This window comes from Antennarius striatus, chromosome 14, assembly GCF_040054535.1.
Source record: "Antennarius striatus isolate MH-2024 chromosome 14, ASM4005453v1, whole genome shotgun sequence".
NCBI lineage: Eukaryota > Metazoa > Chordata > Actinopteri > Lophiiformes > Antennariidae > Antennarius > Antennarius striatus.
The window spans coordinates 11,363,033-11,502,600 of NC_090789.1; the positions used below are offsets into that span (position 1 = coordinate 11,363,033).

Below are 139,568 nucleotides of genomic sequence, written 5' to 3' on the forward strand. Positions count from 1 at the left end.
AGGCCAAGTGCATTTCTCAAAAATGCAATACGAATACAGTTAAATAAAATGAATAAAATTCAGAAATAAAATAAGGCTGAGTCTCACATAGGCACAAAATGAACACTATAACATGTCTCTAAATAAGACAACATAAATAGCAAGATGCCAACAGGCTTTTCCTTTAAAAGGGTAAGCTAACGTTCAACTCTGTGTCCTTGACATGTTTTGCATTTAAATGATACGTTAGGCTGGAGCTGCTTCGGTGACATAAACATTCTCTTTTACAAAAGGTACAAATCCCTGTGTTTTTGTTGATAGTCCTGTCTTTGTTCATTTTATTAATAAAATTTCTGCCCAAAGGTCCGAGTGTGCTTGCCTTGTGCTCCTGTGTCACATCCATCTCTGTTGTCAGTCACCCTGCTTTTGACTCGTGGCACAGGTACAAAGTGATGTACCACTGCAGCCTACGGGTCCCTCAATGGCACATATTTAAAATGCTTGTGCACTGACTTGACACTCACAATTAATTGCCTAAATTTTTATAGTGTGTTAATTTGCTGTGTAATTTAATCTAATTAACGCGTTAAACTGACAGCCCTATTTAATACTAGTTTTTTTTACATTGCTCCACGAAACCACATCCCAGTAGCCTCCCTAGATGTGTTTGAGCGTATAGAAACTGATCTTTTTCATGCCTTTGGGTGAGTAATAGTGTACATGAAACTAGTCTTATGAAGGCTGCAGCCATTGAAGGTAGAATTTAGTGTTGAATTTGTTTGATTCACACTGCTGATACATTGTAGCTATTAAAGCTAATATAAAATAAAGGTTGAATAATTTTCTTCCACTTACACAAGTTTTGATGAAGATAGCTGACATGAGATGAGATGAGCGTTCATGCTATGAGAGCATCATGGGAGTAACGGTGGCGGTGGGTTCAGCACCGCGGACAGCTCCGGCGTGTTGCTCCGCCCCTTCTCCCGCCCCTTCTTAGGCGCTGGGACCAATCACTGCCTCTGCCTCGGTTGAGCTCTGGATACAGCGGAGCCAGCTTTAAAACGCCTGTCCGACCAGAGAGGAGAGGTTACCTCACGTCGGCTGTGATGCTTAGAGCGGCTCTTGTGGTTCAGCAAACACCTGGATGGGATAAAACCTCCCGCTCACATTTAAGTGTTTGTCTTGTGTTCCGCGCGGTCTGAGTAATGCTCTTGTAGCGAGAGCGCAACTGATATTACAGCGTTACAAAAATATTTGGAACTAACCTGGAGCAAGTTTTTTTTTTTTTTTCTTTCTTAGCGTAAAATACATTTGAGTCGTTCACCTGGAGAAATGGAGAGCGAAAAGTACTTGCCGGAGCTTATGGCAGAGAAGGACACGCTGGACCCGTCTTTTCAGCACTCCCTCAGGCTACTGGATCAAGGTAAGTGTCCGCGGTTAAATGTGGAGCAAACAGCGGTGTGAAAACAGCTTGATTGTCCGCCACGGTGCTCAGTGCTGGGGTTCGATGCTGTCGCTGCAGCCTCATGACTCTCCCACCCGCCTACTTCAAGTTCTAAATAAGATATTTGTGGATCTACTTACAATTCCAAACAAAAATAGCACTTTACATTGGGTTTGTTTAGCAGCTAAGGCTTCATAACCATTTTCTGTATTCAGTAAATCACGGTGACTTGTGCCTTGAGTCACATCAACTTTTCATTTGACCTGGACAGACATTAACTCCTGCATGGTGGAATCTTTGCATCTCCACAAGAGATGTATTCTCCATCTTTAACAAACGTTAATTAATCATGCAGATTTCAAACTTAATATTTATTCCAAAATTGTATACATTTTAAGTTACAGGAACAGCCACTATTTTATGAATTGGGAGGAATTTGTGGAAAACCAATAGACATCCCACTTTGCAGGCTGCAGTCTTCTCATCCCGTGCAGACATATGTCTGCTGTGGTGCACGAAGTAGAGTAATCACACTCTTATTTAAATGTACATGTGTTTCTTCCTTTAAAGATGTCGACGTGAAATTCATTTTTAAAAGGAATGGAGCAGCTACAGCAGCAGCACCCTCAGACACTTAAATTAATCCTTTGCACACCCCCCCCCCCCCCCTCCTGCTCTAAACACTTCTTCAGCCCCATGGAGCTCCTCATGTGGGAAGTGTTGTAGCATCCAAGTGCATCCTTCAAGTACCACTCACGGGCTTTGTCAAGAGTCTAGCAGAGTGTTGTTGGTGTTAAATGTAATAGACAGAGCAGTACGCTGCTGCAATCTAGTTCTGTTGGAATTCCTGGATGCATCTCCTGAACGCTTGTTGTTTTATTCTCACAGCAACGTCATCTCTTTTTCCTACTTTCTAAACTTTGTATCCTTTTACAACTCAGACGAGACCCCTTATTAAGGATGCATTGTTTAATTTAATTTATTAATTTAATTTATTTTATTTTCTATAGTGACAAAAAGAATGTATTTTTCTGTGTCACCCTCTAAACCATCTAAATATGTATACAGGCTTCGACATGTTAATTATACACTGTGATATCTGCTCAGAAAATGATGAGCCTTAAAACTCTATCAACTTTGATCAATTGACAATTGATCACATTTACTGAATAATTTAATCTCCAGTTTACTTTGTCACATTGGTGTAGTCATATTTCTGTTTAATGGGATTTATTTGTGTCATATCTGTATATTCTGTAGTTTTACATTTTTATATATTTTGTTTGTTCTTCTTTGCTTGCTATCGTTGTCCTCAGATGGGTGATGGTAAAATAATAAAGTCTGATTTAAGAAATGCAGTGCACTGTGCTCCACAGAAAGGAATGCAATTTTTTTCCAGTTTTAAATTTTGTACATACTATTTTTAACAGAGAGATGTTTTAAATGAAATCCACTTACATCAAGGATTGACTGTTCCACTATTTTTCTCTGGGCTGGTATGGATGTGGATCACTGATTATCAAGGAAAAATCTTTTCTTAATGAAAAAGTTTAAAATAAGAGTAACTAAGTACAAATTCAAAGTATTATTATTATTATTATTATTATTATTATTATTATTATTATTATTATTATTATTATTATTATTATTTTATTATCTCTACTATTACTTTTCCACTCAAGTACCCTTTACAGGGACATATCCTGCACCATATTTATTTAATAACTTTAGTTTACAGTTACAGGGTGCATTTTCATTATCAATACATTTAAGTACATAATATACTGTATATCACTAGATTATGCATATGTCACTGCTGTAAACATAAACACTGGCCAGCTAAATGGTCTGTCCCTAATCTCCATGTAAATTCACTATCCTCTATTCATTGAGTGCATGTTGGGGTAATGGATATAATGGTGTGTCAGTGTCGATACAGATTTGAGTCCTGTTTGACGGCACATTTACTTCTGTTTTCATGGAGCAGATTCATGTACAATACAGTAAATTCATTCCTGACTGTGCAGCAGATAAGGCTTTGTTTTACTCAGCACCTTTTGTTATCAGCTACTGCTGTTATTCAGATCTGGGCTAGTCTTTTTCCTTCTAAGAACACATATCCTCCTCACCAAGATAGGAGCTCTAAATACTTAATGCCAGAAAGAAGCTTTCCAACCACTTCCTTGACTCACTCTCTTAGACTCCTACATCCTGTACTGACACTGTCTGCTGTAGAAAAAGACATGATAAATATTGGCCATTTCCCAAGATCAAATGAAAATAATGGAATTCTCAGAACTGGAGACAGCACAAGACAAAATAGAATTATAGTGTCAATGTTCCCCGGGGAATTTCAAGCATCCAAGTAGTTTATATAGTTCTTGATGTTTCAATCAGGCCAGCCTGTGATGTGCCTGGTGGGGGCAAAGATTGCAATTGGACACCATTTTAAGTACCAGAGTTAATCTGTGACATTTTATGAAGCAAGCACAACTCTGCGGTGCACAAAATTTGGCCGAAAACAGTTTTCTACAACTCCAGAACTGTAAATACTGTTATCTCTCTCTTACACAGCAGATGGAACACGGTGCAGCTTAATAGAGCACTTCTTCTGCCATCTTGCTGATGAGTTCTAGACATGATTATGCAATTGGCATGGGAGGCAGAGAACAGAGCCGGAGTAACTAGAGTTACTGCATGCAAGGCTCGAATATGAGATTACTCCTGGTCTGGAGAGACTTCCATTCAGGAGAAATTAGCGGAGCATTGTGTTGGAAACTCGGGGACAGGGCAGTCTGCTTTGATAAGTTTTGGCCTTTGCAGAACTCTATTCCCAAAAGACCATGTCTCAGCCGCTGTGACAAGCTTCTCACAGCAAGCAGCAGACACTTGGAGCTGGAAAAATATCTTATGCCAAAATAAGAGAGAAGCAGGACCAGCGACTTACATGGAAAGAAAAATCCTCAGCAGCATACTAATGACAAGCTTGTACAGTAGGTACCTAGACATATTGAATGGGATGAGGTTCAGTGTAAATCAGTGCTACCTTGCAGTAGATGAACATAAAAATGCGTAAAGCAACACTGGAATGTAAAAGTGCACTAAGGACCCTGGAAACAGGAGATTGACGCAAAACAAATTATAATTTACGGAGGAAATTCAGTTATTTGAACTTCTTACCAACATTCTAACAAAGGAAATCATCTGAACGCTCTGACTCATCCTCTGCCCTGATGTCCTCAGCAAATAACATTGTTGTTATATTAATGAAAAATAGAGAGAATTAGCAAATTAACTAATGCTCAGAAAAGCATTTTTGATCAGCAATATAATTGGCTTCGTCTGCCCATTAGTAGAGTGAGTCTAATCACATTTTACTAATACAAATACCCATCACAAAGAAGAGTCATTTCTTGAAATTGCCACACTTCTTCTGAAAACTCTCTAAGAGACAAATTGTGATATGTCTGCACATTTCAGTGATTTTTGTATAGTAGAGAATCTGCAAAAGTTCTTTTTTTCTTTCAAAGAAATAGTATTACTTTTGACCAATATCCAAATTTACAAAATCACCAAGTCTCAATTTTCAAGTTATTCCCTGCAGCAGATACCTTCTGTTTGGTCAGTGTGAAGAAACAGAGCAATGAACAGCCCACTATGAATATTTCACCACCTTTGCCCGTTTTTGGGACATAAACTCCTTAGTGAGTTCCTTTTAAACAATATGCCTTACCAGGATCCCAGCACAGTGTTTGCATTAAATTAGGATCTTCAGAGTGCTTACAAGCAACTATTTTTTGCAAAAACACACATTTTTTTAACAACCATAACAACTTACATTATCTGAGAAGTTGTAGGAAAGTATCAACGTCATATGACGGTCTGTTGCTGTGTCACGTATTTATATCTCATCTCAAACAGAGGGTATATTTAGTTGTGCTTGAGTTTTGCCCTAAGTTATAATGCCCAGAAGTGAGCTAAACTAAACTTTGGCAGAGGTTCAAAGGCAGAGATATTGTTTTGTTGAGCAAACTGCTTGATAGCGATAATAATCTGTGTTTGGTGGCTGGCCGACACGCTGATACACACAGTGAGGTGGAGGCTCAGACGTAGTGTTGGGCCTGCCTGAGGCTGAGAGCTGACTGGTGATTTGACCCATGGATATACGTAGTGAACTTGCAAGTGAACTGTAAGAGGGCAAACAGGGGAGCTCCAGCAACCTGCTTTGCATTCAGATGTGTAGTGGCAACCTGCTTTCAGAGTTCAATGTCTGCTTTGGTACAGATTTCACTGGCACCACTGTAGGCCTGGGCTGACAATGACAGACTCCAGCTATTAGACCTAATGGCACCTCGTTTACATGATGCAATGAGTCACATGGTTGCATTGATTTTATTGCTAATGTAGGATGTATGTTCTGATTACAGACCCTGCATTAAGCCAGTAACGCTGTGAATCAGGTTGTTGTTCCCAGCTCAGATACATCACTTGAGGACTGTAATACCTTGAAATGTCAAATGTAGCATTGATGCGTTATCCATATTCTTCTGCATGTAATCTTATTGTGTAGTTCTCTTTCAGAAGTTGTCAAATGCGGAAAACACGTGAAGTCAAATGTATGTGATCATCAATGTCTGAGTTCTGCTCCAGTGAGAACTGGAGATTAGTTGACTGCCTATATTCATGTGTTTGTCTGCAACATATCTCAAAAAGTTATGAATGGATTTTGATGCATTTTTGTGTATGGTAGTGTAGAGGGACTGCCTTGCCACTATCTTCAACATTGTGAGATGTGACTTTTATAAAGATTTTGCCAATTTGCCAATGCTGATCAAGGCGGCATGGTTAACTGGCCGTTCCAAATTGGCTGTAGGAGAGAGTGTGACACGTGTTACTGTGCCTCTGTGTGGCGCTGCGGTGCACTTGCATCAAGCCCGGAGTTTCTACCGCTTCATGCCCCAAGACAGCGTGGATAGGCTCCAACTACCCGCGACCTGCGCATGCGGATGAAGGGGTTAGAGAAAATGAAAGAATGAATGCATGAATGCATGAATGAATGAATGAATGAATGAATGAATGAATGAATGAATGAATGAATATGCCGATCAGAATACACCTTCACTTTTCACAGTAGGTTCCAAATCTGGATCACAATTTAGTTAATGGAGATTTAGATTAGTATTTGGACTTTTATTAATTGCATTTAATCATCTCCAGGTACTGGTTCAGTGGTTTTTCCTTGCCGCTCTGTAGCTACTCCATAATATTCTATTCAATACCACCACCATATTGCAAAAGATACAGCCTGCACCTGGCACAAACTCGCCTTGGGCTCAGCTTGTTGATTTAATGCTTGGACTGTCAAATTTCCATGTTCAACATGCTGTTCTGGTTTAAATGCTGCAGTCATATTTCAGATACCACAAAGACCTCCTCCTCCTTCACCTACATGCATACATCGCTGAGGGCTTGCCTTGAGATGTCTGCTAGGAAGTCTGTCCAAGAGGAGATTCTCAATTAAGGCGGCCAGCCAAGGCAGTTTAAATAATGCAAACTGCACTTGTTTAGGAGAGAGTATGCTGAAAGCTGATATTCTGCCTCTCAAGTGTATGCTGCTAGATCATCAGTTCAATTTTAAAATCTTAACAACTTTAAAAGTGCAATTAAAAACTGTTTTTTTTGCAGTGTTACTTTACAAACAGAAAAAAAAAATTCTTTTGAAATCCGAAGTTTTTGACTCAAAACTTTATGGATTAAAATTTGAATGGGTGCAAATTTCTCTCTTCTGATTATGGATGCTCAGGAGACCTTTGCTTCAGTCTTTATTTTCAATGTGACCAGGCAGTTCAAGGCTTTACCAGCAGAAAAGATATTCAGAGAAGCCCTTGCCATCTTCTCTGCATCAATTACAGAACCATCAATAACCATTTCATTGGACGATAATGCACTCTGCAGTCCTGCCCAAGACAGGATGCAGACATACCAGGATTACACTGGATTAGTTTGAAAAGCAGAAGATGTCCTCAGACTGTATCAATCTGTTTACTGTGCCTGAGGCTGAGAGACAATGGGAGATGGGGATGGAAAAGAAGGGAGTGTGTTGGCACGGCTGTAGCAAAAGCAAGAGTCTTTCTCCCCAGGGAAAGGTTATTTGTAGGGGGATTGTACCAAAGTCAGTTACAAAAGGGAAAATGCAATATGGAGGGAGGGAGGTAGGGAAGGAGGGGGACAAAATGGAGGAGTGAGATGGAATGAGAGTTGAAATTGAAGAGAAAAAGCAGTTCTTGGAGTGCTGTCATGTGTTGGTTATAAATAAGGAAAGATGCTTTTTAAAAGAAAATATAGAAACCCCCAGGCTACTGGTAACATCTGGGTTTATATCATGTACCTCAGTCTCCTCTTCTATGAATGCACACTTTCCGAGTGTGTGTACTGTACTTAAAGGTGAAAAACTGGAAGGAGTGGTAGGTCTTACCCGTGACTAAATCCTTGGTGTTGATGCTGGGATGAAAGACAACTGTGATTTCCCACATCCTCAAAGGATAGGAGTTGTTTGAATTCATTGCTTATTCAATTTTGACACTATGGAAGCTTTCCAAACACACTGCTCTCTGTATATGTGCACAAATATCCTTTTATGATGAAAGTGTTTTATATTGGTGTCAGATTCAGCTACAATTGAAAGGTACTTTCAACACAACTCCTTATTTCCTGCACTAAACTCTATTATTAGAGTTAATATTTGACATTGGAGTTTTTTATTCTTCATTTTGAAAGCCTCCCTTTTACCCTAGCCTTGATCTCCCTGTGACAGCTCTTGCTTCCTTTTCCTCTTTTTTATGTCATTTTGTGTGGCTGGCACCTCAATAGAGTGGATTGCACTGGATTAGCTTCTCCGCCTTCCCAGCTGATCCGATCCATTTTGTGTAATCCAACTCAATTTAATTATGTTTATCGTTCCACCTCGCTGGTGCAGAGGAGCAGCAGCACACCTCCACCAAGATAAGCCAGGGGACCTTGTGCCTTTTTGCTGGCAGTGTCTGCCTCAGCTTGTTGCTTTATAAACAGATGGTGTAAGTCACCTACACTCTCAGTAAATACTGTGTTATGTACGATATTATGATTCACATCTCCCCTTAAACATCACCATGACATGGAGAAAATTGCCAAGGGTGACGAACATTATCTTTTATTTAAGGACAAATAGAAATGTATATAATTTAGCTGGCTCTCTCTCCTGCCCCCTTGGATGTAAAGAGCATTAATATGCCCACAATGTACATAGTTTTCTATAATACATCTCTGAGTGTAATCTTTGGCATTTTCAGCGTTTCAGGAGCTCACAATAAGTATGAAGGATGTTTTTCCAAGCAATCAGTGGGCACAGATCAAGGGCTCATGGCCATGTGCAAAATCTTTTCTCCCTTTCAGAATATAGCATTTGTGCAGCAGAAAGCATTATATTTTGTTGCGGGTTAAATGTATTCATGCTATTGCGGACTGAAATCAAAATTTCTGTATGGGCGAGACATGCCTCCAATCCAGTCTCACACATTTGAAAATTTGGTGTTGTTAACCGCAGTGTGCATCAGATGTTACAGCACAGCAGCTATGAAGATAGAAGAAAACACCTTTCTGTTTTCTGTCCTGAATCTTCCTCTGTCATCTGCACTGCCTTTGTAAAAACACAGTTTCAGAACCCTGAGATTAATCTATAGTCTACGACTTTTTCTATTGTTAGGAACAAGTTTTCTGTTGCACATTTTAATAATTTTTATTCAGTGTTTTAATCAGGGATATATCTAATTGCTTTCTTTTCCTATATTATAAATACTATACTTTATGTTGAGCCTGCACACTTAATGCTGGTCTCATTAGAAAAGACTATGTTTCTATTACTATAACACTTATTAGTCTTTCATTTTTGATATTGTAAACATGGTGAGGTACAGGACAGGGCATGTCTTTAATGTTAAGGAGTTAGATGTGACTTTGGCAGGAAACCTAATGGGTTCTTAGGTTGTATGATGTGTTGTCAGCCCATCTGCTCTGCCTGAAAGAGGACTGATGTCACTGCTTTATAAAAGTGATTAGTTGTGCCAATATCAAAGGTGACATATACTTTGTAATTTTTTCAGAGACTACCGGACATTAGACATATTGAGCAGATATCCATGATTTTCCAAAAGAATATTTGCAGTTGATCAAATGCTCTGACAAAGAGCTGCAGGCTTTTGTATTCAGTGTACATGAAGGTGATGTGTGCTTTCTGAGTTTTTGGAGCAAGAAAATGTTTTCTTGAATGGAGACAATAAAGAGATAATTGCTCATTCACCTCCTGCCATTACACTTTTCCCTTTTTAAATTTTAAATTCTTTATAATTTTATTGACTGTACTAATCCCCGATGGGAAAGTAGGAGTCCACTCTACCCACAGGTTAGTAGTTGCATGCATCTATAACACACACATGCACGCACGCACGCACGCACACACAAACCCACACACACACACACACACACACACACACACACACACACACACACACACACACACACACACACACACACACACACACACACTCTGTCGCTGAGACACTGCTGCTCCCTATTGGGATGCTTTGCTCTGTGCGCCGTTGCTGTTTCAAGTGTCTGATATCAATGCCTATTTGTGTTACAACTCCCTTTGTTTCAACTGCTCGTCATTTGTGTCAGGACATTCTAAGAAATAGAATTAAGAACAAAAAAACGGAACGTGAGTCCTGGAATTTTTGTGTGTGTCACTGCTACTTTTGTACAGTGAAGGATTGCATAGCCTAATTCTGATTAAAAAGAGGGTAAAGTTAATTTTAAGTGACATATATGTTATGTATTCTTATGAAAAATAGAAGACAAAATACATTTTATATGTGTATCATCATCTCTTTCGTCAGAAAAGCTTAAAATCTGCGCCGCAGCAGCTTCCACATTCAGTGGCCACATGGGCGTCATACGTCACTGGTGCGTCATACGTCACTGGCGCCCAACATAGCTTGGCAGCCATAAGAAACAATGCAATCCACGACGCGATTAACTCCAAAAATATCATGGTTACCTGCACGGTGAACAGTTGTGTCAACAGAACATCAACAAAAACACAAAGACAAGGACCTATCATTTCTTAGAATATTAATTCAACACAGTCCAACAGTAAAGAATGGCGGCTAGCTCAATGCTAACATAATATGGAAAATCCGATTGACGGGCTAGTACATTAGCATCGGTAGCTCGATTAACTTTTCCATACACACAGTAAACCATCTCGCGACTCATCCCAGGTGTCTTCGTCTGAATCACATTCTGACAGAGATATCTAACTAGTTATTTATGTCCCGTTTTGGTTTACTGTCACTGTTTACCACTGAATGTGGAAGCTGCTGCTGCGCAGATTTTAAGCTTTATGACCAAAGGGCTGATGCTACCCATATAGCATTTATTTTTTCTTGTATTTTTCATAATGATGAACAACATATATATCACTTAAAATTAACATTACCGTCCCTTTAATAAAGCAGTGTCCGCATGAACCATGTTCTGTACATTGGTATTTATCAGCCTGTTAATGTGTCACTATTGTTTAAATTGGCCATAAAACATTAATTATACAGTAGTCTTATAGATGGAGCATAAACAAGGGGTCAAACAAGGATAGGTGACCCCCATAACGAGCACATAAAATCATACTGTTTGCTGGTGTCTGACAATCCAGCTGATAGCTCATATGTGCTCCTTCGCTGTACCATTTGGCAGCACTTCTTGTTAAAGTTTGACCTAGGATTGGCCAATAAGAGGCTTGTTAAATTTTGACCTGGAAGTGTCTGTCTGCTTGTTAAACCTTTGCCTCTCTCTGAGGCCATCATTAGTCTACAGAAAGTGTCTGGAGATTGTAGAGGGTCTATTTTTTGTATGCTTGACAAAGCAGAGGGCCGATGGTTCTCACAAAAGCAACAGATTGGAGTTTACGGTAAATTATAAAAGACTTTTGTTTTAATATGGTACAGATGCTCTGCAAACACAAATTGTGTGAGCTGAGAGAGCTTTATTCTTATTTGTATACTGTCAAATCAAGGAAAGAAATATTGCAATAGAAAATCAGTAATCCCTCACGCATTCGCACATCAACACACGCGACCTCACCTCATTGCAGATTTTTAGTAGGTAGTCACGTGATACTGTACACGCTTTCTATTGGCTGACGGCATCCGGAAGTGCGCTCCGTTCCGTAAGTCTCGGAACGCATCGCACTTTCGTGAGACATGTAAGTTCTTTGAACAGTTGATAAGAGTGTGGGAAAAGGTAATACAGATAGAAGGTAGTTCAATACCAGTATGGGAATGGTTCATAATGTTTAAATTACCGTAAATAGTAAACTAAATAGTTTAATTCGTTATTCGCGTGTGGTTCCTAGAACGCATTAACAAGTACACACTTTGTTCTTTCTTGAAAATAGACATTCAACAATATATCTCTGGAAATTATTAAGTGGAACTTAATATGAAAAAAATTTGACTCTTGGTGACATTTGTTAATTTAACATTTACAACAAATGCTCATGAATGTTAATCAACTTTGTGTCAAACAGAACCACTAGATCAACTTATTTTAAGCCTCTTTGTCAGAGAGGCTGAAACCATTGAAGATTAAAAAAACACTTCATTACAACTATTACCCTACTGATAATACTTAAGTTACTCTCAGTGAATCCTATTTAAAGAACATAAACAATATTGTTGTCTTTCCCTCAATAAATTCTGACTCCCCTACCTTGTCAGTACCACTCAGCTGCAGCTCCCTTTGTTTCCAATTGAAAGCACACATATATAAAATCAAGAAACCAAAATGGGCCACATCACCAGACTATGGAGCCTTTTCTTTCCTCAGGCTTGAAGGGCTCTAAATTCAGCCTCCAAACACCTTCGCAAAAACTAATTTCAGTTGTCAGAAGTGGATTATTTATTGATCCATTCATTTAATTCTGTTTTTATGAGGGGCATAAAATCATGATAGTTTCTTCTGTAAGCTAGGCTCAGTAGTTTCCTGAAGATGCTGCTCATTGAGGATTTTAGAAAAAATAATGAAAAGAGCAAAATTTTTGGGGACTGTATTGTAATAAATATTATGTTCTAACACAGCGTGGAAGTGAGAATGCGTGAGACTGATTTCAAATTACATATAGTGTGTGTATGCTCATGGTAATATAAAAATATTTCACAAAGATGTGGTTTACTGGTGTCTTTCAAATAGGATTCTAAAAACGATATGTCTCTACTAGCAGGAACCCGTGGAAATTCCACAATAAAACAATAATGTCAGACTTCATACCAAACATAGGAAAAGAATAAGTACCTACATTGTTCTATGGAGCTAACGCTATGCTGCTAATGTGGAGAGCTCCAGCTAAACAATTGCCAACTGACGCTAGCCGAACTTTTGCTGCAATACAACGTGAGACACGGTGATATCATGTATGCTAGCACATATTCCTTCTAGATTACTTTACTTCCTGAACAGTGATTTTGACATTATATTACAACTATAAAAGTAGACGTTTTTGATGATGTAACTTTCCAGAGATGGAAACATCCTGTTGCGAGCGTTGGACATCAGGAACCAAAACCAGCGGGACATCCATTACGGTGCCGACACCACCCTAACCTCCGTTGAGTCTGTAATCTGGTGGAGAGACTTTTCAAAATCATTAGTACATAATGGTATCACAGTTGGGATTCAGCTCGTCTTCATCGGAGAAGCATTAATAAACTCAGCAGAGTCTGCAGCAGAAACACAACTGGACAATCTGATGACATTTCCTTGTTTTGGCCATAGATTGGTTGTTGATTGCGTACATGAGCAATGCTGAAAGGAATTTTAATAGGCGGGCAAAGCGAAGCTTTGATTTCATCCTTTTTGGTTGAGTTTTGCCCATCTTCTTGATGAAGGTACAACAGCATTTAAAAAAGTTTTCACCCCTTGTCGTTCACGGACGGACGTCACAAATGTAAATTTCCCTTTTGGGCAAAGCAGTCATTGTGTAAATGGCCATACTTTTTGTACACTCCATATTCATTGGCTCTGACTAAGTAGTGCTTCTCTTTTTGAGACACAATCCTTTCCTGTCTTTCAGTCGGAGTTTCACTCGGAATATGTTGCCGTTTTCTGTCTCATTCCTGCTGTTTGGACTCTCTGCTCAAAAACATGAAAAATATTGGAACAGTTATTACACTGTAAAATTCTGTGCAATGGGACGTCCATGTATAGTTATTTCTTCTCCTAACATAGCAGATGCCTTACGCCATGGTATTCACATGATTCCCTCTGGCAGCAGCGCCGTGATTGGTTGAGAGTCGTGATTGGTTTGGCGCTTGGTTGAGTGGGTAGAGTTGGTAACAGCGTGACAAGCGTTAGACTTTCAAGTGAGCTTATTCAAGTATATAGGTGGGGAGATGGCAGGGAAGACCTTTTAATAGACCATAATTGATTATGAGTTCAAGGATAGTTTTGGTTTATTCATGGGGTTTGTTTGTGAAACAAAGGACAGTACCAGTCTTTTCCTGTAAGTATCTTCAATAGTATCTTCACATTTTCAAGACTAATTGGCAAAACATGTTGTTTTCTTTACATTATCCAGCATCCCCTTCACAGAGATATTTATTGAACTGACAAAAAGACTGCAGCTATCTATTAAATAGCTCATTCATTAGTGATGGGATGACAAGTATCACTGCTCAATTCATCTATGTCATGTGCAATACAACTCCGCAAAGGATGATTGTAATTATAGTGAGCCTGCAGTCTACAGTCAACACGTCCTGAGCTGGTGCATCGATGGGAGGCTGCAAGAGGTGAATGGATAAAAATCAAGTTTATAGATCTGTGGTTCGCACGCACCCAACCCTCCACTGGAGGGCCGAGGTTTTAATTGCCGTCTGACTAGCGTTGGTCCTCTGTGAAGATGTGCCACACTGATATGAGAAGGAGGAGAAGGAGGGGGAAGGAAGGTTTTTTTCTTTCTGTGGTTGTTGTATTGACAGCTTCTCATCCTGGTGGAGCTGATAAGAACACAGGATTGAGTGGGGGAGGGGGGTACAGAGAAGTGGATTACATTTCAGAACAGGAATCTTTAGCTATATTTTGGGGGTCTGAAGGACCCATGGTCACATCCAGCATCCGCCTTTATGACACGTTGGAAAATATCAGAACAGGTGGCATTCTTGAGTAACAGGCCTATAAGCAGGACTATGTGCCAGAAATGTAACAGCTGCATGTGAGAGGAGCATCATTTTCAAAATCAATGAGGGAAAGTGCATTGATTTATAAAAGAAAACACAAACACAGGGGACCTTGCTGTTCGCTTTGTGTTAGGTCACTTTTTCAGCATTGCATTATTTAATGGAGCCGCTGCCCAGACACATACAGATGGAAACAAGGAAAGGAAACATACACCCCTTCTAGTTTATTTGTTTACTATTTGTATTGATGCACTTCATTAAACAATTATTAGCCTAACACTTTTTAAATCATAAGTGCTGAAAAGGATTATAATTAAGAATTTTTAGATAAACAAAAGCTATTGAAGGCTGATACCAAGTTTTGCATTATTTCTTCTGAAGTTTGGAATATTTTAGGATTGTTTTATTTTTTTAGTGCATTTGTTTCGATTTTAAAATTTTACTATGGTTATGACTAAAATAGAACACATATTGAATTATTAGTTGTATTCAGTTTGGCATGGACTAGATAGACCCTGAAGTCAAAACAGCAGAAACAATGTTTATAAAAACATCTGATTCATCTCTCATCTGGTTAGGGAGGACCTTCTGTGTTTGATGGTAGGATCATTTCATAGATCAATATGTGATGTGGAACAAAAGCCACATATTGGGGTACAGTATTACATGCATCTAACTCTTTTGTACTGTAACATCACTGCAAACACTTGACTTGTTGCTCCCTTTACTGTTTTACACATACTTTTAAGGTAACAGTGCAGGAAGACAGATTGCACTATACAGTATGTGCCATAGATTTCGCTGTCAGAACTACATTACCCCCACTGAGCTCTTCAGGTTGCCCAGTGAGAGATAATTTTGACCCCTGCTGAGAGGGAAGAGCCCAGCTTACAGGAACCACCTTCTGTTCATCATTGTACTCAGTTAAAGTCAGTTCCTTCATAGTTAGACAGGGATTTCTGTGGTTGTGACATTTTCGTAGAATTTTCTCCATCTTTGTAGAGAAGAATTCAGCTAGCAGCCATGGAAGATTTCCACTTAGGTTTTCCCATTGGGTTTGAAATTCACATTATGCAGAAATTGAGGTATATGATTCACAGAGGAATCTAAATCTTTTATGTCTTCTTCTGTACCATATGGTTCTTTGAATTATATCCCAGCTGTCGACTACATTGTCAGCAACTGCTTTATTTGTAGTGAACTGAAGTTCTTCCATCAGATAAAAGGTTGTTTTTTGAGCACAGCCTGTTTGAATGTACCCATATCAGAATTCTTCATATGGAAAAACGCATATTTGCTTTATTTCTTAATAATGCAGTGACAATAACATTCTTTATAATTACAATGTTTTTGAGACAAGTGTCTCAATCAATTGTGATGTACTATTAGAATGTCTATGGACCACATCCACTAAACTAAATTTGATTTTCATTGCTTAAACCTTCTCCATAGATGATGATGTCAGTTCCTATTTTTTCTTCTCTAAGGTTTCTTCTGACAACAGAACAAACACTCATCACACTGTATACATAGCTGCTAGAGGTTACTCTCCTTGGAGCACAAAATGATGTTACGTTGTATTTTTATTTTTTTTAAATTTCTAATACTGGATTGATCCCTGGAGGGAAATTATTTGCATGTGATTCACATGTATGTATATATATATATATATATGTGTGTGTGTGTGTGTGTGTGTGTGTGTGTGTGTTGTGTGTGTGTGTGTGTGTGTGTGTGTGTGTGTGTGTGTGTGTGTGTGTGTGTGTGTGTGTGTGTGTGTGTGTGTGTGTGTGTGTGTGTGTGTGTGTGTGTAGGCCCTGAACACACAAACACACACAAAGGTGTGTGCCACTCTACCTCCCCCTGTACGCATGCAGGGGGAGGTAGAGTGGCGGGCAGCTCCTGCTTGGTGCGCCCTAATGAGCAGCTTATAAGGGGGATGGCGCCTTGCTCCGGAGGTGAGCTGACACCTCCCACTGTCAGCTCTGGGTGTTTTTTGGGCTGGAGCAGGAATCGAACCGCCCATGTTAGAACATAGGACGACCTGCTCTACCGCCCACTCTACTGCTGAGCCACTGTCGCCCCATGTATAACTCATAGTGAAATTTATTAGCTTGGTACAGAGTTCATTATGTTTAACATTTTCCTAGTTTACACAACTGAATTTATACACATTAAATTATTGCTTGTTAAATAAAGTCATTTACATGTGCATGCAAAAAAAGAGGTCTTTTCTCCTTAGCTGTGATGACTTTCCACCCTAACTACCTCCTCATTTTTCCACTCTACCTACAGTTCTTTCAACACAAATAAACCCCCTGGCAATCGGTAGTGCCTGCCTCATTATCATATTTATTTAAAGTATCATATGACCCATTTCATTCGAACATTGGTTCCCCTCGTCATGATTGAGTAGTTCCATATTTAAGGCTAGTCTCCAGAGATGCTGCTGTGCATATTGGGAGCATTACTTTTAAGCATAGTCACACGCATGTCCTTGTCATTGAAATGAAAAGAGAAATATTTCTGAAGATGCTAACTAAGCTTTGTTTTAGATTACAATAACAGCATTATTACAAATACATTGAAAAACTGTAGACTATAAAAAATGAGACCTGGATCTTTTTATGGATGGAATGTTGGAAATCCAACTCATTCGATCAATGATCTGTCATGTAAGCAATATGAGATGAAATACAGAATATGTTGGCCGCCGGCAAGTGATATAGTATAAAGAGTCGTGATGGTGAAAGGAAAGGGCTGCGGTGACGCCCTTTGTAATGTGACCACTCTAATGGACCACATCTGATGAATGGTCATGATGGCTCCAATAATAAAAGAAGAAATCTGTACGATTGCTAGGTTTACACAACGGTGAAAGCTTGAATGGTTGAATCTGTCACTAAACGACTTGAGCGTGGTCACAATGGCCTCTGTCCTGTGACTCGTAAAGGAAGATTAATAGCAGGCTCCCAGGCCATCTCCGATTGGAGTTATTGAATGGTTTCCCTTGGATACTTTACTCAGGACTTGGTCACGTCTAGGCTTTATTGATCTGCTGCTTGCAAATTTATGGTTATGTTTCTACAATTGTCACAAAGGCAAAAACAATGCTATTTTGGCTGCATCAGTTATTGACTTGATGTGGCTGCGGCAGTAGTTCTCGGCTTTGTCACCCCTGTCCCAATGGGTCGAACCCTCTCCATTTGTGTTAGTGTGAATGTCATTGCTGTTACTTTATCCATGCAATTGACTGTGACCTTCACAGTGCTTTAATTTTAGGAAGGTTTACTGATAACGGCACTCTGGTGTTTTAAATATATGCAGGTCACTTGAGTATGTTGAAGATTATACCAATTTCAGCTACATCATTTACAGACTGCAATGCTTAGGTTGAGTTTGGAGGCTGACTTGGAGTTTTACAGAATTTTGGATACCATGCAATGTTTTCTTTTGAAGACATTGCCAAACCTGCTGGGCCTGACACCCTAAAACTTCAGTGTTAAATTGATTTAACCTCGACTTCAGATTTAGGTCTCTTAACCTGACAAACCATACTTCAAATTTTGTCCCCACGCTTACTCGATTAGCTTCAATGCACATGGTTTCATTACCTCTGCCTTGGTCATATGACTGGGAGCTCTGGACTGACATTTCAACTGAGATATAATTAATGAGATGTGCATATCTCATTCTCTCTCCTGTTAACGTCTTCAGAGACCTTGTATGGAAGCTAAGAGCAGCAGGCAAACGGACAGTTAAGGCTAAAACTAGAGAGGTGCAGCAAGGTTAGAACCATGACAAGACATTTCATGTTTGCTCTTCATTTAAGAGGGCAAAAAACAACCTGGCTGCGTAAGCTGCTCACTTAACACGTTACATATTGGTTATTTGTTTAAGTTAGATTTCCAGATACTATATGATATGGAATCATAGAGTATGTGCTTAAACACATGCTTTTAGAAGCTACAGTAAATACACACAGCATGTATGCTGACCTGTAACAGAATTCAAGCAGCAAAACATTCTGTAGGCAGTCTTGAGCAGACTGAGAAAAAATATACAGAAAGAAGTCTTTACTGAGTGAGGTATATGGTTCAAGTACTGTCCTGTATGTCAACATCTTTAGGATGGAAAAAGATAAAAAAGCCTATATTTTATGTAAACTCTAACGAAATTGATTATCATGATACAGGCATCGCGCCTGGTGTTTCATGGGGTGGTGACATGGTTCACAGTTGAAATCGTTATACCCGACTCCAAGTTGAGTTTTTAGTCCATGTTTTAATTATTAAATTTTTTTGTATGCAGTTTCATTTTCAAATTCTGTATATGAAAATCAATCAGCCCTTCTATATATTTTTTAGAGGTTAGCTTTGCTCACTACTCTTTATGGTAAGCTTTGGAGGCAGAGGTCTAAATGTGCTAAAGTTGAATTCCATCTAAGCAGCTCTCAGATATTCTGAGCAGAGGTGGAAGAGATGAGACTACATTTTGTTCCTTAATCTGAAACCTGCTGCTGTGCTAAAATATGGAGAGCACCAAATGTCAAACATATGGTTTAGAATTTTTTTGATTCATTTTAGACCATCTAATGTTGTAGCACATTATTATGCAAGTTAAACATGCTTTAGATAACAGACATTCTGGAAAGGGGTCTGGAAAATACAATAACAGAAGCATTTTTTATAGCAATTTGCAAAAAGCCTTGTGGTAATGCTTAAAAAATTATACACACAATATGTTATATTTTTGAATAACAAGGTGTAAACATAGCTTGGCGCTACACAACAGCACAGTTGTATCCAGAAACATGCTTCTGGCACTTGTCCCACACTGTTTTGACTTTCACCACTTAACAAGTTTGTGATTCCAGTGGAGAGGTTCAAGAATAACTCCATTACAGACTGCTTCCTTTTAAGGGTTAGATGATATAATAAATATAATGGGATTATTTTTGTCTTTTAGAATCAATTCTGCATTTTTAAACCTTTCTGTGCCACATTTAAATTTAAATTACTGCAGTATAAAATTTAAATGTACAAGGTATTCTCTACCAGCAGCAGCACAGTTAACAATACAATGTGTTCATGACCTTTGGTTGGAGATTTTATTTCGATTATCACCTGTCTACAGTTGTTTGTTCTTCAGTAGTGTTTTGCGACCAGTAATTCACAGTGATTGTATACTTCAGTTATTTAATAAACACACTTTCTGTCATCGGTCATTGTCACAGCATAACACAAATCATGTGTGCAGACTCAAATAAATCATTAACCCTATAAGATGCTATTTAAATGTGTCCCGCTCAAGTCCCAACTGGATGAATCTAAAAACAGGGATGGGCAACTCCCTCCCATATTCCGGCTGCCTTGCTAAGGATTTGAAGTGGGTGGTAATATGCTGAGGCATTACACATGGTGTGACAGATTCCATGTTTCAGACACAGCTTCAATGAGTTTACTGTCAAGTGTATGTTAAGGGTATCCATGCCCTTCAGAGTTTAAAAATACTTCACATCATGGCTTTACATATGTCTCAGATCAAGTGTGACAAAGATTACTGCCAGGCAATAATTTGACCTAAACAACCATGTCTTACCCAACAGTTAAGACTATCAAAGACTGATTAATATTCCCTGTTTTCAGCTTTTTCTCACCTTGAATCCTACTGGTGCTGTTTTTCCATGCTCATTTTGCTAGCGTGATGTATCATGTCAGTGACTGAAACATACTGCAAAATATCAGTAACATGTTTCACATGACACTTCAATTTCCTCTCTGTCAATCAGTGCAACTGCGCTATCTTTCTTATTTTTTATGCTTCTGCTCGGCTGACATCCGTGACAGATATAGCTTTCAGTTACTGGCAAAAATATATGATTACACAAAAGGGTGTGCAAATGCATGTATGACTGTATAACTTTATTCACCTGTCTGCACGTTGTGTAGACTAACACAGCATTTTCTGTTATATTGTAATTATAGAAAAAGAACATACAAGAATTGTTATATTTGATTATAGGAACAAAGCATACAATGAAAAGATACACTGAGAATATGCACACACTAAAAATATATAAATGAATATCAAATGAATCATTAATAGCAAATTGTAGAAGTTACGCCTTTGGTACCGAGTCTGCTTTATCCAGAAAACAGAAACACAGTCTTATCTTTACTGTCATGTTGTCACCACAGCAGTTCTTGCTCATTGTCATGTTTTTCATTAATTGGTAATTGGTATTCACATGCTACTTGATTCATATACAGGCTTACTACAAAGCCCATGTACCATTTAAGCATTGTAAATTACATGTTGGTTTCGGATTCCAGACATAATTAGTGGTTGACTGTATTTAGCGGCCAACATGTTCAACTAGAACAAGGTAACTGATTAATAGCATGATGACTGAACTCACAAAATGCTGATGTTAGAAAAAAATATCGATACCAACATGGTAAACAACAAACTCACTCTGATTTTCTTTTTCTGTACTCAGTTATTCACATCTCAGACATGTTTGACAGATTTATTTCATGTAAGTCACGTCTAACTTATTTGTTACCCTGAAAAGTACAAAGAACGAGTCATGACAAGTACAGCACAACAATGGATGCTTGCAGATGAGTGATTCACTCTTTCAGGCATTTAAAAAGTTGGGTCAGCAAACTATAACATTGTAGGATCTCAAGAAAAAGCTTTATATAAGCAGCCATCAGCCCACCATTCCACTGTTAGCAACCTCAGGACTAACGTGAGTTGGCGGAGAAAACTACATGTGGTGCCAATAGAGAAAAGCACATTTGAAGAGATAGCACAAGCATATTAGGTAAGCAAACTAATTCATCAATTTCATAACACATGGGCAGCATTTAGGAAAGGTGCTGTAAATACAACACACACATAATGAAAGTGTTTACAGCACTGAGCAAAGCTTCACAGCCTTTCTGTGATTTTTAACTTGCTAACAGTTGCTGTGTATAAAAGAGCAGCCCTCATGATTTATGTCAACACGGAGGATCTAAATAAACTCTCGGTAAATAAATTCATGTTTACAGTAAATCCTTCACAATCTGACCATTGAGGTGGTGACTTCTCGGCCTTCGTACATGCCTGCTGTGGCCTCAGAGCGATTGTCATAAAAATGGTGTGTCCTGGCAAGACAGCCGGCGGCATTGCTGAGTCGACAGCCCCACTGTGTCCTAGAGTAGTCCATTAGCTTTACCTGCCCCTTTTCTCAACAGGATCCCCACAGCACTAAATGAAGCCAGGGATATTTTCATCTTCCTGACAGCCTAGCTGCGTCCATGGGAGATGGAGGTCTGTGCCAGTTTATATATTCTGCTGTTGTCTCTAATACTAATAAACAGACCCCTATACCATTCATTCAGGACTTAATGATGTCATTACAGTGAAGAAGGGGGTGCTCTGGTCATTTTAAATTCATAAACAAATGGCACTGATTTGTCCAAATTAGTGAACCTCTGCATTCCTTAATCCTTCTCCTGCAGCTACTGTATCCAGGCAACATCAGAAATGCAGAAGTGAAAATGTAGCCACGTTTCTACACAAGTCTACAGTTGCACCCACGCTCACAAACACTGTTTCTGCATTCAAATCAATTAAGGAAAGCCTGTTACGAGCAGTGTTACATTTGCAAAAGAAAGACACCAATTAAGTAGTAGCTTACCAGTTAATTTTAAGAAAAATCATGAAATTATAGGAAATACAAGATGCTCTTTTAGTTTAATGCTCTAGTGAGTCGAGCTTTTGCAGAATCACTCCCTAGTGAGCCTGTCTGATGTAGGCTAAACAAAATTGACTCATAGCAGGACTACAGATTCCAGTCAGCACCAGTGAAGTGATGGGTTTAGTGGTTGTGATGCAGCATTCACTTGTGCGACCAGTAGTCAGCGATCAGTGCTAACTTTTCTGCTCTGGCTAACTGGATTGATAACTGGGGGCGGCAGTGGCTCAGCGGAAGAGCAAAACGTCTTGAAGACAGGATCGCCCAGCCATTGGGGGTTCGAATCCCGCTCCCGCCAGAAGAACCATCTGAGTGTGAGCCGACGGTGGGAGGCGTCAGCTCACCTCCCAGCCACTGCCGAGGCGTCCTTGAGCAAGCCATCGTCCCCCCTACAATATGTTCTTTGGGGTGCGACCCTCGTACGCAACCCGTCACTCTGCCTCCTTGTACCTCTGTATGTCCTCCCTATACTAACTGCATGCCTACAGGCCCCTAGCTGTGTTCTAGGGCCTGTAACCGCTGTGTTTGTAATTAACGCATACAGTATATGTACATGTGAGGTGTAAAAAGAATTTCCCCAAGAGGGACAATTAAAGTAATGGTTATTATTATTATTTGGTAAGTCCTTCCTTCATGTCCTCAATGTTTTTTTTTTTTCCAATATGTGTATGCTATTAAGAGCCAGTGTGATTAATGTAATACACTGCTTTTAGCTCTTTCAATTCTGCCTTCAGATTGGAAGAGTATTGTGTACTTTACACATTCTCACACCTAGATACCAGGGGAGCAGCAGTAGTTGAGTTAACTAAGTTTTTGGCCGGGGACAAGCGGGCCCAAACGTTTGGAGTGTGAACTGGCAGTGGGAGGTGCCAGTTCACTTCCTGTGCGCTGCCAAGGTGCTCTTAAGCAAGGAGCTGCCCGCTCTACCGATCTACCTCCCCATCATTTGCATACCTATTTGTTCCTGTAAATCCTCTTTTAAATCACATTGAAGAGTTACACATATAAACATATAAAAGCCATACCAATCTATTAATGGCACTTTTGTGAGTCTGCATACTGTACATATGACTAGGAAGCATTTTCTCTCTCAGTTTTCTCTCTCCTTTACACAACAAAAGACATGGGATAAAAAAAATAAAGAACAGCTTTCTGCACAGTTTTTTTTATAGATAACAGGAAGTTGTAGTAGATAAACACATTAATGGTATTTGAGGAAATGTTTACTTCATGCTCACTACAAAGGAAGTTATTACAAGTTTACATTTACGCCACTGAATATATTTCATGGTTAAATGAAAAAAAAGCAAATCATTACATTTTTTATATGATCAAAGTTCATTCACTGGTATTTTGGTTTGTGCTCATAAGCATCTCAGACAGCATTGTTTTCCTCAGCTTTGCACATTGGGACCTAACTGAACCATCTGCTTACAAGCTAAATATTTGGAGAACAAAGACTCCAATCAGCAGAATGCTACCCCAGCACAAAGGCTATACCTGGAGTATTTATGTGCATTTTACTGCAGATGCTCGGGGAGAAATCTTTCAGAGATGTGGAGGAGTTGGAGCATCACCAAAGCCTTAAACCATGGTGGCCTCTACAAAACTAACCACCCACTCATGTTAAAGATATATTGAAATATTTCTGCCAAAAGTGAGACAGTAAAAAGAAAACGATGTACACTCAGGAGCCATACATTCACTCTTTTGTGTAGTGAATAAACCAATAGACAGTACACTAGACTGCGCTCACTAATAATTGATTTTCTTTTCTCTTTTATTAAATTGTACTAATTATTTTCTATTAGTTTTGCGCAGTTGTGCACTGACAGAAAAACCTTTTTCAGAAGGTAAAAACTGTCATCTGCTGTAGGTTCCCACTCAACATTCAAGCTGTCAGTGAGTGGAGTTCAATCAAACACTGCAGTTATCGTTTTCTTCCCTTGCCACAACTCCCCTGCCTCATTCAGTTACAGCTTTAATTTCCTCCATCATGATACTGTTTGGAGTCATGGAAAAGTTAGCGTGGCTGTGAGGACACAGGTGCTGAGAGCCAAAGTGTCATCCCCTTTGGTTTGTGGTCGATAATGGGACTGAGAGATTGTATGAATAACTCCATGAACCCTTTTTCATTTCCTTAATCTCTGCCCACAGGCCAGTCCAGTAACACTAAGTCATTATTTTCCATCTGTTTGGCTGCTACTTGATCACATGTATCACCTCCTGTGGGGCAGGATAAAGAAGGAAAGACAAATCCAGTGCACAAATGAAAAACCCTGTAATTCCATATCTTTAATAAAGATGGTGAACAAATCTCCTTGTTAAGCTTCATGTTGCATGATTAATTGCAGAATACTTTGTAACTTCAAATCCATGACCAGCTTGTGACCACTGGACCATAGAGGTAAAAGTAGTTGCAGAACAAATGCTGCATTCGTTTTGGGCTTTGGCCAACCATGGTCAAACAAAGAACCTCACAATGAACATATGTTTTTTTCTTCCGTTTTGTTTTTCTTGATCTTGTCGTCAAGCTGACTCTCCATCATGGCTCTTTGCAGTATGTTCTTTCACCACGTTTGATGTGCTTACTGTGGATCTGGTAAATAATTGGTGGTGCATGTCAGGTGACTCAGCAAACACCGATTCAGCGGGTCGACACTCAACCAAGCAGCAAGGGCTTGAAGTGAGGCTAAGCACTTGCAATTGATTTAATCACTTGGAATAGGAACAGAATATAGGGGGAGTCTGTTCATGGATCCTCCTGCTCTTAGAATGTTGGCCACATAGAAAAGGTTAATCAGATATGGAGACCTATTAGAAACTGTGTCATCAGAGAAGCAAGGGTTTATTTTCGAAAGGGATTGCAGATTATTCAATCAATAATGCCACTGGATCACCTAAGCGCAGCAACATACACATGTTTAGTTTGGAGATTCAGGTAATTCAGGTAAAATACACACACAGACACACACACACGCACGCACATGCACGAGCACGCACACTCGCACACACACACACACTAACTAATTGGGGAAATTAGCTAATTAGCTAATAGCTAATTTGTAATTGAAATTTGTCATAAGGTATAGAATAACAGTGTAGAAACAGTGGGACTATGTCAGATGTCAATGTTGTTGATGGTCATGATGAACATGCAAAGAATTAGGATTACAATTGAAAGCTGAATATGAAACTCCCTTTGAATTTTGAATTTTTGGTCATTGTCAACAACTTTTTCAGACTAGCAACTCTACTGTTTTGTTTCACCTTCATTGCTCTCATGGTGAGATTTTCTACCACAGCCGGCCGCTGTTAATAGTGAGTGTGTTCTTTGTTTGATGAAATAAACTTCAGGCTTTGAGAATTTAGGATTGACACATTAAATACTGTGTTTTTCTGCATTTTGTTTGACTGTTTTTTCTAAGAGAAAGGGCTGGATCAATGGAATTAAATTAACTTGTTAAAATGCCTTAAAATGATTAGTGTTCTTACAAGAACTACTTTCAGTCATTTTATTTCCAACTATTGTCTGTCAGAAAAAATAGGGGAATTCTTCTGGCGCCTCAGAGAGAACAAGATGCGTTTAGAAAGCGCTGACATGGATTTGTTCAGTTTATCTTCGTTTCTGTCAGAATGTAACTTTGCTATCTTTTCATCATAATCAGATTCGTTTTTATCAATGATTTGTTCCATTCAAATGTTGTTTGTTGGGAAACTTTATACCTTTTTCTCTTTTGGTAAATTAGTTTCACTGTTGATTAAAGATGCTTTTGTTGTAATGTTCCAATATTCAGTGTTTAATTAGCATCCATTTAGAGTATTTTTCATGAAAATGATCTATTACCCAGCTGTTACACAAATTATGTTACAATTATTTACAGCCAGAATTGTTTCATCCATAATCTTCCCTCTCTTTTGCTCCAAGACACACTTTCAGTAAATTTCTGAAACAAACATTTACCGAGTGATTTGTTGGTAAGTTTCTTTTGGGTTTTCATATCTTTCTGAAACAAATCTTGCTATAATGTAAACCTTAGACTGTGAACAGGAATACAGTTCCTATGATTGAATTACCGCTGATATAATTCATTACTCTGCAGTCCAGTGGTGATTAGCATTGAGACAGGGCCAGGCTGTGGGATTTCCTTGCTCCAACACTTCATGAAAAACTATACTGAGGAATCAGTTTGTATCTGCAAAACAAGACGACAGCTCCTCGACTTAGACACAATGTGTGTGTATGTAGGTGTATGTTTGTGTGTGTGTGTTTAGAAGGAAGGTGATGGTGGTGGTTTGGGGGGGGGGTGTAATTGGCACTGCCTTGTTCCAATGCATTCCCATTTATCATTATTTATTTAGTCAGAGTACTCTTAAACAACATGACCTTTAAGCACGAGCCTGTTTGATGCAGCCTGAGTAGGTATCAGCAGGTCCTAAAATGCTTCATTCGTCTTAGGAGAGGTACTGATGATCTACAGTGTCATAACCTGTAAAACAACATGCCAAGTCATGGCTGAATGATCACTCCGCTCATAACATGACTGCAACTGACAATGAGATAGGGCATAGGTAGGAAAACAATATGGGCTCCTTTCCCGGCAATTAGTCTTGACTGAATCGATGAAGGACTTGTCTTGTTTTCCAGCATTGTTCTTTGCTCACCGATAATATTGGTGCTGGTAGACAACTCATTTCTGTGAAAGTGATACCAAATTTCTTTAGAAATTTTTGCAGGGGTCTCTCAAATGCAGTGTTTGTGGTAGAAATGTAGCGACTTAGATTAAGTGGCTCAGCTGCATGTTCACCTCCATCTTTGCAGACATTTCAATGACGATACAGGCTGAGACGTTGTTAAAAGGGGAGGGGTGGTGGTGTCCGTTTACCCAGGAGAGAGCAGGTGTAATCCATCAGCCTGGCCGCTGCCCGTTCAGCACAGCCAGCCTCAACTGCCTACAGCTAACCACCACTCCACCTCGCAATCTCGCTTCACTCTTTCCGTTTTTTATCAACATGCCTCTTTCTGCCACTCTTTGCCCCTTCAGACTGCCTGTGGAGCAGTGCTGTAGACTAAAAGTTTCCCTGGATTTTCTAATTTCTCATAATGGATAATCTGCAGCTGACCTGACCTATAGCAGCAGCTAAAAATGAAGCAACACAAATATTTAATGTTAAGTGATTTATTATACTGTAAACCATATGGTGTCTGGCAGTATACAACTACAGACTTGGCATGGGTTGTATAAAGGTATTACAGAGCAATGTATTTCTGCTTTTATTATACTGCTTTTATTATACTGCTATGCCAATTCTGCTTTAAGGTAATGTTTTTAGCACGAGCCACTAGTGAAAAGAAATTACAGGAAATGTTTTTCCAATGACGAAACATTTTACCTGGCATGCTTCAGGGCTTTTGTCTATGTATGTTGTGCTGTATATTGTGTTCTATTAATTCCTCACTGCTGATTACTTGCTCTGTGTAAATGAGTTATCCACTGGATTATGAACGACATATGAACACAAAATTCATGAAATCTGAATTAAGCACAAGTAGTCCAGTCTTTCTCTCTCTCTCTCTCTCTCTCTCTCTCTCTCTCTCTCTCTCTCTCTCTCTCTCTCTCTCTCTCTCTCTCTATCTCTCTCTCTCTCTCTCTCTCTCTCTCTCTCTCCTTCTCTCTCTCTCTCTCTCTCTCTCTCTCTCTCTCTCTCTCTCTCTCACACACACACACACACACACACACAACAACGTGAGGTCCGTCACAATCAAAAGAGTATAAAACGCAGTGTGACAAAACCAAAACGGCTCCCTAAGTGAGAGACATGGACAAACGTGAAGACCGGCGCAAACTCGGCTAGCGGCTGAACTTCCGAGTAGACACTGGAAGGTGACAGCGTGAGGTTTTTAAGTGAGCTTATTCAAATATATAGGTGGGGAGTATATATATATATATATATATATATATATATATATATATATATATATATATATATATATATATATATATATATATATATATATAGACACACACACTCACACACACACACACACACACACACACACACACACACACACACACACACACACACACACACACGCGTGTGTGTGTGTGTGTGTGTGTGTGTTGGGTTTGTCCAATCCCAACAACATGTTTAAGGGAGTATCACAATGTTCTGCTTAAATACAAATAAACATATTTCACAAAAAGGCCAAAACCAACACAGCTACTCTGTTTCACATGTGGATGATATTTTGCTATTAATCAGAGGAAGACATTGTAAAATTAAAATGCTAAAGCCCTTTTGGAACAATATTTGAAGTGTCCAGACTTTGATTAAAGTGAAAAGTTACATATTTGCAAGTAAAACAAGATAAAGTCAAATATATTAGACTGCTGAACTGCAGTAATTAGTGTGACTGTAATTCCGCTCTAGAATTAATGATTCATGGATGAATGTTAAGCATCCTAATGTAGCATCCTCACATTCTTTGGATACAATCTTCTCTATGGTTGCGTGTTTCAATGATAGCTTACCAACCCAACACTTTCTGCTAGATTTAGCACCTGTCTGCCATTTTTAGTAGCTTGAGTTTCAAAGTGAAAGGTGCAGAGAAAAGTACAAGTGAACAATGCTTTCAGTGTGTGTGCCTGGAATAAGAGAGCAGTGTGTATCAGTTTCTTGTCCATTCAAGAATATCACTTACTGTAATGCTATATGCTGTCATGGGACACTGAGTAGGCGCTGAAGTACTTTCCACTGCTGTCCAAACTGTGTCTAAAGCTATGAAGAGTACATGTAAAGAATAATGTGATGTTCTCATAAAATATCTCAGTTCAATTGATTTTTCTACAGTAAAGACAAAAATATGATGGCTAACAGCAGAGTGGATGACCAAACTGTACTGAGACCAATCCAAACTTCATGCGAAAGCTTCACCTTGAGCGATTCATGTCTGCTCTCTCTCTGAGGTCAAATCTCCCACAGAAAATGTAATGTAGTGAGAAAAAAAAAGTCAAGATATTATTAAGAAATATGAGGGCCAAGAGAAATGATCGCACTGGCTATATTAATATTTGATCATTGTGAAATCATTTTCGTCCTCATTTGGTAATTAAACTTTTGACAGCATTTAATGGAGGTTCAGTGAATGAAATGTGGAAAATATCGCATAACTATTTAATTAGTTCTCAAACTCATTAGAACATTTTTGCATATGCATTGCCTATAAATCTGATACTGGAATGACACGTTAGGTAATTTCAAGCAGAAAAAAGTTAAATATTCAGGTTTGCTATCCCTTAGGTGTGGAACAATAATTTTATGTCAATTTACAACAACAACAAAAAAACAACAACTTGCGTACATTTACATTCAGCAGTTTTTTTTCCTCTTCTGTGCTCAGAGTCTTGTTTCAGTCTCAGTAGAGACAGCCTGTCAAAGGGCAACAGGAAAAGAAATGGAGTGTATTCAGCAAACACAAAATAGAGCTGTTGGTCTTCCCTCCCCTGTAGAGTTGAGTTCATGGTCAAACCATTTTCTTTCAGTAAGCATCTTTAAAGTATAGTCCTGAGATTAGCCCCTCTGTGCATCTAAAGAACTCATGTCAACTTCCACATTGGAGGTATGACTTTTTCATTTGTGGCCACGTCTTCACTCTGAGAGACTGAACCGAAATAAGGAAGACGAGGGTTTTGTAACATTTGTGGCCTTGGAATATTATATAACCATAGAGTGATCATGTAAGTGTCAACTGGAGCAAGAAAACCCAAAAAACAAAAAAACTCAAATTAAATAAACTTTTGTAGAGGAAGGGATTTTCATCTCATGGGAGGCAAATCATGTGTGCAGCTGGTCTAAGTGACTCTGTTAAAGCACTAAAAAAATCTCTCTTCCCTTCTCAGAGCCCTCTGAGGGCCATTAGGACCTCTCTCATAACTTCAAGACTTGTCACAGTCTGTTTCCTGAGCTGTAAGCATTCTTTTTCATCAGGTTATGCCTAAAATTCTCTGACCCCATTTTCCTTTATGCTCCATGTCTTTTTTTATATGCTTGCGTATTACTGACTTTCTAGCAGACACTCTCTCTACTTGAGTAGAGTTCCAAAGGAGCAGAGATTTCGAGCATAACTTTGATTGGTGTGATTATGAATTATTTACAATCCATTACAGAGATCTTTTTACTACAGCAGCACACGTGTAAATGTAGATGTGAGCAGACAAATTCACATTAACTCTGATGCTCATAGTTAGTGTCATCAAACTAAGTGACCATTATTCTAAGGGTTAATTTGTCAGCAGTTTATTTTTCAGCTTCAAGCATTAAGGTCATTAATGTCTCTTCTCAGAAACATTAAAGGCCCCAGCGTTGTGTGTTTTACTGCAGTGTCATCAATGTGTCACACTCCCTGAAGTCTTTCTGGCCTGATGAAATATGTACGACGTATATCTGTTGCGCTGTCTGTTGCCTTTGACCTTGCCTCTTACAAAAGTGAGATTCAGGTTTTCATTAAGTTTGTTAAAATACCAATGTGCAATGGTGTTCATAAACTATGAGGATCATGAATTACCTTGTTTCTACTGGCCAGAAATTTTTGAAGCAGACAGTGTGGGGACTAAATATTTCACATATAGCTAATTAGCCAATTATTGCCTATTTTGCTTTATTTTTTATTTTATTTTACAAATGGTGGTATTTTAATTAGCCTATCAGTCTGAACAGACTCATGAAAATATTAAAAATTCATAATACCTAACTGGAAAATGCTCTGAGACCTCCACCAAAGAGGTAGCCACTACTAAATACAAGACCTGCAATTCAACTTAATTATCCCTATTTGCATAACTGCATTATTTCATCTTAATATAGCCACAAGAGGGCACAAGCTAGTGTCTTATTGTGCCGGTCCCAAGCCCGGATAAATACATAGGGTTGTGTCTGGAAGGGCAACCAACGTAAAACGTTTGACAAGTCAGTATGCGAATCAAATCTATGACTTCCATACCGGATCGGTCAAGTCCCGGGTTAGCAATGACCGCCATCGGTGCTGTTCACATAAAGAGTGTCGGTGGAAATTGGACTACTGTTGGTCGAAGAAGGAGAGGTGGAAAATGTGTTTGTAGGAAGAGAGAGAAGAGGAACGCCAACAGTATAGGACTGAGAGTAGGGCTGTTGAATGTTGGAACTATGACAGGAAAAAGTAGAGAGTTAGTTGACATGATGCAGAAGGTAGACAAATGTGTGTCCAAGAGACCAGGGGGAAAGACAGCAAAGTTAGAAGTATAGGAGCAGGGTTCAAGTTGTTCTATCATGGTGTAGATAGGAAAAGAAATGGAGTAGGAGTTTTCTTGAAGGAGGAGTTTGTTTGGAATGTCCTGGAGGTAAAAAGAGTGTCAGATGGAGTGATGAGTCTGAAGCTAGAAATCGAAGGTATGATGTTCAATGTTGTTAGTGGGTATGTTCCACAGGTAGGATATGAGCTGGAGGAGAAGGAAAAAATTCTTGTTGGACTTTGATGAAGTGATGCAGAGCATACCAAGAAGTGAGATAGTTGTCATTGGTGCAGACTTCAATGGACATGTTGGTGCAGGAAACAGAGGTGATGAAAAGGTGATGGGCAGGTTTGGTATCCAGGAGAGGAATACAGAGGGACACATGGTGCTTGACTTTGCAAAAAGGATGGAAATGGCTATAGTGAATACCTTCTTCTAGAAAAGGCAGGAACTTAGGGTGACCTACAAGAGTGGAGGTAGGAGCACACAGGAAGACAACATCTTGTGGGGATGGTGTAATCTGAAGGACATCAGTAACTACAAAGTAGTGGTAGGCAGGAGTGTAGCCAAACAGCATAAGATGGTGGTGTGTAGGATGACTCTGGTGGTGAGGAAGATGAAGAGGGCCAGGGCAGAGCAGAGGACAAAATGTCTGAAAAACTACAGCTAATGTGATCAGGGAGACAGGTAGGTCTGGAGAGAGCTTATGACAGGGTGCCCAGAGAGGAACTGTGGTATTGTATGAGGAAGACTATAGTGGCAGAGAAGTATGTTAGAGTGGTGCAGGACATGTATGAGGACTTTAAGACAGTGGTGAGGTGTGCTGTAGGTGTGACAGAGGAGTTCAAGGGGGAGGTGGGACTGCATCAGGGATCAGCTCTGAGCCCCTTCTTGTTCGCTGACAGACGATATTAGACAGGAATCTCCATGGACTATGATGCTTGCAGATGACATTGTGATCCAAAGTGAGAGCAGGGAAAAGGTGGAGGAGAAGCTAGAGAGGTGGAGGTTTGTCCTGGAAAGGAGATGAATGAAGGTTCGTTGCAGTAAGACAGAGTACATGTGTGTGAATGAGAAGGACCCAAGTGGAAGTGAGGTTACAGGGAGAAGAGATCAAGAAGGTGGAGGATTTTAAGTACTTAGGGTCAACAGTCCAGAGCAATGGAGAGTGTGAAAAGGAGGTAAAGAAGCATGTACAGGCAGGATGTTAGAGGTTTTGGAGTCAGAGAGGCCAGACTGAGATGGTTTGGACATGTCACAAGGAGAGATAGTGGTATATTGGTAGAAGGATGCTGAGTTTTGAACTGCCAGACAGGAGGCCAAAGAGGAGGTTTATGGATGTAGTGAAAGAGGACATGAAGGTAGTTGGTGTGACAGAAGAGGATGCAGAAGACAGGGTTAGATGGAGGCAACTGATTCGCTGTGGCAATCCCTGAAGGGAAAAGCCAAAAGGAGAAGAAGAAGAAGAAATAGCAATAAAAAATACTAGTCCAGTACTCATCTGATGAAAATAAACTGAAGTTAAATTCACAAAAAGTGCTTTTGGAGAAGCATGTGATATTGTTTTTACAGTAAGAAAAGGTCCATTCAGGAAGCACAGCAATATTTTATCATTCCCTTTAAATAATTAATGTAAATTAATGTTCTATTAAAACCTTAAATTTTCTCTCATTCGTCTTTTTGTTAGTATGCTTGTAAGATGGGTTAACCTTGAGTTAAGCTTGTTTCTCAGACTGAAGCTTCTTCCAGAACCAAAGGAGACTTTGTTATCATTCCAAGAAGTAAGCTGAACTTTACATGATCAATTCACATCTGTACTCTTTAGCTTACAATTTTGTCTTGTTTCTCGGCCTGACAAAAAAATCTCCAAAAAGTCCGATAGTAAATACTGATGAACTGATCTACTTTGTGATTGCTTTGCTGATTATTCTAAAATACCTAACAATCAGATAATTTGAGGAAAATAAAAGAAGTACGTTTCATTTATGGATCAGCATTTCACAAGCTGATCCATAAATTTCTGATCCCCGTGAAATCAGCACAAATGCTAGCTCTGTCCGTGTGTATAAATGAGCGCACTGTACCTCTGCTGGAGAATATCAAGTGCCTTATTTCATTTACAATATTGATCTTTCTTCCATCTTGAATCATTTGATGCTCACTACTATGAAAAGATGACAAACTGCAATCTAATTGATTTGGCTCGGTTAAAAACAGAGGTTTCATGTGCTTGTTGTGATCAAAGACCATGCAATGCTGACTGAAGAGCAAGTTAGAAAACTTTATTGAAAATTATGTGGTTGCAATCATATCATACTATTCATGCATATTTTAATGTTTGCTTAATGCTTGCATAAATTAATTTGCGTATTTACCAGAATTTGACATGCAGTGTTTGCAGATCCAAACCAGAATTCAATGCTTTTAAGAGGCACTTACATGCTCGAAAGCCTTTACATGTGGTTGTAATTGACATAAGATGAGTAATTGAAATAAAAAATTAAGTTGGTTTGGTCATTATCATTTATGATGATTCAGTGCATTTTGATAATGCAGCATTAAATGAGTACCAGATAATGATGTACATTAAGCTACAGTTTTTCCGTTTTCATTTTGAAATTCCCCCATTCGGCCCCTCCTGGCTTTATGGCCTAATGACAGCTTTATGGGAAACTTCATTAAGTAAAGGAATGTTGAAACCATTGAATATTGGCCACTTTTAATTGTGGGACAAAGTGGCCTTGCTGTCGCCCTTCCATGGTGAGGCCCAGGATGAAAAAAAATGTTGAGTTTCAGGTGTGACCAGAAAGAGGATTTTTATTAAATGAAGTTATGATTTGTCTTCCTCCTTCCTTTTTGTTCTTTCGTCTGACTGTGTGTGTGGTGTTGTACATGGTGCCCAACAGATAAATGAATGAAGAGGAAATATTGCTGACTGCACTGCTGTGCATTACAATGCAAAACTTTAGTCTGAGCTTAGAACATTAAACAGATGTGTCAGTTTGTGCGATTTATAGTGTGTTCATATGTATCAGTCTTATTGTAAAACCCTTACCTTCACCCTAACTATAACCTGCAGCAGCATATTCTCTTCACATATGTTATGTATTCACTCATTGTTCATTAATGCAGTACATGCATTTACTCTGTCAGCTTTATGGAGTCCACAGGTGAAGTGGGTTGCCCTGCATTAAGGCTGTGATGTCTCCACTTCTGATGTATTCCCTGTTAAGTGCATTTCCATCTACCTGTTTTAGGTGTAGGTTCATCTTTCGCTGTGGTGAACAGGTGGTTGTCAGTAGAGTGTACTGGACACAAATTGGGTGAATAAGTTGTGATATACGAATAAACAAACATGATGGGAGACAAATACAACTGTGTCTAACCCTCCTGAAATTAAATATACAAAAAAAAACAATTGATGTTATTTTTCCCCAACATATTTTAATTCACTTCATTTCCATAAAACACTTCGTGTGTATGTGGGTGTCCTCAGACCATCTTCTTCTTTACCTTTCGACTTTTCCCTTCAGGGGTCGCCACAGTGGATCAATTGCCTCCATCTAGCCCTGTCCTTTGCATCCTCTTCTCTCACACCAACTACCTTCATGTCCTCTTTCACTACATCCATAAACCTCCTATTTGGTCTTCCTCTAGACCTCCTGCCTGGCAGTTCAAAACTCAGCATCCTTCTACCAATATATTCACTATCTCTCCTCTGGACATGTCCAAATCATCTCAGTCTGGCCTCTCTGACTTTATCTCCCTAACATGTGCTGTCCCTCTGATGTACTCATTCCTGATCCTATCCTTCCTGGTCACTCCCAAAGAGAACCTCAGCATCTTCATCTCTGCTACCTCCAGCTCTGTCTCCTGTCTTTTCCTCAGTGACACTGACTCCAGACCAAACAACATCGCTGGTCTCACCACAGTTTTGTACACTTTTCCTTTCATTTTAGCTGAAACTCTTCTATCACACATCACACCTGACACTTTCCTCCACCCTTTCCATCCTGCCTGTACACGCTTCTTCACCACTTTTCCACACTCTCCATTGCTCTGGACTGTTGATCCTAAGTACTTAAAATCCTCCACCTTCTTGATCTCTTCTCCCTGTAACCTCACTCTTCCACTTGGGTCCCTCTCATTCACACACATGTACTCTGTCTTACTGCATCTAACCTTCATTCCTCTCCTTTCCAGGACAAACCTCCACCTCTCTAGCCTCTCCTCCACCTCTTCCCTGCTCTCACTTTGGATCACAATGTCATCTGCAAACATCATAGTCCATGGAGATTCCTGTCTATAGTCCATGGAGATTCCTGTCTACTCCATGGAGATTCCTGTCCTCAGACCATACATAAAAATATTGCTCATAGTGCCAATAATGATGAAAAACAGGGAACCATTTGTTAAGCACAAAATGCTTCTTTTCTTAACTATTCTTAATAACCATTTTGGATTTCTTTTCCTCAGACCATACATAAAAATATTGCTCATAGTGCCAATAATGATGAAAAACAGGGAACCATTTGTTAAGCACAAAATGCTTCTTTTCTTAACTATTCTTAATAACCATTTTGGATTTCTTTTCTTTTTTCTTTGCTTCTGGCTTTGAAGGATTTTGAAGGTCATTCATAAACTTGAGGCTCATTTTTATAGTTAAAATATAGTTTTAAAATAGTTTTATTCCCTATAATAGCGACTGCCTCTGCATAGAATAGTACAGTGTCAGACACATTTCATGCGTATTTAAAACAATACAATTATGTGAGTCTGCAGCTTCTCTTGTGGATCCACACTCACAAACACAAGAATTTGTTACTGAGCAAGGTTTGGAATCACCTCCCTGCTTCTAGGAGAAGTTTGATGTTTTCTTATGTATTGTGTGAAAACTGAATATTTTATGATGAGGGCTATTTTGAATTATGTATGGGAGAATATCATTAACCCATATAACTTGTTTGAGGATCAAACTTGTTCCTCATTCAGCATTTTTTAGGCCACAATTTTAAATGTTCTTTAGATTTACTTTGGAACTTAGCAAAGTCAGCAAGTCATGTGGTGTGTTTTATTATAATATTCATAGATACACTTAGCACTTATGTAGAGACTTTCATGTGATGGCAAGGTCATTTAGGCAGATCTATTAAGCACATAAAGTTTATTTTATGACCAGGAATATTTGCTTTTTCTGGTAAATAATGCATAAAGAGCATTTATTGTGTAGCATCTCTGAAGAAGTCAGAATATTTGATGAATAGTCACTTGATTCATGACACTGTAACTTCAATCCCTTTGTGTCCAAAACCTGTGACATATTTATCATCTGAGGATCAGGTGGTGGGTAAAAGCTGAAAAATGATGCCCACACAAACATCCCTTTATGTCTTTTATTCTTCTGAACCTCACTGTGTCTTCCTACCTGAATTGCAGATTTTCTTTAAATGCGGAGGCAAGGGAAACCCAGAAGCATACCTGGAAGGAACAAGAAACTACTGGAATTTTAATTAATGTTTTGATTTTCTCAAAATGTGATTCAGTGGTAAATGATTGCTAATGTGATTTTGTTTTAAACCACACATGATCTCACACAACAAAAACAACAACAAAAACTTGCAAGATACTTCCTGATATATTTGTTCAATAAATTGTATCACTATTTAATGCAGCTGCTCATGTTTTTAAGAGTGGGGGCATATTTCTAAGCCAAAATCCTCTGGTGGGTTGAGAACGCTTTGATAATCTCTGCATGCAATTTGTAAATGAGCAGGTGCCAAGATAAATGCACCCTGCAACTATTCTAATGATAAGTAAATAACGAAGGCCTCAAGGTCAGAGTATTGCTTTTGCATGGAGTTGAAGCATACACCATTTCTGGCATCTTTGAGGTGGTTTAAACCTAAAATCCTTAAAAAAGAAAACAACAAGTTTGTGCACTTTGAACAACCCCCATCACCCAGGGGTTCTTTGGGGAACTTAAATGTTCTTAGAAAACCATTCTAAATGTGTGCCTCACCCTGAGGATGACAATAACATTCCTGAAGATGTCATGATTTTCTTGCAGTGAAAATGTTCTTTCGTATTTGTTTAATGCTCAAGCCATTAGCACTGACTTTGGTGGATTAAGATCATATGAAGTTGACTTCCACAGAAATCCATGGAATCGAGTCCCTGACTAGCTGGATGTATTTATGATGCTCCACAGGCCAGATACTGACATGAAAGAGGCACCACTCGAGGGGTTCTCTGTCTTAATCCGTGGACATTATCTCTATACTGTAAGCGGGTCTTGGCTCGTTACCTCGCAGTGGAGAGCCAGGCTGGCAGGGTTGCAGAATGGGAAGGAGAAGGGGGGAGGGCCCTGCCCAGGCGCCGAGAATGTAATCTCCAGATTAGGGGGCGAGACGAATTCCTGCTGCCAGCCTGACCTTGTCAAGGCAATGGAGAAGCCAGAGTGAAATTGAGATTTCAGGACCGGAGTGACTTGAGCTTTTTTTTTTTCTTTTTCTTCAGTGTTTCTCTTTCAAGGGTCACAGGCTTGACACCATGATTCATGCTTAATCTGTGTGGTCACACTGGCAGCGTACATGAAATGTGTGCGGGGCAAACTGGTTCTGGCAATGACCATACTGCTCGAAACAAACACAGTCAGTTTAGTGCAGCCATCATTGTATATCATAGCCTATACTGTATATTCTAAATATAGTTTGCTGTAATTCATTGAGACTTTTAAAATACGAAACAGAATATTTTTTAGAAATAGATTTTAGAAGTCAATTAACAGGCCAATAGATAATTTAGATTTACAATCCAGTAGAAGTTAACTGGTAGAAATATTTTTTCAAAGGATTTTCAAGAGGTTAAGCAGCTTGCTGGGTCTCATCTCCCCTGGAAAATAGCTCAAGAGAGTGGGGGCACAAACAGATAAGTAACTTGGCCATCAGAAATGACTGGCAAAGGCTTGGCTGAGAGCCTGACTTTGTTGTCTGGGCATGCTTGTTCTAAAAAGTAATATCATGCACAAAAACAAAAACCTCAAAATGTAATCTACAATATATACCAATGAAAATTTTGAGTGCAGTTATGTAATTTGTTGATTTTAGTGAGGATTTTGGCTGCTGCATTGTGGGCAAATTTGACACTTGCACTCAAAGTCAGGCAACTGAAAAAACCAAGACTTGACATCTGTTAACATATTTTGCTCAAACTGGGGTTGTACAAAACGCTGCCAGTTGTACAAAACGCTGCCAGTTGTAATTTTTTTTTTTTATAGTGTTTTCACATTTGCCCTCACTTGTCAAGTTTGTATTTTAATATTTAGACAAGGATGAGGACAGAGATGAGTTGACAATGACAATGGATCTCAGTTATCTCAGCCCTATGCCGCCGAGATAGACTGTGGCTCCCCGTGATCCGCTGCGGCGGATATAGCGGTGGTAATCTGAAGCTGACTAATAAGGGTTAATGGATAAAACCTTTGAATGTATGAACAACTTTTTATTCTTCTAACATTCTATCCTGCATTTTCAAAATTGGAGGGACCTCTGTTTCATTTAATTGGGTTTATACAAAGATGCCCTGGTAAATAGAAACAAAATGAGAGTAACAATGCAAAATAAGAAAATACATATAAATAATGCACTGGCTATCAAAGCATTTCATTCATTTGACCCATATTTGTAAAACATTAAAATAATGAGTCTGTTGCAGAATGAAGCATAGAGCATATATAGCATCACTTGCATAAAAGAAGTGACAGGACTGTGCAGATGAATGACTTTTGTGGCAGTTAAATAAGATTTATTCTTTTTGCTTCAGACGATTTCTGGAGCAGAAGAGACACTAACCACTGTACAATCTTCAATTCAATTATTTACGCAAGCAAATATACTCAGAGGTCAGCTTTGGAATCCCTGCTGTGCCTTACTGAAGCATTAATGATCTTCAGGAGTTCCGAATTGTCAGTTGTAGTGGTATATGACGTTTGAAGCAGTAAATCAAGACACGCCATTTTACATTGGTTGTAATAAAGGACATATTCACCTATTTGCTTAAAACAGAATGATATTATTGGATTCTTCATAAAGCTGCACAAACTGCACAAAGAGTGTACTGTACCATTAAATGAAAATCGCTGTTAGATAAGTAATTTATCAACTTCAGAACTGTTTCATGAAACACATTTTATGCACAATGAATCCTGAAGTACCAGGTAGTTCCACTAATTCTGTAAAACAAAACATTGGCTGGGTTTTCTTCAATTTCCCCACCACCTGGATTTTACCACCAGCACCCAAATAAGTGTCATAAGAGGTGTAATTCAAAGTCTGTGTCGAGCTAATTCAAAGGGAGAGACAGTGTCGGAATGCCCTTGAACATCCAAAGCTACTATGAAGTCTTAGATAGTAAGCGTCTGTATCATTGCACATATTACAATATACAGTATTTCCAATTATATTTGTTAGCTGTAAACTTTGAGTTCACATGCATTCACACCAAAGAGGAACCCAGACTACCTTATTAGAAAAATGCTAAGCCAAAGCTATTTGTCTCATTTAAATTAAAACACTGGTTCTAAACGCTTTGATAATATTGGTAATCGTAAATAGAAAGTGAAGCTTGGGTGACTAAAAGTAATTCTTCCCGTATAAGGTAACAAAGCAGTTGTTGGTAGGCTTTAATATACGTACGTGTTTTTACTTTCCATTCACTGGATTTGTGTTATCCTGCAGTGCACTTTGGGGCAAGTGAATGAACTTTAGCTTATGCTTTTTTTTCTCTTGCCATGGTTACCATTAGAGGATTAATGCTTCATTCATATGTAATCTGTATGCAGCTAAATGTAACGGGGAGGCAATTATCTTCGATGAGAATGAAGCATGGGTAAAGTTTGACAAACTGTCAAAGAATGGTTTCAGTACCTTCTTGAACCAAAAGTCGTTGCTCTTACATTTCAATTGTGTATGGAATCATGACCACACTTTCAGGTAAGTATATAAAAATAAAATAAATGTATTAAGTAAACTGTCGGTATCTTTCTGCATCCACTCACTCAGTCTAATGTACTTAATGGCTGTGGTTCATAGCTTTAAATATTCCTAATGCCATGTACAGTATCAAGGAATACATTGGTGTGCAAATATAAATAGTTATAGGTGAAGTATAGACAGGGTGTGATTTGTTGGCTTTCACATCTTTACCTCTGCTGAATGAATTTTATTCTCTGGGGATGTAGATGCTAAACCAAGCTTTAAGCCACTCAAGCGTTCCATACGTATATAAATGATGCACTGATGCGGTTCCTGTGATCAAAAGTCAGACACGCCGCTCTATGTTTGATTATTCTGTTTTATTTCCATTAAGCTTGTCAGTTGACTCGACAAATAGTTAACATCAAATAGCAAAACATTCAGAGTTCAGCATTTAGTAATCAAAAAACTGTTAATGCTTCCGGCCAGAAACCTAACCCGCCCAAAATTGGTTCCTACTTATAACTAAGCACCAATTATCCGTAGGGGACCCAATATATCCTTAGACTCCTACAGTATAACCTCATCAATAACAACAACAAAAAAAGAGCTAAGAGGCAGATTGTGGCGAAGCTTTCTTACTTACCCAAGAGAAAACTGTTAGTTTGTATTTGCTGAGTTATTTTAACACGACCTATGAAATTTTGATTCAAAAGGTGTTAGTGTTAGGTTTTAAAGACTGTTCACATTAGACTAAATCTTCTCACCTTATCCACATTGTGGAAAATGTGGCCATTTTCCACATTGAGGCTTGCATAGATAATTACTGTAAATGTTTCATGTGTTTTTAAGTTTGTGTTAAATATAAATGTTAAACTGGTCAGCATTTAGGGGTCTTATCATCACGTTAAAAAAGAATTAGGCCTGTTTATTTCATATTTTGTATGATTAAAAAAACAAAGCAATCCCCCCCTCAATTTTTTTTTTTTTTTTTTTGACAAATCACTCCCTGGGTAAAGTTATAGGTATCGGTTTAGGTATAGGTACAAGTATGAATGAACACTTATCCCATTGCATTTGTTATCAACCCAACTCTGCAGTCTTGCATAATCCCACAACGTCCACCAGATTCCACAGTGCTGAATCACAGTGCTGCTTTTAAACTGACAAATTCTAATTCAAAGGAGATAGCTGAAACCCTGCTCCATTATTGGGTTTTGCCAAGGCCTTTTATAGATTGCAAATCTATTTTTAATGTGAGAAAATGTTTTAAAGTTGACATGCACAAGTTCTTAGAAAGGAAGTTTAACTTGAATTGTTTGACTAGTATAGTATGCAGGTCTTTATTTTATTGTACGAGCAAATGTTCATTGTTTCTCAATATAACGATCCTCCAACTTCAAGGCCTGTTAAGAATCCTGGTTACACAAAAGGGGGAGTAAAAATGACAATAATGGCACACACTTTTCAATTGTTCCTCCTCCTGAAAGGCAGTGTCGTTACCCTCCATTGTGCACAGGAAAATTAGCTGTAAGGGGAACAAAAAGAAGAGAGACCTTGAGAGCTAACTCACAGCACACTTTTCATCTGGCCAATCGCTGAATAACGACTGTTTAATTGACTTGCTGTTTCAGATAGTAATTTGATTGAAAGATTGAAAGATTCTAAAAGTTTTGAGGGTAATCAAGTAGCCCTTCATTTGAAGCATACAACCTCCCCTCTCCCTGAGTTGTTTGTTTGGTTCTTGTCAACTTGCTTAATGTAATATAACACCATCAATTCAGCAAGGTTTACTTTGAACCTTGCGCCAAACATTAACTAAGACATATTTTTAACTAAAACAAACATGCACATGCAGCTAGACAGTTTGGTAGTAAAACCAGAATATATATGGTTACAGAAGTTTTAAACCTGTTGCCTTTGTCTTATCTTAAAATAAGGGAATTTAGCAGTAAGCAACTTGTGCAATTCTGGAAAGGTTTAAATTACCATTATTTATTATTTCAAAATTATTAGTATTAAAGCTTTTTACGCCATTTAGAACCAGAGAAATTTCATATTATGGAAGTGGCTCGCGGCATTCTGGCTATACGTCCAGGTGGTACCACGCCTCTCGCCTGAAGCCGATAGGCTCTAGCAACACTCCTGACTTGCGAGGGGGAAAAACAGCTGGTGTTGAGATGATTACAGTCATCTGTTTTCAAGAAAATGGATGGATGGATGGATGAATTACATACATAGAAATTTATTTTATTAAATTGTGCTTACTGAGCATAATGGCTGAGAAATTCCACCAAATCTTTTTTTTTTTCCCATAAGTTCAGAAGTTGGCAGAATAGAAGTGCAGCAACCATCCCAATCGATCTGTGTAGCTCTTTGAGCTACTGACTGTGTTGTGCCTCTCAAATGAGGATACCATGCTATCCGCTATCCTTTTGCAACCAGAAGAAAAGTTCACATAGAAGGGGAAAAAAAAAGAAAACAGTAACATTAAGCTTGTGTCAGAGATGCATGTTTTAATTTGTCTTTTGAACACTCGGTAATGAGTCGTAAACTGCGACACAAACAAGATCTTTTGAAGGAACTGTGGTTAGTTAATTCACATGAGCTGAGTCTTTGTTCAAAGAACAAGTTCATTTGAAGCTGTAGTTGGGATTCTTATTACACCTGCTGATTGATTGTCATGCCCTGCTGGAGTTCATTTGGACTTAAACAGCAAAAAAGAAAATAGACATGAGACAATTCACATTCAACACACAGTCTTTATCACAATCTCCCGAAAACACATCAGTCTGTGTGTTTTCAAGACAACGTCTGGTAGAAGGAGGAAACTCCGTCTTGGCAAGTTGCTAGGCGATGCATTAATATTAATGTTATCTTCTCTCAGAACGTGTGCACTCTTCCCCCCCTTGGGATAAACTGGAGCTTAAAGATATCTCCATCTCACTGATACTCATTTTATCCTTGTTAAAACTCATATCAAGAGTTTTAATTACATTCAGCAAATGTAATGCAGCAAAGCTTTTTTGAGAAATTGCAATTGTCTGTTTTATAGTGCAGATATGCCCAGCTAATGTCTGATTTAGTGTAATTGAAAAATGAGAATGTGGTATATCTGCTTGCGCTGTGTTTGAACATCTAAAGCCTGTTAACTTTCTCATATTTCCATGTAGGACCACTGCCTGTTTCTTGGATCTGATCAGTGCCACATTCTGATTCCAATCAGAAATTTCAATTATAATGATCATGATTCAGGCATTCTAATGTCACTATTATGTTTTATAAATATTTCTAAAATAACATTATTTTGATGGTGATCCCCCTATGTCTCACCCTTCTCCCTGTTGGGCTTCTTGCCTGGGGTCTTTGTCATACTCTCCGTTCATCTCTTTGCTGCCCTTTCAGCAAAACCATTTTCCTGGCACTGACAAGCAGATGCTATTCGTCTGATTAAACATCCCACGTTACACCTGAAAATGCATCTAAAACTACCCCTCCCTAAACAGGGAGCATGACAGTTATTATGCTTGCTTGCCTAAAGGCACTTTACTGCTGTTGTCTAATTTTTCTTTCTATGTAAGTCATAAAGTTCAGCCAGCAGGTGAGCTGAATGATGCTAAAGCACTCTTTCTCAATTACAGCATAACTGATAGTTTGTTCTCTATGCTAAAACAAACTCTACTCCCTAAAATGCTATGTCAGTTAGGAGAAAAAAAAAAATTGTCATTATTGGATATTGATTTTTTCATTTGTCAGGCTAATTGTGATTTATTACAAATACGTTTGACAACATTGTTTGTTATACATTTAATGGAGTTTCAATTTAATCAGATTAGGAAGTAGTAGAAGTATCTTTCTTCCTTCTCGTTCAGAGGTAAGATGACATTTTCTGTTGTGTCCATTAAATATTATACTGTAACTATAATTATTTTAATTGCTTTTTTTAATTCAATCATTTTTAGCCATTGATTAATTATTACTTTACAATTATTACTTTTTTCAGTTTCATTTCATTGTTGAACTCCTCTCTGGTACAAATTGAAGCAAAGAAATAAAAATAAGTGAGATGCTCAAAGTAATAAGGAAATATTTTCAACAGGCCTCATCGGGGGAAGAGTACACAAAGTACCTACATGGGCCAGATGTCTCCTCGAGACTAAATTACATTCATTACAACAACCATTTCTTTTTAAATCTTAAAATATTAACTTAAAGCTGAGAGAGACAAGAACAAATTGTAACTCTAGAGAATTCACAACCAAATAGTTTTTTTCCTTAAAAAACACTTGAAAACATCTATAATCAATAGAAACAACAAATCCCCTATGTATAGATGAGCAGCACGTACAAACAAACGGTTTAGCTTTATCAAATATTTTAACATCCTTCTGTCACATCTTTTAACTTTTTGAAAGAGTAAAATTTACTGTTTTCATTAGGTAAAGTGACACCATATGTAGTTTGTGAGATTGCCCTGTGTTGTACTATTGAAGCAAAGACACTGGAAAAATGTGTTTCACACCAACTTGTTTCACACCAACTTGTTACAGCACATCATTTTGACCATTTTTCGGAAGTCTTGGTCTTATTCTAAGCAAGCAGGGGTTCTGACTGTAACTCTGTACACCAAACAGAAACACAAGTGTGTCATACCTTGTAAAGAAAGAGTGTAGTTCCTGAAATGGTAAAATATTCTTTTGATCGATACAGGAGATATTCATTAGTCGCATTCTCTCCAGAGCCATTTTTCAATCTTGTTTATTTGCTGCTTGTCAACACCAACTGATTACTTTTCTTCTCTCATCTTTCTAGAGATTGAAAAAATTCAAAAAGATGAGGGGAAGGAAGAGGAGAAGTTCATCGACGTCGTCATCAACAAGAACATGAAACTGGGCCAGAAAGTTTTAATACCAGTCAAGCAGTTTCCTAAAGTAAGTAATGTAGTACACCCACCAGAGAGTTCTCCAAAATTTGATGTGCGCAGGTAGACAATTTCCGATTGTGTTATTTATAGATAATGAAGCCAACTACAGGTACTCTGGTTTTGATTTAAATTCCTCACAACAGCCACTTGACATTTTTTGTACATGTTTTATGTTATTAGATGTAATAAATCTTGAAGATGACGTATATGCAGCGTTGGTTGACATAACTGGGGTGGAACTATATTAGGGATATTACATTTAATCTGAAAAACTGTTTCAGTGTTTGAAATGTTGCAGCTGTAATTCTCTTCTTCCCTTCGACACACAGCTCTCTATTGGGAATCATCGTTAACCTTAGTCAATGATGATTTGTCTGTTAGTTTGTCACTAGATGTATGTGAATGCATAATTCAAAGGTTTGTCACAGTGGGATACAATGTTTTTGAGTGTCCACTGGACTTTTTGTTTAAATGAATGCTTTTTCATGATCTTTATTAAAGTGTATGATGAACCTTCTATTGCAAAGGAACACATGCACTTTATGTCATATATAGACAGCCTCACAATGACCTCTGCATGAAGTCGTTGTGAGCAATGACACTGTTGCCACCTTTAGAAAACTCTCAAGCCTCGGCCACCAAATAGGATCCTTCACTAGCAAGAGCATTTATTGGACCCTCCTTGCATGACAGGGATTTCCCGCTGGGAGCTCAGCCGGGAAGATGGTGTAAAAGTGCGAAAGATGGTCTCAGACGGGAACATCACTCAAGTGTGCACCTCAGTCCTTAAGGGGAAAGGACAACAGGAACTTGCAGAAAGGAGCATGGATGAAACACAGCACATGAGTTTATACTGAAATAAGGAAGCTTCTGGGAGCATTTTAGGTTATAGTCTATAATTTTAATGGCGTGTACAATAAAATAATGTCAGTAGAAAAATACAAGGTGTTAAAAAGTCAGCTTTATATGAGGTGTTATATTAGTCCACACCCAAAATTTAATTTACTACTTAATGATAGCTTTAAAGTCCCATCATAGTGCAGTGTTACCAAAGTCACAGCACATTAGGTAACACTCTTCAATTTAAAATGATTGTCACTGAAAGGCAACCCTTGTGAGGATTGTGCGGGATTTGTCAGCATTAGAAAGGAGGAAGCAGTCAGATGGACAACAATATTGATTGTTTCCCCCCTCACAGAATCAAACTATTCCTTTTGGGATCAGAGGCTTTGAGTTTGGTCTGATGTCAGCATGGTACCATGCTCATGACAATGGCCCCATGCTAGGTTGTAGGTGTTGTTTTTGTTTTGATTTTGATTTTGCATAACTAGATATTCTCTAGCACAGATGAACGTTTGGGATATCATTGGTTTTTCAAGCATTTTGTCATTGAAGTAGTTATCATGAGATGATTACAAGATGGTATTTGGGATTTAACAGTTTTTAGGTTTTTGATGCTGAAGGTCTGTATTACATTATATGGCAGTCCATCCAATAGTTAAGATAAATGCTTTGAGCTGTACAATGAGTAAAATAAAACACCAAATTCGTAACAATTAATTGTTTGGCAGTTAATAAACATGAAATTACGACTTAAATGTAGGGGGGAGACTTAATTTTAAATCCCTCCTATTAACATTTTTATAAAGAGTGGTTCTTGTTTTAGGTAACTATCGAGCAAACAAACAAAATATTCTCCTTAGTATTGACAGACACTCTAATGAAAGGTTAATACATACATGCTGTACTGTGCACATATGTTTGTCATGTCATCTGGCTGATCTGACTCTCCTAGGTTCACAGCTATTTGCTTTGACAGCTTTGATAAGTAGAGCCACTATTACACTGTTTAGAACCCAACAAGCTGCAGAAGGAAGACAAATTCAATTTGTTCCATCTGACAGGTAGCAATGGCAAGAGTGATCGTTCCAACTCGAATGGGTTTTCTCCTAAGCTACAAGCATCACCTTTTGGCTTCTGGCATTGAGGTGGCACAGGCATTTTCCAAATAGCCATTTAAAAGCACATGGAGAGAGGTTAAATTCATCCTCTGCAAACATAGCTTTTTATCAAAATGAAGTGCGCAAGGACGCCACGCGGTGGGTTCTGGGCTGCTGGTTTTCTGTGATAAAATGGGGTCTTTCCTTAGCGATGATTTAAAATATCCAACTACAACAAAGCTTTAGTTTCTGAGATACTTGGAAAAGTGATGATAATATGATGTTGTTTGTTTGTAGTCTTCTAGCAATGGAAACTCAGGCTCAGCAAACTAGGTCTCATAGCGGTCCACATAATGCCTTTTATCACATTGACATATTACAGTGATATGTAGTGTTGAATAACCAACAATTAACTGTGTCTCATTAACTGTGATGGGTATTTCACTTCAGTATCTGCAATGAAAATTATCAAAAGGTGGGCTATGTCAACTTTACACTGGTCATTAAATTTCTCCCAATTTGAAAATACATGTCACTATTTTATACTCGCTCTATTGATATGTCATTCATCCTAATGAATTTTGTTGTACATTTTGCAGGGTTCGGATTAGGTCAACTTCTAATGACATTCAACATAAACAGAGAGGACCTGATTTAACTGGTGTGACAATTAAAGCACTATCGCTCATCTGTACATTTGTTTAGATCCCTTTAAGCAAGCATCATTTGGCAGACGGCAACACAGACCGTTAGTGAGGCATAAGGAGTCCTACTGGTTTATTTCCAGTTCAGACTGTGGCTTTTCTGTGTTTAGAGCAATGATTTATCCTTCTGCTGTCGCTCCTGTCCTGCTGTCCTCAGCACAATCTCTCTACACTGGGTCTCTGTCAGCACACCTTTCACAAGACTAGCAGGATTATGATGAAAAGATCTTAGATTTGCCTCCCCTCCCCTTTGTGCCATATGCTGTCTTTTTAGTAATCCACGACTCACTTTTGCTTCACTGTGCAACAAACCATTTTCTGTATTTACATATTTTTCGTAGATGCATGCTTAAAGATTCATGCGTTACTTTTTGTGCGGCTAATATCACAACAGCTCACCCTGCAAAAACCTGTGATTAAACATATTGGCTTTTCTCCTGGAGATCACAGGCAGAAGCACAATCCTCTGACAGAGTGCAATGATATGAAACAGTAAAGGAGCTCAATTTTTTTTTTCTTAGTAAATCACATAATCCCTTCTGATAACTAAACTATTACTGAAACCACAACCACAGCAGGAGCCAGTCGGATTTTGATTTCTGATATTCAACAGGGATTACATTTACGTGGTCAGTACTGGCAATGTGTGTGCCTCTGTAAATGTCAACTGGGCGCTAATATGTCAAAATGTCCATAGTAAGCCTTTGACATTTACTATTATTTGACAAATAAATACACAGTAAATCCTCATGATCACTTTTTAAATACTCAGAAATGTCCAACATATATTACAAATTATTTATATTATTGTCTGCACCGGGAGAAGACAGCATGAGTACAAGATATGATATAGTGACACCCACAAGACCGGATTTACCCGCTGCCGGGATCCTATTCACCTTTTTCTCTTCTGATGATGATATACAACATCATCTGAGGTTTACTTTGCTCTTATATGAGTAGATAAAGTCATTCAAAGATATTGAAACACAAACAATAATGAAGGTATAAGAAAAATCTAATTCTAGACGAGATGAACCTTTCAGAAATTCTTTCAGAAATTAAGCACTGACATCGGCAAATTCAAATCAGAGAGATTAAAGTATAAAGCTACCTGAAAAAGGATTTTGTAAATAAAATAAAGAAGATATTTTATTTGTCTATTTTATTTTTTACTTTATTTTATTTTGATCAGTTTTTTTCTTTCTTTCTGGACATGTTATTACAGAAGACTTCACCTTCATCACTTTTGAAACATCAACAACATCCTCTTGATAGCTGGAAGCACAGCATTTTTACAGAAGAAAGCAAGAACTACATTAAAAACATTTTCATTATCTTTTACATGTGTCAAACTTTGGAACAAACTGGACAACGAAGTTAGGAGTCTAGGAACTCTATCTGCTTTTAAAAAAGCTTTAAAAAACTGATGTAAATAACGGTATAAATATTATTAATGTTATTACTGTATTAATATTAATCCTCACACAAAACTCACAGATAGCATAAACTTTTTTTTTTTTTGTGTGTGTGATGACCCTTCATATACTACAATATTGGCTCTTAAACATATCACAATTTAACATTTATTTAAGGTTTATCTTTAGGTTCCTGTGTTGAAAGACAAACAGCAGTAGGGATTATTAGAAACATCATGGTGGAAGTTTGAGAGTAAAAATATTAGATTAAGTTACCTGAAGGACGTTTGTAAGTTAGACCTAATAAAACTTTCCACACCTTGTGTACAGAAAATTGCTGTTTAACTGGTAAAATCACAATCCAGTTAGTGATGACATTTTCTCTTCAAGCCTTACTATAGTTAAATTAAGAAGAAAAAAAAAAGTTCCATGTGTAACATTAGGCATCTTGTGCATGTTATGGTACCTTTCACCACCCCCTCAAATAAGACAATAAATAAATAAAATTGGTGCTTGTAGGGTCACTTGGGGCTCTGAGGGCCTTGTGTTACATCAGAAGCATCACTAAATCACATGCATTGTATTCTATGCTGCTTCATAGTTGGATGGAACATTTTTTTGAAAGTTATTTTTCAATTTGCATCATTACAAGGTAGATCGAAGAGTTCCTTCTGGCACCTTGTTTGTTTTGGCCCATCGTACCTGCCCTCAGGGACATTTTACAATTTTTAGAAATTCAATGTGTACACCAATAGTTTTTAATTTAATTATTATCCACAATTACAGATGGATATACTGTATATAGTGCCTCTTCACTAAAACAAAATTTCATTTGTTCATTCATTCATCCATCCATCCATCCATCCTTCCATCCATCCATCCATCCATCCATCCATCCATTCATCCATCCATCCATCCATCCATTCATTCATTCTTCGTTCCACTGCATACAAATATTGTTTCTTGTATGTTTAACGCTGCTTTGTTCATTTTGTTTAGATGAGCAAAACTTGATAATGGACTAAACGATAAAGTTTCCCACAGAATAGGCATTGAATGAGCAAACTGGCTACAAAATATGATGGTCATACCGATTCTAAAGTTAATGATATGATATTTAATTAAAACCAAGTTTTGAATACAGTATATCAAGATTCTGATGTGTTCTGTTAGACTGGTTGATTGGCACAAACAAATGTTTATTGTAGTGGATTTGGATTCAGAAATACAATTATTACCATTTTGTTATTCAACAGGTTCTATGGATCTGCATATTTCAAAGTTGCCCTGTAACAACAACACCATATTTTCTAAATAAATCTGGATATTTGCTCTTCTGTTAGCTCAAAATCTAGTGTCGACTTGTGTTCCTGCTTTCTAGAAGCTGGAGACTGTATTTTTGTTTTAGCCAGTTTTTGTCTTACAGACTGTAATGATTCCAGTCTCAATAAGCTTTCAGCCAATGTCATTTAATTCACATTTGGTATTTTCCCAGTTCTCCCACTGTCAAATTGAAAGTGACAGTGGGAGAACATAGCACTGTCACAGTGCAATGTTCAGGAACAGAAAAACTACAGATTACCATCTTCAAGCACTTTTATTTATCCACATGTAAAATACAGTTGGTGAACTGAGGACTGGGATATCCATACAAACATCCTGAACACCATGTCCAACACACAACCTGTCAGAAAGGTGAAATGGGTACACAAAGCTGTAGTAATTCTGAGGGAAGTCAGCTGTGTGATCTGGCATCTACAAATCATTTTTCAAGAGGTAGCACAGCTCAGTGATCAAGGCTCTATCCAGGTGGAAATGATGGATGTGCAGAACAACTTTTAAACTCAGCACATTTAAAACATTCCCTGACATCCTCTGTTCACCACGGTTACAGCTGTCTCCTTTGATGAACCTTTGTAAACTTGAATACATTAAAGCAGGATTTATCTTGTTTGCTGAGATAACTTTAAATGTAATTTCTGCGACCCAACAATTTATGACATTCTCAGCATTTTTGGACCTAATTAGTGTGCAGATTTTACCAGAGCTATTGAAATGTTTCTGATGAAGTACAAAGCGTAAAAATGGACTAAACTTAGAGTGTATGCACTTACATGCATACACTAATGCTAAGGAGAGTCTTTTTTAAGTCAACTCAAAATCATAGACTTGCATGAGGTCACATTATTTTTTTAATGTAAGTGCAGGCTTGGTATTACTGTCATGGACATGGTATTAAGGTAGGGGCAATGGCTGGAAGGGGTCCTGTATGATCACATCCAGTCATAGGACCTGTGATTATTTTAAACGTTGACTGAAAATGCAGTAGCTGAGAAGTGCTGAAGTTCACCCTGGTGGTGATAAAACCCATTAATCAGGTTTTGCATTAGTGAATCAGTGACGCTTTTGTCTCAAATCCCTCATCCAGGAATTGGCAGAAGCCTCCTAATAAGTCTTCTCTTTCTGAGCAAAAGGTTGGAGACATGTAGGAGAGGTTGGTAACCAAGATGGTTATTTTATTTTGTACCTCCTGCTGGGTAATTGATGACCTAGATAGTTCATGGTGACAAGTGTATAACTCAATGTTAAAGGAAAACATGGAGAAAGGGGGTAAAATAATCACTCCTCTTTTGTCTATTTGACCGTCTCCAGCTGGTGGTGGATTTGTGCCTAACTTGTGTAAAGTTTGTCTGAATTAGATGGATGTCACACAGCGTAGCCTTAATTTGGGTTTTTATGGAAAAAAAAAAGGTGACCTTGTGAAGGAATCTAAGCCAGCTTGTGATAGGTGGAAAAATGCCAAAGGTGGTAAAATTCAATGTTAACTCCAACCAGCATATTATGATAATGTTCCACATTGGAAAATGGGGATGTTGAAACAGCCAGGAATAGGCTATTCATCTGAATTTGAGAAATATGTTGAACTGATATCAGTAAAATTCTAATCACACAGAGGCAAAGGAAAGTATTTCCCTTCTTTTCTTGAATATTTTCTCATCTTTTTTGTTTTTAATTAATACTGACAATAGAAAATGTTGAACTTTTTTATAGCATTTGGAGTTTAATTTGTTGACTGACCTGCTTTTTTCCATCTGCTGAAATAGGTTTATTTTTCTTTCAATCGTGTTGATACACTGGTGTATTGTGGAAAGAGTATGGAAGCTTGACCTTGAACTAAAACTGAGGATGTCCTGTTTTTGCTGTGGGTTTGCTTTCATTGAGACTGTACCAAGATTTGACTCAGTTATGAAAGGCACAACTAAAATATATTCAGGTGTTTTAATTATATGCAATTGTTTGAATGTGGAGTGTGGGAGAAACACAAGAAACTACCAATTTGGTACAGAACCTTTCACTTTTGAGTTTAAACTGAAAGCCCGACAAACATTGTACTTTTTTTTAGAATCTCAGAGGGAGCATTTAGAGAAAGCAGAACAAATAGAAACACTGCTCCCCTAATGGATACATTTGGTGCATTCTGGATTCCCCATTCTGTAAATATACAGTATATGGAATTCCAGTCCTACCTCTGGTTTGTTAGGTAGACCAGGAAGCTCTTCACTGAACTAATAATATTAATTAAAACATATGTTTGGTATTGTAGCTCTAGACTATTTCAGTAAATGACCTTGAAGTTAAACTACGTCTATCATCCGATTCAGGGAATTTGGGATAGTAGTGCCATAACAGTTTTAGGCAATCTGAACACAGGATAAGAGCTGTGTGAAAACTGCTCATTACAAGGTAATGTGACAAACCCTTTTGGATTCTTTCCCATCATCAATGCTCTGTCTAATAAAGGCATACATTGCTCAAAATCTAATTTTTCATCTCATTAGTTCTGTATACTTAATATTCTACACACATCCAAAACACTAATAGTAATAAAGTCAAGGAGATTTTGATTTAGATTTTATATTTTTATTGGATTTCATTCTAATCTTATTTTCTCAATCTAATTTTTATGTCGTTATTTCTTATAAATGTTGGAGGTTATCTCCTACATCCGTCTCTCTACTTTGCACTGGACCCTAAAGCTATCTTTAGTTGTAAAAAATGGAAACAGCATCATTAATCATTTATATTGTGTGAATGGGTGAATAGTTGATTCTGAATGGCTGCAAAATGTCCATTAATTCATGCTAATAGATGCCTAGTAAGTAGTTGCAGTGAACTGTTTAATCACTTTGAAATTAATGTGCTGGCTGTGGACTCCTTGACATTAGAAATAAATTACATGAAAAAAAAAAAACTTGAGTGTAGTCTTCTGGATATGATAGTCAGCACAAGTCAGCCCACAAGCTGCAAGCAACCTACGCTGAACTATCAGATACTGTCACCACATAAGTGTCTTATCAAACATTTCTTTTTTTTTTAAATATTCAATACGTACACTACTTCATGATCTGGCAAGTAGTTCACATGATCTATTATTTTTTTATGAAAATCTTGAGAATTATTGAGGATGATGACATGGAGGGATAGTTGTATTGGTAAACATAATTAACTTTGAATATTGCTGTCAGAATGTTGGCTTTCAAGCTACAGCACTTGGGAGAGAAATAAATAATGGTTTTGATTGACATTAGCTAGGCAGCAAACATTAAGTGTCACTCTAACATTTGGTTTGAATGCTCAACCCAACAAGCTTACATGTGAGTGGGTGACAAAAAAAACACAACATTCCCTTCAGCCTACAGTGTGTAGCCAATACTCTTATGAAATTTGAAAAGGAGGGGCTGTTCTGTCACTGTCCAAAATTGACAGAACCACCTGGTTCTCCATGTCCATGAACACAAGGTAATACATGACAAGTCCATTCCTTCATAATGTCTGCGTGGTTGTTTTTTGTTCAAAAAAGGCTACATACTACAAATTGTGAAAGAAAGAAAACACTGTTTTAAGAATTGCCAATATGTGAACACAAGGTATAAAGGAAATTATAATGTGCATCATTTTTTTAGGAATCTGATATCTGTCTGTCTGTCTGTCTGTCTGTCTGTCTGTCTGTCTGTCTGTCTGTCTGTCTGTCTGTCTGTCTGTCTGTCTGTCTGTCTGTCTATACTATTTATATGTGTGTGTGTGTGTGTGTGTGTGTGTGTGTGTGTGTGTGTGTGTGTGTGTGTGTGTGTGTGTGTGTGTGTGTGTGTGTGTGTGTGTGTGATATACTGTACATGTGTAGTTATGATGACACCACTACAATGGAAAACACAAAAATCAATTACGTTAAATGTGTTTGACAAAAGGTGGAAATCACCAATATATGTAAATGAAGGAAGGAGGATTCACATTTAGTGGTTGAAGAAACTCTAATTCTTAATCTCAGTGCAGTAACCTATGAAAAGAGAGAATCATGTACATCTCAAAATCATCCTCATACTCATATAAAGACATAGAGAAGAAAGACTGCTGCTGAGTTGCTGTCAAACTACATCCGACTGATGTTAATTTCTACTCAAACACAAACATTCTGTTTGATCCATGCTCTTGCCCTGTGTTGCAGTTTAATTTTGTGGGCAAACTCCTCGGGCCACGAGGGAACTCGCTAAAGAGACTACAGGAGGACACTCTCACAAAGATGTCAATACTTGGAAAAGGATCCATGAGAGACAAAGAAAAGGTAACACTCAAATTAAAAATAAATGTTTATTGATAGTCTGAAAACCTTTTGTAGAACTTTTTCATATGAGGACACAGGGCAGCCTTTTTTTGCATATTTTTTTTTTATTTCCAGTGACTACACCTCTATATTAAATTATATTTGCTTCAATTTAAATGAGATGTGAACAGATCACCTCAATAACTCATACATCTTTTGAGTGACAGCAAGTACGCCACATGGACTTTATACAGTTTTGAAAAACAGCTTCATCTTGAAAACAAATTTCAAAAGTTAATGTAAATGAGAATTATCTTCGGGATCATCAAATAAGGTTGAAATCTCAAAATTGAAATCTTATAAACAAAACGCACACAAGGTACACACACGACAGCACTCTATGTATCTATCTCTTTTTATCATCTAAACTGTCAAAGGACTGGAGATATACAGACATACTACTAATGATTGGGAGATTAATGGAAACAAACTGGATTTTTTTTTAAAAGGTATCGCAAGAAAAGGCTCAACTTTATATTTCAGACAAAATCCAGTTAAATAACTTTAATCATCCATTTTCATGTGAGTGGATAAAAAGGGGATTTAAATGGCTTAAATAGTAGCTCTTAAGCATCTGAATTGATTGCACACTGAACTGGTCAACAGGGAATACATCAACTTAATTTGGCTTGACTGTGTCTCTCTGTCTATTTGTCAAGGATGATTTGTTAGTGACGATGATCCTCACCATCATGCAATACATTCTTTGTGATGACTGTGATCAATAGACTTTGATGGTCAACTGCAACCGGAAAATAATCTGTCATGAAGATGTGCTGACCTCAGCAGCCTTTACCTGTCTGCACAAACCAATCACAGGATTTATGAGTGACAGCTTTTTGTCGTGGAGCTCTATGTAGCTTTCTCTTTTTCAAGGGAGGAAGAGTGGTCCACCCTTGCCATAAAACTACATAATCTTAAACTGGTGGTTGACTTTTTGTTTTTTACTGCACAGCATGTGATATTCTTTGTCTAAGGCTTTTATACATTCTCACTGTAAAGAAGATGCTTTCAAATTTTATCACCTTTTTTTTCCCCTAGCTGACAAGAAGATTATATATATACTGTAATGGAAATAAAACTCTAGTCTGGCTACTCAGAAAGTAAACCACAGCAGATGTTTTTGAAGATGAAACAGTACAAATTTTTTTTCAAGCTCTAACATGAGGCAGGCGCTCAGATTGCTGCTGCAGGACGTTGATCTTGTGTTGACAACAATGGAACTGCAGACAGGTTGAAAGGCACCGAGCTGTCGAAGTCAGTCTCCTCACTGGTTATGGCACCGCGGCTGTCCTGCGCTGTCAGAGTAGGATGATGTAAAGGCATCTGTGTTCCTCGCCCATTATAATTAGCGACGTGATTAACTCATCCATTTCCTTCCCTGGGACTTGTACTCCCTCTTTAATTTTCCTAACAATCAAAACAATCACACTGTCTTTGTTTCACTTTTGAAGAAGTCCTGTGTTTGTTTTAATTGCAAGCTGTTGGGAGAAATACTTTTATTGTTTGTAAGATTGGCTGAGAACTGTCATACACTAGAAAATTAACCTAGCAGTATGTGCTTCCAAATAAATTATACATTATCATCTTATGATTTTAGGATAATTAAAATCACATTACTAACAATATACAGTAAATTACAGAAGATAAGGTTCAGAATGACAGTGCTTAGAGCAAACATTTAATTTTTCTCCCCATCTAACAGGCTGTTGACATTGTTATACAGTGTGAATGAATGCTGATTGTACAGTAGCTGCTTAATTTGTGGTTGTTGGTTTGTCTTTTTTGTGTTGTTTTGTTCCATTGCTGTGTTAATACTCTGTATATATCTTGGGATTTTGCTGGTGATGTTGAGCAGTGTAAAGTATAGGATGTGTGGATATAATATAGTAGTCCGTGCGATACAAATTTAATTCACTCCGTGACTGAGCTTGTAAGTCAAACAGCTCATAACTCAAACAAATTGTTCTCATTTGAAATTACTAAAAATATTTTAATGCATACCAGCCTTGTAGAAAAGCCCCAAACACCCTAAATTATGAAAAAACAAACATAATTTTAGTAACAATACACATACTTACCCTTCTTGTGAATAATTAATTGTATATAAGTTATGTAAACCATGAAAATATATGAAAAGAAATGCAAAAGTTATGAGCACACACAAGCTATGAGTTTATTCTGCAGTCAAAAAGTAGGAAAGATCGAGATCCGGTCTCAGCTGATGATGTATCCATCCGTCAACACATAGGAAAGGACAAATTGAGAACTCAGCTGACTTTGTTCCTGTCCATCGATGGGTTCAATCGTATGTTGAACAAAAAGATGGACTGAGCGATGACTTGTATCTAAAAAAAAAAAAGGATGTTGTGTTGCTCCTATGTCAAGGTATTACTGTATTTCCTTTGTGCGTCTTGTGTTATTTTCTTACAAGAACATCATGTGAGGGCTGCAATAATAGATTTGTCCGATGTTCACGTAAGTGTCAACATTATTGATGACAATGTAGCAGATCAATGCAGTGCTAGCTGTATTCATTGCAGACCTCTGTTGATAGATGGTAATGGAAATGAAATCAAAAGCACATTAGCGAATCCACAAGGGACCAAGTAACAACAGGTCTCTCAAAAATAGTTAAAATTATAAGACAACAACAACAACAACAACAACAAGGCAATCAGAGACTGCAAGATCCTGCGATACCCCTGAATTCAAAATTTTACCCTGACCTACACATTTTTGTGCCTCTGGCTTCCTGAAAATGTTGTTTTGTGATTGTATCTCATCAGGTTTGTTTTGTCTGTCTATCTTTCTATCTATCCGCTTCCTGAGTTATGTGCAAAACAATGTACAAAAGTTGAAATTTTACCTCGACCTAGTTTTCTCAAGGTCAAAGGTCATCATCTCATTTTCATCCCTTTGCCACCCGAGTAATGTGCTTTTTGTTTCATCTTTCTAGCTGCAACTGTTGTGAAGATATTTGTTGGACGGACGGACGAACACACAGACACTGACAATTACAATTCATCACCCTTGTAACGACCCGTAGAAATGTAAAGCACCTTGTATTTCAACAGATACGTTAGAAAAAGCTTATAAAAACTAATATTTGGATTTTAACATGAATCAGCAAACTTCTTAGACCACCACTGGGAATGAGTGCTGCACCACTATATGATAATGAAACACAATGTATGCACTCCTGTCCCGGAGCTGCTGACCGTGTCTCTGCATCTCTTCTTATCTCCCCCTGGAATATCCCACTGCTGTTGTCAGCAATGTTTATGTTCCCGTCATGACAAACCTCCAAGGTTCTTGGCATAGAGTGTTAAAACAAATACAGTAACTCGCGATAACAAAGTTTCTGTCGTCATGACAGATATATTTATAAACAGTTATACATCATTCTGAACAATTAGTCGATCATGACCGTGGTTATAAAATGTAAACCCCTGTCTTCTTCTAGAGTTGCATTTATTGAATATTCAGTAATTTCCAAAAATGGTTGACCACTTGGTAAGCACATTAAGAGCTAGTGGCTGTAATAAACAACAGCCATTATTATTTAGGGCTGAAAAGTAAAGAACTCATGCACATGGTAAGATTTCACACAGTAAAATGATGTAACTCATTGGTATATGTGCAATAGTTTTCAGACATTTTATCTCTGTGGCTCAAAGGAAGTTATATGGAGAAAGTCACAGTGGTTGCTCTCGTAGTTGCCATAAATATCAGAGGCCATAAATATCAGTTTATGAAGAAGATATACTAACTGCATCTGGTGTAAGTATCAATGAGCTTTCAATTTTAATATATGTTAGAAGCTAGAAGTGGTCCAGCGACTGGTGACAGTCCATTTATTGCTTTAAAAACAAATAAAAGAACAGTCACTTATATATAACACTTATATGTTCTATTATTATTTTAAAAAAGGACATTATAGTTCAGTTAAAGGAGGATTTCTTCAAACTTTAAATATCATAGGATAGTCTTATAAAGCTAGATGTCGATGATGCATTTAATGTGATGTCTCACCTGTCATTGTGATTGAATATTTTTCACTGTCCTTAATTGTATTTGACAGGAAATTTTGCAGTTTTATATTATTTTTTACTTCTGAGATTTGTCATTGTTGCCTTCTGGTATCGGCACATTTTAAAAAGCAGATTTACATAGAAAAAAATTATCAACAAGAAGACGGTGCCAATAGATATGATAAACAGACAGACTGTAAACTCCAACCTTTAGCTATGAAGCTGGACCGTTTAATGGATCGCCAGTGCTTTTTATCAGTGCTGGATATGGTTTCCCCACAGATGAAAGCTGCTATGATGTCCATAATATTGTATGCTAATGATGTGTTACACATACGGACTGTTATCACACTAAATGAGGTTTATCTATATATAAAATTGACATTTCCACTTGTGAAATTGACTATATTGATAGAAAGATGAAGTAAAAGCATGAATACTCTGAAAGAAGATGTCAACAGATGACACAAGTCAACATTATTTTGCATGACTTAAAAAATAGTTACAGCACAAGATAACGGTTACTTTTCATGCTGCTTTACATGCAAATACATAAAGGAGCACATTAAAGGGAAGGAGATGGACAGATCTGAAAGCAGTCGTCTCTTTCAAACACCATGCTTAGGCTCCCTGCTCATCACCGGCATCCAGTAGGACTGGCGTTCTGTGCAAAGGAGCCCTCTGCTCGTAAGGCACAGATTTATGAGGAAAATTAACATATCATTAACATACCACAGGCACTCTTAAAAGAAGGTTATTTATAATTAGGTGACATCAGAGACATTGACTTGCCTGATACTGGAGAGAGAGAAGGAAAAGTGGAAGTTACTGCCTTTGGAATTGCCCGGGCAAAGACTTTTTTTCTTTTCTTTTTTTAAAGAAGAAACTGGGACGCCAAACCTGTTGTTTCCTTTGTGTTATGTAGAGGGAGACATTTGGGGTTTTTGCTGTCCTATTTCTTGCCATCAATAACATTATGCTGGCCTGTTTCTGTCGGGCCTGAATGGCCCATGCAGCCCCCTGTTGTTTACAGTTTGTGTAGGCAGAGGTGGAGAAAATCGACTGGATTCTGCTCCACTTTTAAGCGTTTGAGTGACAAAATAACAAATGTAGCACTTTCTTTTATGCCTGCACATCTGCCTAAATCTCCTGAAAGATATAATCTGCAGCAATGTACACATTGGCAAATATTTGGTAGTAGCAGGTGATCGATGAAATTCAGAGCCACTGAAAATCTTTTGGTTTTTAATACAGTTCATGAAAATGAGGTTCTTATGACAAAAGTAAATTAACAGACCTTATTGGCAGTGTACTTAACAACTGAGTTAAGGATCATATTACAGTGGATATCACATGCCATTTTCAAGCTGTTGATCTAACTCTACCATGCTAATGAATGTTCATGCTTATATTAAATGTAATTTCATGTATTAAGGGCAGTATTACAATAGTGTATGGAAGTAAATAATTTCTAAAATCCACAATCGTATTTAGCTGACTGTTTCTGCGGATTCGCATGTCTCCTCTGAAAATACTTGTTCAGTAAGGATAGTCTGTATGGCTTTTGCAGTGTATAAAAGAACATGCGTATTTTCAGATTTTTAGATCTTTACAGATTTTCCTTTTGCTGTTTAATTAAAAAGACACACAACACCAAAAGTGTGACAGTTAATGGACTCTCCAAATAGATTATCTGAAGACTATTTTCACCATCCTGTGATCTACAAAATGACCTTTTACCTACATTTATTGACACACTACTCAACTCTATATTGAGTGAAACAAAAAAACAAGTATTTCCCTTCCATAGCTGGTGCATATACTGTATTTCACAATGTAGGTGACATAAAATACAACAAAGAGAGCAATAGTGATAAATCACTAAAGTTAATATGCTTTTTCTGCTGTTTAGTTGTGATGACAGTCGTCTGTGTTAGGAGAAAAATGAGTCAGGTAAAGCTGATAGCTGGCAATAGAAAAAAATCGTAATGATGATCTGTTCATAAGAACCTGCATGAATATGGCCTACGTTTCTTAAAATTTTGTTTTAACTTGTTTCAGTAAACCTTGCCATGATATATAAAATAAAATGACTTTCCGTGCTGTGACAGCAAACCCATTCACATTACTGTGCTCACTGATGCTTGAATATTTGCTTTTAATCAGGAAGAAGAGCTACGGCAGAGTGGCGAAGCAAAATATCATCACCTGAACGAAGATCTTCATGTCCTTATTGAGGTGTTCGCCCCACCTGCTGAAGCCTACGCCCGAATGGGTCACGCTCTGGAGGAGATCAAGAAGTTTCTCATACCAGTATGTTCTCCTCCTTGTACACTCACAGCCTCACACCATCTAGTTCTCCTTTATCTCCCTCTGAATCTCCCTTTGGCTGCTCTTTGGTCCCGGCCAGCTCATTTTAAGCTGTCCAAAGTGAAGAGAGTGATCACAGACAAACCTCTCTTTCACTTACACCCTTTGTCTGCGTCTTGTACGATTCTGTCAGGGCCACCACAGCGTGTGAAAAACAGCTGTGTGTGATTCGTGGTGGGAAGTCTTGAGTAAAACATGACTAAAAGAGCATCACTGAAAATGCTGCATGGACCAAACCCTCTTTGGCAGCAGCACAGTGCTTATTTACATTTCCTTACTTCATGATAGATGATCTTTCTGATGCTTGCAGCTGTCACGATTTACATATCACCATTAATTATCTGCAGACCCTTTTTCCCCACTTTTGCCATTAAATATATTTGTTTTGGCACGTAACAATAATATCAATCAATTAAAGACTTATTTCCATTTTAATTATGTAATTTAAATTAGTGTTAATAAAAAAAAAAAAAAACTGCTTAAGAAGATAAAAGCAAACGGGTTCCCGAGAATTTATCAGCAGGAGATCTGAAATGTTTTGCAGCCTCAGGAACAGCGGTCACAGCTGTACTGTAAAGTACACTAATTAGATATTCCCGGGGCTGTAGCCCTGGAGATAAAGCACCAAATTTAATACAGTGTAATTGAAAGCGAGTCTATCGCTGTCTGAGTCTGCACGTCTGTGCTTGTGAACGCCATGCCTGTCTGTGTACAGGATTACAATGATGAGATCAGACAGGCGCAGCTGCAGGAGCTCACATACCTGAATGGTGGTTCAGAGGATGCCAAGGTGCCATCGGTGAGGGGAAAGTCAGCCGTTCGTGGAAGAGGGACGCCTGCTGCAGGTCCTCCCAGGTATTCTGTTTCCTAGTCTGTTTGCATGCAAGTTATGTATACATGCACTTTAGTTCAGCTAGGGGATTTCTTACAGTAATGAAGTTAATGCTGTCCCTTGTAATAATACTCTTGCATTCAGTCTTTTCATTTTTTCCAACAAACTGATGTCTGTGAAAAGCAATTTTTTATTTCATTTTTCTTTTCTTGAAAGATACTTTCCTTACACACACTGTGTTAGACATTCACTCAGACATACAAACTTTCTACTAACTCAGCCCAGATTTATTACAGCGACAAAATGCGCCAAAGGTTCACTTGAGTTTCTTTACCTTGTTCCTATTATGTCTTTTTTTTTCTTAGCAGTAAAGATAAGATAGTAGAAGATAGTACAAGACAGCCATCAGAATTAAATTGACAATGACAACAGAGTCTGTCAACAATGTGTGTTGGGAGTGATGTGTGCTCCAAGTGAAGGTGAGCTGATGCATTCATGTGAAATCTAAGTTTGGACATAAATAAAAGCATGGCAATTTTGACTCCCCATATTTACTGTAACATAGTTAAACTTTATACAAGAGAAAATTTTGTAATGGATACAATTATAGTTTGGGCGGCAGTGGCTCAGTGGTAAAGCGGGCGGTAGAGCGGTCGTCCTATGATTTCAAAACTGACGGTTCGATTCCCGCTCCCGCCCAAAAACACCCGGAGTGTGAGCTGACAGTGGGAGGTGTCAGCTCACCTGTGGAGCACTGCTGAGGCATCCTTGAGCAAGGTGCCGTCCCCTTTACAAATTGCTCATTCGAGGCGCACCAAGAAGGAGCTGCCTGCCACTCTACCTCCCTTGCATGCCTACAGGCCCCCTTGTGTATGTGTGTGTGTGTGTGCTACAGGGGCCTGTACACACTAATATATACCGTATATACTGTATATGTATGCATGCGTTTGAATCATTAGCTAGAGTGTGCATTCTTAATTTCCCTTCGGGGATCAAAACAGTATATTAAATTTAAAAAAATTAAATTAAAATTTTGAAGTCATTATAACTGCCTAGATTATTGATACATCAGGAGACAACAGATTAAATAGAAAACAAAAAGTAGATTTAATAGTAAACACAGCATAAAAACTACTGCAACCTTGGAGGATGGTCATTCACCTCAGAATGTAGTGAGTGGATGTTGAAACCAAGGAAGAAAAAAATAAAGTGTATTTAAATTCAGCAATAGCATTGAAACACAATTTTCCTTAAACACAAGTAAAACATCCTCACTCTGATCACTATTCTATTTTTCTCCATATGTAATTTTGAGTCTGTAGGTAATTTGACTAATAGTGCTGTGCCATGTTTCTGTTCCATTCCAATCTTTTCTGGCCACTCCATCTTGTCTGAGTAATTTTTATACGTCTGGTTTTAAAATTATGTGCTAATGATCCATTTTGGTGCACCTATTGTGTTTCCTCGTAACTAGAGGTGAAAGAAGGACGTTACAACATCGCAGAACCTGCACATAGGAGACTGCATAATGAATATGTAAAGTGTCAAGAATGAAGTCTGCATTCTTTTGTCTTTTAAATTATGCATTAATTTAAGAAAAAATGAGTGAGTTTGTTCTGGTGTACTGAAATGAAAATATTCCAGGAGAACAAGCCAAGTAAAACCGCACATGACAGAAAAAATACTACAAACCAAAGAATTGCTGCTAATATTACTTTTGTGTTAAGCTGTATAACTTCACCTTTAGCTTATTATTTGCAGGCTGTTTTTTTAAAACCACAACCCCCCCCCAAAAAACAAAAAAAACAAAACAAAACTGAGTCTAAAACTGTTGAGTGACTAAGCTGTCAATAAAGCTTAGAAGCTCAGGTCTGAAGGACTCTCTCTTTTTCTTTTCCTCTTTCATTGATTACTATCTCCAAGCTGCACTTCTGCTGCTTCTTTCATATATTTTACTCCTCCTGTTATCCTGTTCCATGCAGACACATGGGAGCAATTCACTTTAGGATAATTATGTTGCATGGTTTTATGGTATTTTTATTTAAATTTTAACAAGTCTCAAACTCAGATTACGTGGGAGTCTCTGACAACAATGTTCTCTGATAGAGGGGCTGCAGTAACACTTACCTTTTATCATTTCAACCACATTGTTTCTGAATATGGGCCCCTCATCTTTCTCTCCTCTTAAATGTGCAGCTATGTCATCCTACTTTTTTGGTAAAATTGCATATTGTTGTGTTGTTTTAACTGAATTACATGCTTTGTTGTTGTATGTTTTTTATACCATGCTCAAGAAGGTAATCTGAATCTAGCAGATCACTACCAGTACAAGTAATTCCAGTATGTAAATACTCATTAATAATCTAATTTTTAAAAAATTTAAAAGGATCAAGCTGAGTTCTTTAAATGTAAATATTTCTTCCTTAGAAATAAGTCACATTGATCACAGTTTGTGTTGATTGTGATGTTATGCTAATCGGTGGACTGCACTGTAGTAATTTGGCATCATCTTATTAATATTTGTTTGTGTGTCCTCCCTATGTCTGCTTGAGTTAACTGAGTTTTCTGGCTTCCTCCCACCTCAACACACATGTAGTTTAAGTGAATTGGTCTTCAACCAAATTTTTCGTAGGTGTGAGTGCGTGAATGTTTGTTTGTCCTTTGTGTGGCCGCAATATGAGCTGGCTCTCATGTGGGGTGTACCCTGCTCCAGCAGACTCATCTCCTGCAAGGCGAATAACCGGATAATTGTGATTGTCTCATCTACAAAAAAGTTCAGTAGATATGACGTGTTTATAGTTGTTTTCTTTTTTTCTATTTTCTGGCACTGCAGCACAATTGATTATCAACATCTGACCATTTGTCCTTAAAGAAAACAAAAAAAATCAAATTTAGTTTTCATCATCAGTGCTTGATGTTACGAGTGACTTCTGATTAAAATGCTTTCAGGAGACATTTTAAAATTACATAAGGAGCATTTGGGGTAAAAGGGGGTCTCTCTTGTTCTTTTGAGCCACACTCTTAGCTGAGTACATTTGGTAAATCTAAGTGCTTGTTAAATACTGTCTAGCAGTACACAGTGATAGAGTGTCCAGTGTCCTTAAACATTAGCCAAGCAAAGCCAAATTTGCATAAAGCCTTTATGTGCAAATTAGCTTCAGTAGGTCCTTGCCTTCATTCTATCCCTGTGAACCCACACTAATTCAAGCTCCTCTGAGACCTCACACGACTTCAAGGAAAAATACTCTTGGCCATTAGAAGAGTGTTAGAGTTTTCTATGCCAGTGATGTACTTTAGAAAAAGTAAAAAAAAACAAAAAAACCCCAAAAGAAAACAAAAAAACAAACGCAGTGTGGTATTGTTTGTCTGTTGTGTTTGGAAAAGAAAGCATACATAGTTCTTTCATCTGATTTTGAAAAAAAAAACAAGGTCACAGCGAAGGACTTGTGTATCCCTCAGCCAGCTACATATTTGGCTGTTAAATTTAGAGTATTTAGAGTTTGCTATGTCTAATTTCAGTTTGCTAACACAGACTTATAAATGTGAAATACAGTTACCAATACCAATACCATGTACGGTATATTAGTGGCTTTCAAATATGAGCAACCATCTCTTTTTTTTTTGTACTTTAGGGTGATCAGATATATGTGATTATATGTGTGTGTATGTGTGTGTGTGTAAGTATGTATGTGTGTGTGTGTGTGTGTGTGTGTGTGTGTGTGTGTGTGTGTGTGTGTGTGTGTTTGTGTGTGTGTGTGTGTGTGTGTGTGTGTGTGTTACATAAACATCATCATCAAACATCATGTGGTTTTCCCTTTAGTCAGAAGACTAGAGGAAGTTTTTCTTCACTCTGCCCCAGATCTGAAAAGTTAGACCATGCTGCACAGTTGAAATGGGATACATTGAAAGAAAATGACCTGGCGAGCACCCTTTTTTTCACTGCTTCTTCAAATCTGCTCTTAAAAGAAAGCTCAGTCGTTCTAAAAAGATGTTACACAACCTCAAGGTCAGACTTCCTTTGATATCCTACAGAGGATTTTGACTTTTCTTCCATCATGATTATACTGCATTTTTGACTCTTTAGTCTGCACTAATTCATGTTGTTACCTGCAGATCACCCTCTTTCAGTGGATATATTCTTATATTTTTAAATATTTGTCCAAACCTTTACTTAGAAATTGCATATTTGTGATTAACAAATGCTCAAAGGAACAGCCATCACACATCAGTCAGATACATTGGCATCTTCATTGTTCTTACACAGTAATGCTGCTGTGTTTTATGTAACGGATGGGACTCATTTTTCACATGTGAACGAACTTGCTGTTTTGCTGTCTCCACCTACTACAGTATACCCATAACCTGCTGCTGCAAGTCACCACAGTTTCACCAAGCCATTCTATTAAATGATTACGAGTGGAAGTAAAGAAGGCAGCTTGACTCCTAACATAATAAAGTAATATGCTTATCAAGTAATTCACAAAAAGAGTAGTCATCTCATAGAAATGATGTGTAATGCTAGACGTTGAGATCAAAGTCTGTATGTTAGTTGGTCTCATCTTGAAGGATGAAACAGGTTTACTTTCATGCTTGAGACATACATGAAATGTATTTATTGTAAAAGCTTGATGCTTGTGTTTTTGTCAGGAGTCGAGGAGGAGTACCTCCCTTGCATGCAGCCGTACCTCGTGGAGCAGCACCTAGAGGAGCTCCGCCCAGCAGAGCTCCATCTTCCAGAGGGAGAGGGGTTCAAAGAGCCAGAGGTGCCCCCCCAACTGTCGGGTATCGGCCAGCTCCCCCCATTGTTCAGGACACATATGGCGAATACGTGAGTAAATTAAAGTTCTGTGCTAGAAAAGTGCTAGACCAAATTACATCTGATATAATTGTTTTTGTAATTGTCATTGGACTGAATAAAGAATTTTAACTTTTTTTGCTAATCACTAAATGTTTGATCAAGCATTTGCTCACGTCAGCTCCGGATGATTCATTTTTAAAATATTGATTGCTTTGTTTAATATCACAAATAAATATGTCATTTGCCCTGCCATAGGGTAATACAAAAATTAATTCAGAGAATTATTATAGTTACAGTCCTAACATACTTGTCTGTCTCCATTGGCAGATAGTTCTACATTAGTTTCACAAATTACACCATATCTGTTCTCCAGTGTCATAAAGTGTCATCAGCGAAGGGGGACATAATTAAATGACCAAAATTAAGCCACGATTAAATTTGTATTACTTATAGATCCAGTATAGACTGAGCTCCTATAATCCCTAAAATCTATGGGGCATTGCCTTCAATACATCACAACAGCATCTGTCTGTTAGATTATAGCTGCCAAGAAAACTCAACACCTTCTCATTACAGGAGAAGCATTGCTTTCTGCATAACGGTGCTGGAATGATAAGGGTGAAGTCTTTTGACATAAGAAAGACAGTGAAGACACTTTCATTTTCTTGATGGTTTGATGATTAGAGCCATACACATTGAAAATATCCGTGAGTTTAACATGACCGTATTAAAACATTCTGGAATAGTCAACATGTCTAATTTTGAAAATCATTACATCTTAACAAAGACCTGAAAGGAACAGGTACATTCTGTTACTCTAAAGTTAGTTTGGCCCCACTCTCAAACTTTCAGCAAGTGCAGCAAGAGGTTTGGCTGTGGCACACAGCTCATATGCTTTCCTTTTGAGGTTTTTCATTGGCAACCAAAAAGAAGAACTTCTGCACTTCATCATTTGACCACAGCGTGAGTTTCCCTGCTGTCATTTATTCAAAAAACTGGGTCAAAAACATAAAAAGAGATTAAGGCTGCTATTTACGGATGTGCTGAATGTCGATGCTGTGAACTGTATGTGATAACTCTCTCGTACCATTTTGTGGTATTTATACTACATTTTAAAATTTTGTTACATTTGCTTGCGATCTTTGCTAAAGAGATTATAGACAATTAATTGGTACTCTCTATAACCTTCACAAACGGAAAACCAAAAAGAGTTCCAAACAACTAAAGTTCATTTGGGTCATACAGTAAATATGGCTTTAGAAGACTGCTCTCTCAAGAATCAAAACTATGTATCAAACACATATCACACAACTTCGGCTCACATAACCAAACAGTATGCATGACTGCATACCGCTGTATGTTCAAAAATGCATAATTCGACGTGAGCAGTGAACAGACCCTTTTGAAGAGTGTGTTGTAGCACCAAGAATAGGTAGTATCTGCTTAAGAAGCAGATACTACATCCGATAAGTTTCCAAGACAGGGCAGAATGAAGCATGCAACACTGAATAATCCACATTACTAATTGACCCTACTATGTTTTTGCCTTACTTTAGAGTAGAAGTTTGTGTATTTGTTATTGTGGCCATTAGAGTGATTTTAGTCTTATAGCTTACCTGCAGAGTCTTTTGGGAGTCTGACTGGAGCTATCATTAGGTTCCAGATATGGATATATTAGGCTTAGAGTCAAATTCTTTCTTCATATCCCAAGAGAGAGTCCTGCTGCACTGTCAAGGCAGGTCCCACAGGGACTCAAGAGTCAACATTGCATATTTAGCAGACTGAAGGAGAGAGGTGGTGGCCCACGTTGGAAAATTGCCCCAGCAGCCCATACCTAACCACATGTGACAGGTTTATTCAGAGGTTGCAATTCAAATGTGTGGAGGTCATAGAGAATGACTCCTCAACCAGCTGTTTCCCATCATTGCCACTGTTGTAAACTGCATCCCCCAACACTCGCACCTGTGGTGAAAAAAACACCCTAAACATCTGTTGGATGATAAATCCAACTACATCACTGCAAATTAGAGGCTGAATGAATTTGACTCTGCATTATCTGAATGTATCACAATAACAGGACAAGTGTTCTCAGTTGGGTACTGACAAATAGACTCTTGTATTCATCAATAAAATGACAAAGGCATGTTTCATGTTCACATGTGTTGCTGTCATTTATCACTGCTTAATGTTCACTCATACTCATGTTCGCATCATTCTCGTTCTCCAGTGCTGCATTGTCAAAGGCAAAGGTAATTTTTTTTTTTTTCTCTATTTGAGACAAATTGCACCAGACCTTGTTCCCCTCGTGGCCACATTGTCCCAAAGACACATTGTTGAACAGTATCTTCAGTGTCTGGATAGTTTGGCTTTTTTGTGTCTTTATTAAATTACTTTGACTCTAATTATTGCAAACAAAATCACAAAATGATTTTACTCTGTGGTTCAGTTTTGCTAACCCAATCAGTCTTGAATAGTTACAATGTCTGCTGCCAAATCTCATTTCATGCAATTCATTACTTGGCATTGAAATACTGTATGTCTTACCGGCTGCTAATTCGGGAAAAATAAAACCTGCTATAATTCTCACTTAAGAAATAAGGCTGTATATAAAACCTTTTGTGCAGTTTAAACTGAGCTAATGTGAAATCTCTTAGCGCTAATCAAGTGGAGGAAATTCACATTCTTGCTAAATCTAGTCATATGTAAATACAGTATTGTACAACCATGTTTAGTTGTAACCATACCGAACTTTTGTTACTTTAGGTGAGAAGGCCAACAAATGTGCAATATATTGGGGGTGGTATTGTTTTTGTTCAATCCCCAGATATAATAATCCATTGTGAGGATTATGGGTCTTAGCTGGCAGTGGTGGCATTAAAATATAAACATTCCCCTCAGGCTGTACTCCACATGTCTACCACTGTTGATCTATTGTCTGTAATTTCCACTACTATTTAGACATGTCAATCATTCCATATTGTCTATGCTGCTATGTTTAGTTTCTGTTACAGTAACCTCCTTTGGTTAGTTTCATTAGCCATCTGATCAGTGTGAATTTACAAATGTTTACCGATGTGTCTACCATTGAAACATTTATTATAAGTTTGATAAATTGTACATTCATAGAAATAAAGTCCCACCAAAATTTTCATTCGTGTGATGGATTGTAATGAAATTTCATGCGTTATTCTTGTGAAGACTACCAATCCTCTCAACTTTGGTGACTCTTCATGTTGCGCCCCCAAAGGTCAAAGAAAACTACAGAATTTCCTTTTCAATAACTTTTGTGGCCATTTACATTTGTGAATCATCTGACTTTAGAATGTACGTCATTGTGCGCACGACTCAGTATGTTTTAGCAGAAAGACTCACCAGTGTGGCGGACAGCCTTCAAGACATACTTTTTAACTTTGGACCCTTCTGATGCTTTTAAGAGAGCAGGTGAAGTATCGCACTCACTATGTCTTTCTTGCATCATAATAAATACTAAATGTCTTCTTGATGGTGACCTGCCCAACCTCAGCCCACCCAGGGAGACCTTACATACAAGTAGGTTCCAGGTCTGTGACTTTCCCTTATAATATTTGACATATGAGAAAAAGATGTGGAGACAAAGATGTGCTAAAGTAAAATAATGGAAAGGAAGGTATTATCATTGTGTAACACAGAGTACTTATATTTCAACTTGATGCATGGGACAGGTATTTGACATCATAAATCTGATATGCTCAGAATGATTTCTATTTCTGCAGAATAAAAGTTTCAGCAAATTGCAGCCTCTTCGGAATCCTGAAATATTTTGTTATGAAAAGTTAAATAAATGACTAATTGAAGACAGAGATAGATTAACTGTTTTGGTCTAAAAGTGTGTGTGCGTGTGTGTGTGTGTGTGTGTGTGTGTGTGTGTGTGTGTGTGTGTGTGTGTGTGTGTGTGTGTGTGTGTGTGTATATTACCAACATCATAGCGTGTTATTTTCCTTTTATTGTCTAGAAGTTAATACCAGTATGTGGCACAGCTGTGTAAAGGCGCGGCAGTTTTCTTTGAACAGATGGCAGTGGGTTGAAAGTCATCTGCGTAGAAACAGGCTTTTTGTTTTCTTTCGATTTGCTTAATTTCTTTCTTTGTTGTTTGTATTTGTGAGACCTTGAGGTTTTAGGAGAGGACATGCGAAATGTGCTGTTCTCAACAAAGTTCGTAATGTGACAATAATGTGTTCCTAAAATCATTTGGATTTAGTGCAGTGCGCAGAGAACAAATCCAGCATTTGAAAACCCTGCTGTGGGTGTCAGTGGCATTCTATCTGTTATAGTGTTATTGTAGAGCACAGTGGAGCGGCTGTGATACTGCTGTTCAGTGGCCTCAGAGGCCAGTCCTTATCTTTTAACAACACGCCTCTCAGCCATCCACTGGCATACAAATGAAAGACTCACTTAGAGACTGCGCTCGCTCTCCTGTCTGTCTCTATTCCCCAACATCTCACTGTCACACTAATCTGGTTTGGTGTTAGAAACTGTCTCTATATAAATTGTTGCGCTATTGTTGCTCTATAAGATATTTTAGTAAATTGTGTTTTTATTCAAACACATCAGATGCTGTATTATAATAGCTTGAAGCACAGTATCATCATGCCTGTATTCAATTTTAAAGTAGTTCTTCCATGTGTCAGATGCCAAAGAATAGAATCGATTTAAACAGCTGAATATACTTTATAAACCAAGCATGTTTCTCCTCTCAGTCTGCTTGTAACTCAATTATAGAGTATCTACTCTAATAAATGGCAATAACATGCCATTGTTAAAGTTTAATATGGTCTTTAATACAAGCACTGCTGTCCAATGGAAGTGGACAGCCCTTGTATAGAGTCACAATCAAGCAAAGTGGAGAACTCAGTTCACAATAATGGTTCATGGCTTGTGCTGAAAGCTAATCAGGGTGTCTAAAACCTGCTCTGCTAAAACTTTAAAGGTCTACATAAAGTAGTGAACAGAAATAATAGGAATGTAGGGAGTGAAGAGTTCAAATAAAACTGTGTTGTTCAGAGATGGCTTCCTGCGTATTCAGCAGATATAAAGATGTCTTGAATTGTATTTTTTGTATTCTGTTTTTGGTTTCTATTGATCATTTGCCTGTAAAAATAGTCATACTGGTTGTGTCACCCAAAGAAATGTTTTTCAGACTTGCCAAGATAGCTTGCTGCTGTCTAGAAATCCGGATTGGTCCCCAAAAATGTAATGATGAGATTGCAAGATTTCTGGATGACATATCGCACATTTAGATTTTGTTTGTTTACTACATTCTTAGCACTGATTTTCATGGAATCAGTTCCCAACAATGCATCAATCCGCCTCATTTGTAATCTTACTGCCAGTTGTTATGTTTCACCGCCTTTCACAGCATCAGATAATGAAACCAACATTTTCAGAAAAAGAGATGTAGACATAAATCAGCATTATAAGCACCACCAAATTACTGCAAGAAGCAGTCAGGATTATGTGGCTTCATTTTTGGTAACACAATTTTATATAGGTAATAGGCTTGACAATTGCATTTTGAATATCAAAGTTATGAGAAGAAAAATGAGATATTTATTTTATTCATCCCAAACTGGGAAATTATGATTTTACTGCAGTCTATTACAGCAAAGCACACAGCATACCCACCATAAGTAATAAATATGGACGAGAAATGGACAGGAATATAAGGCATTTAATAAAGAATATCTAAAGAATAAAGATTACACACAATATGACATGAATTTTGAGTAATTTACCACCATGATTTTAGGCTTGTGTATGGACTTTGGATGTGACAACTTGTTTGAGGTGCAATGTGTGGCGCTGTTGTTAAACCAAGTAGAGTGTCTCTCTGGCCCCGTCCACACGATGCCAGAATTTTTTGAAAATGCAACTTTTTGAAAACGCATCGAAAACAATTTGCGTCCACACGACAGCGTTTTCAAAAAAATCTCCGTCCACACGTAAACACATCAGTGAGTTTATCAACACGTGTATAAGCAGAACAACTCCGAGCATGACAGGAGAGAGGACCGGGACGTGTGGAAATTCACGGTGTTCCTCCTGGAGGAGAACCTCCATCACAGAGTTCTCCCAACAGCAGACAGTGTGCCCCAGTCTGACCCAGAACTGGCGTCGGCGTCTTTGGCAAGGAACATGAATGAATGAATAAATAAATACATATATAAACTTTATGACACATAAATAAAGAAACAGACGAACAAATATTTAAGTGCACGTGGAGCTGTTATACATCAGAAAATAGCTGGTTTTAGCTCTGTTTGTACAAGTAGATTCGGGTCACATGCATGACGTCACAGCGGTTTTAGTCCCAGGGACACGCCCCCTGGATAACAAAAGTTGCGGATACACCGTCCACAGACCCAGCGTTTTCAAAAAAATCCACCTTGGCCAGCGTTTTCGAAAAGTTGCGTTTTCGTTCCGGATATCTGCGTTGTTGTGTGGATGGAATGCGTAAATGCAACAAAAAAGTTGCATTTTCAAAAAGTTCCGTCATTGTGTGGACGGGGCCTCTGTCTCACAGTGGTGATCTATTGGAGAGTGTCAGTGTTTGTCGATTATGTTTGCGTCACTCTCTCCAATGCTGCTCCCCCAACAACAAACAGATGTAGAGTCACATGTGTCCTTCTTGGACACAGCAAAGATGTCCATGTTTACTCCCAAGTACTTTTCCACTGTCTCCACTACTGTGAGGCTATCCTTTCTTTAGAAGTCAGTCAACATCTCTTTGGTCTTAACCCTTTGAGAAGCAGGTAATTCACCCCACAAACCCATCCCCCAGCTTTTGTTACTCCCCTTCCTGTCTGTTCCTTTTACACCCAAGCACCACAGTACCATCTGAGAACTTCTGCAGGTGGCACATCTTAGATCTGTACCTTCACTAAATGTGATGTCAGTGCTACTGTTTGGTAATGCTCGAGGCTGGATGGAGTTGAGTTCTAGGGGACAGGGACCAGGCAGGAAGCCTTCTACTTTCTCCAAGCTCAGGTTCCAGTCGTAGAGTTGGTGGGAATCCTCAGACAGATGGCTGGCATGTGTCTTCAGGAACCTGGGCTGATGCTGTTTGATCCCACAGCCTTGTACTGATGGTCTAATTTGAGCTGTCTTCTGTGGGGTGGGTCTACGGGGTTGACTGCTGGGGATTGAATAGGATGGGGAGGGAGCATTGGAGTGCATGTATCTGTGTGTGTGTGTGTGTGTGGGGGGGGGGGGGGGGTTGTTTGACATGACAGCAGACAAGGAGAGCAGTGAGTTAAACTTGTTGGAGAAACAATTCAACTCTTTTGCTATCTACTGGCTTCTTGCTGTCTGCCTGCCTCCCTTTTTGCACCTGATCTTTTTCATCCCTGATTTTACGTTGCTCATGTTGTTCAGCAGGAAGTTGTTTTCTTGCTTCAACCTGTGTATATTATATACACAGTACATTATATATATATGATAATATGAAATACAGTACTGTAATATATATAATAAAATTCTGATTTTTTTTTTTACCATCAATCATACTATCTCTTTTAACCATACTCTCAGATTGAAGATGCTACGTTTATGTATCAGGTGTAGTGGCATGTGCCATCTTTTACATAAGAATTTGAATTATGGATATACTAAATAAGCACCCAGTAAAGCCCTAACTCCAACAAAGGTCCAACAAGCAAGACATGTTTGTTGATAACATTATCCAGTCCAGTTTTACAGTAATCCACCAATAAGTTTAAAAGCACTTGACAAATATTCAAAATGTGATAAAAAAAAGAAGAAGAATGTATCCATATCTTTATCTAGATCCACTTCCAAATGTATTGAGTTCATCGTCTCTACATGCGCAAGAGGTAAGGGTTTATGAAAATCTCTCAAGTAGTTTTAGGTTCATATTAAATTATAGAACATCCCTTGCTGGTTTTGTATAGAGTGATATAATAATGTACATGAAAGAAATTTAAACACAATTATTTCTTCTGCTGGAAGAAATTAAATTCAGTATGTTAATTTAGAAACAAATGGGTCCCAAATGATGAACTAAAAGTTGTACCACTGATTTGAAATAACTTTTTATGAGAGATTATAATCTCAAATGGTTAATGGAATGCATACATCCGTTATTTTAAGTTGCTCCACCTTTTCAGTTATGTAAGCAAAGCCAACACTCTTATGATTTCCAGTTTTGACAAGTTCACTTTCATTTTACTGTACAGTATATGCCTGTTAGCCCTTACTTGTCATGATGCCTTTAGTAAATCTTTTGAAACCCATGCAGTATGAATAAATGTCCTAATATTTTTGTGTAATTACCCACAAGAAACTAATATTGGTTTTAATTTGTAAATCATATATTGTACATTTGTTAATATGTATATATGTATGTTTGATTGAATCTCTCTTCTACTACTCTATCCTACTGCAGTGTATCCTACTCTTCCATTCTCTCTGGATACTACTGCTTCAATCATGAAAATTGCTCCACTGTGTGACGAATAAAGGATTATTTTATCTTATTTATCTTATAATTAAGGTAACAAAATGTCTTCTCACCCTCTTTTTGTCGTGTATCTGAACTCCAAGTATAGTTTTTTGTACATAAAATTATAATTTGTACATAATCAGTGAGAAGAAATCAAGGAACTTTTGACTCATTGTTTTTACAAAAATAAAACATTCAGTCGACAGCTACAGCTACCTTCACAATTACAGTTATGGTTTTGCCTTCATCTTGCTTCAGAGATGTTCATCGTTCAATATTTATTACTTTCTTGTTTATCCCAGTCTGAACTGTGTATTAGAGACAGCTTTCAATATAGTGAAATGGAATGACTTTATTTTTAAAAAAACCAAACAGACTAAACAATATATTTCAACTTCAGATCAGATGGTTAGAGCATTACAGAAACTTCTCTCAGATTCATTATTTGGATTACCAATTTCGGCTTTAGGTTTTAGTCTGTGTATATTGCATATTTTTGTTTCTCTTTGTTTGCTTAAGTATATACAGGACATATTTATATACATAACAGTGTATTGTTATGAAAGATTGCATTGTTGTTACTTAAAACCCATACATATGAAGAAAATATTTTGTTGCTTATAAGAAAATAGTACACCAATTTAATGCAATGGAAACATTTTAAACTTACAGGGTTCCTAGTATGAAAAACATATACGAACAGAGTGGTCCCCCTTAACCCTACCAAATCCCTAGAATCTGGAAAACAAACATTTCCTGCATCAATAGATGCAGAAAAATTGAAAAATGTAAGGCCAAAATGATCAATTTAATCACAGCATTGTCCCTGACACCTGTACATGATAGATAGAAATTGACCTATCCTGAGTCACATTTGATTGTCCACCTGGATAAGGGCATGGTCATCCCTGAGGTGGAGTTCGTTCAGGCTAAGGTAGCAGTGTGAGGAAATGACCTGGCCCAGAGCTACACACTGAAAATTCTCACAAGCTGTTGAAGTCAGCTAGCATTTGGCTAACTAGTTAGCTCTGCCTCAGTCAGGTATGTGTGTGTGTGTGTGTGTGTGTGTGTGTGTGTGTGTGTGTGTGTGTGTGTGTGTGTCTACGTAAGGTTATCCCCAGCCTCATAACGAACGCATAATCAGTGTGTGTGTGTGTGTGTGTGTGTGTGTGTGCGTGTGTGTGTGTGTGTCGACGTAAGGCGCATCCGTCACGGCGAATATACAACCAGTTTCATAACAGATGAGGACACTACTAAAATCAGAACTGTTGTCTGTTTTTTTAAGAATAAAAGCAGCTTTAACTTTTCTAAGTGATGTGAGAGCTGCGTGTATGCAAAGCGACTGCACCGCTCATTAAAGACATTCTCTGTCACCAATCAAGGGTTACATTCAGCTGACCTAAGCCCTGCATGTGAAATAATCCGGTCAGAAATCAACAAGTGAATTTATCACTCATTCCCAGCCTTGTGAGAGACAGAGGGTGGAGGTAAATACACACGCGCGCATAGACACACAGAAAGAGAGAGAGCAAAAGAGAGTTAAAAAAGATGATGTGATTTACAGTTGCTTATGACTATTAGTAAAGTGCTATGTTGATACATTCTTCCTTCTTGTCACTGTGAAGTAGGTTAGTGGAAAGAGAAAAAGTAAGGAATGGCCAACAGTTCAATATACTTCACAAATACAATATGTTTTGTCATACCTCTCCGTTAACATCCCATGTTTCATGAGACTGTGTTAGCTTAGCTCCCCGGTGTTGTTAGCGGGCAATGATTGTCCTTAACCATATCTTGTCTCCGCTGTTTTGTCCCATGTATGAACACTGTGTTTTTCTCCAAAACACAGCTATGAGTAACGTGACTGAGTAAGTAGCTCCACGCTCAATGCAAAAAAATCACCACTTAAATCATGAAAAACAAGAGTGAAAAACACGAGAAAAATAAGAGCAAAATATATAGGTAGCAAAGTTACTGAAAGTTAAAGAAGTTCCAGGCTATGGGAATCGATCGGGAGCGTGCGCGTTCACGTGGCGTGTGTTCACAAAACGCACATGAACCCAAGGGGGGAAGGAGAGGGGGAGTGAGCAGTTGACAGAGAGAGTTCAGAGGCTCGCCCATTAACACGGAGCATTTCAGAACAGAAGTGATTTTAACCATATCCAATCAAGGATATTGAGGACTGCGGGTCAGTTTGGGGCAAGACATTTCAAATACAGTGTAGTTGGACATCTAGCAGCTCAATTAAATGAATTTAAAAAAGCATAATATGGGACCTCAACTATAAATTTCTTTATCTTTTTCACCATTAATGTTGGCATAAGAAGGGCCTTGCTATGACCAGGTATGATCTACTTCGTTAATAAAATGGCAGCATTGGAAAAGCAACCTTGTGATAGGAAAGTCGCCAACCCAATTCCCCCTGACCAGCAGAGTGAAATGAAAAACTCACCCTCATTACCACCACTGAGCTGGCCTTAAGCAAGACCCTTAACTGGAACTACTCCAGTGGAGCTGCTCAGTGCGAGCAGACCACACTGTGCTTTAACTGGGCTGATTCCAGGTGTGAACATGAGCATTCTGTACCTGAAAATGTGTGTATTGCTTTCAGTAAGTGAAACGTCCCTGAAAACAAGGTAAAATTAAATAAATCACATTCTATATCCAAAGTAAATTAATAGAACGTTGTGACAGATAATAAGGACATGAGGTTCTTTGACTTGCTCTACATAATTCAGCATCAAAATCTATTATGTTTGAGGCAGTAAGAATGTCTGTAACATCAAGTCAACATACTGCTAAGCTACTGAAAGAACTTACCAATATTACAGTTCTGTTCAATCACAAGCTACTACAAAATCAATACCTGTCTTCAGTGCCCACACCATTATTATGTCTGCATGTCGGATGAACAGTTCTGAATGAAGAAAAAAAATACGATTAGCTTCACAGTCTTTAGTTAACAACTAACTCATCAAAAGTGGAGTATCACTTCACATTAGTCTTTTAATGTTTTATTGAATCAAAATGCGCAACAAAATGAGAAATTGAAAATCAAGACCACATTATGTACAATTGTTCTCCAAACTAAGTGTCGGAACTGTTGACTTTCCAAAAAACCTGCAGTGGCAAATTTATAAATTTAAGGAAAGTGAGTCCTCAACAAAGAGAGGAACTGATCGAGATCTCCAACAAAAACAAAACAAAAGAACATCTCACATTCATGCTAAAAAACGAGAGACAACACAAATACATTTTGGAAATGACCAAGTGGGATGACCATGAGATGTACAAAGTTGTACCATTACAATATTTTGCCCAGAAACAGGGAAGTACTACTACTTATGGGTCTTTTTTCTTTGGAATTGCATATTGTTCTTTGTACGTCTTTTCTGGAGGATTAATGATAACAAGAATCAATTCAAATGCTGTCATTTTCTCAAATTCATGTGTCTAATCAGGAGTTAGGGCCTTAATAATAAAGTGGATGTGATGAGCATTTGCTTCAAAATCTTGCAGACATTCATTTCAAGCATGCAAATCAGGGGCAGATGGAATTAGCCAAGACGTGCGTGAGGGATGAGAGATGTGTCGCTAGGGGTCGACGCCTTTTGTGGAACATAAGACCCATTTATCCCAAATTAGGGCGGGTGCAGCACTGTTTCACTTTGATGTTCCTCTTTGTGGGGAACTGGTTAGAGTGCTGGGGGTGGGGGAGACAGATTGCTGGAGCACAAACAGATGTTCAAGGCTCATCTTTTGAGGTGGTGATGAAATGTTTCAGCAGTCTTTATATTCCACTGTCAGTTGACACAGAGACAAGGGCAGGGATGTAGCCCTCCACTCCAATGGTGCTTCATATCATTAGCTGTACCAGGAGGAGCAATTCAGTCTATTTGACCTATATCTTTACTACTCTGTGCATTGTGTTTTTTTGTACCCTGCAAGCAGTTGATGGTTACTGAAAACATTTGGTAAACCTTGTCAGAAATACATTTTATAACAAGTAACCAAGCACACTGCAGCTCATATCTAACAAGTGTCTTCTCGGCTTTCTCTTTTTATGTCAGTCTATTTATTGTAATATTATACCAGTTTTCAGTCAATCAATCAGCCTATAAATGCATCTTGTTTAACTTGTGACATTTTTCTCCTTTATTTAAGGAATATGACGATGGCTATGGAACATCTTATGATGACCAGGTATATGAATCGTATGACAGCAACTACAGTAATCAAGGGCAAAAGTAAGTCACACTTTTTTTGGTTTCGTTTTACTTTGTTTTGTTGTTTCTGTTTTTGGTACTTACACTTGTGCATTGGGTCCTGGTTATTCGGTCGCCATATGCAGCACCACAACTCTCCACTTAACATAATGGTATATTGTAAAAACACAAATATTTTCATATGGATATGCCATTTGGATATTGCACTTTGCTTCAATGGAATGTTAATAATATTTAATTTGTTATATAATTAGTGTTCAATTTGGAAATCTCTACTGGAAACACTTCATTACAGAGTCTATCATGACATGGTGAAAAGCCAATAGAGGAAGCAGTCTGGCATTCTTTCAGGGAGGTGTAAATTGTTTGGGTTGGCTTTGTAATATACTGGACTTTAACATTAGAGCTTGTATCAATAATCAATAATGAATTTTCACCTCTTCAAATCCATGTTTCTATGTCAGCAGCATAATGAATGTCATGGAGCAGCTTTAAGCACAGCGTTGTGATTTTATGGATCATGGCTTCATTTTCCTTATTGATCTTTTATCCTGTGGCATGAGGACAAAAAAGCTATCAAAATCTCCCTAGACAACTGACCAGCACTGACCAGCAGACAAAGTTAGCATGTGGACATGGTGGCACTCACAACGCAGCTGCCGAGACAGGTATTTATCAGGAGCATTTGGAGTGTCCTCCGCCTTTTGCCTGTACGTCAGCTAGGTTAGGCTCCAGCAACCTCCATGACCCACAAAAGCGGCAGAAGGGGATAAGAGGATGGATGAATGAATGAATGAATGAATGAATGAATGAAAGAGGGGCAGCTGAATGTGACATTTTTTTTAGAAATTTTAATGTTCAATTTTAAACTTACAAGTCATGCAAAATATTAAATAGAAGAACCTGATTCCCCCAAAACAAAACCAGTGTAAATTTTGGAGATAAGATCATGTTTGTGACATGCAAATGTGAAAATTAATGCATTGTGCTCGTTGTCCATCCTGTTTCAAAAAAACTTTTATAAACAGGGTTATAATATTAGAATAGATGAAATAGCTTTAAGCATTTCTAGTTCTGTTTATACATTTTATTTTTTCAACCAATTTTGGGAGAAACAGTGGTGGCTGATTTGAAATTATTTGTAATTCATTGCTGTTTATTATGTAAAAGACACCTTTGATTCATTATTTTTCTTATCTCACTACATAAACATTTTTTGTGGCATTTTTCTGCATTTTTCTTAACAGTGGATCCAGTGCAGCTAAATGTACATTATTGATTTTGTTACATCCAGGGAGCTATCACACCCTGCAAGCCACACAAGGTTAAAAGCATTTGCTGTGGCATGATGGTGTGCCACTTTATTTCATCAACACACAATGTGCTACATTTATGTATGCCTGCCTGTGCCACTTTAACAAAGAACAACTGTTGCCACATTTAGTGTGTCAAAAATTGGATTGTACTGGCAGCTGCTGAAAAGAAAGGGAAAGTAGGCAAGTAGAAAAAAGAATGTTACTCTGTCCCTTGGCTTATGTGAGCATGGGTGGTCGATGTTTTCTTCTGTTGAGGTGTCGGGATATATGTCACCTAGGCTTGATCCATCTTTTGTGCTACATCTTATTTTTTTATTTATTTTTTTTCTGGCCAGCTCACACTCCCACACAAATAAACCCTCTCTAACATTCAGAGGGATGTACCTTGAAGTGTTGCTGGTTTTGTAAAGAGATGCTTGCTGGGGATTGGTGGGGTGGGATGAGGGGGGCCAGGTCCGCATCAGGAATCTGCAGCTATTTCTTTTAAAAGCTGCCTCGTGAATAATAGTGGGAGTGTTTCAGTGAAGGTGGGAGCAGAGGCGAAGGGGGTTGGGGACAGCAGAGAAGAAAAATGAAGTACATCATATCCACGCTTGAGGCTGGGTCTGCTCAAAGAGATTTTCATGTATTTAATCTGTTGGATACAAAGCAACTAACAGAGCATAGACATCGAAGTCCGTGCCTCCAGAGACAGCTGATTCACTTACTCTTTGTCTTATTTATGTGTCCTCTGTCTTAAATTTGGTTGAAAATTGACCGTTACTGCAGGTCAGCATTGTCCATGCATACAGCATAAGCTTGTGGGATTGATTTGATTTATGCACGAAGGTAAAGTATATTATGCACAGTGTTTTTTTGTTTTGTACTTGCAGGCAGTTCATAAGGATGTATGATCATACTTATTAGCATAGCACATTGTCATTCCATCAAAAAAACATTTTATTTTTTTTACAGGCTAAAAAAAATTAGATGTGTAACCTTTCATGATTGCATTTCACGTATTACTTACTTATTTAACTGTATTTCAGAGCTTCATGGTGAAATTAAATACTGTCCTTGCATAGCCTCCTCTTCATAGTCGCAATCCTACTTAGCTTTGTGATGGACAAAGGTGCATTACATTCACCCTGAGCCTAAGGAAAACCATAGCAGGTCCCAGCTGCACTAGTGCCTACAGGAGAGTGTGTCCATGTGTGTGGATTGATGTGACTGTGTGTGTGTGTGTGTGTGTGTGTGTGTGTGTGTGTGTGTGTGTGTGTGTGTGTGTGTGTGTGTGTGTGTGTGTGTGTGTGTGTGTGTGTGTGTGTGTGTGTGTGTGTGTGTGTGTGTGTGTGTGTGTGTGTGTGCGTGACAAGTCTCCTAACAATGTTTCTCAAAGCCTAAGGAGCTCCCAGTCACCAATGTGAGCTCTGACTGCGTGGCAGGGTTTCGTTGCCGGAAGATAACAAGCAGAACAATTTACAGTCTCTCTGTCATGGTATTACCCCAATGGCTTATATGCTTGAAAACAGCCCTGCCGTTTGTGAACATAAAGGAAAAGAAAGAGAGTGGTTTTGAAAGGTTCCTGTTCTTCAAAGATTGTAAGACTCCATCAGTGGAGTTACTGATACCTATATTGTCTTGAAATATGAAATGCATTACAAAAGAGCATTTAGCATGAAATGTATTAGCTTTAGGTGGCTAACAGAGTGTTGCTTGTCACTCAGATGATTTATATATTCTCACTATGCTATTATATGATAGATGTTTCTATTTTCAATAAGAACTCGCTTTCTATTCTGGAGAAACAACCATTTTGCTAGATTTACGACTGTATATTAATCATTTATAGATTGTTTGAGTCATTTCTAAAGAAAAAAAAAATACTGATTCCACCATTTATACGTTAATATTTATTTTTCTAACTTGAATATCTTCTTGCACATTGTGTGTAATAATCATCACTTTGTACTTATTACTGCATTCTGAAATTATGCATGATTAGCCTTGATGAAATCTGAGGGATTGGTAAATAATGAAATTAATACATCCATACTGCACAGTGTACAGTGTACATGTAGCCAGCTGTCATGTCAGCCACTGTAATTGTGTATTCTGTTTTGTTATAAGGGCTAGGTTTAAGTTAAATGTAAACTTAATAATGTATAACTTTTATGTTACAAAACTACAAAATACATTTCCCTTTTTCATAAAAATTCTGAATAAATTGTTGGTTCATTACTGTCATGTTATTATCAAAAGCCATAAAACCTAATTTTGTCATGTATTTTTTGCTTTGTTTGTGCAGACATAAAACAAAGCAAAAAAATGGTTAGAAAATAGGGCAAGATGTGTTTTCATGTACTAAAATATGAATTATTAATTTCATCCTAATAGACATGGTTTTGCATGATACTAAAATCATCTACTTCAGTGGAGAGCACAGACATGTCCTATTTGATTACATCCTTTCAGTGTTAATTATTGCAGTAATTTACAGCTGGCTAATTATATCTTAATCAGTGAATCATATTTTATGTGAAAATTGTATGTCTTGCACTTAAAATGTAGTGAACATAGAATGTGCTGTTAGATGTACAGTGTGAAGTTAAATATACATAGCAATTCTTGATGTTAATGTGTAACTAATAAAAAATGGGCACAAAGTCTGTATTGCCTCATTTTCAATAATCCAAATTCCATATTTAACAAATTGTACAATCACGATAAATCATTAACTTTTAACATTTGATTTGATGGCAGCAGTACACACTCCTGGCAGCAGTACGCACACTGGCACTGTGCAATAGTGACAGCAATCATAGCAATCAGTCTTTATGAACTCAGCTTGAATAACAGGTACAAACTGCTACATTGAACATTTGTTATATTGAACACTTGTTAACTTCACCACTGCCAAATTAGATAATACAACCAGTGTATTATGTGGACATAATGTGTAGACTCTACACATTATGTCACATTAGATACGATCAAATCCAAAAGGCATTTCCTTGTTTCAGAAACAGCTGATGCCTGGAGGAACCTTGTGAAATGCTACCTAAACACGACAGTTGTGCAGTCAGTCCACCAACCCTAGATCACAGCCTCTTAGAGCAGTTTTAATCAACACAGCAGGCTGAACTATCATATACTGTATTTTGGAGAGGCATCAACAGTTATTGGAAGCTGAAGTGCTTAGGTACCAGTCCAGCGCTCAGGTCATGGAGGCTGAAGAGAGCTGTTGTGGAGAGTGTCTTTAACTTTATTAGCAAAGGAAAGGTGATATCGCCTAAAGGAAATGGGAAGGATAACAGTGGTGACACAGCCCAGTCTGGACACTGCGACAGGTCTTCGCGAGACTGACTCTCGCAGCCCGGGTGTGATCAAAGCATTATTTCATACTTGACACCTCAGAGACTTCTAGCTGTTGACACTTAAACCCTTCCTTGCATTTGCTTTGGTACGCTACATCTCAGGCTCGATCTGGGGGCTGAAGGGCAAGAGTATAGCTGTGTGACAGTGTTTTAAAGGGCAGACTCATCCCTGAGGAACAACTGTAAATTTTATTACAAGGGATAGAATGAAAGAAGACAGTAGAGTGGCTATAGCTTTCTGGGTAACAGCCTAGAATCAATTGCTTGATTGAACCCCAATACTGCTGAAAACAAGAATCATTATCAGAATCACAGTACTGAAGCGGAAGATGTCAAACCATGGTATCTTTCTTGAGGCCAAAGTGAGATATGAACATTTGATATGCAACACATGGGGAGGATTTGCAGTGGTAAATGCCAGACCACTTCCATCAGCTTGTAGTGTCCTACTCATTCATGTAACAGAAAGGGATGCTACTAAAAATGTGAGTGTAAGTGAATCATTGAGTTTCCAGCTAAGAGGTAGGCCGTAGATGCAGACAAAAGGAACAGTCTATGACTTAGTTATGTTATAACTATGTTGTCATTGTGTTGTCACCATGGAAACAATAAGTTAAATGAAGCTACAAATGTGCATAAATGACTGTATATTACTGTACTTAAAAAACCCCCAGCTATTTTAACAGCTTCATTGAGGTGATGTGACTCTTTATTTAGACAGTATAATGTGCAGAGCATGATTCATCCACAGAGAATCGTAGATTCCTTCACCATATATTTCTTGGTTTTTGTGATCATTTAATTAAAATAGATGTGGATTAACTAACAGGCCGACTTTATCGTTGCTATTGCAGATAACACGTCAAACAATGGTCGCCAGAGTCTCAGCTTTCAAGTAATAATTTCCCAGTAACATCCACGTTTTATACCTCTGCAAAGTTGCTGTTCTTAAATTATACTGTATATGAAGTGGTGACTTGCTCTGTAATCTAAAGAAGACCATGTATAAATGTCAGTCGTCACTTTGCCTTCAGCTGCTGTCATAGCATTGTTTGAATTGCCATGCAATCTATTTGACCAGCCTAGTTTTGTCAGTGGTACTTCTTTGATGTCTCCTTCTTTTGTCAGGGCCCTCAGGCAGACAACACCCATTCAGTACAATGGGATTTTAAGCATTGTGTTTTTTTAATCTTAGTACAGATTGCCTGTGTTAGCTGTCTGCTTCCGAAATGCCTGCAGTGTTTTACAGATGCTGGGCACCTAGATGCTGTTTTCTAGGTAGACAGTTGTCAAGATGAATGACGGCTGCCATGATGGGAATGAGGTTGTCTACGCAGAAGGCAGGCAGGATTTATGCTACTGTTTCTGTCTTGGAACAAAAAGTGGCAGATTTTGTATTGTGAATGTAATGTCCCTCGATTAGAAGGGTTTTACTGTGACAACTGTGGACTGTATTAACTTTGGACATTATGAGGAATGATTTCACATATCTTCCACAGATGCAAGAAAATGACATAAAGCAAGGATTCAAAACTAGTGAGATGACTTGTTTGCAAGACTGAATGCATGCTGGATGTCTTTTTGTCCTTCTTTGGGGTTCTGTAGTAGGGGTCTATGTTGCAAATAGCCTTGCAATCAGTCTTCGTACTGAGCAATCATGAGAATGCCAACAATAAGGACAGTTTCTCTTTTAAATTATGTCTCATGTATATCTTTTTTTTTTTTTTTATAAAGCAGGACTGTTTTTCATTTTTTTGTTGGTTTATCGTTTTCCTTCTATTCGTGACTGTGGAAAGCACAACGGAGGCAGTGTAATTAGAGAATTCAGGATCAAGCATTTTCAACAGCTTCACCTTTTCAGTCTAGCAAAAAATGCATGAAAAAAAAAGACAAATTAGGCCTATTACTGTACGCGAAGCCCATCAAGGACATATTTTGAATCATGAACAGTCAACACATGCAATATGCAAGAAATATGCGAACAGAAGGAAAGCAGCTTCTCTACTCATCAACACAGGCACTGTTACCTCGGCAGCCCCTTCTAATGTCCTGCTAGATTTCTTCAAATTTATCACAGAAGACTGGAAGAGTAATGGTGATGCAGGAACACAAAGTCCACTAGGGACATGTACTACATCATTCAGATTTAACACCACCATCTGTTTCAGTGTGCCCAGGAATGGCAACATCAGTGCTTAAGACGAAGCATTTACAGAGATGACAGATGCTCTGGAGAGTCAGGGTGTTTACCTGTGGTAAAGTAAGCTTGGAATCAGATGCCTGATGAAGGAGACATACGTATCTAATAAGTGTATTTACATTTGCATTAAACAGATGTTTTTTTGTTTTTTTTTGGCCATTGAAACAGGGAGAGACAAACCCATGTTTTCTACCATTGAAAGTCAGATCAAAAGCTGACCTGTTAAGAAAGTCAAAGCACTTCACACCTATAACAGGAAAATATATTGAGTGAGAAAAAATCATCTCAGGTGCCTCACCTCATGTTTGTCTTCATACAGCCAACTTAATTCTTGACAAGGACAAAATCTGAGATTTCTTATAAATAATGATGGATGTAGAATCATGATCTGATCAGATATCAGAAATTGTTACAGCTGAATAGAAACCAGTTAGTGTTAATTCAAAGGAAATAACACTGACAGCCAGTAGAATGTAGTCAAGTCTAAGTGAGTTGCTGAGCAGCATCCTGGTTTGTCCTATTAGGATCTGTTTTATTGGTGGTTATGAAACAGAGTGGTGTAAGATCCACTAATATCTCTCAAGTCTCCCCACATATCATACAAATGCGAATTGGGCCAAATTTATTTTCCTGCCTTTACAAAAAAATATGTATTTAAAAAAAAATCCTCTCCCAGTATGCAAATTGTGAAATGTGACTTGTAATTATTTAGCGTCTTGTCGGCTCTGGTTTCGAAGAACACACCATGATGAGCCAAAGCTTGTATTTAGTTGTGTCTCTGTGTCCCTCTCTCTTCTCCCTCCTTCCAATGAGTGGTGTCAAGGATACTGCAGCGACTTGGCATCTGTGGCAGATGCATGGTGGCACCTCTGTCACCGGGGCTGACTGGAAACCTCATACTCAGAGCAACAACAGCTGTCCTCGCCACCTGGAGGGAGACTATTTTAGTGCGGGGGGGAAAGCCTGACTTGCCACTGCAGGCTTGATATTGTTTATAGTTGAATGTTGAACTGTGTAAAATTTATGCTAAGCCTGACTTAAGGCACAAGCCTCTGTGGAGAGCTGTCTCATGTCTCATTTAGCTGCCATAGTGCTCTTGAAGAGAATCCCTCCACTGTCCTCAATTGGTCATGTTGTCTTGCTCATCCTTACCAAGAAATTGTTGCCAAGAAGCCATTGAGTTTGTCATGTCACAGCTCTTTAGAAGCAGTATAAGTAGTGGGGAGGCTGCCAATTCCTCAGATATTTCTTGCACTTTAGAACTGTTTACAGTTGCATTGACAGCATTTTGGTATTTGCTGTTAGTTAAAATCACAATAAAAACAATTTAATCCAAATTGAAGTTTTGGTCAAACTGCTGCCAATGCATTTATTATGAAGGAAATAGTCAAAAAAATACTCTCTATAGTATATTTTCAACCATTTACTTTTTTAACTATACAGCATTGTGGAAGGCATTATGAATTGCTTGAAATAAAAATTGGATAATTGGAAATTTCCAAGAAAACAAGAAAGGTTTAGAGAAAAATAAAAAAAAAACATTGTAAAATTTGTCTCAGACACAAATTAATGATGCTGGGAGACATAAGAACTAGTTTAGAATATATAATCATGTAAATAAAACAGAAAAAAAAACAACATTTTTTTAATTGAAAAAATAATATCTAAGAATAATGTGTCGCTGAATAACAGTGGACTACGCTATTTCAAAATCAAGTACATGATTATTCATGTTTTCTATGCAACAATAATATAGCTATTAAAGTATATTCTATTCTATCAATGGGATGAAATGTTTTATTAATATACAATAATTTTCAGCCTTCACAAACAGCACTTTTGAAGAGGGGTTATGTATTGACAGAGATTAAATTACATATGTTTTGGATGGACGGACGGGTGGACGGATGGACGGACGAACAGATGGACAGATAGACAGATAGAAAGATAGATAGATTTAGATTGTAATTAAAGAAATCTACGGGTAATGCGTAATGTGTTACTCATGTGTGTCGTGACTGTCACCTCTATGCCCTCAGCAGTTGGGGGGTGTTGACGTGGTGTGTTGGGGCTTTGGACGGTGCCTTCAGCTCTCTAATCTGGTGAGCAGAGAGGTGTTGGTGTCAGGGATGGTCTGACTGACAGACAGGAGGAAAGGACCCAGCTGTGATGGCTGGTGCCGACGCAGTGGCAGGTTTATGATGGATTGCTTCTCTTGAATGATGGCACCATTACTGAATGATACTGAAGCAGGATTGTTCTGTCAGCATCTCAATGGCAGTTGCAAATAAATAAATAAATAAGCAAGAAATCAACCACTGTGCAACTTGGTTACCCCTTGTCTTTTCATTTATGTTGCCACCCCTCATAGATCTCTGTATGCAGTTATGTGAAACTGAAACTATGGGAGAGGCACCAGAGGAAATTGCCTTGTGGAACCACTAATGTGGCTAAAGCATCTCTTGTTTGTTTCTACTTTTGCTACTTGTGCATTAGCTTTTTTTATCGCTGCATAAATTATATGTAATTACATGGTTATTCATCTTAGATGTTGTAGAAGTTCAATACAGTAATTACTTACATATTTATACATCACTCCTGATAATCACATCACATTTCTTCGTTTCACAGCTCAGATGACTACTATGAGTACGGACACAGCGGCGAATCATATGATTCTTATGGTGAGTGTCTTATCTCTCCTCATCATATATATCTTGTGTCAACTGTTAGAAAATGCAATTAAATATCTGAATCTGCCCTGCTGGTTTCATTTCTGTTGCCACAGCATGAGTCTAATGGTCTGATGTCTTGGATACATTCTACACAAACACGTTTAAAGCCACAATTGCAAATCTATCTTTTCAGCTCTTCATTTCATTTGGCTCATTGGGAGACAGAAATACCCCCAATACTCAATAGCTTGCAGCGAAATTTGTATTACTAAATTATCTTAAATGTATTATTATTTTGAAAATAAAAAAACATTAATAACAAAAACATGGACTTGTTCTGAGTTCTTGGCTGCCAAACAAAAGCGCTGCCCTCCAGCCCTGATGAATTCATGACTGCAGAGGAGTTTTAAAAGTAAGCTGATAGTTGAGGCACAGAATCATTTAAGAACATTTTTCTTCTTTTACTTCAATAAAGCAGCTAAAACCACATTTGAAAAAGAGTCATCCTTTCATTTGACCCCTAGCGACAGTACTCACATCTGCCTACAACAAAAGTTCAGACGAAGATCAACTCTGCTGTTTAGCAAATTGACAAATATCTGAGTTTGTGTGTAAACCAGATTCAATATGAGGGGTTTTGTGTGCAAAGGTGTTGACATTCAACATAATAGCCAACAGCTTGCTATCACTGTGATGCATGCGCTGGAGATTATACTGCATGATGATACCCTTTGTCACATCTCCGTTAGCATCATACCCAACCTCCAACTTAACAAGATATCATCTCACCGAGGAACCTTGTTATTCAAGCGCTGTTCTCAAAGTACAGGAAATAAATGTTAGTGTCTACGTTTTTGCCACAGTATGTGGCTCTGCAGCTGAATAAAAACGACAGCATTTTATTTAATGACTGATTTCAGATTCAGGCTGTGTCTATGTATGTATGTACAGCTCCAGTAGCTCCAACATTCAGTCTAACTTAGCACCACTGAGGTACCTTTGAACAGTACTGTGTCAGTGGTCTTTCACTGCATTTAGAGAAAAGTGGGCCAAGGTCATTTTGTACTTGAATAATAGTAGAACAATTATACAGTTGCTCCTGCTGCTGTACAACTGAATGTGAATACTTGTGTAATCGCACGTGTCTGTGCAAGTACAAATTTGTGTTGTCCACTTCATAGTCGTTTTTTATATCATTATTTCAATGATTAAAGGATTATAAGTAAATGTTTCGAGATTTTAAGTAACTTTTTATAGATAATTCTTGACACTGTGGGGCAGGGTTTTCACTATAATCTCTCCTGCGGTTGTGGGATTAAATTCAGATCTGTGACATCTGTTTTAGTTCCTCAACTTCCCCTCACAGTTTAATGAAATGCATTGAATTGGTGAATTAACTGTCCGTAAGCATGAATTTAAGTAGAGCTGAGTCAAATAAATATTGTGATTATTTCAATAATTTACCATGGTTGTGACTGATGGTTGTTTAAATGTTTGTTCATGTTTATTGACTTTGAACACGATTGAAGCATTTTTTTAAGAGGACCGGAGTGCACATACATATTCAATTTACCGATATTAGCAAGAATGAGGTTTGACGTTTTTGTGAGTTTTACCTCATCTTTATTGAACAGCTCGGAGCTCGGATTTGTCTCTATGCATTGGGCCTGAGATGAAGTGAGTACCAGTTTAAAGTTTACCGTGCCTGTAGCCTCGTAATCAGGCCCCTCCGACACCATATAAGATGGATAATTTCAAATATATTGGTTTTTGTTGATTATCTTTATGTGACTGTTTCTTCTGAGACATATTTCACTTAAAATGTAAATATTTGTGCTTTGAATTGACAAAATAATGAAGATGATATGTATTTTATTATCTGCGTCCGGAGGATATAATATATTGGAGACGTATATGCATTTGTGTTTTATTCTGTAGAGATTTTAATGTGTTTTTTGGGAAAAACTTCCCCAACTTTTCTGACCACATAAGTAGACGAAGCACCTTCAACTCATTAATGTGCTGTGAGGCTCCACATAAAATAAAAACTGCTGCCGCTTGGGTCACAGAAAATAGGCACTAGCTCAAAGAAGAACAGATAAACAGTGTTGATGTGCATCCTTGCTCTTGAAACACAAGGTTACCTTGGTCTATTTCTTCAAAGTGACTGTTAGTGATAGGGTGACAGATTTAATTAAGGGGTATTGGCTATGTGCTACCAACAGAAGGCCTGTACACAGGAAAAAACAACCCTTTGTGAGCCTCAGCTCAAGGGAAGTCTCAGTGCGGGCTGAAGATCAGACAAAAACTGCCATCGATAGTGGCACTTTCACATTGACAGTACCAGGGGGTGAAGAGAGGCTGATTTGGACTAATGGTAATTGTGACCTTTTTGCTGGGAACCCCTAAATGGGTGCTTTTCAGGTAGCTTTTTGATCCTTTTCATTCAATTATCTGAGATGCATCCGTCCAGGTGAAAGTCAACTGCTTGTATGAGTCACTGTTTGTATAAATGCTTTTGTTTTAAGATGACCAGCATCAATTCCAGACACTCACAATTTTTTTGCTGCATTATTTTTATTGAAGGGAGTATATTTGTGATATTTGCATGGTGCTAGAAAGACTTTCATAATGTTTAAATGAAAGAATAGTGTGACGCTTCTATATTGACTCTCCATCTGTTTCTGTTCCTTTCTTCTTCAGGTCTGGAAGAGTGGGCAAACAACCGCGGCAAAGCACCGTCAGCACGAACAACCAAGGGAGTGTACAGAGATCAGCCCTACTCCAGATATTGAACTGTTTATACAACCAACACCTGAGTCCTCGTGGCTGTTTCAACCCAAGTAATGGATTTTTTTATGGACGCTCCCACATTTTTAGAATTGAAAACTAATCCGTAAATTAAACAGATAAAAAAAATGATATTAAGACACAGAAGGAGTAAGAAACTGACTGGGCATTTAGATTAAGAAAGACTCCATAATAAATTAAGTTTCTCCCTCAACTAATTGAGTATGAAGAATGACATTGTATGAAGCAACTTTTTGTGGTTAGGAGTAGTAACCAACAATAAGCCGCTGATACAGACGTTCTACACAGCTGCCAGTGCAACGGAATTTATCAGACTCAATTCTTCAGACCTTGAACTGCGTATTGTTGTAGTTTAGTTCTAGGAAAGTGCAGTACTGTACAGTAGATATCTTTTCTGAAGGGTTCTTGGTAAAGTTGTCTCCCTTGTATATGAAACATTTACAAAATGGAAATGAGAATTCATACTGTATACACTTTGCTGTCTAATCCTTTTTTTGTAAAATAATAGTTCTATAGTGTTAAAGGGCTTATAAAAGCATGGTGTGCAACTGTGGATACGTCAGCTGTTTTATTCTGAAAAAGCCCATGTAGTTGTGTTCATGATTCTAGCCCTATTACACACACTTTAATAATATTTAAATAGCCACTAATGATTTCTGTACAGCCAATAACAAGAGATTCAAAACAGTTCAGGAGCTTTTTTAATTTTTGTGATTTTTACTTTTGATTTAAATTAGTCATTTTGATGTCATTTTTTGATTTAATACAATACAAATTCCTTTCTGACTTTTTAGGGATAAGACATAAATTATGTGCTGGTGAAATATCTAATCCAGAGATTTGTCAGTTATATTGATTTTCAGCTTATGTAAGCCCTTTAATATTTTCTTCTTTGTTGATGCTGAATAAACATTTTGAAAAAAAAAAATGCTTGTGTTGAAGACAATAATTACGAACTCATTAAAAAGCGTTATAATTTAAACTAACAAGCCCAAGTGAAAAGGATAGGTTTGGAGTATCCACAAGATGAAAGTATGTCAATTTAAACACAATGTTGCTTTATTAAGTGAAAAACAAAATAAAACAGCAGATACACTTGCTTACAGCTTCAGATGTTTGCAATATGATAAAGGTGCAGCTAGCATGTCTGTGACCTTGTAACTGACCTTAGTAATCTGATAAAAATGGCTTCCTATTTATACTTGAACATAATGTGATGCATTTTGTAGGAAATCTCTCCAACTGAGATTTGTTGGATTTGGCGATAACGGCAATGCGGCTCGTGAAACTCTCTCCTCTCTGTTTGTTCATATAATTCAAGTGTGAAGTGAACGCTGATCACGTCAAGCATCATCAGTAAACACACATTAACTCTGTGAGTGTTTACCCTAACAGAAATGGCTTGTAGCTCTGCACCAAAGCCTCCTTGACCTCAAAGTCGTGTTCGGTTCGGTACAGGTGGGGGTGGTGGGATTGCTCTCTTCTTGTTTTGCTCTTTCTGTTCTCCACCGGTCATGTGACGTTCGCCCAGTCGTTTAAAGAGCCTGCCTTTGTCCCGTCCATTAAAGCGACTCTAAATGACCCCCAGCTGACCTCCGCAGAGAGAGGATGGCAGTAGCTGTTTAAAAAGACCTCCATCCCACAAGGTAAACAACCTGATCCAGTTTAACCTCTCCCCTAACATAGTTGAAGATAAAACCTCTCTAAACTTAAATGTAATATGGTTTCCTATCTCTGTTAAGTCACAAAACTGGGACTAATTAGATGTCTGTAACAAAAAACTGTAAACAAGTATGATAAATAGCAGTAATATTTCAAATGACTGTTTAGTGAAATAACTTTATCCTAAGACTTTGATAAAATATATCCTCTGTTACAATCATTGAACCATACAGTATTCTTGTCTTGGCATTTGTTTTCAGAATGTGTGATAAATTATGTTGTTATCAACTTTCATGGTCATATTGTTGTTTATACTCTATTCTAGGTCGACCTCCCAGCTACACCAGATCACCCATCCAACTATCTCATCGGTGCTAAAGGTACAGTATGTTGTTTTCTGTCCTAAGTATTTGGTGTCTTTGATTGAAAGTATATACATATTTTTGAACTAAACAAAAATTAGAGAGTGCAAAAGATTAGCGGGAAGTTGGGTGATCCTTAGAAAGGATCCAAAAAGTCTTGTTTGAAAATGAGATGAGTGTAATCGTCTTGTCTTCAGTCACTTATCGGAATCTGGGTCACAGGTTTTGCTGGAGCCTATCCCAGCTGACTTCAGGCGAGAGGTGGGATACGCCCTCGACAAGTCGCCAGTTCATTGCAGGACCACACAAACAGACATTCACCATGCTCACGCTCATACCTACAGTCAATTTAGAGTGACCAATTCATCTATCATACATTTTTCTGGCGGTGGGAGGAAGCCAGAGAACCCAGAGAGAACCCACAAAAACAAGCAAAAGCAAGCAAATTCCACACAGAAAGCCTCAGGTGGAATTGAACCGAGGCCTTTCTTGCTGTGAGATAACAGCACTACCCACTGTGCTACCTTGCTTCCCTTCTGATAATATAGTGAGCACAACAAGCACAAAGACAATGTTACATAAGGTTTAGGAGAGCTTTGACAACAGGGATGCACAAAAATGTTTCAAAAATCTTTACTGCAGAAAAGCAGTCTATGGGGATTACTATACCATCGGAACTTTTTCCTTGCTAGCTAATCTTGATTGCAGTTCTTATCATTTTGACAAACTTGTTTAGCCTGTCCTCAATGTAAGTACTCTCCCAGCAGAAGAAGAACCTTAAATAACATAGATGAGACTCAAGTGTTCATTGATTGGTTAAAGTAGTGAGCAGGTGAAGCACTGCTCACATTATAGCTGCTGTAAGTCTGAGATATGACTACTGATGGTATGGAAGTAATTTAAAAAATGAAGTCATGACTTTAAGTTCTCCTCAGTTTGAAAATGTCCATAAGCTTAATTCCACAGTTTTGTTTTTTAGGATATCATGTTGGTGGTGATGTAAGCATGATAACACAAATAAGCATCCAAAATAAATTACGGTTAGGGAGTCCTGAACACATTAAAGGTAAATAGGATATGCTTAATCTTCATGGTCATATTTCTGTGTATGTGTACAGTATTTCTTTACAAAAAAAACAACAACAAAAAACTTGATTCTACAAAGGGAATACAGCAATACCATGGCATATTGGACAGTAATGTGACTTTGAGAAAACCTGATGTACTCCTGACAGATATTTTAATGTTAAAATTGTTTTTCCATAGATTGTGAAATCCTTCAAAAGAGCCCCCTAGTTTGGAGCTTGACCCTCAGCTCTCCTGTGAAGCTTTCCTTCCCCAATCTCCTCTAGGGGATTCCTGTCCTCTGCCTCGCTTTTTACCTTCATGCAATTAGTATAGACAAGCACTTTTGTGTGTCTGAACCACACCGGAGTCTGTTTCGGTGTAGTTTGAAATAACACCCTGTGCTTGTATTAAGTAGAGAAACAGATACCAGATGGTGATAAGGACAGTCCTAAAATGTCATTTGGCTTTTTATGTGGAGCTCATAATGCTTGTCTTTGTCTTGTTTTGTCTCTTAATAGACTTGTCCGACTCCACATGAGCTGCCCTCCAAGCATTCAAGTCAAACCCATCCCAAAAAAGGCCAGACAACCACAGAGTCTGCAGTTGGATAGGTGGTGGATTTTCAAATCAAATTTTCACACTCAAGACTGCAGGTGACTCTTGCTGGTGACAACATGGAGAGACACATTTATATGCAGAGAAAAAAGGGGGGTGGGGCACAATGTATGTATCACAAATCAGTTTTCAACAAAGACAGGAAGGGAGAGAGAGGAAATCCAGGCAAATGGAGTCCTTCGTCCTCTGGGATGACGTGTCGGAGTGTATTTCCTTCAGAGCTCCAACAGCTCTGTATACATTTTACATACACTGGGGTGCTCTGAACTGACTGTGAACCTTCTTTGACTCTGTTCATTCAAGCTGTTGTCTACTGTCTATTGTTGCTGTCCTAAGGAGGATGCGTACATAAATAATGCAGTATGCAAAGGGAATGAAATCATATTTCTAGCAAAGACACCTCTGGATTCATGTTGCTGTGCTCATTAACCTACATCCAATCCACTTTAATGAATAAATAATTTGCAAAGTGCCTTGTTGTTGCATTGTTATGACAGTTTTTGATGCTTAGTCCCATACAATCCTTTTAAATATGCGGTAGAAAAGGAAGGTATTCTTTTCTCTTTAATGCTGTTTTTTGGTTATCTGTATGCATTACTACAGCAGACACCACCCAGCCACACATCAGTGTATAGTCTATCCCAGATGTATTGCTTAATCAGAATGGACTTGAGTGGATATTACAATTCCAAAATAGCCTTCTATCAGATAGAGACCTCCATTCTGTCTTGTGCATAAGTCCAGATGGGTTGATCTGTATTCTACACACTTGTATGTCCTCAGTGGCAGACAATAGTTTTCCATTAGAGGAAGTGATTCTCTCTGCAGCCCCAGGCCGAGCTTCGCACAATAACAGAGAGACCTAAAGCTTGCATCTCGGGCTCCTGGAGTCAACTCTCATCACCTCCGGGGTCTGGTTCACCCACTGAAGTTAGTGGAAAAAGACTGGCTTATCTGAAGTAAATTTGTCCAAGTTAATAAAGTAAAAACAGCTTATTTAATTAAGGATGGATACAAAAGTGCTTACAGTCATCGGTCACAAGTCCAGTTCAGCACCAAAATACCAATCGAAAATTGGGGTTGAGTGACCAGTGGACGTGTTTTGAACCAGGCTTCAGAAGATTAGCAGAAATATCATAAAATAATTCCAGGCTGAAAAACGATTTTCTTTATTAGTTTCTATGTGTAAATGATGAAGTTAAATATGAATAAACTAAATTTCACAGTTTAAACAGTTTTTGTTCTTCCAAAAGACAGATCTCTGTGTTTGTTCATCATTTCCTGGTCAAAGAAGAAGTGTATCAGCTATTAAACGATTAATTTTCCAGTCAAAATTTAGAAGACGTTCACAAACTAATCTAAATGTTTTTACTTTTAAGGTTTGATGTTTGTTTAATTTCAGGAAATTCTAATTAAAATTGGATCAGATTTTTCATTTTTCCTTCCTTGCCAACAGTTCCCTGAGAAGATTGATACCTTATAAGTACGCGTTTGGAGCTGAATCCAGAATCTTCTTTGCATAGTAGAGCATTAAGCCTACAGACAGGAAAAACCCTAGCATAGGTCTCTGTTTCCAGAGTATCCACTAAATATATTTTGACATGAAAAAATATAAATGGGGTGACTACACCATGTTTTAGAATGGTTTGAGTAATACTGATTTCAGTTTTCTTTGCTGTTGTCTGTTTTTTTTTTTTTTACACTTGTGCTTCTTGGCTCTCTGTTATGCCAAAATTTAAAGTCTTTGTGTGCAGCCAAGCTTACAGCTATAATTTTACTACCTGGTATTTACCATAAAGAGAGCACAATTTTTGTTTATTGAAAATTTCAAACTAGTATTCCATAAATTCCGTGCATTTTAATTTCATTTTAAATTTGTGTTTTTGTCTTATTTTATCATTAACATCACAAAAATTGTAAAACTTTTAAAAACATGTTATCAATGCTTCTAAAGCCACTTTGTGTACAACTCAGTAACAATATGTGAATATTGTAATGGATTAAGATGATACAATTTGGAATAGTCTGTGTATTTCATCGATCCATTTGCTGTGATGCTTGGTGGGGTACTGCTCAGTGTTTTATATTGCCTTTTTATCTCTCGGTTTGTTTTTTGGGGGGGTTTTTTGTTGTTGTTGATGTCAGCATAAATTTGGTTTACATTTAATTTCCTTTTAAGTAAATAAGAGTACAATAAAATTATAATATGGGCAAATAACAATGTGACGCTCTACAATGTGTACCATTTTCTTGTTACCTTTCTGATTCTGTGAAACGTGTGCTTTTAGTTGTAGTCCTCTTAATCATGTTGAAAATCAAAAGCAGTTGCCTCTTTTTGTTCTGTAATTAACTGCACAGCTCTTAATCTCACTAAGATTAAAAAAGTCACTGATCAAAGTATCCCTGTCTCCTGTAGACGTGAATGCCAATTTGACCACCGGTCATCATGATTCGCCTCAAAAGACTCTAATTGAAAAGGATCGATCACAAGGGCTTTGAGTGAACAGGAGCTATAATTCAAAGAATGCACCATCATTATCTTGACCAATAGAATTTTTTTTTTTAACATTGCACCCCTGAAACTTTCATTTCCTTGGCAAATGAAACAATTGATGGTCTTATTTGTGTGATTCAACCCAAGTGAAAAAAACCCAAAAACCTTGTATATATTTTTTTTTCATCTAAATTGTTATGAATAGACTACTGGCAAAAACTTCTGGACCCCAAGAAGCAGATACTGATAGTCTTCAAAGGGAAAAAAATCAACAATTTTATTGCTTGAACAAAATGTACTAGGCAATACAAGGCATACAAAACTAGAGTTAACAAAGCAGAATAGTAAATCCACCAATAAAAAAAACACAAAAAAAACAAAGAAGAAGATCAAGCAGCAGAGACACAACCAAGTAACAAACGAGAAGGAATTGTCTGGCAGGGAAGGGGAGGAAAGAGCAGCTAAATAAGGAGGGTAAAATAAGGGAACGCAATACAGGCATGTCTCATCAGCCTCCATCCAGGGAGCGTGCCACGCCTCCCAGGCATGTGAACACACAACACCTGGAAAAGGAAGGGGAAACAGAAAACAAACACAAAACAAAACAGTTCTCACATAAATGCTATTATCCTGTACATAATGTATATTGTCAAAACATGACTATATTCATAAAAGCTATTTTATTGTCCTGACTGTTGCATACAGACACTCCACAATGAATCTAAATATACTTTTATTAACTTTGATGCAGAAGCTCAAGATGTGTTTTGGCAGCTATCATATTTTTGTAACATCAAGCCACCACTCCATTGATATTATTTGTCTTGATGCACCCTTGAAATAATTGTTGGCAATCAAAGAAATTAGTGTTGTAAAGAGCGTTTTGTTTCCCTACTTTTTAAATACTGTCTGCTCCCCCAGATGCCTTGGATACATTTCTCTCCTCATGTAAATGCTACTGTTCTGTATTTGTTTGGCATTTTTACTCTGTTTCTATCCTTCAGGCTCCTACATTTAGTTGTTTCTCAACTGTGTGAGATGTCGGTCCATGTTCTCTTGCCTTCCCTTCTATCAATCAATACTTAGGGTTACAAACAAAAACAACTGCATAAATGGTCATCTGGTAAGTATAAATGGGTTCAAGGCAGTGACTGATAGTGTGATTGGGCCAGAACGGGACAATTGAGTGAAAACTTGCAGCCTAACTGGATCAATTATGAGGCCGTTACTGACAAATCATTTCTCGTTTTATTTCTATTAAATTGTCAGCGCAATAAAAAAAAAGGCCAGAATCTTTGGAATTCTACCCTCTTCTGACTTCATGAAGGGATTTCTAGACTTACTTTGCAAAAAAAATACTTTCCTTTTGTTTCTTTTTCTTTCACTGGAGAATGGCAACATGCCATATTCTCCAAACAAAACAAGTGTGAGGCTGAGACTGCAGCACTTTTGTTGCGTTTTTCAGTGGTCAGCCTGGTTAATAAAGCGATGCATTCAGATGATATCCAGTCCCACCTCTGCTATATTGTTTGTTTTTCATTCCAGCTGCTACTGCAGCAGTGAGGCAGAGCCCTCAGCGTCGCTGGAGCACGGAGATTAAAACAATTGTTTACACTATGAGTGCATACGAGGAGATATATGCAATATAAACAGAGGGAGGTAACAGAAATTACGCTATGACATTGCAAGCTCCATATGAATGGACTTGCAGGGTGAGAGGAAAGACACCATTATGGTGAAAGTTAAAAGTGTTTGCCTTAACACATATTTCCACTCATGGAACATTGACCTTCCAAATGACATTTGCCTTCTGTTAAGCTGAGCGTGTCTGGCATTTAGAATGTACTTATTCAGCCTGTACGTGTTGACTTTTCCTAGAAACATGGAAAACTATAGAGAGAAGGATGAATGGGATACCCTGTTATGAGAAGAAAAGTCATCACTTTGCTTTAATTATAACATGAACTCATTCTTTATATTTAGTCTATGGTCTGTCCTTTCTGATCAGGCTCTTAGGCCAACATCTGGTCAAACATTATTCAGCTTTAGCGTTACATCAGTGTTGAAAGAGATGATGAAACTGCCAGCACGTCTTTCTCTCCATGCCTCCACAATAAAGGAACAGAGCTGGACCTTTGACCATCTGTTTTATTCCTCACAGAGCAGTGCAAGATTCGATGCTCTCATCCTCTGTCTCCCATCTATTTTTCATTTTTCTCTCTTTCTGTCAGTGAGTTTGACGGTTTACTCTTTTGATGGTTTACTGCCTAGCAGTGTCCACGCTCATTTCTGTAGGTTTCAGTCACATATAGAAACTCTTCTGATTTACATCATTTTGCGATGGCCAGTTTTATGTTGTACTGCAAAGAAATGGGATTAAACAGCAGACACGGGAAACAAATCTTTTCATCATCATTAAATCTGTGTAGTGAATCTAGATATATTTACAGCAGTGCTGTACTGTGGCTCATTGGTAGAGGGGTTGTCAGCTCCACTGGGGTGTGAGTGATGGTGTGAATGATTACACGTCCTAAGGAGCAGGTGGTGCTTCCACCACCACTGTATGAATGTTTGTGTGAAAGGGTGAATGCTGGCTAGAATTGTAAAGGGCTTTGAGTAGACAGACATGAAGGAGCTGTGAAAGTTGAGTCCATTACCATTTTACTGTGGAGTTTACATTAGTACCACATTTATAATTTCAGAGGGTATTAGTGTGTGTTTTATTTCGTTAAATTTATGCTACAGGTATAATTTGGCACGAAAGTAACAATAACTTTACAAAACATGACACAATGCTCTGATATAATGACTCATCAGTTTTCAGGTTGTGCCTCATCACTGCTCCACCTTAATGTGGGGAGTATCCTGCAGCTAAGGTCGCTTTCTTCATCAGGGCATGGAGCTTTAAGAGCTCCGAAAGGATTAGTGTGGTGCAGCGAGCCAGATGGCAACTTTTGTGTTGTGTGTCGTTACAGGTTCTCTGAAGAAAGGCCATTCCCCGATGCTTAATATAGACTCTGAACTTTTCTTCTGCTTCTGTTACGCACTGGTGTCTTAAATTCATGAAGTAACTGTTTTTGTTTTGCCTCAAATGAGCAATTAACATTTGTTAAGTCCTAAATAAACCTTTTATTTTGGGTCCAGTTACTGTTTTTAACTTGATTTGTTGGTCCCTTCACACCACTTACCATTCTGGAATGTAAAATGAAAGTTGTTTCTGTTCATACATTGGATCTACTTGTTGATGGGACAGTGGAACACAACTGGCAGGACGTCTACAAATGTAGCATCACATTTAATGTGCTTTTCAATTCCTGAGCAGAAAAAAAAAAGGAATACCATTTTCGTTAATACATGATTCGATACATGGTCCCTCACTGGTTTAACACTCAAATTTTATTTGTTCACTGAAGTTAGCAGAAGTTCTGAAAAACAGCATTTTAGCTTGTGTCATTTCATCAGTTCTATTAATACATTTGATTTAATTGTTTTTATTTGTTGATTAAATTAAACTTTTATTTATCAGTGAAGCACACCAGCTCAATCATTTTTAAAAGGTACATACAAGTTATAGTTATTCTTACTATTTTGTTTTTTGTACTAATAGCATTAACAACACTTTTATGACATCACAGTTTCTTATTGTTGTTGTTGTTGTTTACATAGAAGGATAGAACCAGAGTTTGTTTTTATTTTGCATGTGTGCCGCTCTGACATTTTTTCAGCATCACAAATCTCAATTTTTGTCACACAGCTTTTATCAGTGGCTCTAAATCATGCAGACATCTGCACAGAAGCGGAAAAAAACCACACACTTTTTTGAAAAATCTCTTATGGAATTTTTCCCAGCATATTTTTGAGAGCATTCTCATGTGAAGTTTTGCAGAGCACATCTACGTATATGGTTCATATTCTACTTAAATGAAATCATCAGGGCTGATGTCTTTATGATCTGTCCATCACAAGAAAAAGGGAGTGTGGATTAGACACCATCACACTGGTGCTGCTTAATGTTTCTTTCACATTCACAGTCGTAAAATTCCTGCAGACTGTGAAACGTCACATGGTTGCTCATCCTGAGAGATCATGGAATGTTGCATCGGTCATGTATAGGGCAAACACAATGAGGTAATTTGGTTTTAGATTTAATGAAATGACCCTCTCTAATGTGGGAGCAGTCAGAATGGTCAGGACAGCCCTCTGTGGGAGGGACAAAATGGCATAAATCAGCTATATAGAAGTTATTCTCCCTGCCTCCAGAAACAAGAATCCTTTTTTGATGTTAATTTACATCATTGCTGTGTTCACGTACATCCTGAGGGAAAATGATAGCAGGCCTCCCCTATAATCATGGCACCTCCACTGTTCTCCAGCCAACCCCCTTTAATAAATCACATGGGGAAAAACATCTCATCTCTAGGGGACCTCTAGACTAGAAATCCTCCCCTGGAGTTCCAGCAGGGTCATGTTCGTACAAGAGCTGCTGAAAATTAGCATTCCTGTTTTCATCCAAGCATTTTCTTTGACAAGGACCCAACCTAGGCTTCTTCAAATGGCTCCAGTTAATGATACTCAGGGGTACTGTGTGCTTTAACCGTCTTTGTAAGGGGACAGCTCTATCCTAATTTCAGCCTCTGCCCCCCTTCTTCCCCAGTCATTTGTAAGACAACATGACAGCATTTCCATGCTCTTTGGAATAAAGACACCTGCATTTTTCAGAGGGGATTAGTCACTAAAATGCAGTCCCTAACAGTGCACAGAATAACTGGAGACTTCAAATGCAATTAGTACAGATAATCCATCACTGAGCAGGAGAACAACTCCTGCATTTTGAATGCTTGCAGTACGACATGATCTTCCGTTTTGGTTTTCAGCTCATGCAGCGATTCAAGATCACCAAAGTAGTTGGAACAGATCATCTTTCTGTTCCTTCTGCCTCTCTGACTTCTTTTTGTACTTGATCTTTTTTATTATTATTCAAATACTCCTTTGACTCAATACCCAATATTCTCTGGTTAAACAAAAGACATGTTTTCATATCTGAGCCCTGAGTCACTTATTATTTAAAAGTCATGATGGTAGTCTCTGCAACAGTTTCATCATCATACGGGTCAGAACCGCTAGTCTTGCTAGTCTTGTCTTTTAACAAAAAGCTGATCAGATTTCTTTCACAAATAAATAGGGTAAAATTTATTTCACACTGTAAATGACATGAGCAGACAAGATCATCATCATCTAAACAGGAAAGCTGATGTCTCTTGATTCACTGAGAAGAAGAAATGAACTCCACCCCCCAGAAACACAGATTGTGTGTTTCCATGAGGCAGGCAGCTTCCGTTCATCTCTCCTCCCATGATCTTCCAATCTTCAGGGGAATCTGGCCAGCCTTTTTCCAAAAGCGCAATTATTTCAATACCAGAGACACAAGTGACTTCTATGAAAATGTAATTTCACATGACAAAAAGAGAGAAATTGCACATGAACAAAGCGCTCGGGTGATTGTCAGGGGCTGAAGCCTCCAGAGAGGTCTGGTGGAATTTGATATGACCGTACTCACAATCCTTAATAACAGCTTTGTCTTCTCCACATGCACATGTATGGAAAACGGCTTTAGAGCAGATCAAATTAAACCCCCAGTCTGTCAAAGCCAGGAAATGAACCAAAATGTTGTTGAATATTTACAAATGGACATATGGACACATGTTTGATGTGATTAAGCAGGAAGACTTTGCCACGTCTTTAGGCCGAAGCTCTTCTCTCATTTCCGCAAAGTAGAGCATCACACCGGTTAATATGAGCAGGACTCTAACAGGATTATTTGTTGGGGAGCAAACATGCTGCCGTGATAAATGCTGTGATAACAATGCGGCTGTGTTAAACCGGTCAATTTCTAACTTTGATGGCTTTTTGAAGGCGGTTTGCTGCTTCTCTTCCTGTTCTGCATGATCGTGAGGTTGAAACTGGAGTGTATTTGTGTGTGCGCAGTGGGATTTGTGAGGTTAGGAAGGAGGCCAGAACTTTCAGCTCCAAACAAAACCATTAGTGAGTCATTTTTGTATTCATCAGAAACCTCTTGGGCACACATTAAGAGTGTTTCTTCTACAATCTTAGTGAAATTAGCTTGGAAGCAACTGCTTCTCGTGAAACTGTAGCTCAGGTTGAGGAAAGCGTTCATTAAAGGGACTAAATTTGGTCAACGAGCAGCTAGAACTTGTCCCTACCAGGCTACTTTCACTTTAGATAGTTGACAGCACACATTCTAACGCCTTCGCACTGCCAGCCTGCTGGCCACAATGCAGCATGGGAGAATCTCATTAACATCATCCTGGAAGGTGCTGTCAGCCAAGGGTTGTCAACATTTTGAACACTGATGTGAATATATAGTGTGTAACAGACAGACAGGGATACAAATGGAACGACAGAAGGACAGATCGACAGACAGATCGACAGACAGACAAAGAGACAGACAGACAGATAGATAGATAGATAGATAGATAGATAGATAGATAGATAGATAGATAGATAGATAGATAGATAGATAGATAGATAGATAGATAGATAGATAGATATCCAATTATTTACTGTTTAATAACATGACATAAATATTCTTTAAGTACTTTAGAGTAAAAACCATGTGATTCCTATAAAGAAAGACAACATATATAAGGGAGAGAAAATAGATACTTGTGACTTAATTTACGTCATTATTGTTATCTAATTTTTTTTTTGAAGATCAGTGTTTGGGTGTCTTCATTTCTACAAAAGAAATTATATTGACTTTTCCATCTTTTTTTTTTTTTTAATGAAAGCCACACGGGCCTTTCATTGATTCCCAGGCATCAAATTTTGCATTTTGCATTTGATTTTTTGTAAAACAAGCTTCACCTCATCTCAGCTCCGGTTCCTTCTGTCATTGTCATACTGTATCACTCTGAGTCTTCATTGTCTCCCTGAAGGAGTCCCTGAAATGTGAGCTGTGATTGTGCATTGAGACAGGGAGGACAAAGGTGACCCTCCTCTTTCTAACTGCTGGCCACGCCACAAGCACCAGTCAGCTGCTATGGAACTATGAAATCAAGAACGCTTGACAAGAGTAGCATACATTTTTAAACTGCTTATTGGCATTGCCTCAAAGGTAGCACCTCATGCTGCCCTCCCCTTCAGCTGCTGTTCAGACACATCAGTGTCATGAGCCAGCTCCCTGGAGGGGGGCTGCCGCTGCGGGCCAGCTGTGACTCCGGAGTCTAATTGGTGCCCGAGGATGCCTCCCTCTGCTGTTACAGCTGTGCTGACGCTGGACAGCGGGAGGATCAAAACCCTGTGACTATCCAGGGGTCAGAGGTCACCTGGTGGCTGCTTAGCATGCAGAGTTAGAGCAGGGCTGTCCTGAGGTCCACACAAACTGTCACAGCAGCCTTCCGCTGCTCAGCCTGTGTCTGCAACTGAAAGGATAATACAAAGACAAATGATGTGGAGACACTTTTGAAGTTAAAAAAGTTGTCACTGATATATACATGCTTAAACCACTTTATTTCAATGTTTTATATATACTGATTTTAATCCCTGCAGGGAAATTTGTGGCACACTCTAGTTAGTTGAAATCATGCATACCTGTATATGTGTGTACAGGCCCTGAACACACAAACACAGGGGGCCTGTACGCAGGCAGGGGAGGTAGAGTGGCGGGCAGCTCCTTCGTGGTGCGCCCAAATTAGAAACTTGTAAAGGGGACAGCGCCTTGCTCAAAGGCGCCTCGGCAGTGCTCCTGAGGTGGGCTGACACCACCCACTGTTAGCTCAACTCCGGGTGTTTCTTGGGCGGGAGCAGGAATCATAATAAATAAATTTTCTAAGAAGGAATCAGAAGTACTACTTAGACAGGACCGGAGCCCACGATGATTGGGCAGTATTTTCTGAACTCCTGTTCGATCTTTATTTCCCCCTATTCTTCTGGTGACTGTAGACTAGACATGGCATGCCCCTCACTAGAAACGCATTTAAGACACTTCTGGGGAGACAAAAGGGTCTCGTCCCATTTGGACGTTCTCAGAAAACATGGAAAAGGAGCAGGTGAGACCTGGACTGTTTCAGTGAGCTTCTTTTCTCTCAGCAGGAGCAGAGAACAGATAAAAAAAAGCTAATTAAAAATACACTTGTTAAAATTCATCATCGTTACTTTTGAAAACCATAATAAGTCTATATATATATATATATATATATATATATATATATATATATATATATATATATATATATATATACATATATACCATTTGAAGGAGGTAAATGGTAATTATATTGTTTATGTTATAAATAAACTGCCAGTTCAACCAAATTTAATGCTGTCCTCTGAGTTGGGGGGAGAACAGTCAGGAAATAGAACATTTGGGGAGCTTTCTAGACTGTGTGTGTGTCTCGGTGTTGTCCAGCTGGCCACACTGCCTGGTCACACACACACACACATATATATATATATATACATATATATATAGTGTATCCCTGGGATGCGCTTCGAGAAAAATTTGTGCATCCCAACACGACGTTTATGCATGCCAAAAGTAATAACAAAATATACGGTAGAAGCATACGCAAGGATTGAATTTTAAATGATTTTATCAATAACGATATATAACTGTTTAAATAAAAATTTAAAAAAAGATTAAAATTACATATTGGTTTTATCAACATGTTAAAGCCTGGTAGTCATTTAAAAAAACAGTTTAGAAATAAAGATGTAATACAGTTTGTTTTATTTCAGTTTTGCTTTTCACTAAATTGTGAAATATATATATATATATATATATATATATATATATATATATATACATATATATATATAATGACATAATGATGTTATGCATCAATTATGCATCGTTCATTACTACCAGTTACTGATGCTTCTTGCAGTAGTAAACGCTCATAATACATTTAGAGCTTATAAACGTATTACGTCATAAGCATGTATTCATTGTTTGAGTACTGGATTATTATTTGTAGTTGTCAAATTGATACAAAATGTTAAAATAAAAAATGATTTTTCTAAAAGTTCGTCCAGTGATCAATTATGGGGTTTACAGATAAGGGTTGTTCTGAATCAATTTGTACCAGTGCTCACATACATCATAATTTTGCTCACCTTTCAAAAAGAAAAATCTCTTGTCGTTTCAGCCAATCAGACAGTTACTGGCAAACATTTGTCTTTGTAATGCAAACGGACCCAACAAAACCGACAATCGATAAGAAATAAAGCTGAAGAAGACATTTCACCCAAACGAAAATTAATTTATCGTCATGCTTAACAACAACAGTTTTTCATAGAGTCAGCTAAGTTTTTCACTTACAGTGCATGATTATTGTATTCTCTTCATGCAAGAGAGGGCAGATGATTTATTTTTGTTTATTCAAATAAGCAGTGTCAGTGCAGCGGTCTATAACAAACGCTCAATTGAATTGCTACTCTGGTAAACAAGTTACTGCTCAGGCACCTTTTTTCAAATGAGGCTGGGAAAACAAATATGAGTTGCTATGACTTCATTTCCATAGCAAAGGTAAGAATGAACTCACCATCACCCCATCAATGCTTCTCTCAGTCTATTGTGGAGTAGATTCATCATTGTGAAGAATGAAATGTTCAAACCAATGGCCTATTTTCAGAAACATTAATTATATCTACTGTAGATGTATTTCTTACACAGTATGTCAAGTAGCTCAGTTTTATGATCGCATTAGTCATGGTATACCAACATTAAAAAACAACAACAACAACAACAACAAAAAACAGCAAACCACAACTTCAAAAGTTAACACATTGTTCTTAATCCTCTGATATTTACATACAGTATTTGCCAATTATGGATTCTCCTGACCGATGGGCAGTCTGTAAACCCTGAAAAAGATCCTTCCTTATTTTTGGTAAATTGTCATGTGTCCAGAATTAATCTGGGATTAAACTAAAAAGCAGGGAACAAGGATTTTACTGTGGGATCTTATGAACTATATATTTAATTTATCAGCTATTGCAACAAGATTCAGCTTCCCGTCTAAGAGAAGACGTTGAAGTGAACATGTTTATTCCATCTCTAGACTGTAAAATATCTGTATCTATAAAAGATTATATTAAATTTTTATATTTTTTGCTTCTTTCCTTTTCACACATTAAAAAATACAGCATAGCGGGCAATCATCCTGTCAGTTATATTTTTCAGTAAAGTACAGTTAGAACCCAAATACAGTTCTCGGCCAGAGACAGAGAAATTTCAACTTTGTGACTGGAGAAACAAATCAAAATTAAAAAGCAACCAGTGTCCACATGATGACTGAGCCATGTTAAAGAAACACAAACAAACAAACAAACAAACAAACAAACAAACAAACAAAAAAGGCAAGTCAGAATATGACAAAACATGGAAAAGGACATGAAGGAAAAATGAGGAAGTAATCATGTGAAGAGGCGGCAGTGGGGCGGCAGTGGCTCAGTGGTAAAGCGGGCGGTAGAGCGGGTCGTCCTATGATTTAAGATCGGCGGTTCGATTCCCGCTCCCGCCCCCCCAAAAATACCCTGAGGTGAGCTAACAGTGGGAGGTGTCAGCTCATCTCCGGAGCACTGCCGAGGCACCCTTGAGCAAGGTGCCGTCCCCTTTACAAATTGCTCATTTGAGGCGCACCAAGAAGGAGCTGCCTGCCACTCTACCTCCCCTGCATGCCTACAGGCCCCCTTGTGTGTGTGTGTGTGTGATACAGGGGCCTGTACTCACAAATATGTATGTATGCATGCGTTTGTAATCAGTAGCTAGAGTGTGCTTTCTTAATTTCCCTTCGGGGATCAAACCAGTATATAAAAAAAAAAAAAAAAAAGAGCGTCAACATCAACTTAGTTCAGAAACGTGCCAAATTAAAGGCATGAAAAAAACAAACAAACTACTATTAAGAAATAGAAAAGGGACATGATTTAAATATCATCCTGTAGGACAATGAGTGAACATGTGTGGGCTAGATCTTAAAGAGTGTCTGGACTGGGAGAAGCCCAGTTGCACCATGGCATGTTTGATGTACAAATCCAACCAGGATATGTGACTCAAATATTGGGACCCGGCTTACAGTATATCTCTGTACAACTCACTGTACAGAGATATAAAGTCACTAAGAAGATAATGTCACAAACCTCTAATTAACTATGACTACAAGGTTAGCGTAATGTTAAAGATCATCAGTACACGTGTAGACTAAATGATGCTTCATTCTAAGAAACACATTTATTTTTTTGGTTCAGGTCAAATGTTTATAATCTTAACTGAGCAGTCCAGCCTGATGTCACCAAATCACATTTGCATATGTACATAATTTCACATCTTGTCATATAGGATTTTTTGCCTTTAAATAGTAATTTAACCAGTAGGGTAAACATGTTTCTGTAACGTTAATCCACACTTTATAAAGCTCACTAAAATGATGTCAGCTATCACGCTAGACCCCAGCACCAACTGGGTTAAACTTCCTTTGCTCACAGGACACAAGACGGAATATCAACCAGTGGTGCGTAGTTAGTCCATCATTTATTGTCGACAAAAAAAAGTTGTTGAAGAAGGAACTTCGTTGTGTTTCTATTAGCGGTACTTCAGTCCGCTTCCACAAGACTGCCTTCTTCTTGGATGCCATGACACTAAATTTAGGGTTGAATATATAAGCTGGTGATGAGTCATCAGGATACTGGGATTGACTGACACAACCTGGCCTGGAAATCTGACGATATTAAATCTGTGACAAATTTCAGTCTGAATCCATGACTTGGCAAAATGTCTAAATGTAAATGAGTCACACACACTCCTGTGCTGACTTGGTGTTTATATCAACTACTTCATCTCTCACCTTATTTTGTTCTGTACTATTTACTAAGATCCTATCAGTAAAATCACAATCTCAATGGAGCACCTGAAGACAAATCCACTTCACCTCCTGCAACAGCTTAATGACAGAGCAAGCAGACATCTGAGAGAAGACATTATCATCCAGGAGGATGAAAATGCTATTATAAACTGATTAGGTGGAGGAGAGCTGGATCGAAATCACACTTGAATCTTTTTTGCCATTAATTAGTGGTTCTGTCAGTGTGGTTCATTCTGCAGGGATGACTAATGTGCGGAGCTCTCCCACTGCTCTTCATGACCAGTCAGTACATTGCTGTCACATTTACATATGTAGCTCTGACAGCAAAGAAAAATCCCACTGCCTATTAATGTAGCTGGATTTCTGGGAGCAGTCTATGCATTCTAGTCCAGACGTTCCACTTCTCTACCCAAAAAAAAAGATGACATGAAAGCAACAGGATGGCTGCCTCGCATTAGTAATTGGTTGACTGTAAAACCACTTGTGGTAATTTGTGTGAATGTAACAATGGTGACTTGTCCAAGTACATCCATATGTGCCTCTGCCACTCCTCTCAGACATGCAAAGTGTTGTTTCAAACTCTGTTTACAGTCACTGTAAGGTTGAAACACAATCTGTTTAATCATCTCTGACAACCCAACATGTCTTTCTGGACCCGTTAAGTATGTTACGAGGCCGAGGGGGCTTGTAAAATGGTGCTCACAGCAATTATAATAATCAAATTTATACCTGGTAAGCAGGAGGTTTATTTGCCTTTCTTTGACTTTGCATGTTCCCTCTTGTCTGCATGGCTTCCTTCCATTTAAATATTCTAATGAATGAAGTTGAGCCCATGGATTTTGTCTAGTATGAAAGATATTGTTTGTAGTGTAAAACCCACAAGGCTCAGCTAAATGTTTCTGAAACAGTTCACCCTCTTTCAACACACCATTGAATTGATGACCCTGTTTTCTATAAGCACTTGTGTCCAGCAATAGGCAGCTGTTTACAGTAATGAAAGCGATGATAAACCCACTGAACATTACGAAAAAGAGGAAAAAAACTAGCAGGTAAACATAGCAGAACATTGATAGTTAAAGGATCAAGTATTAACATCAATATTTCAAGGAAAGCAGGTACAGATACACTATTGATTCTGTAGAAAAGAAACAATTTGCCATGACCGAACACCCGTCAAAGACAAACTACCTTCTAACAGGCAGAACCCTCAGAGCAGGACCCAGATCTATGTGGGTGGTGTGTTGGGTGTATGCTAATAAAAATCTGATTAATAATAATAAAGAAACAAAAATAGGTGAAGTAAAAGACACGTTTGGCTGTACATCAACCTGCCAATCTATTAATCAATGAGTTCAAGTTAAAATATATCCCAATATGGCACTGACTAACTGAAGACTAGATTGGCAAATGCCATAATTCGTTCTGTCCGTATGTCCATGTGCCCATATTTCCAGCACTGTTGTCCCACCTGTAAGGTTAGAGAAGCTACATCCCTACCTTCATCCCTACAGGGATGGCTTTATTACTAAACAGAGAGCTGTTGAGAAAGAAACAAGCCAGTTGCATGCCGTGACTCTGTATGCCGGCTTAGACATTCCTGACAGCCTGATAAATGAAACATGTTGCGAGGATCTTTACAATACCGCAAATCCCAATGACACCTCAGGTTTAATATGTAAGGCATACGCTGTAATACATCTGTGATGCTATGGTGGTAAAAAGAGATTTATGACACACAACAAGCTATTAAGGAGCTGTATGTGGTGGGGTAATCAGGGGAGGAAATGGGCTGGAAATTCTCTTCTTCATGCCACATTGATTCATCCTTCAGTGAGAGAAACCTCCCCATTATGCACACCTCATCTAAAAGGGCCCTAGGATGATCATTGCAGGCCCACAGTACACTGATCCCAGGTCTGCTGTGAGGTCAACAGAGGTCTTTCCTGCAGCATCTGGACGCTCAGGAGGCTGCCGCAACTACTTGATTCATGGAGTGTTGATAATATCGCTGCATGAGCAAAGAGCGTGAGGTGCAGCAGCATGCATCATGACTGTGTGGGCAGAGAAAATCTGTCCCACAATGCAAGGGTTTCACATCATGTTGTAATGAATGAGAACAGATCTCATCAAAGAGTATTTAATGTTAAGTGTTATGTAAAATAATTGAATAAAATGGTCAAAATCCAGCTCCTGAGGGATTTCCGAGTACCACTGTGTTATAGCAGATTTCTTATACAGTATATAATACTACAAACAAACAAACAACAAACAAACAAACATGAATATGAATATGAACAGCTTCATTTCGGGGTGCTTCCATCCGCCTGCCTCTCCATGCTGGATGTAACATCTTGGAAACAGCTTGCAGCAGTCAAGTCTATCAGCCGGCTTTCAGGTAGTTGAGATAAAAAACATGACTGCCTAAATAACTACACAAACCTGGGCGACAGATTGGAAATTGTTGTGCTGCCAGATTTAGCAAATTACTGTCAAATTGATGGGATTTCATGTAAAATGTTTGGCTTGATTAGTAAAAAGTGTCAAAACAGGTGCAAAGCACTGCTTGCACATATTGCACATGTTCCCCACTGCTGATTCAGCTTTTACGTGGTAAATATTATAAGATGCTTCCTGTAGAGGCAGACACAGTGGTACCCATGGTACTCACTATAAATTATGTAAAAAGGAAATAATTTGATAAGCAAATAGTTATATTTTACTGGTTCATCCTTAGTAATGCAGAGGATAAACCTTTTTTGATAGAACATCATTGCATTCTGTAGTGCATTCCTGCTGCATGGGTGGAATACTTACATTGATATGTTGTTCTAAAATGAACATATTCATATTTAAAGTTTTCATTCAGCACCAAACATGATATTTGCATCATTCTCATAGAATGATGCAAATATCGAATTTAATTCATTATTTTGTTGATCTGATAGAGAGAATAGCCGCAGTAAATACACTTTTTCCATTTCATTCAAAAATGTAAGCCCTGTGGTTGATGCCATTCTCTGTCCTCTCTTTGATTTAACATGTCATTTTTTTATTCTTTGCTTCTGGGCTGGCTGTTAAGTGATGGCAGGACGACATGGAGGGGTAATCCTGGTACAAAGTGGCCCTGGAGTCCATCAATGGCCCAGGCTGGAAGCCGAACAGCCGCGTGGTCAAGGTTATGATGCAACGAAAACCATTTGCCTCATATTGCTGGGCTTTAGGCCGCTGTGGAACAATTTCAGGGCAGTGCTGCTTTGTCCTATAACCCCTGACATGCCATTTAAATTCTCACTGTGAAAGCAGATTGGTTGAAACTGAATTGCCCAACAAAACTGATAAATTAAGTTGACGATGATATCACAATCTCAATTCTGCGGCAGTTCAAGAGAAATTGCATTGCATCTCTAATTCTGATTAAGATCCTGTAGCCCCACTGATCTACTGTTGTTTGCTCGTCTGGTTTAGACCTCTTTACTGCTTCAAAGTTTCTAATTAACCAGATACGGAACAGTAAAAAAAACTGTATTCAAAGTCTTTAATTAATTCTGGTGAATTAGGAGAGAGAGACTGGGAGCTTTATCGATCTTTTACCAGTTTTAATTAACTAAGTGACTTATTTTAGCTGCTGTGTGGCATTCTTTCAAGCAGCTTGTTTTTACACCATAAAACCTGATGCAAGTCTTGTTTTCAAAGTTTGACTCATTTCTGATGAAGGTCAAAAATACATGAACATTCTGAAAATGTACCACTAAGTACCTGTAAAGAGGAGGAAGGGATGGCTGTTCGCTTTCTCTCCTGTTGTCATGGCCAGCACTGGTGGAGACTCTAGTGTTTATGGTGTTTTTGTTTTCCTCCCACTTTGCATTTCTGGTGGGTTTTTTGCTCTTTCTGTTGTTTAGGTTTTAGTTGACTTCTGCTAGGGGAGAGGGGACAGTAGTGGTTCCCTCACTTTTGTTCATTTTTGGTTACTTCACAAACAATTAATATGTTCAGGGGGAGGTATATCTTAGCTAGATTTTCTTTGGCTTTTTAGGCTTCAAGTTGTTACCAATTATTCACTCAAAACCAAAAGTTTTTTTTTTTTCTTTGTAATTTCAAGTCTGTCTTAATTATACTATATATCTGTTATGAGCTGAGTTAGGGGATCGTAACAGCATCCATTGGGTAAAACTCAACTAATCCATGAATTCCAACAAACTGTAAAACAATTTAACATAAAGTTGTATGACTTTCAAAATGCATCAAACGTTAATTTAAGGTAAGATAAGGCTGGTTTTATCTTCAAACTGCAAATAAATCTTGTGAGAAGAGAAAAACTAACAATACTTTTAGTCCCTTCTTACTCTGTGCCTCTGTCTCATATGTATTTGTTTGAATTGAATACAGGCATCATAACAACAAAGATATTTTGCACACACTTTATCGCACTAACAACTCTGAGGCTATAATGAAGTGCCTGACTGTGGTGGATGCACTACAACTACGCAAAGCATAAGCAGTAACTTACCTTTGGTTTTCCTTCTCATTATCGTACCGTGTGTAGATCTGGGGATAGATGTCATATTACAACAAACAGGCAATAATGTATTTGTGTGAAATCTGGTTTGTATTTAATATCTATAGAAAGGTTTTTATCAACATAATTTGCATTTTGTTTAACTATATTTTCAGCTGTGGGTTGATAAATATTTACAGCACCTGTTTCAGAGAGTGAACATAAACAAGTTCAACAAGCTTGTCATTAAGAAAAACACATTTACAATTTCACAATTTTGTCCTACAGCGTTAAACACATCAGGAGTGTCTTCGGATTAGCATCTTGGATGAGTTGATTTAATGGGACAGGTGCGATTTTCAAAAGAAAGGGCATTGTCAGCTTATTAGCTGTTTATGTGACATTCAGGGACAGCTCTGAACTACCCTATCATTCTGTTGGTATTGAAATTACTAATTATGAAAGCATTCCTGGTCACATTTATTCTGATGCTCATGCAGAGACTTCCCTCTGTGTTAGCAGCTGGCCTGCTGAGATATTTGTCAAACTTCAGGGCTCTATGGGGGTATTCTCTTTAGTTTCAATCTTCACTATACCCCTCACGTTAGGTCGGGTAGAATTAAAATATGTGGTAAACCAGAATGTGTAATACAAACTTCCATCCGTTCATCCTTTCCATCATCTCTATCATCTTGTTTCATAACCGCGACACATTTTTTTCGCCGGACTACCACAACACTTTCTCTGAACTAGGCTGATCTGCCTGAATTTGTCTGACTTCCAAAGTTATTATCTCCTTGTGTCCTTCTGTTTTTATGTCATGTAATAGGTTGATCTCTCAACCAAAAACAGCACTGCAGCTATCTACACAGGATTGGTTCGTAACTTCACCAGTGTAGAAGTATAATAGTGATAGAAGAGCTCCACCTAACTGTTCCCCTATTTCTCGTATATGAGGGAAAAAACTGACAGTTTTCTGAGTTGGAGAAACAATCCTACATGCTTCTTCCATTGCTAACATTCCTATGACATGGTTGTGTAGGAATAAGGCTTTTCAGATTTTTTTTCCCTGAAGAACAAGAAGCTACAAATAAATAAAAAGGTTTATGGCACACTGGGGTAAACAGAGATCAGACAAATAAGGAGCACAAACATTAGTAGGGTTTAATTATTGATTAGTACAGTATTATAATGGTTTCAGTGTTATCTGATTTGCAAAGCCAGCTTCAAGAGCTTTGCAAGCTTCAACAGGTCCCTCAGAAGTAGCTGATAAATTTATAGAGAGGATCCTGCTACAGGATGTGAACATTGTGTGGCGAAGGCATGCTGGAGCACCGAACTCTCAGGAACAGGATATTATCAGCGGCAGCACACACCTCAGCAGAGAAGATAACAAAAAGTGTGGGTTCTTGTTCACACAAACACACGCACACACACACACACACACACACACACACACACACACACACACACACACACACACACACACACACACACACACACACACACACACACACACATAAAAAGATTGACCCCCAAACCTTGCTCTTACAGCTGGCAACCACAACATAATTTACAAACACAAAGATATTATTTAAGTAATCAGGACAAGTCATGCAAAATGTAATTATACCAGAACATGATGACAAGGATCATCATTCCTTTCATGTAAACCAGACCGCACCGTAGGAAACGCAATTAATATGGATTGTCAGACACAGTATTCAGCTTTACATGACTAATTCAAGCTTTGCATTTATTTAAGAATGAATAAATGTTCATTCATCATGCTTCAAAAAACAAAACAGACCAATCAGATTTGGGTCATTGCTTATTTCTATTCATATGTAAAAGGAATTTTCTATTGTGTCGATTAATTTTGGTCAATAGAGCTAGTGTTCTTTTTCTTAACAAATCTATGATGGAAAATGTTCATCAGTATCCCTTTTATCCAAAACAAAGAAGAGACATGGCCAACTCTGACTGAATATACAGTCACCAGTTGAAGAAAAAAAACATTAAAATATAGTAAACCATAAATATGTTCTGCATTAATTTTGATTTAAAAGACAAAATGTTATTTCTAATTATAATTAATTATATTATCAAGGTTCATTGTTTTTTGAAAAAATAAATTACAATACAAATATTCTGTTCATTTCAAGTGCAACAATTGTAGTTGCACATGTTAGGGTTTGAGTTAGGGATATATTTAGTCTGTGTAGATGTTCAGTCTTGTTGGTTATGTCTAGTTCTTACAGTTTTTTTCAGTCGCTAACAAGAGTTTGTCCAAACAGTAGTCACATTTTCTAAACTCTCAACACAGGCTCCCACCTAGAAACCACAGTTGTTTAAATGGTCAATTTTCTTCTCAAAAGCACATTGTGTTAAATAAACACTAACTCTTCATTTCAAAATAGAATACATCTTTTTCTGCACACACACTTTACCAAAACACTGGATATCCGACTCAAAATCAAATGACTGTGTCAAACAATAATTCTTGTTTTCTCTTCAGAAGATACATGCAGTCAATCAAAGTACAACAGGTTTCAAAATACTGGGTATTGTTAACATTTGAGAAATTACATTGACTTTCATGTTTGTTTTACCGGTATTTGCATAAAAAATGTACACAGAATTTCTTGGTTGGGACATGCAATGTTCACATTCAAAAGCATTCCAGTAAAGAGCAAATCAGTTTTCTTCCTTTACAGTTTATTACAGGAGGTACAGAAAAATACTGTTTACAATATGATAGAACAGTAAAAACTTAGTAAACAAAATATTCATGAAAACACACAAGAACATTGTGAACAACAAAAAACAACGACAGCAAAAAGCCCAGAAAAAAAGGGGGGCGGGGGGGCATACGTAAAAAAACACAAAATGACTGTCTCTAATCTCTACAATCTCTGATATCATCCAAGGCAATGCACCTGGGATTGAACCACTTGGTGTGCCGGATCCACCCTTGGCAATGATCAGCTGTGTGTCAATGGAGGGGGCAATGACTCAGTGGTAGAGCGGGTCGTCCAATGTTACAAGATCGGCGGTTCGATTCCCACTCTCGCCCAAAAATAACTGGAGTGTGAGCTGACAGTGGGAGGTGTCAGCTCACCTCTGGAGTGCTGCCAAGGCACCATTGAGCAAGGCGCCGTCACCCTTAGAAGTTGCTCATTTGGGCGCACCGTAAATAAGTGGCCACTCTACCTCCCCCTGTATGCATACAGGACCCGTGTGTGTGTCTGTGTGTGTGTGTGTGTGTGTGTGTGTGTGTGTGTGTGTGTGTGTGTGTGTGTGTGTGTGTGTGTGTGTGTGTGTGTGTGTGTTCAAGGCCTGTACACATATATACACGTGTGAATTACTAACACTATAGTGTGCCACTAATTTCCCTTTGAGGATTAATTGAGTATATAAAATTTAAAAAAAAAAAGAAGAATTAAAAAAATATATATATATTCAATTGTTTGTTTATCAGCTGCGATATATTGTTTTTGAACTGATATCATTGCAGAAGCAGAGGTTTTTATACTGTATCTAAGGTTTGGAATATTGTTGCTATTGTGGGATGTTGTGTGTTAACATCCGAAAATAATAGAAAAACGATCCACTATTTTGTTGTGAGGTATAGTTTGTCTGTTAAGAAAATGAAAGCATTGTGGAAATATGTTCATTGACTGCATATTGTGTGAAAGCAACATGAACATGTGTGAATGGTATGGCCACAAAAGACTGATGCTGTGCTAATTGTGTTTAGAGTTTTGAAAATGTGACTACTCTTTGGACAAACGCCTGTTAGCAACTGAAAATTCAATAACAATAGACAATGCATCATTATTGTCAAAAAGAACAACAACGAATTAAACCACTCTAGACCACTTGTTGTTAAATATTCAGACAAAGATAAATGAAAATTTATGACTTGTGGCTTTGAAGACTAGCTGTGGCTTTTTGATGAGAACCAGAGTGTCATGCAACTGGAAGACCCGCACATCCAGAATTACAGGGCAGAGACAGGATTCAGACAAAACAGAGAGCTTAATACACTCAGTTAAGTTTAATTCAAATAGTCATACAGTCCACTGGGCATGTTAAGGGCAATCCTCCATTCATTCATGTCACAAATTCACACTAGGTGATATGTGTTGCAGTCCAGGGTCCAGTTTAGAGGAAATAGTTGCTCCCCACAAGTTTGCAAACACTGATTATATTAACAACAATGTAGAGCCGTTCTTAACCTTTCTGCTACTGAGACCTCAGAAGTTTGTGCGAAGCCTGAGTGATTGACCCTTTTATTCCATATATAACCTACACCTGCTGGAGCGGGAAGATTTACAGATGACAGATGTGCTTCCATTTCTGTTGTCAGTGAGTACAGTCTACTCTTAGGTGGGGATGTTTCTGTTACGAGGTCAATACGATAGTCACAGGAACACCAAGAAGAAACTGTAGTGGCAAAGACTTGCTCAATACAGGTTTAAGATCCAAGAATCCAGCTGGCACTGCAGACATATATGAGAATTCCCCCTGGGGCTCTACATACCCACCTTGTGGTAAGGCTGACAGTGGAAAGTGTGAAAATAGTGCGCACCCAACCCCAGGACGATGTTAGTAATCCAGTCAATGTGACATTTATTTCTGACCAAACAGCGATAACTCAAAACAATAGGAACCTGAGGAGTGTCTATCAGATGCAATGAAATTTCTTCACTGTGGTGACCAGAAATCATGAGGATGAAAAGTGTTGTATTTTATCTGAGCAACAGGTTGACCATTTAGATCACTTGCTTGCTTGTCTTGGGGTAGTTTTTGGGTGGGGACCCCCAGTAGGCTGACTAAGGCTGTGTCAATCTTGCTTTAATCTGAACCATAGTCTACCAGCAGAGCAACCTCCACTTGTTGATCTTTCATGTCAGGGCACGCTTGACAGATGATTTGGAAGAGGGTACAGCGCTCGCTGGTAACTTCCAGCCTATGAGTGGGTGTTGCCTTATTGGACAAGAAGCCACATAGTGCCTTAGCTGACCGCAATACAAGCAGAAGTCAGGGGAGCTGCATTGTTGTCATTCCTCAGAAGACAGCTGGAGTCAGTCCACCTGCACCTGCAGGAGAACTTGAGGACGGCTGTAATGCTGTTGATGATCTGCAAGGAGAAAACCGAGAGCACCTGGCTAGCCTTGCCTTTTCTCTCTCTAAATTAGCCTGGTATCAATAGTTAGATCAATGAGAGGGTCAAAATTGGAAGGTAACTTATGGGTAACTCTCTCATCCTTTATGTTTTCAGAGAGTCCATTTAAAAAGGCCTTTCATTGAGCATCTGTATCCCAGAACAATTGGCAGCCAATGTGTGAAAATCAATAGTGTAATCAGAGACAGACCTCCTTCCTTGGTATGCTTGCAGCATAGCTTGTGCTGCCTCACAGCCATTAATTGATCTGTCAAATAACTTCTTCATCTCTCAGGTGAAACTTTGCAGAGAAGCACAAGCAGGTGAATTAGCATCCAACACAGAAATTCCCAATTACTTTGCGCTTCCATCTAAGAGAATGATTATATTGGCAATTCTAGAGTGATCCGATGAAAAAGTGGATCGCTGCAATGCAACACCACAGAGCATTGTGATTAAAAAGAAAAAATAAAGCACTCGCTCGCCACCATATTGTTTGGGTGGATGCTGGTGTGACTCATGACTAGTTGGTTGGTTGGTCAAGAAAGACGGGTAACAGTGATGATGGGTACACTGCGACAGCCTGTAGCTGGCATAACTAGCTAGCCGGTTGGTCACCACTACCTAAAAGAGTGTGGATTGTGGAGTGTGGCAGAGGCAGTTGACAGAAAACAGAGTTTAATACAAATCCTAGAATTCAATACCAAATGATGAGATATAGGCAGAAGTACGGAGATGTAAGGCTGACGGAAACTCAGGAAACAGGCACAAGTCAAGAAGTCAAAAAACATTCAAAGGCAGGATACGAAGCAGGCAGGAGCACAAACAACAATCTGCCAGAGACAAAGTGCAAACATGATGGTATAAATATTCAAGTAAGTCAGAAACAAGCAACAGGCTTGGCAGAATGAGCAGACTCATAGCTGATTGGTTGGTGGGGAAGACTTGAAGGAGTGGCAGACAGTGAGTTTGGAGTAGAGGTGGGAAAAGGCTGGCCAGTGCAGGGTGAAAACTAAGCAGGACGGTGGTGAGTAAGAGGAGCAGGAAGCTCCAGCAGTGTCCCTGATACCAGAGATTCAGATCAGATTTCCCTTTGAGAATAAGTCATTTGTGCATTTATGGGTTGTTTTTTTTTTTAACATATGTTCTGCTGCATGTGATACATACTTAAAAATGATAGAATTGCATTGGCCCTTACTCAAATATTCAGCACTGCAGTACTAGTTTAGTAAAAGGACAAAATATGCAAGAGGAAATTTAACAACAATAAACAAACAAAACAAGAACTACTTAAATATTCCTTTTTAGTGGGGATATTTTTGAACCGCATAATGACACTAAAATTGAGCAATTTAAATAATATATAAAACATGTTGAACTAACTCTTAAGCCAGTATATGGCTACAATCTCATTCATTGTTTTCATATTTTTCCTCTCTCCAGTAAGTTTAAAAACAAAAGAAAACTATTGCACTTTTTATATAACCTTAAGTAGGGATTTATATTATATTGTTGTTATACTTCATATTATCATTATAAATATTGTTTTCAGGAATAATACTAGTACATTTTTTTCTGTTGTTTAAAAGAAAATTTTGTATTATGTTGTAATGAAATTCCTTTCTCAAGTGCAATCTGTAAAAACAATCTGTCTTGACGCTAGTGCGACAAATAGGGGAGTCCTCTATTACATGTGTTGAGGTACAGTATATGATAACCCCCTGTGTTCAACCTGACCCTCTGTGCTCCTTAAATTGGTTATTGATCCCGCTTTATTTAAGCATATTGCTGCATTCACTTTTTCCCTGAGCCCAGTCCTTTATGTGGAGGTGGTATGCCATTGTGCCGTATCTTGTTGCATGAGAAATGCTGATAAGGATGAGCCATGCCATCCCCTCCACCTTGGCCCACCATAAATTACAATAGTTTCAGAAACCCATCAATTTAGCTTTGTAGAGCAATATTTTCAAAACCATTTATTTTTCCAATTCAATGGATCCTCGTATTTCATTACCTGAAGCAGCGAGACATGCAGCTGTAATCCACGGTACACAGGAACCCAATCGATAGACATGATAAAGAGACTCAGATCGATCAATACCACTTTTCCCCTGCATCAATCAAATCATTGGAGTGGTGTATTTAAGATTTAGGAATTTTTTTCCTTCTCTTTAAATATGATGTAATGCCATCCATTAGAGAAGTTCTCCAGTAAATGCTACATTTCTTTACACTCTGATAAAAGAGGGCATAAAATGGCTAGCTTTTCAAACTTTAATTACACCACAGCATCCTTTATTATCATCCCACAGCCGTTATCTACAGTACTGACCTTTAATGGAACTTGGCTCTATTGTGCTTTCTTCCTCTAATGACAGTGTGAATGCATTCTTGCAGTTCAAATATCACTCAGCTGCACTGGAGTCACAGCATCAGTCAGAGGAGGGCCTGTGGTTTTATTCTGAAGAGGTTTATTCTCAGGCGGGTTAAATTTTAGATCTGTTTTACTCCCGAAGCTTCTGGTAAGTAGTTTGATAATGTACAAAAAAAAGTAATCTGGGATTAATGTTGGATAATTGCTGAGTTGGTGGGGCATGATTCAAACTTCAACCTCCCTTTAGTGATTTTTCAGAGGAGAAAGAACAAATTAAAGCTGAAATGTGTTGAATATATATTAGATGTAAGCTCCATTTTTGACTGAATACAAATGCCGGTGAAGCCACAGTTTCACCTTGCAAATGTGGGCGGTTTTTGCTTAGTTTTGAGCAATGATACTCATATATCATTCAGCTGTTCTCTCTGACAAGCAGCCAGCTGTGTCCATGTCAGTTATCTGACAGAGCAGCGGTTCTCTTCAATCAATCATCTGATTACCCATCCCAACACTTTGTAGAGAAAACAACGTGACGGATTAGATTTGAATTGGTGACTCTGGTTAAATTAGCTCAAGCTGAAGGTCCCCCAAGACCCTGGCATCACTCGCCTATTACAAAAACATAATTGGGATGTTGTGACACTTCCTGGTGGCCCCCCTTTTACTATTTGTTGGCACCTCCAACTGCTTGTAATGCAAAAAAAACCTTGCCTTCTGTCTTTCCCTGTTATACAACAAAATCAATGATTCATAAATGGTACTTGGTGACCCGTGTCGCAGCAGTCAGTGTCGGGCATCTGAAAAGGCATGCTCGCCTTTGTGTTCGCTATGATTACACACAGCTAAATGAACAGTGAAGTCATACACTTCAATGAGAATGTGTGACATGAAACACACACTCTAGGGGCTCAATGGTGATCAGTAATTAGTTGATCTCGCAGTGCAGAGCTTTTGGTAACATGCAAGCGGTGAGTCACCCAGATACGCAGTGGGTTAACAGCACAGTATGGAGCATTATACTCAGAAGTCGCCATTCTTAAAAAGTCCTCCACACCCGGTTTGACAGACCTTATTGACAGACCTTATTGACAGACTTCTGAACATATGCAGAATCGTGTCCTCTGCCTCTGAGAGTTGAAGAGGCAGTGCCAAATTCCACTGTATCTGAAAGGGATGAAAAATATTTGTAAGTGCTCAAGATGACTCCTTCATGTCAGGATCAGCATTAGTTGGAGGGGCTGTATTTATATGCTTTTTGTTTTTTAGTATTTCAAGGACTGGTTCAGGAAACTTTCACCTCGCATTTCCTTTCCATCTACCAGTGGCCAATGGGAAGTAAAGAACCAAGTTTCTAAAACCAAAAACACCTCCTGGTGCTCCTATTCTTCTGGTGTTTGCTATCATTTGCAAAAAATTTTCCTCCCCTAACTTTATGATATTTTCCAGATTATTTTCTAATTGGAGTTTTTGCCTTGTCTTTGTGTTATCAGGGTAATGTTTTATCGATTCTTTTTTAATACTTAACAGCCTGAAATAATAGTCAGAAGGTTGAACAGTTCTCTGTTTTCAGACGAAATGAAGGATTTCAGGAATTAAAGAACAATATATAATCTGGCAACTGAAAATGAAAAATGTATCTTGACTGAAGCTCTCTGGCCTGCATCTAGCTCAAATCAAATGATTGTGCACTATGAAAACCTATTTGTTTCCTCTCCCTCTAATGGTCCTACCCATTGCTCTTTCCACCCCTGTGATCACCAACTTCTATTTCACATATGGCTCTCTGCGACAGCACAGGTTTTACGAATACCATGGGTCAGACACATCTCATCCAGCGTTTCATTATTCATTGTTCTCATTTTCCATGAGAGATTCATTTCTTTCAGGAAGTCATCTAGAAAGCAGTGAATGCCTTTTTCCTGCTGGTGTGAGGAGAGGCTGTGGGAAAGGCAAAGGAGGGCATATGGAAATCTCACAAATAGAGCTGACAAAAAAGAAATGCTTGCCTCTACACAAATTGCCTGCATTTTCCATTGATAGGAATTACAGCATGTTTTGTTGACCATGGTTGTTCATTTATACATGCAAAGATCTATCTGTCCACACTAATACCTGACTTATTTCATTTCCCTACACATTCAGCCAAAAGAAAAACATCTACTTCTATATTTCTAAAAAGAACCCAGTAAGTGGATAATAATAAATTGGCTTGGTCAGCACGCTCATTTTCTGATTGCCTCAAGATAGCTATAAAGTCTCGGCTGAGCTGCCACTTATGCATGTTGCTTATATGAATGTATGTATATGCAGCTTGGTTGAAAAGACAGGAATACATCAACGCGCAGTAATGCAGCCTAATAGACATGAGACACACTTGTGCTGCTCTGGTTACCAAATTAATTGAAGTAACTTACAGGTAGAAGGAGCTACATACTTCTTTTTCTCTGTTCCATCTGTTTACTGATCTGTGCTTTTATTCTCCAAGTATTACACCCATCTCTGTCCTTTCATCGCATCTATAAATCGGAGTTGCTTCCATTTGAAAACATCTCGTCCGGTTGTCCAATGGAAACAGCTGGTAACAGTTTATTGGAAAAGACTGTTCTGACACAGAAATCTAATGAATCATCATGTTTAGTTGTGCTTTTGTCATATAAAGTTGACATTGTTTGAGGTGTCTTTGTCAGGTTGATGCAAGGCAGACCCTTCACCTTCTTCTACTCAATTACAGTCATGATTTGGACTTTAGATAACTCCATCAATGGTTTTGGATGCTCATCCTCATTGTATCCCACTATTTGTGTGGGATTTTGTGAACATTATCACATTAACCCTAACAGGCAAATAGATGATTAATGGGGTAAACACTAACCTTTTGGTATTCTAATCAGGTGGTTCTTTAGTCTAAGTGGAAATTTCTCTAAAATTTGTAGAAAACTACATTCCTGAGGAATCAATTGTTAATCGTAGACCAATGACACAAATACCTTGTTTTTATGTTCTCAGCTCTTTTTCCAACGTGTGGCATGATTTCTTATTGACTGGATTCAGCTTTGGTATCACATCGTTTTCCAATAGAGGATAGTACCACCTCCTTGTCACTAGCTGTCATAGCGATGACACATTATTTTGGAACCTCAAAGGTGTTGATATCCAAAAAAGTAGGTATCAGGTGCTTTTACCTGGAAAATAGCAAACCAAGCATGGTGAGAACAATCAAGTCGTGTTTATAAGTAGCCTACAGTATGACTCAACACACTCTAAACATAAAAATAACAGCTCATTGGTGGAGCTCTACTGTGCATAATGGAATAAAATTACTAAAATGAGAGTTTTTTTTTCAGTGAATTATTGTGGCCTTCACGATTGGTATCCCTCCTTCCAAATAATCCACTGCCATGAAAGTATTGTTGTGTCAAAGCTAATGTAGTGAAGCAGAGGTAACCGATACTCCTTAGGAGCCAGCCTCTGGTCTGGGAACTAGACAACAGCGTGGATCTGATATCAATCAAAGTCACATTGAAAACAATCAGCTGATATGATATATCCCACACAAACCGCAAAAAAAGATCAGAAGAAAAGGTTTCCGACGTGATGCTGCATCTGACTAGGTAAGGAATCTATTATCAAGTCTCCCCTTCAAAGGCTGTCACCTGCCAGTTTACACTATTCAGGATATTGATCATTTTGCACCACATTTAGAGAAAATTCCACACAAGGTGACATTAGAAAACACCACAGAGGGTAAGTCTCCATCTTCTCCCTCTCAAAATGAGCTCTTAGATGAGTTAATTTAATCCCTGGACTAAGCAAATTAGAGTTCGGATGTATCGTGTTCTCTGCCAAGTCCTAATGGCCTCTTTGTTTCTGAAAGACCATGTGAGAATGGGAGAGTCCCTGAGCACTGCCTCATAAAATGCATCCACCAAAGACAGGTAAGTTGCTCTCTCATCCATTAGTCACATAGCTCTATCTAATGGAAACACTATTAATAGACAGGAATTACTGGCAGACAGTATCAAACAGTAAACACGCTTGATGCTTGTTTATCTAAAGCGTGATTACATTGTTTCTTTACTAATCAATACATTGAGATAATGTTCTGGTTTATTTTAGGTTAGTTATTATGTTACAAGAATTAGTTAAATTGTCCTCTTGTGCAAATCTCAACCATTGAGGTTCAGTGTTCAACAGTGTCTGCTTTTGATTGGTTTGTTTGACTCGTAGCTTTATAACACAAAAACAAATAATCTGCCTTCCATTAAGTTTGTTGGAGGAGAGGAGCTTTGGCAAGTTAAGAACCTATTAAATGTTGTTGTGATTTAACATCACAAGACAACTACACACTTTATTTCTCACTTTCAGTCATTCAGCTTCAGTCACCAGTTCACCCTTCCTCCCAGGCTGGAGTGAGAAGCAGTGGGCGAGCGAGTTACAAAGTGATTGAAGACAGGTTGCTACACTAAACACAACAAAGCAGTGATTCAGAGGAAGAAGATATTTACTGACTGTTTCACATTTGCTGTGTTCTAAAGCAAAAAGAAACATACAAAACCCCCGCTCAACCCTGCAGCAAGGTGTCACAATCCCAGATTTTGTGCTAAATCCAGTTGAAGTCCTCATCAAATACATGTACTATGCATACCTGTAGCTCTTTCTGTTTCACAGTTCAGTGTGACCTGGTCTTTAGCAACAACTAACGCCCTGCTCCCTGGAAAGGATATTGGACTTCGATTCATGTGCAGAATGAGCAAAATTTTCATGACAGTAAGAAAATATAAGCACATGTAGGTTCTCTGCAGCTGCTCTAGTGCTGAGACTTCCGCACCAGAGCACGTTTAGCACTTTTAGCACGTTGTGCTGTGCTAAAGAAGTAATGACGTCAAAAATAAAATTGGAATGAAATGTTTTTTATCTGTTTTACAGCTACTCCTTTGAATTTCTGTCAGGCCAAATCAGTCGTCTGCTTTTAAACACTGCCTACTCAAGACACGCATGTTATCGGTTGGAGACACACCCTCAGGATAGCCCTTTGTAATGGAAACGAAAATCCCCTTCACGTTAAGTTTATGGTCTACTCAAATTATCTCAAGCAAAGTCAGCGCATGTAAGGGCAAAATAAAAAAGCCTATTGGTGGACAATTCTGCTGCAGAGCATGTATTTTTACAATATAGTGACAGCATCTACATTTTGCTCATTTTATATAGGTAGGGAATAAGAAAACAAATTAATGCAGCAGCGAAATAATAATTTTAAATGTGTTTTCTTGTTCCTTGTTAAAACCTGAATTTTGTATACACAGTGACTCTCGACCAAAGACAGATTATTTGTAATATGCTACTAGTGGCTAATGTAGTGTTGTGCATATAGCTTCAATCAGAGAATGGTTGTGGACTGCTGAGGAGTCACGTCATGACTCTACACAACCAGGCCTTCTTTTTCTTTCATTATCACATGAAATGTAGGGTCAAGAGGATGAACTGAGAATTAAGAATTCACACACTGACTTCAGTGACATCACTTCATGAAATTTAACACATATTCTTTTGAGTGCAATGAAAAGCTTTTATTTCACAAGAAATGTTATGGCCCTTAATAACACCTGTAACATTTTCTTTTTAATTAATGGTGTTATTTTTTTGTTCAACATAAAGAACATCCTCCATAGTCTTTCACCAAGCAGAGGTCAGAGCGTGTGTGTGTGGTTAGAGCAGCACATCCCTGAAGCACTGAACAGTATTTTCCTGCTCTACGATGAGGGTACATGAGGAAAAACCAAAAAGGCTTAATTTTGTGCTACATAAAAGAGGCCTGTACTCAGATGCATCCAAAAGCTCTTGAGAGCACTCAGAAACAGCCTGAAGTGCTCTAAATCACTGAAACCGCTTCATGACACATTTTGGCTCCCAAAAGCCATCACAAAATTGTCCTTTTATTTCCCTCACAATAAACATGGTAGAGTCAATCTGGAAAGTTGTGAAAGCTCCTGCTGTTTGTTTGAATTAACCAATATTGTGAAAATAATCTGTTGAGGAAGTGCAACAGCATAGCAGCGTGTACATTTTCAAGCAAATTGTAGTACAGTTGTGAAGAAGAAAAAAAGAAAATGTAAATCAGGCACATTTTCAATACCATTTTAGGTTGAGTTATCTTGGTCACACAAAGTCGACTTTTGTCAGACATTTGCAGAACATATTGTACATTACTCATGGATTCAAAAATGAAGAAGACAAAGTCAAGGTAATGCACATAAAAAAGTTAATTGGTAACCTTCAATAAACCCCTCAAAAAAAGAAAAAAGAGGAAGAAAGAAGCACAGTTTTTTTCTTCTGTCATTTTACAAGGTAATGACAGGACTGTACATCTGGAGAGTTTAATGTTATGGGTATATAAAGCAAGATGTCACTGAAAAAACTATTGTTCAGAAAATGTTTTGTCAACCCCCCAATGTGTGAATTCACTTTATATTGAAAAAAGAAAAGTAAATATTTTTTTTTAAAAATGCTTGAAACATTTTTACTTTGTCAAAGTAATGTATGAATAATATTAATACACTGAAGAGGCAAACCTGCCTGTTACTCCACGTACTTGACTAGTTGGCAGTAGAGTAATCTAGTCCGAAACAGGCTTGAGGTTTGACACGGTGTGCTTGTGAAGTAAATGAATTGAATGATTCTGATGTGCTTTTGCTGACTGATGATTTAGTATATATTAAAAAAAAAAAGTATCATGTTTTAAGGTGCAAAACATTTTAAGAAAAAAACCCTCTTTTCATGATCTTGTATGGCTGATAAATAATAAATATAGTGTCTGGTATATTTGGAGAAAACAGGGGTTCCATACATGCTTGCATTATTAATACATTCTATAATGTGGGAGGTTCGTCTCACTGGGTGTCTCAGGATGTTTGTCAGAAGTGATGGTAAAATGTAACTCAGAATGGATAAACAGTTTGCTGAGCAGATGAAGGAGGCATGAAGAAAAATAAAAATTTACAGTGTGACACATGACCCATATGGTAGCTGGAGTCAACCTCAGAGACGGGGTGAGGAGCTTGTTCTGGGGACACTGTCCTTTTGCTGCAGTAGTCATGTTTTGTGATCGGGATGCCTCACCTTCCTTTGGAAGCCTTGTAAACACACCCAGGAGGTGACCTTGCTGATAGGAAGATTTTGGCCTGGGTATATATTCACATCCCCAAGGAGGAGCTGAAAAGAAGCTGATTTGGTGAAGAAACTATAAAATACCCTGTTTGTAACGGGTGTGGTTTGGACACGAAGACACGTGTAGCAGATAAATATTTACTTAATAAGGAAGTTTTCACTTATTCATTGAGTTCTCTACTGTGATGTTCAAATGTGTCTGGGATAAATTAGAAATTGATCTGTGGAACCTATGAATAAGGATTGTGGTGCAAAATGCTTGGACTATGAAATAATAAGGCAGACAATCTCAACAGATGCCATGAAATCAGCTGATCAACATTTTTCAATAACAAATCATGGGGTGCAATTAGCTCTTTGATCATATCTCTCTCAGCAGATTCCTTATTGATTCAAACACTGAAAACCACAAAGATACACAGACTCTGAACTCAGGTCAGGTAGGATAACATGTTCTTGGGATTTCTAACTGAAGTTCAACTTCCAGTCTGCTTGGAAGGGAATAAGATTCTGTGCAGGAAAATGTTATTTAGTTCACTCGTACTCTGAACATATTTGCATTTTAAGAAGTTGGTTCTCATTTTTGATACTGCTTATATTTGGTAAATGTGAAGTGAGATTAAATATTATAGCAATCCAGGGTACATGATGTAAAGCCCTCGCCTGTACCTTTACCCTTAGGCAAGAATTCACAAATAGACATTTCACACCTCATCCCCTCAAAATATTATCATCTGACAACTTTAAGAAGCTTTCCAAGTTTTTCCTTCTTTTTGGAACCAAGCTGACACCTGCCATCTTCATTAAAGAAATAAATCAGCCTCTCATATTCTAAAAATATGCAGAACGAGCATAACTGCAGCTTCTCAAGATCTATAATTAATGTGGTCACAACCAGCATGGGGAGAGGCAATCTGATGTTCCTCTCTCCTCCTACTCCCCAGCTCCATCCTCACAACCCAATAGTCCCTGAGAGAACAAAGTAAGCTGTCAAAGCATGAATATAACTGCAGTATCAAAACTTTCAAATCTCTGCTGTTGCTGTTCTGACAGCTGCCTGCATTAATTACCCATCAAAAGTGTCCCTGCTCCATCAAGAGCTACCACCAGCTCAGTATAACCGCTGCTGTCGGTGTATGCTGGCATGTTTGCACTGTAGATCTTTATGAAAGACAAAACTTAGGTGATAGAGAAAAAATATAGACTGGTTAGCAAAACTGAATTAATACTATTTAAAAACAAGTATAGACAAAACATTATTTGGAAGTATACTAGTAGTATGAACAAAGAAAGGATGATCATTGGTTTCAGATGAAATTATTCCACGTCTATAAGGTTATTGTGGCAACATTCATATGTGTAATAATGTTGTATAGATTTGTATAAATTGTTGCATTTTATATTTGGTTTTAGTTTATTGTAGCATTTCCCACTTTGACAGGTAGAAGGCATCTCTGTCACTTCTCACTGATGATAAATGTGGCATTTTAAACCAGGCATACGAGGGAAACTGAGTCAACTTCCCTCACTCTGAGCCTGAAATCCTCTCTGATGGGGTACAGGTGGTGATTCACCTAACTCGATTTGCTCATTAAAACCATCTGATGGCCTGAACACCATTCAATTCCTGGGGCCACGGGGGGAAAAAACTGCATATTAAATCCGCTGCTTGGCTTCCTGGGCCCACCACACGACCCTATGAAACCTCTCATCTTAAGAACTGTCACTTTCTATTAATACAGCCGGCAGACAATCTGATCAATTATGTAAATTTTGAATAATTTATTAAATTCAGCATGAATTTCTCATAAGTGTGCCACAATGACAGAGAGGTCCTTTTGTGGCTGCTGTAGTCCCTTTGCCATGATCAAAAGCTAATTTAAGCATTTAGAGGCCCACCTTTGATACCTCCTGTGTGGTGTGGTACAACTGTCATGAGTCATAACACACATTTCACATGGCCCTGCTGGGAAACAAGTCCTGTCCAGACAGAACACACTGAATTTACCTTTATAAATAATAAAAACCAAAACCCCAACCCTCTGCAGAGGTGTGATAGAATGCAATTTGCCCTTATGGTTCAAGTACAGTAAAAAAGAAATATTCATATATTTGTATATTTAAGTATCCTGACATGATTGCATGGGGAAAGGTTAAGGAAGTTGCCTCAACATTGCTGATCAAAGAAGAAATGAAATGATAGAAATCAGAATATTTGTATGCAGTTATTCAAAACCAACTGAAAAGTAAACGGCCAGAAGTAAACCGGAAGATCTTCAGGTTCATTTTTGCAGATTTTTTTTATTCCTGTTATTCCAGGTTTTTTTTTGTGTTGACCTGATTGCTCCCCCTTCTCTCATACATACTTGTAGACCTGGACCTGGAATTTGTGCCAGACTGGAAATATGAGGCAGATGTCAGTCACTTTAGAAGCACATATTAATGAACTTCTCAACTCATCTGAAGTCACAATGACTTAAGTGTTAAAAATACACTTTTCATCTTTCATTTTTAAAGGGTCAAATTAATAAAATAATAAAATGATCATAAAAAAGTTTACTGTTGTGTTAAAACTATTGTGCTTTGCCCTTTGGACTAAACTTGAGTAGATACGGAGGTTTGGCAGAGCGCTCATGCTTTGTAAGAACAAAGGTTTAAAACATGATCCAAAAGTTAATAAACACAGAGTTACTCTGGTTTATCACTTCAGAAAGATTCTCTACCAACAGAGACAACTGCCTCATGAATGGATCCAAGGCTTCCTGGCAGCACCACATTAGATAGACAAATATGTCATACCCTTATATTGGTCATGGATCACCACTTTCCACATCCAGGCACGGTCTCCCCCTGCAATAGAAAACAGGAATCGAGGAAAACACTGTGGATTCGTTTAGGAAGATGACCTCACTGAAGATTGGAAAAGTATTTGTTTTTCTTAACGGACTATCATTATTCCGTTGTAATATATATATATATATATATATACATATATATATATATATATATATATATATATATATATATATTTTTTTTTTTTTTTTTTTTTTTTTAAATGTCTTATGATTTCTCTTAGTTATGTGTAGGGAATGTGTGAGGAGTTGGTGACATGATATGGGTTTGTAAATCACTACAGACACCGACACAACCTGAGCAAGAAGCATGTGAGATCTTATGTGTTAATAAACAATTAAACAAAAATCTGTTCATGGTAGTTTTGCTCAGAGCAAGCAAAACAATTAGAGCTGGACGAACACGCATGTACAACCAACCCATCCATCCCAAATGACTGTGAGAAAATGCATTTGCTAAGTTTTGTTTGCAATTAATCAAGACAAAAACACTTTTTTTTTTACCTTTCTATAAAGTAAAAGACAACATGAATTTACCACTGGAAGTCTGTTTCTATTGAAACACTCTAATGAAAACATGGTGAGCAGCTCTTTTTGTTAGAAATCAATCTATCTCAACACATCCAAACAAGATGATTGTTCCTTCATAATAATTATAATGTCAATATGCGGCATGAATGAATGTATTGATCACAAAATGTGATAATAAATAAATACGTAAATAAACAATGCACCAGTAGAAAATTGAAATAAGGCATCCGACATTGACAATGTTTTGGTAAAGATTTTAGTGGTAATCTTAGTCAAACAAACACATTTTCTGCAGGCATTATCTACAGAAAAGTAATGGCCAAACTGACTTCTGTCCACTGTCTTGGTACAAAATGTTTCCACATAAAGTCTGTGCTCGCACATAAATATTTTAAAACATTTTATATTAAGTCTGCTAAATTTTTGGTGCACCAGTGAAAATGTCACACTTCACAGATTTTTCGACACAATTTTGACCGTTTTGGTCAGGACACAATTATGCCACAAGCACCAGGACTACTCCTGTATTACTTGGTTTATTCTTGGGTTATTCTGCAGAAAGTCCTGCACATCAAAAGCTAACTGGAGAAAGACACACTGAAAACAGTTTTTGTAGGCCCATGAAAAACCAAGATTTTAATTAAAACTTTTTTTCAAAAGTCTGCTATTAACTTCTCCCTCAAGACCGTCCTTTCTGGCCTGATGTCCCCCAGAAGCTCTTTCTACAACATGCACATGTCTAGTACGACCTCCCCGGTGGAAATGTGTCCCTAAGTGGTCCACTCAGTGTTATCTGATGCCTTTTATTATAGCTGCTCAGTTTTTTTTTTTTTTTACTATTTGTTGGCTGTGCACCAGCTCTCTCTTTCATGATGTCAGTGCAATTAATAGAGGGTGAGTCAGTGTCCCCCTGAGCCCTCTATTATTCTTATACACGTCCTCCCAGGCTTCATGCTTTTATACTTGGCACATTACAATGTGTTGACAAATCAACTTATGAGCGCTTAATGGCACACAACAAGATAATGTCACACATTACAATAATGTCATCTCTACTCAAAAAGAAAAATTCCAGTGAAAAATAGAAGTTCCTGGAAGGGTTTTTGTCAACATGTTTGAAAGGTAGAATGTGTTCGAAGAATGTGTGTGTGTGTGTGTGTGTGTGTGTGTGTGTGTGTGTGTGTGTGTGTGTGTGTGTGTGTGTGTGTGTGTGTGTGTGTGTGTGTGTGTGTGTGAACAAACAGACTCATAATGCAAAAACAAACTATCTCATAATACGAAACAATATGGAGGTAAAACAAATATATTCAAGCAAAATATTTAAATATTTTGGAATGTTTAGGCCACAAGAAGGTACATTTGTCAGACAGGCCAAACTAGACTTGAGTTTGTTAGCTTGGAGTGGAAAGGGAATGGAACATAAAACGAGATGAAGTTGTTGACATAAAGTTATTTATTAACACAAATTGGATTAATGAACAAATGATATAAAAAGCGGCATGGAAATCTAAGGACAGAGAGATGATGGGTGCCGCTCAGAAAAAGAGCCACAACATATAGGACTCACTTAAGTGTAGCTGGTAGTTAACTAAGATTAAAACATAAAACAAAAAGGATGGTAAGTCCTCAAGCTCCTGTCTACTAAATTCCTCAAACCAAGAATACATACAAATGTTGTTTTTAAACAGGGAGTTAAAACTAATGTGAGTTTCTTATCTTTTACATCCACCAGTAATTGGTGGATGGATGATGGACAACACAAATCAACAATGCCGAGATAGTCCAAGTCCCTACTTCGGGATCCAGCCAGGGACCAGATATCACATACTGTAATTTACATAAAACAAACAACAGATAGCAGGGTTACAGTGACCCCACAATGCCCTGGTAATGACTCCTGGGTGTACCAAGCAAGCCTGGCTCATCTATCTATTCACCCTTTTTCTTCAGCTTATCGGTTTTAGTGGTTGCAGGAGAAGATCCAGTAGGATCTTCAAGACACCCCTCTCCTCAGCAACACTTTCCAGCCCTTCCTAGGGCATCCAGAGGTTTTTCCAGGCTAGTAGTGATATCAAATTCCTCCACAGATTTGTGTGTCTACCCTGGGGTGTCCCCTCGGTTGGACATGCCCTGAAAACCTCAAGTGGAGTTGCCCTTGAGGCTTCCTCACCAGATGCCCAAATCACTACAATTGACTCCTTTTAACACAACAGACTAGCGGCTCTATTCCTCATCTCTCCCTGTCTGAGCTGTTGCTGTCCCTATCCATATGCTCAGCTTTTTAGAGGTCAAATACTCCACTTGCTCTTCAGCTAACTGCTAACTTTGTTGGCCTGCTAATAGGCAGGTAATACAAACAAGTACTCAGACAGTCCCGAAGGTCTCAGACAGGGACAGAGGGAGGAATAATGCTAAAGGAAATGCATCAAAATGCTGCTGAGTTGTGTGACTCAACAGGCAGCATCTTCATACACATGTCGAGTAGTTATTAAATTTTAAGCTTTAAAAGTAACATGAACACATTCTTCTATTTTTAGACCATTTCATTTTTTCATCACAAAAGCTGACTTTTAATATCCTGTACAATCTCAATCATACATTGGCTCATAGCCACATCCAGGATGTCTTACCTAAGCTGCAAATGAAGCCAAATAGAAAAAAGTACCAATTCCTCCTCGCAGAAGTGACTAATGAAGTCAGGCTGCAGTAGAAGGTTCTGAAGGGATCATGTCCTGTATCCAAGTCTCGATATTGTGCACGTAGTTCCGTTCCAGCGTTTTTCACTGCAGCTTTAAAAAGATTACAGAACAGGCTTAGTCATTGGCAGACGGCACAGAAATACACATTCTGCTTATTTACAGGTACACCAACACAAATAAGATAAATCTGGATATGGAATGTCGTTAGCCTGCAAATGCAGCTCCAGGCAATTTGCCACAGCCTTAAAGGAAATATATCCTTATTAAGTAGAGTTATATATAAACTGATCATTCTCCTTGAATGACTGATGATATTCTGGTGGTATTTTTGTTATGTCATTGTGAGACTAATACCATCAGAGGAACAAGACCAATGGTCATCAACAGTATTCAGTGCACATGGATTTAATGTTGACTGGACTTTTGGACATCAAAAACCGTCATTGGTCATAAAATTCAAGCAGCTAAATCCATGATTAAGTGACAATGCTTTATTATTTATGGTTGGTTAGGTCTGACACAAAATAGGGGTAAAGAAAAATAGATAAACTGTGCTTTAAATTAAAATGATTAAATCGACATTAATCTTTGAGACCATGACTTAGGTGTGTGAACATGTGAGTCTATTTTACTTCTTTTGGCATTTATCCTTGTTTTTAGCAATCCTTTAAAGGTGCAGGGAGGAACTACTTCACTCAGAGTGCAATTCTGACAGCATGATGGGGCTTTTGAGAAAATAAATGCCATCACTTCCAGATGTAGGATGACATGTGCTCGTTTGCTTCAGAGGTGAGAAACACTCAGGACCAGGGTGCTGAATGACCTTGGCAGTTATGTCCTCAGGGGGAAGTAAGTAATAGCTGACCTTTCGATTATATGCTGTACGTCTTTCCCTTTGTTTTTCCAGGCAAGTGTTAATAAGGTTCATCCACTGGTATAACATCGGTAAAAATGTAATCACTGAAATGACAGTTCTGCTATTTTGCACCTCACAATGTTACACTAAAATGATCCTTGGTTTTGTTTGTATCTAGACATTTATTTGAATGATTTTGATCCTAATTTTCAGATCATATGGAGATTTGCTTTTTGATTTTTGTGTAATGTGCTAAGAATCAAGCAAACAAACTGGCGGTGTTGAAATCATAACTTAATATATAAATGGAACACAAAAATGAGAAAAATTTGATGAGAGAGTCTTGAGGATACATAATCTAAAACAATAAATATATGTTGAAATATTCACCCCAAACAATCTGTTACATGTTGAGATATTTCCTGGAATAAATAAAAAACGTCACCTGCCAGTGAAGCTACAGGAAAGGTCAGCCATCACCAAAGTCATTTTGATTAATTGTCCATAGCTACCTGTGTCCGATTTAATGACTACTTTGGCCGTTTTGTGGCTGATTTTAGACTGACCCCAACTTCAGCTCATCTGTTTACACTGAGATCATGAGGTAAAATCACCCCAGGCCAAAATATGTCTCGCAGAAACAGTATATGGATAATGAACTTAACACTGTTTGCTGATAATAAAACTACACTTTCATGGGTTTTAGTCTCTAGTCTGTTTATCTACATCGTAAGATCTTGCTAGAAGTTGCTATTGGGTGTTTTCAATTGTATTTTTAAAGACATGTATGAACATTTCTGTGGGAGGTATATTCACTGGAAGGAATGAATTCAAGGGGTTTCAAATTGACCAAGTTATTGCTTGGTGTGATATTTGTGGAAACTGTTTAAGTAAGTAATAAGTAACTAAATAAATAAACAGATATATAAATGGCGGTAGTAGTGTGTGTGTGTGTGTGTGTGTGTGTGTGTGTGTGTGTGTGTGTGTGTGTGTGTGTGTGTGTGTGTGTGATGTATTCAGTGTGATGTAGCTTTATCCAGAAATCCCTAGTAGCGATGGATCTGGAAGTCCTGTTTTATCTTTTTTTTCACCTTCTTGTCATAAATTTTCAAAGGTGACCTTGACCCATCATGCCCCAATCTGTCACCCCATGGGTTCAGATTTCTCTTATTTCCCAGTGTCTGGCAGCTCCGAAAATGATCGAATCATACCACTGGAAAAAGCGAACCACATTTTCGAGAAGGAATATCAAGACTTGCTCTTATAAACGATATCTCACTGGGTGTTATTCTGGCAGGGTTAATCCTCGTGAAATCACAATGGGGTACTTTTTCCAAGAAGCATGTTCAAACACACTGTTTTTACAAGGCACTTATACACAAACTGTACTTCATCTCACATCTACACCTTAAATTACCCACTTTGCTAAGGATGTTCCATTACAGCTTTGCCTAGGAAAAATTTTGCCCTTGAAAATTAGACAGATGCAGGGATGGATGACAGATCTGCTCAAAAGTTCCCCTCCTCACTTTTCACTGACTGCGGGGACATTTGTATAACATTTCTTGATCCAACATGTGGCTCTGATGAGTCTGAGGTGCTGCTCAACAAAAAATATGGCAAGTGATCTGTAAAATAATGCAGCAGATGAAACCTTGTTCTTTTGCAGTGGTTGAAAAAGTGGATATAGATCGTGAACTAGTGGAGCAAGGATGTGACTGCTGGCAGGTAACTGGGATACCAACTGTGGAAATATCAAGGGACAAATTTCTTTCCTGGAATTTGTACTTTTTTCTCAGTAGCACATTAATATTAGTAGTTCCTAATTATTACATGGCTATTAATAATACTACTGACCACAAACTCCACTCCATTCACAAACAGGTTTCTATATTTCATTTGAATTTCCTTCCTGTTATTTTTAAATGAATGTCAAACAACTGGAGGGGTCACACACACACGCACGCAAGCACGCACACACACACACACACACACGCACGCACGCACGCACGCACGCACGCACGCACGCACGCACGCACGCACGCACGCACGCACGCACGCACGCACACACACACACACACACACACACACACACACACACACACACACACACACACACACCTCTCTGACTTTATCTCCAAAACCTCTAACATGTGCTGTCCCTCTGATGTACTCATTCCTGATCCTATCATTCCTGGTCACTCCCAAAAAGAACCTCAGCATCTTCATCTCTGCTACCTCCAGCTCTGTCTCCTGTCTTTTCCTCAGTGACACTGTCTCTAGACCAAACAACATCGCTGGTCTCACCTGCCTGTACACGCTTCTTCACCTCTTTTCCACACTCTCCATTGCTCTGGACTGTTGACCCTGAGTACTTAAATTCTTCCACCTTCTTGATCTCTTCTCCCTGTAACCTCACTCTTCCACTTGGGTACCCCTCATTCACACACATGTACTCTGTCTTACTGCGGCTAACCTTCATTCATCTCCTTTCCAGGACAAACCTCCACCTCTCTAGCTTCTCCTCCACCTGTTCCCTGCTCTCTCTGCAGATCACAATGTCATCTGCAAACATCATAGTCCATGGAGATTCCATGGAGTCTAACCTCGTCTGTCAGCCTGTCCATCACCATTTCAAACAAGAAGGGGCTCAGAGCTGATCCCTGATGCAGTCCCACCTCCACCTTGAACTCCTCTGTCACACCTACAGCACACCTCACCACTGTCTTACAGTCCTCATACATGTCCTGCACCACTCTAACATACTTCTCTGCCACTCCAGACTTCCTCATACAATACCACAGTTCCTCTCTGGGGACCCTGTCATAAGCTTTCTCCAGATCTACAAAAACACAATGCAGCTCCCTCTGGCCTTCTCTGTACTTCTCTATAAACATCCTCAAAGCAAATA

General features: G+C 38.2%; 1 protein-coding gene across 2 annotated transcripts; it reads left to right on the forward strand.

The window, feature by feature from the left end:
- The first annotated feature begins 1,194 nt into the window (after nt 1–1,194).
- On the forward strand, nt 1,195–93,220 carry khdrbs3 (KH domain containing, RNA binding, signal transduction associated 3). Of its 2 annotated transcripts, XM_068333520.1 has the most exons (9): nt 1,195–1,402; nt 45,489–45,607; nt 55,166–55,282; nt 61,522–61,668; nt 62,441–62,580; nt 67,205–67,385; nt 80,014–80,096; nt 89,579–89,631; nt 92,326–93,220. In XM_068333520.1, exons 1-9 carry the CDS (start codon nt 1,312–1,314, stop codon nt 92,415–92,417), a joined length of 1,023 nt encoding a protein of 340 aa, XP_068189621.1. In that variant the 5' UTR covers nt 1,195–1,311; the 3' UTR covers nt 92,418–93,220. The 2 variants fall into 2 exon arrangements, with proteins under 2 accessions (XP_068189621.1, XP_068189622.1); XM_068333521.1 differs by lacking the exon at nt 55,166–55,282.
- The last annotated feature ends 46,348 nt before the right edge of the window (nt 93,221–139,568 follow it).

Bases quoted from the DNA above. Each gene is read 5' to 3' on its own strand.
- khdrbs3 (XM_068333520.1), top strand. From the start codon at position 1,312: ATGGAGAGCGAAAAGTACTTGCCGGAGCTTATGGCAGAGAAGGACACG. The intron at 45,608-55,165 runs GTAAGTAATGTA...CCTGTGTTGCAG, and splicing joins CAGTCAAGCAGTTTCCTAAA to TTTAATTTTGTGGGCAAACT. The intron at 61,669-62,440 runs GTATGTTCTCCT...GTCTGTGTACAG, and splicing joins TCAAGAAGTTTCTCATACCA to GATTACAATGATGAGATCAG.